Below are 143075 nucleotides of genomic sequence, written 5' to 3'. Positions count from 1 at the left end.
CCTTCCTTTCATATCTTCCAAAATGTCTGAAACCACTTCCCATGATGTTCCGTCGGTTTCATCTCCGGGTTCCGAGCCTGCATCTCCGGCCAAAACAAAAAGCACTTTTGAGCCCACGGCCTCGGATATTATACCGGCAAAGCCCAACTTCAACAAAGATCTCGAGGTTGAAAAACCCTCCTCGGTGTTCGATAGGGGATTCGATGTGAGGCGATACCCCTCGTCCATTACTGAGGAAAGGCTAGACATAGTCCGGGTCGACTACGGGTGGGACACTCGTCCGGTTCGAGTTTTTTCCCCCGGACTAGATGAATCTGTTGCTGGCCACCGGGAAGGGTTCCTGTACGTGTACACTTATCCTTTCACTCTCAAATTCGACCCACCGGTGGATCCGGTCATGATCGACATGTGCCGGACTTATGGCGTGACGTTGACTCATATCAGCCCGATCGTTTGGAGGGTCGTAGCGTGTCTCCGGTTGTTGGCCAACAACGCCGAGAAGGAGTTCACGTTGGCCCATCTGATACGCTTGTATTCCCCGAGGCTGTTTCGGGGTGGCGTAATAAAACTGGCCAAGTGTAGCCGGAACTCTTTCTTCTCAAAAATGGATGAAGACAGAGATAGGGGTTGGCTAGAGCGGTATGTCCGGGTGAAGACCGAGGACATTATTCCGGCCAGTCACATGCCCTTCCCGGAGAAATGGAACAACAAGCGTAAGTTCTGAATTTTTAAGTCATTGCTTCTGCATGTTTCGTCAAATTCCGATCTCACTCTCTCACCGTTTTCCTTATTTTTGTCAGCCAATGGATACATGCCCCCGGTCGTTCGCAATCTGAACGAATGGGTTACGACCCTCCTCGGCCAATATGACTATGACGACCGGACGTGGGACCACCTGTCTCGCGGCCGATGGGTTGCCCAGAACCACGGTAGTACTTCGCTCCTACCCATATTCGCCATGGCTTCTGCTATCCGTACTCATTGTATCTTTAACTTTTCAGGTTTGCCTAAGGGCTCGGTAGCCCCCAGATCGGAGTCGATAGCTGAACCCACAGCGTCAGCGTCCGAGTTTGATACAGCGGGTGCATCTCGTGCCCTCGCTGTTGCTACTGCTGCCAAAAGGAAAAGGCCCTTGGACAAAAGTCAACAGTCGAAGAATAAAAGGGCGAGAAGCGTTACTCGGCCCTTACGGGACGAAACAGAGCCCGACATTATAGTTCAGAGAGTCGATGCCGTACCTTTTGTGGCCCCGATACCGAAGGAGTCTGTCGTAGTTGCACCTCTTCCTTCGGTCGGTGAAGGATTTTTAGTTCCGGCTTCTCATACAGGTGCAGAAGAAATCCTTTCTCCAGCTCTTTTAAGGTCGATTGACTTCGTCGACATTTCAGGTGAAACCTCCTCCGAAGAGCTTCCCCTTCAAAGGACAAGAAGACCCAGGGAAGCGGCAGCTGCTGGAACTGGCCAAAGGGCTGAGCCGGTCCCGGAAGTCGAAGTTCCTACTGTCATTCATCCGGATCCCGAGCACGAGTCTGCTGCTACCACGGGGCCCTCGAGCTTTGCTGAAGACACCGGTGCCGTTCCAAGTTCTTCGACTCCGGCTCCGAGACCTGACGATTTTGAGGATATGTTTTCGGGGACTCCTCCCGCTACCGGCGAAGTCGCAGGATTCGGGCATCTTACGATCCCTCGGGCCACGAGACCTGCCAACCGGACCTCCGAATCTGGGACCAGGGATGGCTTGGTGCGCATCTTTCCGGCCCCAAGCGTGGAGCCGAGGAGAACAAGATCGGCTGTGGTTACTGTCCCCGAGGACTGCAGCTTTCTTTCCCGCCCGGTGGGTGTGGCCAGTTACCTGAGGCCTCTTATCTCGGACTCAGATAAGCAGAAGATGACCGGAGTCACTTGGCAGTGCCTTATCAACGAGAGTATGCACGCGGCCAACCGGGTAAGATTCTTGATCGTCTTTGTATAACTTTGCTGGTAACCTTAACCTTGCCTCGCTCGCTTTTGCTGATAACTTTTGAACTTACTTCATTTTGCAGAGTGTGGTGCTCGCCAACGAAGCCTTTATCCGTGCCCAACAAGAGATGGACGATCTTAAGGGCCAATTGGACGCCCAGGGCCGAGAAACGGATAAGTATGTGCATTTTCTTCGGGAGAAGGAGGAGGAGCTGAGTCGAGCAGTTGCTCTTTCCCATCTTCGGCCCGAGCTTGACGCAGCAAAGGCCGAGAACTGTCAGCTGAGGAGTGAACTGGTCGCCTTGACCGAATATAACCGGAGCCTCGAAGCTGAGAAAATCGGCCTCAACCGGGATAACACTCAAGTTTTGTCGAAGCTGGATGAACTTGAGACCGCTTTCTCCTAACTCCGTGAGGAGCTGGATGTGGTAAAGTCAGATGCTTCCAGCTTGGCCGAGAGGAACCGGCTTCTTGAATCTGAGAGTGCCTGGTATCATGAGCGTGCCAGGGTGTTTAAAGAGAAAGCAGAGACCAGGTCTCGGATGTGCGAGGACCTGAAGAACGAACTTAAGGAAATAGCCGTTGCAAACGACACCCTCCAGGCCGAGCTTCAATCGGCCATTCAAATGCAGAATGTTCTTGGGGAGGCTCGGGATGCTCTTGAGGCAAAGCTGGCCCAGGCCGAGGCTGAATTGGATGAAGCTCAGAGAAGCGTGGAGACTGCCGAGGCTCAAGTTATCATTGTTGCTCAGTACGAGAAATGGAAATCTCGGAGGATCACTCTTGAGCAAGCCGAGCATGGCTTTTTTGATATTCCGACCCTTATTGCCGAGGCCAAGAGGATCGAGGAAGAGGCCAAGGATGCCCTCGGTTCTGACTCTGATGATTCCGAGCGGACGGTGTCCGATCATTCCGGCTCCAGCCATTCCGGGTAGTTTAGGGCCTGTATTTGACTTTTATCTCTTCATTTTTTGCCTTTGTAGGACTTTTGTTTTTGATGTAAAAATATCCCTTATATAAATGAAAAGTGCATCTTTCTTGTTTCTTCGTTTTGAATGTTTGCTATTATTTTTGCCATGATCGTTGGTCCGTTTTAGGACAACTCGACTCATAGTCGTTAATTTACCGTGCCCGTAGGACTTATCCGATGCTTCATAAGTTCAGACATCTCCGAATTACGGTAGGCATTTCTTTTAGGGTCGGTATTTTTTCAGCCTTGGCTAAATTTTTGACGTAGCAGTCCCCGTTTGGGGGAGTTCGTCAAATTTTGGCTCGGATCGTTGTGACATCGTTGCCTTTGTCGAATTTCGAGCGTAGTACTCGGCATAGAGTACGTGAATGGGGCAGTGCCGGAATACAGCGGTTATTATCGGGGCAAAGTCCTTTTAACTGAAAGACACCCGAGATTTTGCTATCTAAACTTTTGATAACTTTGTGTTTGCAAAATGTTTGTACATATGAAAATTTTAATTCCTTCTGCCTTTGCCGTAGCAAATATACAATCAGACACGATTCATTATGATCGTTTGGTCCTTAAATCGAAGGCTATGGCCGGTGACCGGGTCTTGGTTTTGCCGTAGCAAATGCTAAATGGGACACGATTTGTTATGATCGTTTGGTCCTTACATCGGAGGCTATGGCCGATGGTCGGGCCTTGGTTTTGCCGTAGCAAATGCTAAATGAGACACGATTCGTTATGATCGTTTGGTCCTTACATCGAAGGCTATGGCCGATGGCCGGGCCTTGATTTTGCCGTAGCAAGTGTTGAGCTTCTCCTTCTTCTTCGACCGGGATCGTCTTTGATGCGGGCATAGTATTCCCCCAACACTTATCCGAGCTGCAAGGTCGGGTGAGTGCTATTAAGTCCCCGATCGGAGGATGCGGCCTCGGATTTCCGGGCGCTGGTCTTTTATCTTTGTCGAGTAACACGTTGTACTTGTTGCCTCATTAAAAACCTTGTCGAAAAACCCATTCTGGGACAAAACCGTACTAAGGAAAAGAGTGCAACACGTGTTTTCAGGTCTAAATTCTAATTTTATCCCATTCCTGACTCCCTGCAAAAGAGAAAGGTTAATAAGAGAATACGGGGAGGCCATACCTTAGTAGTAGTATCTTTTCAGATGAGCCACATTCCAGTTGTTACGCAGGCGTTGCCCATCCATGGACTCCAACTGGTACGATTCTTTGCCCGTTATACCGGTTACCTTGTACGGGCCTTCCCAGTTCGGACCCAACTTTCCCTCGTTGGGGTTCTTGGTGTGTAAGGTAACTTTTCGAAGCAACTCTCCGACTTGGAAATGTCGAAAGTTGGCTTTTCGATTGTAGTATCTTTCCATTCTCTGTTTTTGGGCCGCTATGCGGACCGATGCGTTTTCGCGCAGTTCATCTGTGAGGTCGAGTTTCACGGCCATAGCTTCCTCATTTGATTCCTCGGTAGTATACCTGAACCGGAGGGTTGGTTCGCCAACCTCCACGGGGATAAGGGCTTCTGCCCCGTAAACCAATGAGAACGGGGTTTCCCCCGTGCTCGATTTGGATGTGGTCCTGTAAGCCCACAGCACCTCCGGCAATATCTCTTTCTAATGGTGCTTTGATGCTTCAAGTGTTTTCCTCAGATTTTGGATTATCGTCTTGTTCGTGGATTCTGCCTGTCCGTTTGCACACGGATGATACGGCGTTGACACGATTTTCTTGATCTTCAATCCTTCGAGAAAATTATTGACCTTGCCACCCACGAACTGAGGACCATTATCACAAGTTATCTCAGTCGGGATGCCGAAACGGCAGATGATGTGATCCCATATGAAGTCGATGACTTCCTTCTCTCTGATTTTTTCAAAGGCCTGCGCTTCAACCCACTTGGAAAAATAGTCAGTCATAAATAAAATGAAACGGGCCTTACCTGGTGCCCAGGGTAACGGACCCACAATGTCCATTCCCCACTTCATGAAAGGCCAAGGTGAGACCACCGAATGCAGCAACTCCCCGGGCCGGTGAATCATCGGAGTATGCTTCTGACATCAGTCACATTTTCGGACAAAGCTTTTCGAGTCTTCGTCCATCCGGTTCCAGTAGTAACCGACCCTGATAATCTTTCGGACCAGAGCTTTTGCACCAGAGTGGTTGCCACAGGTTCCTTCGTGTACCTCTCTCATCACGTATTCCATTTCACCGGGGCCCAAACACTTAGCCAGGGGACCGAGGAAAGAACGTCGATACAATTGGCCGTCCACTAAGCAAAAACAGGCAGCCTTGGTTCGTAGTGACCGTGATTCCTTCGGGTCATTTGGGAGCTTACCATCACGCAAGTAGTCAATGTACTTATTGCCCCAATCCCAAGATAAGCCCATTGTGTATATTTCGGCGTGTCCGCTTTCTATGGCCGTGTTTGATAAGTGCACCGTTGCCCCGGGGTTGACTTCCTCCCCCTTGACCGAGGATCCCAAATTTGCTAATGCATCGGCCTCGCTGTTTTGCTCCCTCGGTATGTGTTGCAAAGTCCATTCTTTAAATTGATGAAGCACCGCTTGGGTTTTTTCGAGGTACCTCTGCATCCGTTCGTCTTTGACTTCGAATACGCCGTTCATCTGGCTTGCGACCAAAAGCGAGTCGCACTTTGCTTCGATTATTTAGGCTCCCATGCTTCGAGCCAATTCCAAACCTAAAATCATAGCCTCATACTCGGCTTCATTGTTAGTCAATTTAGCAGTTCTAACGGATCGTCGAATGACATCCCCGACCGGGGATCTAAGGACAATCCCTAGTCCGGAACCTTTAAGGTTCGAGGCCCCATCCGTGTATAGAGACCAAATGCCCGTGGCCTTTCCCGAGGTCAGCAGAAGTTCTCTTTCGACCTCGGGAACCATAGCCGGGATAAAGTCTGCCACAAAATCGGCCAAGATTTGGGATTTGATGGCCGTTCGAGGTCTGTACTCGATATCATAACCGCTAATTTCTACAGCCCATTTCGTTAATCTACCTGACAACTCCGGTTTATGCATGATGTTTTTCAGAGGGTACGTAGTTACTACACATATGGGGTGGCATTGAAAATAAGGTTTGAGCTTTCTGGAAGCGCTTACCAGTGCTAATGCCAATTTTTCCAAATAGGGGTAACGGGTCTCCGCATCCCCCAAAGTTATACTTACGTAATAGATAGAGAATTGCGTACCTGATTCTTCTCGGACCAAAACGCCACTTACCGCCACTTTGGAGACAGCTAGGTAGAGGAAAAGCGGCTCGTCTGCCTTCGGTGTGTGCAGCAACGGGGGGCTAGACAAGTACCTCTTCAATTCTCGTAGAGCTTCTTGGCACTCCGGTGTCCAGACGAAATCGTTCTTCTTCCTGAGCAAAGAGAAGAAACGGTGGCTCTTGTCCGAGGACCTCGATATGAAGCGACTCAACGCCGCTATCCTTCCGGTGAGCCTCTGTACCCCTTTGATGTTGTTCACAACCTCGATATCCTCGATGGCCTTGATCTTGTCCGGATTGATTTCGATTCCCCAGTTTAATACCATGAAGCCCAGAAATTTACCGGACCTTACTCCGAAGGCACATTTTTCCGGGTTGAGCTTCATGTTGTATTTGCGGAGCACATCAAAGGTTTCCTGCAAATGCTTTAAACGGTCCTCTGTTTCCAGGGACTTAACAACCATATCGTCAACATAAAATTCCATCGTTTTCCCTATTTGTTCTTCGAACATTCCATTAACTAGGCGTTGGTAAGTTGCACCGGCATTTTTTAGTCCGAAAGGCATGACGTTATAACAGTAAGTCCCATATCGGGTGATGAAGGATGTTTTCTCTTGATCCTCCGGGTGCATCCGAATTTGGTTGTACCCGGAGTAAGCATCGAGAAAGCTTAACATCTCATGTCCGGCCGTCGCATCAATCATTCTATCGATGTGAGGCAGTGAAAATGAGTCATTCGGGCATTCTTTGTTTAAATCCTTATAATCGATACACATTCAAAATTTATTACCTTTTTTGGGCACTACCACCACGTCAGCAAGCCAATCCGGGTACTTCATCTCCCGGATGGAACCTATTTTTAAAAACTTTGTTACCTCGTCTTTCACGAAGGCGTGCTTTGCCTCCGCCATGGGCCTTCTTTTTTGCTTCACTGGGGAAAACTTCCCGTCCAAGCTGAGCTTGTGAGTTGCTATTTCCGGTGATATACCTGTCATATCTATATGCGACCATGCAAAGCAATCGGCGTTAGCTCGAAAAAACTCAATTAATTTGCGCCTGAGCTCCGGGGTAAGCCCTGTGCCCAAGTATACCTTTCTGTCCGGTAAGTACTCGAACAGGATGATATGCTCCAGCTCCTCTACGGTTGACTTGGTTGCATCCGAGTCATCTGGCATGACAAATGATCTGGGTACCCCGAAATCATCCTCTTCATGCACTGGATCCGACCCGGTATACTTTGATTGCTATTGGGGGAGTTCGTCTCCGGTTATGTCCTTTTCTCCCTGAGCCGGCTCCTTGGGCCGAGGCGCCGCTTCCTCTACTGCGAACATTTCCCTTGCTGTGGGCTGCTCACCTCGGATGGTTTTCACCCCCTCCGGGGTGGGGAATTTCAGCAATTGATGCAGTGTTGAGGGTACCGCCCTCATGCTATGTATCCAGGGTCTGCCCAATAGCGCATTATATTTCATGTCCCCTTCGATCACATAGAACACCGTTTGTTGAATGGTGCCATCCACGTTCACGGGCAATGAGATCTCCCCCTTAGTGGTTTCGCTAGCCATATTGAACCCGCTGAGTACCCGGGACACCGGTACGATCCGGTCGAGCAGTCCCAGCTGTTCGACCACTCTCCATCGGATGATGTTGGCCGAGCTACCCGGGTCAACCAAAATATGTTTAACCTTAGTTTTAAAGATAAGCACAAAAATTACCAGTGCATCATTGTGCGGTTGAATGATGCCCTCTGCGTCTTCGTCATTGAAGAAAATAGAGCCCCCAGTTGAGTGATCTCGGATGCGTTTTTCATGAACGATAGAAACCTTTGTCCGTTTCATTACCGGCCCCCGAGGGGCGTCAATACCCCCAACTATCATGTTGATTGTATGCTGGGGTTTGGCCGGCTCGGCCCTTCAATGAGCTTCTCTTTCCTTGTAGTGATTTTTGGCTCGCTCGCTCAGCATATCTCGGAGATGACCGTTTTTCAGTAACCGGGCTACCTCTTCTCTCAACTGGCGACAGTCCTCGGTTCTATGACCATGGGTTCCGTGATATTCACACACCATGTTTGGATCCCGTTGGCCCGGATCTGACCTCAGCGGTTTCGGCCATCTTACATCCGGGACGCGGCCGACGGCCGAGACGAGGCCCGAAGTACTAACGTTGAAGTTGTACTCCGAAATTTTTGGCGGACCCTTATTACCGGCAGAACTTCGATCCGCTTGCTACCCCGACCTGAGAAATGGCTCGGGCTCTCCCTTGACTTTTCCGACCTAAAATTTTGTCTCTCCGAATGGGAGTATGGCCGAAACCTTTCCCTCAATGATTCGGCCTTTGTCTCATAACCCTTCCTTGGTTTTTCAAAACTTCTATCCATTTTTACCGGGACCGGGGGGAGTTCGAACTGATCATCCTCCACTCGAATCTTCGATTCATACCGATTATGGACATCGGCCCATGTCACAGCCTCGTATTCCCGCAAACTTTCTTTTAATTTGAACGAAGCAGTTGAACTTAGCACGTTGAGCCCCTTTATGAAAGCTTGCGCGGCCCATTCTTCTGGAACCGGGGGGAGTTCCATCCGTTCCCTCTAGAACCGATTGACAAACTCACGCAGTAACTCATCGTCCCTCTGGGTTATTCGGAAGATCGGCCTTGTGGGCCTGCACCTTTTTGGCACCTGCATGAGCCTTTACGAAGGCATCAGCGAGCATTTTGAAAGAAGTGATCGAATGCTCGGGTAGGTGGTCATACCACGTCAACGCTCCCTTTGACAGAGTCTCCCCAAAATTTTTCAACAGCACTGACTCAATCTCATCTTCCTCTTTATCATTGCCTTTTATGGCACAGGTGTATGAGGTCACGTGTTCGTGCGAGTCCGTCGTGCCGTCATATTTCTGTATATCGGGCATTTTGAACCTCTTTGGGATCAGTTTCGGGGCAGCGCTCGGAGGAAAAGGCCTTTGGATGTACCTCTTCGAATTCGGCCCCTTCAGTAAAGGCGGAGCCCCCAGGATCTGGTCCACCCGAGAATTGTATGTCTCGACCCTCTTTTCGGTTGAGTCCACCCGTTTCGCCAAAGTTTCGAGCATCTTTAGAACCTCGGTAGAAGAACCGGCTCCGGAGCCGTCGCTCTCAACCATTCGTGCCTCGTTTCTTCTGGTTTCGGCAGTACCCTTTGCCTTTTCCGGCTCTACTTCACCTTTTCACTCTGCAACCGGGCAATTGCGATTCCTTGCTCGGCGATCGCCGCTCTTTGTTCTTGCAACATTTCAAAAATTAAACGTAAGTTAACATTGTCATTTGGTGCATCCGGTTCTCTCCGGCCCTGGGTCCGAGACAATGTAACAGAATTGTGAGTATTTAGAGGATTAGTGGCCGGTAGGGCGGCATTCTCCTGGTCCACGGTATTTTGCCGGTTAAGTCCCTCCCTCGAATCGACGAGGTTCGGGTCGGCGGGATTTGGCAATCCCCGTAGTCCGCTGCCTTCATTTTCCGCCACAATCTCGGTGTTGTTGACATGGCCGGATTGTTCGATGTCGGCCATTTAGTCCGTTCTCGTAGAGACGGGCAGGAGATGTTTTTGATTTTGACGAATATGATAGAAATCAAGACCAAAGACCACTATTATCCTAGCCCCACGGTGGGCGCCAAACTGTTTACCCCGGTTTCGGGAAACTAATTGAATTTATAAGTTGATATAGGATATGTGTTTAAATCTCAATTAATATCGTAGGGGATAGAGTATATGGATGTGCAAGAACGCAATTGATGAAGAGTGTTGATACTTGTTGAATGAAGTGCAATATCTATTTGGGAAAATACAATAATGATGCAAATGGTCATTATGGACCGAATCAAATTTTAGAGAGAGAGAGAGAGAGAGATTGTATATATGCTTTGATGTTACAAGTGTTCTTGAAAATGAATAAGCCAACCCCTTCAAAGGAGGGGGATGAGTCCTATTTATAGGGTTGCCTCCCAGGGCCTTATACAATACAAGTCATTAAACTAATAATAATAATAAGGCCAACTCTGAACGGATTTGGTGGGATTAGGTTGACCGTACGGTCTGACACACGCATGGTTGGTGGTTGACCATGGCAGGACGCCACTGACGTATGGCTCGTGTGCAACGGCTGTACCGGACCAACGACACGAACACTCGGGGTAACGGCCTTGAGCAACTCGGTGATGAAGGACCCGGACCAAACGGTCATCCCGCTCAGTTCCGGACAAGCGTTCCTCCGGTTCAGAGCGAAAGTCTTCATGTACGCTCTTGCTCCCTTCTTCCTTCGGTTTCCCGTTCACCGATTTGACTTATATCCGATTTTTACCGCATACATACGTAACAAGAAATGTTCCATTAAATTCTTATTCCTCCATGGCATCTCGATTATTTTATCGAATACTTGTTATCTCCTATCAGTACAACTGTATAAGCATCGGTCAACTCAGCTTAGACAAATGAACAAAATCAGAAATTTGGACATGATATTCATGATTCTCCTCCCACTATACAATAGGCAATTAAAATACCACCATCATCGTATTTTGTTGCAAAATGAAGAAACTTTATACAGTATATTATAGCACCCGAATATGACCACCATTTTCGAGACTTCAAATTTTCGAACAAACTGGTTATTCATCTGTTGTAAACAATTAAAATAAAGCATACTCAGTGACGATAATTAAATTGCGGTGCCGTTTGGCCATAAATATAAAAAATAAATTCACTTTTTTTAGAATTTTTGAAGTTGGAGTTGTGTTTAGCCATAGTTTTTGAAATTGTAATTTTTGGTGAAATGTAGTGTAAAAAAGTGAAAAAATTTGAAAAAACAAGTTTTTGTTGTTTTTGGTATTCCGAAATATTTATGGTCAAACGCCTAAAAATAAAAAAAGTGAAAAAAAAATTCGGAAAAAAATGAATAATTTTTATGGCAAACGGCTACTGCGTATATTGGTTAATAATTTTTTTACATTTTGTGTGGGGAACGAGTGGGCGTCGGTAGACGGTAATGCCGTGTCCCATCCATTAGTCCTGTACAAGGACTTTGACCTGGTGTCGTTAATGGGCCGGCCACGGTCTAATAAAATCTTGTGGGCCCACAATATTTTGGGACATATTCGTCATTTTACTTGTTTCTATTGCGGTAAGACAAATTCACGTCGTCGTCAACTTGTATAAATAGAGCTTTTTGAAGGCATTGCTAACCGAAAAAATCGCAACTGTCCTGTCTAATCTAGGGTTTTGAAAAAGCAAATCAATCGAAGATGGCTCTCGCTAAGGCTAAGGAAATCGTTGCTGCCAATCCAATTGTGGTCTTCAGGTAAGCTCTCTATTTCTGTTTGATTTTGTATTTGTTGTAAAAATATTAGTCAAAGTGTTATTAGTGTAATTTGTTTGATCTGAAATGTTTGCAGCAAGACGTACTGTCCGTTCTGCGTTAGCGTCAAGGAGTTGTTGTCTAAGCTCGGTGCCTCCTTCAAGGCCATTGAGTTAGATTCTGAAAGTAAGTTGTTTCGATACATTTGAATAAAAAGCTATATTCATCTTAATTAAGCAAATTCAGTTTCGTTTGATCAAATAGAGATAATTAACAAGAGCTTTTGGCAGTCGTTCTAACTGCTGCTTTTTTCTTCTTCTTCTTCTTCTTCTTGTAAATTGAACTTTGTATGTCTCGACTGGCCAAGAGATTACAGTTCCAATTGACCACGAGATAAGCTACTGTAATTTGGATGTCATGTTTTAACTATGTGAGAAAAGTAAGCACTTAGAGTCGTTTGGTTGCTGGTTAGGAAGTTAATATATTTGGTAGCAGTTTTAGTTGTTATGTATAAAATTCATCAGGTATAAATTACGAATCAATTTATGTATGATTTCATGCAGGCTAAAGATGGAATAACTAATTCATGAATAACTAAATCTGCATTATTAATACCTGCATAACTCTAACCCACAACCAAATGACCCCTTATTGTTTGGAGTGAGATTTGGTGCATATTCCTTACGATATATTTGGATAGGAAAGAAGTGCAATCGGGAAAATCTTAATACTCCTTCTGTCCCAATTATGTGATACTTTTCGCTTCCCTTTTACCAAATTGATATGAGAAAAGTTGCAAGTTATAGTGCTTTTCAAGGCTCGAAAAGCAAAAGTATCACATAAATCGAGACAGAGGTTGAAACAATTTGCTCCTTCAATGACTAGTTTAGTTGTATTTCCTCCTGACGGATCAAGTTTTCTCAACATGTATTTGTTTTCTTGTCCATAGTTTCCAACCAACAATATTCTTCAATCTAAAGTGAATTTATTCTCAAAAACATGCGATTACATAAGTCAATCGGTGAAATTTTCTTAGTGTTGTTTCTTGTCTATTGAATCTAATGTTTCTGCTGATTATGTAGAGGATGGAAGTGAGATCCAGGCAGCACTGGCTGAGTGGACTGGTCAGCGAACTGTGCCAAACGTCTTCATCGGCGGGAAGCACATTGGTGGCTGTGATGGTAAGGATCTCTCCTGTTTCCTCTTTGTTTCCCTGTTGTTAAAATTCCTAGACATAATTATCATAAAATAATCTTAAAGAGGTACTTCGGAATTGATCTTTATGAATTCCAGCAGAAGTTAATTTTTTTAATTTTCATTTGCAGCCACAACTGCCTTGCACAAGGAAGGGAAGCTTGTTCCACTGCTAACTGAGGCTGGAGCACTTGCTAAATCTTCCACAGCTTAATGGATCAATTAGTCGGCTGTTTAATGAATCAATCCCGTGAACTTATCCCATAAATAAAGTGGTTTATGCTCTCTGTATGTTAGCTAAGCGGTTATGTGAATGCTATTTGATGCTTCAAAGAAGAAAGTTGAACGAGTAATAGTGCATATGAAAATTTGTCTTGAAGCCTGATTCATTCTTTTTCCTTACGGACGTTCTGTGTCAATTCTTGCCAAGAAAAACAAAAAACATGCAGAAACTATCACGGGTTTCTAAGCAGTAGGCAGAGTGCCACTCTTAAAGTTTACTTCACTTGATTCAGCTTCAATCTATCCATCAGAGTGTCGAATCATTTTCCCAATCTCTTTGTTAAAAAAAGGTGCTGACGCTTTTGAATGTCAATTTGCATGCTGATTGCTACAATGGACGCCTAAAGCACAAACAATCGGCGCCTAAAGCACAAGGCACATTGAGGCCTTGTGCTTTAGGCCACCAAGCCTCAGTGAATGCCCTGCTAATTTATGGCAGTGAAGGCATAGTTTTATCATGCCCCCAACTATCTATCCATCAGAGTTTGTATTTAAAGGCATAATTTTAAATTAAATGAAAATAAGTCACCAAAAAGAACTTAATTTTGTTGTAACCAGTTGCAACAGAACTCTGAGCAAACTAATCATAGTAACTAAGGGTAGGTGGTCTGAACTGTCTCCGGCTAGAATAATCTGTGTGCAGCCATAGCTCATAATTTTGTTCCGGTCAATTTGTCTGGCGTAATTCGGTCAAATGAGACAAGACGCCAAGTTTCCATGTCCAAATCCTAGCTGAATAGCCTGTGCAGACCTTGTAAAATGTCGGGGAAAATATGAATATTGATTTATGGTAATTATATCATGCAGTATTGTATGTTGGCATCTATTCGAAAAGCAAAAAATGAAGCCTCATCCTTTGTGTACAAATCCATCAAAATTCTTAGAAAATAAGCAGGTTTTGCCTGTAACAGAAAGGTATACAATTTTGAATCAATTGAATTTAGTGTCCAGAAAATGTTACAGCTGAACATTCAAGGCATTACAGGGTGGACAAGGTGCAGATAAAAAGAAGGTTCGCATCGTATTTCACAAGATAGCTACTGATTTAGTTCTTGACTGAATCAATACCCACTTGGCTGACACTTTGCAGGAAATCCGCCCCAGAAACCCACTGATCATGCACTCAAACAACACTATCTTCACCATTTGAAGAACATGAGATGCCTTGGCTTCAGAAGTGACCAACTAGAGATGATAATTTCTTATACACTGCTATGATTGGGGGAACCATCTCCGTAACACATAATGTTTTAGTCTAACAACTAATGCAAATATTCCGTAGCACGGAATATGCAGTAAAGCCACCAACAAATACCTGCCCCAGCATCAATACAGAAACAAATTAGTTGTGCAAGAAATAAGTTTGCCTGTATGTCAAAGATTACAGACCAACAACAAAAAGAAAGTTTTAGCACTTGAGTTTTCAAAGGAAAATGAGAAGAAGTGTTCAATACGAGATTTAGAAATGAGAAGCCTTGAATGTAGCTATTATAAAGCCTAAGAAACTGAATGTTACAATTTTGTTTGCATGAAGGATTGGTAAATTTATCATACTCGCCTACCATGATAAAGAATATATCCTACAAGAACACATACCACGCAGGAGAATATTTTAATGATAAGTCAAGAAAGGGGTACGGCCACCTGAAAGAAACAGAAAACGAAGGGGAAAACCAGTTAGAGGAATGAGATGTATTCATTAAATCATACACAGACTTAGATGAATCTTACCAAAAAAATACAGAGGCATGAACTATCCACTGGAAGATGACATAAACACCAGTCCAGATGACAAAATAAGACATCCGGAACCAAGGGAACGGCTGGAAGAACAACTTGAAAGTTAATAAGAAAACGTCCTAAATGATATGTTCACAAGAACAACAGGGAAGAAGTAAAATAACAGCAGCATTTACCAAGGAATTCAGAGCTGCATCACCAAGGAGCAGGACAGCATTTAGCGAATGCGTAACAACAGTGAACTGGAAAAAAAGAGAAATATTGTTTAACTTAACAAAGGGGCAAAAGATCCGAGAAAGACTAACAGAATTAGACTGATATGAGTCGCTTCATATTTGGGAAGACAGCAAATATTTGACATACTTTTCAGAATCTGTTCACACAACTTCAACGATGTTCAAGGATTTAAATTGATTACACAGCTTAAATTTAAATCAAGAAGTGATGGTTTTCATATCAAACTAATTTTTAGACAACTATTAATATATTGAAACTATTACAATTGATATAATATGCAAGAAAATTAACTTAGTTTCAGCATCTTTTCACATAAAAGGCCTAAGGTACCAATAACAACATGGGGAATACGGAGAAGAAGGAGCTCATCGCTTATAACTCAATGAGGTTTGAAGATATAACGTCCTAATCCTTAACTCCACCAATTATACTAGAAGGAACAAACGTGTTTCAGAATTTGGTGAGAAGGGGATCCCAGTGACACCAATGGCATAGAAGAATTCAGAGCAAGTGCATTAAAAAGAAGTAATGTATCCTCGTATGCCTGGATAACATACTTATCGACTAGCTCCGCGAAGACTATCCCGGAAAATAATGCAATAACATCTTAGAAGTGGTCACTGCCCCTAGGAAACAAAGTGAAGACTGCTCTTAATCCATGTAAAGGAGTGGATAAGATTCAAGATCCGAGACCCGACAGGGAAAATCAGAGAAAGAAGAGCCATTTAGGTCTTTGTGCTCTAGAAATAGCAGACCAGAGAAGACTGGATAAGAAACCAAAGCCTCCTCCTTCCAACTCAACGAAACCAACAAGAACAACAACAGCAATAGCAAAAAGAAGAGGATCGGAGAGAAAGGAGCAGTTCTGCATGTTGAATTGCTTCATCTTTTCTCTTGGAAATTTAGAAAGGACTGCATCATAAGACCAATTCAGTCATCCAAACAAGTTTCTAAAACATTCATGACCAGAAAGCAAACAACTTCATAATCGGCTGCACTGGAAATAAGCGGCCATATTAGAAACTCATGGTTATGTGTCTAAAATAAAGCCAAATATCTCAAATCAAGTTTTAGAATTTTAGCAGTTGATATTAAGCATCCGACAAAAACAAAGAACAGAACCGGAGAGATCCTTTGGAATATTAGATACTTACAATGTTAAATTCGTAGTTTTTGAGCGTAAGAAATGGGAAGATCACGAACCAGTAAACAGAGTCAGTGAGCATCACAGCTCCAGCAGCCAGCTGTAGAGGAAAGACGGGCATAGAAATGATTTGAATTATACAATTATCTCCAATAAAATGCAAATAAAGCCACTAACTACATGAAACTTCCAGGAACTTAACTGCTAACAAAAAAGTACTTTTCTAACAGTAGGTGCAGAGACCTCTTTAAGAAAACTATATATGTCAATGACTACGAGTTGAGTGATTAAATTTCACAAGCATACAAGTGGGAGGATGTTCTCAAAATCAACAAAGAGCACACATAAGCAGGCAGAATAAAACTACATCAATTTCTACTTTCTACCTGTTGGATATCTGGTTTGGGTCCTCTAAGAAGAATGTTGTACCTGGAAAAGAATCTGGAAGAGGTAGCCACATCGTCCAGCAACTTCAGGAACTAGAAGTATTCCCTTGTACTCCACATTGTTCACTATCTTGACTCCATTCATATAGTCTGTGCTTATAAGGGACTCGCGTAACCCTTGCTCCATATCCATCTGCAGTTTGCTGACACCGCTGTTTGCTTTGTTATACCGGTAACAGCCATAGATTGAAAGTACTGATCCAAACTACAGACAGTTACAAAAGCATGATGTTAGGGAAAAGATATTTCACTAGCAGCATAATGCAAGCCAAGTAAAGGATATCTCTGTAGCATGCAATCACATGCACATATATTTGACAGGTCAAAAACATCTAGTATGTACTAATACAGTTAGGAAATATTATAAATTCAAGGAAGTAAACTGGAACTAACATACATACCCCGAAATAGATGGTGGTCAAAGCAAATGTCCACCTGCAGAAACCAGAACATCATGAGCAGCAACTAAAGAGAGGCACTCCATTTATAGCACATAGTGTTTTCTTTCCCTAGGTAAAGCAGTAAAGCTTATACATTATGTGAATATAAGATACAAAAGTTGCAAGTCATAATAGGATACCTTCCAACAAAAACAACCACTCTTGATCTACCGATCAAAAAAAAAAAAAAGGCACCCACTTACAAGCATTATAAACAGGAATACTTACTGAGTATAATAGTACATCATGTCACTTCCATGAACAACAAAATCAGAGACAAGCACCAGTGTGAGTAAAGCAAGTGCAAAAACTCGGAAAGCCGCCAAACAAATTGGGTTTATTCTTTTCACACATGGTCTCCAAGCTTTGTCAAAATACAAAAGCCAAGACCTTTTCTCACAATCCTCCCTTCCATCAGATTCTGGATTGACATTAACTGATCGTTCATATTTCCATAAAATGATCACTGCTGTAACCGTTGGTGTCACGACCCATATTGCACAAAGCAAGAACCTCCAGTTCAACCAATAACTTAGAGCAGTAGTATCCGCAGCTGGCTGGACCTGCATCCTGCTGGAGACACATGGTATTAAGCTTTTGCTGCAGTAATAGCTAAATATTTACTAATATCACAGCAACACATAAATCATAATGTTAAATTGTTGAAAGGTTCTACATTAGTTCTACAATTATTTTTTGGTATATCCCAATCAGGACGTCAACTAGTAGTAGAGCATGGAATCTGTCACCTATCTCCATTCAAAATGGCGGAAAATTTTGTTTCCCTTTTGCCTTTTCGGCAAAATCTTTTTTATAATTCTAAGTTCAGAAAGACTGTAGACTTTCAGATGTGGAATTCTCAACGTTCAATTTACAAGACGGGCTTAAATCTCAGGCAAGATCATGCAGATTTCTGTTAGGTCGTAAATATATCTCTGAAGGGACATTACAGGCAATCATTTCATATCACTGCGCATCTGGAACTTAATTCTGTTATATACATATCATTGCCATATATGAATTCACCTCATCAGTAAAGTTAACACACTACAGTAGAAACACACAGATAAATTTAATTCTGCTGTACAGATCATTTACCATTTTAAGTAGAAACACAGATATAAATTAGCAGTTAAGTTTAGTTCTGCTATACAAATATCATTACCATATATGATTTCACCTTATCTATAAAAGTTACTTCACTATAGTAGAAACACATAGATAATTATCAATCAAGTACTTCTACTTCGTAAACATTGAAAGAGTTTGATGCCGAATCGAATCCTTCATTCTACATTTCTACTGCTACTTCGTATATCATCAACATGCTATAGATGAATACATTCCGTCAATTAATGCAAAAACAACATCAATACTTTCCATTAAGAAACACATAGATAAATAGCAGTTAAGTTTCACGGCAGATCATTTACCATATATAAATGTAATTCTGCTGTACAGATCATTTACCATATTTAGTAGAAACACATAGATAATTTAGCAGTTAAATGTAATTCTGCTATATACAGATCATTACCATAGATAATTTCATCTGATCAATAAAGTTACCTCGCTCCAGTAGAAACAGATAGATAATTATCAATAAAGTTACCTCGCTCCAGTAGAAATACATAGATAATTATCAGTAAAGTTACCTCGCTCCAGTAGAAACACATACAGTACATACTCCCTCCGTCCCATATTACTTGGCCACTTTCCCAAGCACGCCCCTTAAGAAATCATAAATAAAAGATGTATTTTACTACCTTAACTCTCTCTCTCCAATAAATACATCCTAATCAATATTGACTATTTTCAAGAACATTTAATACTAAGGGTAAAATGGAAAAGATTTAATTAATTTTATCTTCGTTTTGTAAATGAACAACTAATTTGGGACATATATTTTTAGTAATGTGGCCACGTAATATGGGACGGACGGAGTAATTATCTATAAAGTTACTGCTACTTCGTAAACAGATCATTACCATATTTAGTCGAAACACACAGATAAATTAGCAGTTAAATGTAGTTCTGCTATACACAGATCATTACCATATATGATTTGACCATATCAATAAAGTTACCTGGCTACAGTAGACATATAATAAATTACCATGAATTAAGTAGTGCTACTTCGTAAACATCGAAGGAGCGTGATTGCATTCATTCTACTGCTACTTCTAATTATATCATCAAATGTTGACTATAGATGACTACATTCCATCAATCAATGCAACTCAAAAGTAAGTAATATCGATCTTTTGCCACGAATATATATATATTCAAATCTCTGACTATTTAACAAGCACCTAACACACAGACATACAAATTACACTTTAAGTAATCACAAAAATGGAAAACTTTCAGTTTACATTAAAAAAAATGGACGATGAAAACAAAGAGCGATAAGCACTCACCGGCCAGATCGCACGGCGTATGTGTCCAGAAAGATAGAGAGATAAAATAGGCAAAATTACATGCGCCGTGCAAATAGCCAAAAGGAAATATGGATTTTACTTCTCTTTTGTGCTAAATGGAATAGTTATTATTCTAAGATAGAAGGAGAAAAAAGAAGGAAGAGTGTCAAGTTAATTCTCCTCGTGTCAAGACTATAGTCAAGGAGCAGCACACATGTAACTATCACCACGAAATTACTAGGAAATTAGAATTCCTGAGTCATTAATTGACATCTACCATTTTGCCCCACCGAATTTAGTCATCTACTAGTGTCATGGACCAAACTAATCTATGGGAGCTTCGATGGAAAATTGTCAAATTACTTTTGGAATCCGGTTAAAAGGAGCATTATGTGTAAGTATGGCTATATGTTGAAGGAGAATTATTCCATTAGGGTTATGATATATAATTATCTTTTTTTTTTCTTAGTTATTTAGGTTAATTATGGAACCTCCCTTGATTTTCCCTTTTTATGTTTTTCTTCCCTTGAAAGATTTGATTACTAATTTGGAGATGAACTCTCATAATTGTACGTGTAATTTGAACTATCCATCTCAATATAATATGGGTTCGTTACATAGGTCCATCGACAAACAATATGATTCACATTCTCAATCAACACTAATACTCATACTCCCTCTGTCCCAATTCATTTGACACTTTTCGTTTTTTGAGAGTTAAATAGATTGCTCTTTGACCGTAATTTTTTCACGTATTTTTTTTAAAAAAATTAAACTATTAATTATGGTGCCTTATAGTACTTTTTACGTAGATTTCAATTATGTAAACTTTATTTCGAAAAATTTAAAGATTCTATGTTCAAACACACTATCAAAATTAAGAAGTTTGACTCTCAAAAAACGAAAAGTGTCAAACAAATTGAGGCATAGGGAGTATTATTTTTAGGTTACTAGTTGAATTTTATTTATTTATAATTAAATCTTAAATCACATGATAACGGAAAAAGCTTTAGATTAACTATGAATATAAACTCATTTTTATTTAGAAATAATCTCGTGATACTTGTTTGTACTAATTGTTTGTGCAAGTTAACAATTGGAATATCGCTGACAAGTTACGAATTTAGAAGCTGTTATATGTATATTGTGAAAAATGAAAAACATTTTAATTTTTGGAACACTCAAAAAGTGAAAAATGTAGAGAACAAATGCGGGACTTAGATAAAATTATTTAATTTGATTCCTTTTCTTTTATATTTCTAACACAATTAATAATTTTTCGACCAGCAAAACACGTGTATTAAAAGAGAAAAGTGGAAGTGGATTTATTGCATAAAAACTTACTCGTATCGTATATTTATACCAAATAAATAGATGTATGACATGTACACTCTATCGCTTAGTCATGATTAATTAATACATGTTTTTACTGTATTAAATCACTTAATCATGATAATTTAAGTTGGTTCGGTGTAAACACCAATATGAGTAAATTTTTACTGTCAATTGAAAGCTTTTACAATCTAAATATGAAAAAATGATCCTGTAAAATGCTGTGTTATAAAAATTTGCTTATAAGAGACATAAATTTATAAAAGCTACAAAACCAATCAATCCGAAACTCTTATCCACTACAAAATTCAACACGTTTGTCAATGTGTATTTTAATGCATCTCCAATCATTTAATGTCATGATTATTATGGAGATGAAATAGAAGATGGAAAAGAGAAATACGATACAAGCTGGATCAATGAATTATGATTTGTCCACTACCTTTTCCACGTTTTGGATTTTATTCTCGGATAGACCAATCTGACTACTTCTCCCGTCATCAATGACGAATCTATGACTCATTAGTATTTTTTGGACATGCGATTTCATGTCATGAGATGAAATCAGCGTTTGAACATGCGATTTCATCTCATGAGATAAAATTCTAAATCATCTAAAAAGACATAATTTGGGATATCAAATCATGATTTTAAAATTTTAAAATGTAAAACTTGACTCATAAGTTTATATTTTGTAAAAAAAAGACTCATAAGTTGGTAGATATTTTTAATAATTACTCTCACCAACTATTTACTAACCTCATTAACTTCTACCAACATTTATTTATGTGGGAGGATTATATTAAAGAATAGTTACATTACTATTCATGTTAAATTTTCTTTTTTATTGAACTAAAGTTTGATCAATTGATATTGTATTTTTTAGAAAGGCCTTTTAGCAGCGTATTAATATTATTATGAACTATGACTTGCTCATTTGGTAAGATTGTATAAGAATTGAGAAAGTTTTGATAGTTTTCACAACTTGTGGGGTTTTTATGTCTATAAGAAAAAATACAACTTTAGAAATCCAAATTGTATGTCCAAACATGATTTCATCTCATGATTTCAAATCATGTCCAAACGGCTCCTTAGAATTTAGATGTAAAATTTGAAGGGTATTATGTTTGGATACCGCTGTTTAATTTCTACTTAATTTTTAAAAATATTTGCACATCCACTTACTTTGAAACAACTTTCAACTTTAGATATATGGTGTCTGAAGGTTGAAGTTATATAAAAATACAACGACGACGACAACAACAACAACAACATACCTGATGTAATCTCATAAGTAGAGTCTGTGGAAGGTAGAGTGTACGCAGACTTTACCCCTATCTCGCGGAGGTAGAGAGACTGTTTATGAAACTCCCTCGGCTCAAATATGAAGCTCATGCAAAATTGACTGAATTAAATCAAATATAACCAAAATGTAGGTTCCGTAAATTAAATGAACTTAACTACGTGTGACTGAAGTTCATGAAAAAGATGATGAATTTAATCATATCAACCAAACTTCAGATGACACGTATTTAAAATTGTTCGAATAAATTTATAAATTTTTACTCAACACAAAAGTACGAGTATGACTTTCTTAAAAGTTGCTGTAATTAACGGTAAGTGAACAGGTCATTTAGTCATTTTATTGCGCAGATTGCCCTTCTTTTGGGGTGGCCTTTAAATTTTACCCCTCATATTTGTGGTATTTAAGTTTTGCCCTTCGCTTAAAAAGGTAGGCGAATACTTGAGGTTCTGGGTTCGAACTCCCGCTCAGGCATAAATAAAAAAATAATTTCGCAAGGCAAGGCTGGGGGCGTGTGTATCGGATCCGACATATACTCCTTAAGGAAAAACTGATCCGACATAACTAAAAATCTGCCCATAAATCAAAACTTTTCCTTAAGTCATAGTTTAGTTATGCCTTATGGGGGAGACTTTTAGTTAAAGCATAACCAAAAGTATACCCCATAAGATAAAACTTTTTCTTAAGGCTTAATACCTAGATGGACCCTTAAACTTGACATGTTTTGTAAGATAGGCATATAAATTTATAAGGTGACCAGATAGACACTTAAACTTACTCAAAGTGTATTTTTCAAGTTTTTCAGTTGTTTTGAAAACAAAAACTATATTTTTCAAACACTCACAATTTTCATGGCCAAACAAGCCCTAAATATATCACAAAATATTTTTTTTAAAATGCAAAAATAAGGCAAACGCATATACATGAGATTATAAATGTGCACTTAAACCAATAAATACTCGCTAATCGCAATTTTACAGCTTTCAATTAACTCGGATTTTTTTTTTACACTTGAATAATTAAAAAACAATAACTTTAACCAATAAAAATCCTTAAAAAAAGAAATTTCAAATTAAGAAATTTCTAAGTTCAGTATTTCAAGTGTAAAAGAAATTTCAAATTAAGAAAACTGTAAAGCCGAGAAGAAAATCCTTAAAAAAAGAATTTCTTAATTTGAAATTTCTTTTTTTAAGGATTTTTATTGGTTAAAGTTATTGTTTTTTAATTATTCAAGTGTAAAAAAAAAACCGAGTTACTTGAAAGCTGCAAAATTGCGATTAGCGAGTATTTATTGGTTTAAGTGCACATTTATAGTCTCATGTATATGCGTTTACCTTATTTTTGCATTTAAAAAAAAAATATTTTGTGATATATTTGGGACTTGTTTGGCCATGAAAATTGTGAGTGTTTGAAAAATATAGTTTTTGTTTTCAAAACAACTGAAAAACTTGAAAAATACACTTTGAGTAAGTTTAAGTGTCTATCTGGTCACCTTATAAGTTTATATGCCTATCTTACAAAACATGTCAAGTTTAAGGGTCCATCTGGGTATTAAACCTTTTCTTAAAGCATAGACTTTGCCTTATAAGGTAAACTTTTTGTTATGCCTTAAGGAAATGAGGCATACTTGTCTAGTTGTCTTATGGGGTATAACTAAAAGTATGGCCCATAAGGCGAAACTTTTCCTTAAGGCATAACTAAAAGCTTACCTTGAAAAGGTAAAATATATATATATATATGCCTCAGGGTAAAGTCTACCCCCTCCGGCAGACTTCTAGTTATTAACTAAAAGTCTGTCGAAGGGGGCAGAGCGAAATTCAAACTCTGTCTTGTGAATTTGTTAAAATTTTTAACTGAATCGGAATTCGAACCCAAAATTCATCAATTTAGGTAAAGGACAAAACTTAAAGACCACCTCAAAAGAAGGAATCATTTTAGTTCTCCCGGCCCAATAATTTCAGTACGGGCAAGTCTCAAAACCCAATTCGTAAGCCCACCAAAACCTGGAAAGTAGAATCATGCTCTATTCCCTTGAAAGTAAACCGTAAAACCTCGCAACATAAACCCTCTGTTATGTTTCCACATCTTCATAATTTCCAGTCACTGAAAACTGAGAGCAGAGAAGAATCTCGTGTGTCCTCTGTTTGAAGTTGTTTCCATTGTGGATAAGAACACATACTCAGAGGCCCGGATCTAGAGTGAGTGCACAACTATATACATATATAACTCTGTTAACTTTTTGTAATCATTGCTATATTGATGGTTGGAAATACAAGCACATTAGGCTTGACGAATTGTTAAGCTTATTGTTATGTTTTTCAGTTTTTGATGCTCTTGAGTAATTATTTATTGGATAGTCCTGTCTATATATAAAAATAAAAATAAAACTGGATAGAAAACCTGGTTTACAATAGTGGAATTCCAAAAGGGGAAAAAATAATAACAAAACACTTTCTCAGTAGCTTTTCGTTGATCAGAAATTTAAAAATCCGATTTTGTTTCAAGCTTCATTGATTTTTCATTCTATACCTTACAAAATACCAACTTTATTCCTCTTTTACCCTTCATACTGCTTCTTTTTATTTCCCTATGATCCCCTTTTGAGCTGAAAAAGACCCATTATCTAGAATCCAGCAAAAGCGCCGGAAAATATACTAATTTTCTGGAAGGTTTATATTTGTAGCTTGCTTTCTTGGGCGAATGAGGTTAGAGGAAGTTTTTAGTTACTTTAGAGATTTATTAAAAATGGTGATGCATGGTGGCACTCATCGCTACACAATTCTGTAGCTTATTGGGTTTCTGTTGTTTTCTTTTCTGCAGTTTTTGAAGCTCTTGAGTGATTATTTATTGGATTGTGTTTGGCAGGTAATTAAGCTTCAACCATTTTAAATGATTCTTCCGATTGACTCAGCAAATAAATTATCGTTTAAGCGCTGCATTAAAGATGGAGATTTGGTCATTGTGTATGAGAGGCATGATACAATGAAAGCAGTGAAAGTCAGTGAGGATGGGGTTCTGCAGAATCGTTTTGGTGCTTTTAAGCATTCTGAATGGATAGGCAAACCATTTGGGTCCAAAGTTTTAAGTAACAAAGGAAGTTTTGTTTACTTGTTAGCTCCAACTGCAGAGTTATGGACATTGGTTTTAAGTCACAGAACTCAGATTCTTTATATAGCTGATATTAGTTTCGTCATTATGTATTTGGAGATCGTTCCTGGTTGTTTGGTTCTTGAATCTGGTACTGGAAGTGGATCTTTGTCAACTTCCCTTGCAAGGGCTGTGGCCCCCACTGGCCATGTTTATACCTTTGATTTCCATGAACAGAGAGCTGCCTCAGCTAGGTAAGGCTCTTAATACCATGTTTATGTATTCTACTTCGTTAGGAACTTATTCGTGAATTTACAGTCATTAAGTCGTCAATTGTTTTCGCGTGATTTCTGCCATGCTTTTGTTGGTTTTAAGTGCATCTACTATCCTTTACAGTCATACTAGTGCAAATATTAGTTTTAGGAGATGTTTAAAACTCATGCTGGACACATTTTTAGTTGTAGGGGCACTCCTCAAGAGGCTATGAAAGTCATTCATGGTACATATTGTATATTGTGTTGTACCCTAGATGCTATCAATAAATACTGCGTTCTATAAGCGATCTTTATATTGTGTTCCTTATCAAAAAAAATATTGTGTTGTACATTATCAAAAAAAATATTGTGTTGTACCCTAGATGCTTTTTATTTATTTTAAGTAATAGTAATATCATTACTGGCATCAAGTAGATGCAAAAGTTACAAATGATAGGTGGACAAAATAAAACTTTATTAGCTGCTATACATCAGGAACTATGATAGGATCAGAGAGCTAACAAAGGACAGAAGTTTCAGGGGATCGACAGGTGAGGCATTATTCCAGCTATATAAATACGCTAAACATCTAGCCTTAAGGAAATGGATTGGAGTTGATAAACCATCAAAACATCTTCTGTTCCTTTCTGTCCAAATACACCAAAAATAGTAGCAGGGATCATCTTCTATACTTGCTTAATGGCTTTATCATCAACCTTCAAAGGCTTTTTTAGTGTTCTGTGGTATTACCCGGTTAAGGCCAAAAATAGAAAAAAACATATATCATAAGTCTGCAGACACTGTACAGTGAGGAATAGATGGTTGTTTGACTCAAACTTCTGCTGGCACATATAACCCTAGATGCTATCAATAAAAGTGTCTTGAAAGGAACTTAATGGCTTATTGTTAACAAGATTTAAATTTGCTTTCTTCTATTTCGTTATGTGTTGTTTTCACTGTAACACAATCAAAACTCCCAAAGAAAGGTAATTATATGGTCGGCTAAGATCTGTCCAAATTCCCTCAGCTCTACACGCCCATCTAAAAGAGGAGAATGAGATAGAGGAGCTCATTATAAATTTATAATTTTCATTTTATGTAAGTTTAACTTGGTGTTTAATATTTCCGAATATAGGGAGGACTTTGAAAAGACAGGGTTGAGCAATCTGGTAACAGTAGGAGTACGAGATATACAGGGCGAAGGGTTCCCTGATGAATTTTGTGGGAGGACAGATTCAGTATTCCTAGACCTTCCTCAACCTTGGCTTGCCATTCCTTCTGCTGGCAAAATGTTGAAACCAGATGGGGTATTGTGCTCCTTCTCGCCATGCATTGAGCAAGTACAACGCTCTTGTGAAGCACTCAAATCACATTTTACAGGTAAGTTATTCTCCTGGAGACTTGTAGCCTATTTGGCCAAGCTTTTGGGAACCGAAAAGTGTTTATTTTTATTCTTCCAAAAAAGGCTTATCTGGGCCAAGCTTGTACAGAAAAATCAGTGCTTTTGAGTATTAGCAGAACCTGCTTTTCAGAAGCTAAAAATAGTAGTTCTTCCCTAAAAGCACTTTTGGAAAATTGGACAAGCATAAAGTACTATTCTAATATTGGCAAAAATGCTTTTCACATTGATTAGCCAAACACAAACTGATACCCTCCAAAGTATTTTTTCGAAAAGCACTTTTGACAAAAAGCACTTTTCAAAATGAGCAGATGTTGGAAGCTGGAAGCTTGGCCAAATAGGCTATTGATCTCATTCAGTTTAAAAAGCTGCTATAGAAACTACAGATTTTCATGTGGCATGTGTTTTTGTTTGTGTAGATATAAGAACATTTGAAGTGCTTCTACGCACCTATGAAGTTAGGCAAAAGATACTAGAGAGCTGCCCAGTAAATGAAGGAGGTTCTATTGAGCGCCCTCCACGGAAGAGGAGGCAGGGTTCTGCTGAAGGAAGCAATGGGAATGAATGCTCTTCTTCTCCTACGGTTGTGATTAGGCCTTCTGGTGAGGCAAGAGGTCATACTGGCTATTTGACATTTGCCAGACTTAAATGTTTTGTGTAATATGCTTCAATGAAGGTCCAAATTTTGTGGTCAAGCACACTGTTTGTGTTTGTTTCTTGATGATTCTACGAGTAGATATCCTTGTAGTTATCGGTTCTTAAGGAGCGGACTGTCCAGAAGTGATACAGTTTTGGCTTGAGATTGACAAAAAACGAACTAATTGCTTCTACCTGAAGGGGGTTTGTTTTCAATATTACAAATTCTATTTATGTCATCCTACGGGATCAGATTTTGTGCTGCCTGCATTACTTTCTTTTTTTGTACAACTTCCATGTTGAATTGTTAAGCAGAATGAGTTACCATTGCTTAGAAAGTGATATGAAATGATATAGATGGCAAAACATTTTTTTTTTTTTTTGGGACACAGAGGAGGTAAATATTGTCACGTCATTTTCCTGGAATTGAATTGCTAGCTTTCTTGCTAGGTTAACCAATTAAATTGGAAATGTCAATTGTCAAAAACATGTCAAAATGTCGAATGTCAAATAAATTAGGATAAGCTTTAAAGTTTGAGATAAATTGTTGACAGCTCTGACGGGCAAAAGAGGGCAAATAAACTGTGCAAGTGTGACATTGAGGAACTTGGAAAGCCACATCATTAGTCATATTAGAAGGCGACCACAAAGCTCTGATCACAATCCTTCTGTCACTCTTCAAGCATGCCACATACTTTTAGTCCCTTGCCCAGGCTGTTGATATTAACTCAATAATAAGATATTTATTTGTGTAATAATGATGATAACAATTGTACGTTCTGGGATATTGATTTGAGTGATAATAATAATAATAATTGTAAGTTCGGGTCCCGCCAAAGTTACATGCAATTAATTTTTACCTGGCTGCCAACATAAAAGAGCTACATAATACATAAATAGGCCCTTAAATTTGATCTCATTTTTTAAGTATGCCCTTCAACTTTGAGTGTGCAAAGGTAAGCACCTCAACTTATCTCTACTTTGTCAATTAAACACTTTAGTTTATAAAATGATCATCCAGACACCTCCAAAAGTATGTGCCACGTTATTGCCACGCCATCGCCACATCAACATTTGTGTTTATGTGTTTAACTTTTTACAAATTGAGATCAATTTTGAGGACCTATTTATGTATTATGCCTAAAAGAGGGTAAATAAACTTGGGAAAAGGGTCAAATATACCCCTCTACTTTACTTTATTGGTTAAATATACCCTCCGTTAGTCAAAGTACCTATATATACCCCTCTGTTAGCTAAAGTTGTTAAATATATCCCTACATGGATGGAAATACCCAAATTAGATGAAATTAACCATTTAACTTAAAAAATTCATGTCCCATAATTTTAACCCGACCCGACCCGTTGAAAAATTAAAATCCAACCATTCAATCTCTAACACCTCACTAATGGCCACAAAAGAGTCTGATAATAATACCGTCAAAATCAATACATTCAGTACTCGTCTGCTTGAAACAATTAGAACCACTTCTTCCATTGATTTGTTCATCTCCTTATTGTAATGAGTGGAGAATGCTAACATAAATTTTCAGACAAATCTTCACAGAGATCGGAAAATTTCACCAAAAAATGGAACAAAAAAAACCGTCACAAACTTCATGCACATCATCACCCTTCCAGAACTTTCCATTTTCGTCATCATCTTCTCTTCTCAAAGACATTTCGAATTCCAAAACTCCCAAAAATCATTCACGAACAAAAAAAAATCACTTCTTTTTTCTCCTTCTCCGTATCGCCAGCCATAATTTTTCACTGCCTAGAAGATCACACCGATATCCTCCGTCCAACGCCGCCATGGTGGAGCATAATAAAGTCCAGTGTTGCTCGTAGATTAAAGGCGTTTGAGCTCGAACAATCAAAATCAGCACAAATTTATGGGTCGGGTCGGATTAAAATTATGGGGCATGGGTTTTTTAAGTTAAATGGTTAATTTCATCTAATTTAGGTATTTCCATCTATGTAGGGGTATATTTAACAACTTTAGCTAACAGGGGGTATATATAGATACTTTAACTAACGGAAGGTATATTTAACCAATAAAGTAAAGTAGATGGGTATATTTGACCCTTTTCCCAATAACTTTGTACAAATGTTGCATAAAGGAATTTCCCTGGCCACATCTATAGTAATCAATGCATGTCGGCTCACAATAGATTGTGACCATGGAAATAGTACTACTGATCTCCATTCACTCTCCAAGGACCTAAACCACCACACACCACTAGTCCAGTGTCCACTCCCTTCATCACAGCTATTAACTTATACTACAAGCCAATATTAAGGTATATCTCTGAATAATATCCTCTGACTTTCTTTTTAAGTAAGTTTAAAAAGGAATGTTATTTACAATAGTATTTAGTAACTTTAAGTTTCAATATCCCACGTAACATGTTTAAAAATACAAGTCAGGATATATTTTGATACATAATATACATCTTTAGTTTAATATTATAAGATTCAAAAGTATTCTTTATTTTTAAAAATTTTCACTAATAGAGTCAGAATTTTCACTAAGAAAAATCTCATAATTTAAAGAAGTAAACACACGAAAAAGCTAAAGAATTTCAACATATATTATATAATATATATACATAGAAAACCTTTTTTAAACCTTTTTACGCGATAATAGCAAAGGCCCTTGGCTAAGGTACTTCTGCCAATGTCTATGCTTAGTTATGGTGGGCGGAGCCAGTAAGGGGTAAGGGGCTTCATTTGAATTTTTTGGTAAAAAATTACTCTGTATATATAAAATTAAAATTATTTTTTATGTATATATTATAAATGTTGAACTCCTTAGCTTTTTCGTATGTTTACTTTTTTATATTTTTGAATCCCCTAGTAAAAATATTGACTTAGCCTCTGGCTAAGACACATAAAATGAGATAGTGGGAGTATAATAATGGTTCTTCTCGTCCCCACCAAAGTTGCAGAAAATATAAATTTTTACCTTCCAACATAATGTCGTTAAGAAGTTTCACCTTTCACTTATAAGCTCGTCGATTCAGATTATTTTTGGCTTTGCAAAAATGGAAACCTGTACATTTTACATGTCTCTTTCCACACCATTTCTAAAGCCTCATAAACCTCCCAATCAAATCTTTACTAGTAATAATAAATTCAACTCACCTCATCAGCATTATGCTTTCCATAAGCCAAACAGTAACTCAATTCACAAACTTAGTGTTCCTAATTTGCTCAAAAATCGATGTCGATTTGCTCTGTTCAAAGTTAAGGCAGTTGCAGAAAATGCTGAAGAATCTGAGGCTGCAAAGCCACGTGAATTTGTAAATACTATGCAGTTGGGTGCTATGTTTGGAACATGGTACACTTTGAATATATATTACAACATTTACAACAAACAGGTTCTCAAGGTCTTTCCATTTCCGGCAAGTGTTACGGCTTTCCAACTTGGGTGTGGCACTATGCTAATACTGTTTATGTGGGGATTTCGTCTCCATCCAATACCCAAGATCACTAAATCTCAAGTTACTCTTTCTCATCCTTTTTTTTTTCCCCGTCTTCTTCTTCTACTCTGTTTGGTACTTCTGAAGTCATTTTCTTAAAAAAAAAAAAAAACATTTTTGTTAAATTGAAAAGAAAGAGAGTTTTTTAATATATTTTTCCTAGAATATATTTTCTACTCACCAACCAAACATGGAAATCATTTGACAAAAAAATAAAAAAAAAATCACAGCAAACATTTCTCTAGGAAAGCATTTTCCATAGAAAATGACTTCCATTCGTATCAAACTTACAAAATGATCCATTTTTCTTCTATGAGAATTTATTTTCGGTACAACTAACCTTCTTTTGTTTGATTTGTATATATTGAATTTCCAGTTTAGAGCAATATTTTTACTAGCTGCAGTTCACACATTGGGTAATCTTCTAACGAACATCAGTCTTGGGAGAGTAGCAGTTTCCTTCACTCACACTATCAAAGCAATGGAACCTTTTTTCACTGTACTTCTTTCTGCCCTTTTTCTTGCAGAGGTATAAAACTTTTTCAACCACGTAGCACCATTTAGCTGTTACTCTTTTGAATGTATGACATTCAGTTGATATTAGTTTATAAGCACTTTTTATGTTTACTAAACGTGTAATATAAGCTAAAACCACGTAGTATAAATTTACGAAAACACCCTCATTTATCTCTAATAGTAACAGTCTTATAGCCGGTTTGGGCAAGCTTCTGGAAAGCAAAAGCGTTTTTTTTTTCCTTCTTCAAAAAGTACTTATTTAGAAAGTTGACGTATTTAACCAAACTTTTAGAGAAAAAATAAGTGTTTTTGAGCGGTAGGAGAAACTGTATTTCAAAAGCTAAAAGATATTTGCCAAGAACAAAGTATTGCTCTAATGCTATTCTCCAAATTGATTTTTCAAATACAAATTATTATTCTCAAAAAGTACCGTTTTAAAAGGCACATTTGACACTTTAAAAAATAAACAGATTTTGAAAGCTTGACCAAACATGCCATTATTCTTATCCTTTGTGAATTACATTAGAAATTCAGCCTGCTTAAGCATTATTAGATTATTTAGCATCTAAAATGATGAGCTTCTTGTGCACAAGTAGCGGCCATCTCTCTGGATTGTATCTTCCCTGGTTCCCATTGTTGGTGGAGTGGCATTAGCATCAATGACAGAGGCCTCTTTTAATTGGTAGGCCTCTTCCTATTTTTGTACATCTTGTCGTTTCATTTTCATAGGCTAGTCCGTTTTATTGCTCTTTTCTTATGCCTACATTTAGCTGTAGGGGATTGATTCACAAGTACAAATCTTTGTAACTTCATGGTATACCCACGGATTCACTCTTTCTTATTTTGAAGGCTGTAATTTCTTAACCATCGCGGTTTCTACTCCTACTAATAGTTTAGCACGTTCGTTGTTATTACTACGTTTCCTAATAAAAAGTTATACATTGATTATGAACTCTCTGTCTTTGGAACAGGATAGGCTTTGGCAGTGCAATGGCTTCCAATCTGACTAACCAATCGCGCAATGTATTTAGCAAAAAGTTCATGGTTAAAGAGGAGGTATAGACACTAAACATTTGGATGCAAAGAAACAAACAGTATCAATTATTCTAATATCATACGTATTCAAATTTAGACATCTTACTCTTAATAAAAACAAACGGAGCCATAGCCCTTGAGGACTGAGATGCTTTGTGCATTGGGCCGCCCTTTTTAGTCTTTGATTAATCATAGTTTTTGGAGATGCAATATTTTGTCTTGTGAAACCACTAACCAGCAAAGACTGTCAAATAGGAGGCATTGGACAATATCAATTTGTTCTCTATCATTACAATCATTTCATTCATCCTTTTGGTACCTGCTGCCATTTTGATGGAAGGGATCAAGTTTACTCCATCCTATCTACAATATGCTGTAAGTAGTAGTAGTATATATTAACTTTCAGCCATGTTTGAAGTGATTTCTATCTTCTACTTTTGCTACAATGTGGATATTCATCTTGTCAATCTAGGCAAGCCAAGGTTTAAATGTCAGCGAAATGTGTATGAGACTTCTTTTAGCTGGATTCTGCTTTCACACTTACCAACAGGTTAACTTCCTTTAATTTTAAATTATAATTTGCTTTTCTTTCAAATATCTGCCCACTTTCAGGGCATAATTTCTAAATCTGCATCGAAACTTAACTCTAGTTCTCAATGCTTTAATATCTCTTGAAAAGTGAAAACTATATCACTAAGCACTATCATTCTAACCAGGGGCTGATGCAGCTTTTGTGCATTGGGTTCAACTGAACTTAGTATTATCGACTCGGAGCATAGATATATATCTGAAAACCCACTAAAACAATATGCACGCATAATTACAAAACTACAATTATTTTTGTGCTAAAAATCTAAAAAGTTGAACCGCCAAATTTAGATTATGTATTTTTTTTCCTTACTTGATTTGTTTCTTTTTGGAAGGTTTCATATATGATCCTACAAATGGTATCACCAGTGACACATGCAGTTGGCAATTGTGTGAAGAGAGTGGTGGTCATTGTATCCTCAGTCATCTTTTTCCAAACACCTGTCTCACCAATTAATTCCCTTGGTAAATATTGATTCTGTACTTACTACTCTATTTTTTTTTTTTTAAAGTATATCAGTTTCTCTTTTTTTTCTGTTGATTGGTTGAGTGAATTTTTCTGTTCAATATTCTCAGGGACTGCTTTGGCTCTAGCTGGAGTCTTTCTTTATTCAAGAGCAAAGAGGTTACAACGGAAGTCAAAAGTTGCATAACAAGTGAAGAAAATTATCAAAGTCTGTGGCCTTAGTGCAGAACTAAATTTGCAACTCTGTAAAGAATAGGAAATGCTCTCATATAGAATATAGTCATTTCACCCCTTTTTCTTTTTACCTTTTGATCATTGTCATTTCAGCCCTTTGTTCATGCCCATTTGAATTCTACAGCAGCACCAAGGTCTAATTCTGAAAATCAGCAATCCATTTTTTATCTGCCTTCTACATCGTTAAATTTATTTAAGAAGTAACAGATCTCTAATGAAGCGCTTCTCGAAAGTAAAATTTGACCATCTTACACAAGGGGATAGAAGGATATATACAAAACTGTTTATGAGAATCCAATATTTTTTTCAAGTTGCTACTTTCTTTTGTCCTGTGTCTGCGTCTTACATAAACTCTATTTCTGAAAGATTTATTAGCCACGAATTTATTAAGAGAACTAAAGTCATAAATGAAATGGTATTGCCCCTCAAATAATTAGAAAGAAAGATAAAAATCAATATATATATATATATAGGTGGGTTGAGTGTGCGAAAATTCAGGAAAATACACGACATCGCTTAACAAGATATATAGTCGCTCATTACATTGACACACTCCACAAAATTTGCTACAAATTGTCCAGTACAATAATGTGAAACTGTTATAAAATGCTTTTCTAATACCTCCTCCTTAAGAATAAAATGAGATCGAAAATTTGCTCGTGGCTTCTGAGACTTAGTTTAAATCACATTATTGAAGTAATGCATGAACCACTGAAATTAACTCAAGCACTTAATGATCAGTTAGGATAAAGGAGAATCAACGCAAACAGCACTTAAAAGGTGGCTTTCCATAGCAATGCATGATTGGTATAAGTACCCATTAAAACCAAGTTTGATGTCAAACTGTCTACATCTACATCAGTCTAAAACTATCCACTTCCAAACTTTCAGCTATCTACTTCCAAAATACGCTAAAAGCTTCTATCGGAGAACGTTGTTTACCAAAAAATGTACCGGTGATGGTTAAACCAAACAAAACGGGGGTCCTTTTCCTTCCAGCAATTCCTACGGGGTAGCTACAACACATCAGAAAACAACACAGAATATACGGCATGCCAAGTTAGGCCCTTCTTTTGTCTTCTTCACGAATCACACCTTCTTCCCCCTCTCCATTGTCAGCACGAGGTCCATCGCCAAATTTTCCATTACCTTCCGATCTTTCTCTTTGCCAGCCCTTTTGGCTATCATCATATGACCCTCCAACTTTTTCTCTGGAATCACCGGCTGAAGGAGATCGGTGTTTTGAGGCCACTGGGGATGATCCACCGTGCCCCATCATGCTTTCGTGAAAACTGCGTCCAACTGGGCCTTGACGAGGAGGAGACCGATCAGATCTTTCAGCACTACGGCTGCGACTGCGCTCCCTACTTTTACTATCACCCCATCCCGAACCTCTTTTTGGGCTTCTGCTCGGACTTCGACCACGTCTCTGTGAAGCCTGCATCATAGTTTCATGGAAGCTACGAGCGTGGAAGCTAGCTGGAGCATCGGTACGATGAGAGCCATGATCATATCTATCACTAAATCACAAAAACTAGTCAGAACCATGGGAGAAAAGGGGGGAAAAGATACACATGTATAATTAAATACACAGCTAGGGACCTGTCACGTGAATCCGAGTCATAACCACGTCCACTTTTTTCCGATGATGAGGCTTCCCAACCACCCCTTCCTCCATCTCGTCCACCATAGCCGCCATCATAACGTCCCCCATGTCCACTTTCACGTCCACCATAGCCACCATCATAACGTCCCCCACGTCCTCCTTCACGTCCACCTGGGCCAGAATCCCATTGACGCTTAGGCCTTCCCATACCACCACCTCGAGAAGCCATATCACGTAGTTCAGTAGGCACTTTCTGATTTGCACCTTCTAAAACTTTAATGAGATCTGAAGCATGTTTAGCATCCTGGTCACAAAAAAATGTGTAGGCCTCACCAGTCGCACCAGCCCGACCAGTTCTTCCAATTCTGTGAACATAATCCTCTATTCCAGTAGGAAAGTCAAAGTTGACCACCACCCTGCCACAAATGTTTCATCAAGTATTAACTTACACGAAAGACAAATCCCCCGCCAACAAAAAAAGAAAAAGAAAAACTACTCTTTTAAAGAAAATTTATAAGGATGCAAAATATTTCAAATGTAAAACCATAAATCCCAGGATGATGTCAAACCATGCCAGAGTACATCTTATTTACCTAACTGAACAGCTATAGAGTATCCTGGCAGCAAACTGGAAGAACTCACAATGTAATTTCTAGGACAAGATACAATCTGAACTTTACTCATCCATCAACTTTGCCAACTAAATATGACATCAGACATTCACCTGTGATTTGGTTGCAAGAAAGGTATAAAGGTGCAGTTTTGGCATATGCTCTCCCCCAAATCACCTAACAATCCTCAAAACAAAAGCAGAGACATACCTCCACACCCCACACAACTGTTCGTCCCCTATTGACTAAGGGGAACTAACATAGAAAGAGAACTTATAAAGAACATATATCAGTCTGAATGCACTCCATAAGAAAGTGAAGGCATATACTATTTTTCCATTCAGTTAGCCATCAAAAGAGAATTGCATGTGACCCACAAATAATGAAGCATACTATAAGATTCTTAATGCCACCAACCTGATATCTTTGACATCCAAGCCCCGAGCAGCAACATCAGTGGCAACAAGAACGGGGGACCTACCAGTGCGGAACTGGCTCAATACATGATCCCTCTCACCCTGAGATTTGTCACCATGAATTGCAGCAGCTCCAAATGGGCGTGTAAGATTGCCAGCAAGTCGGTCGCACATTTTCTTTGTTGAACAGAAGATAATGATTTTTGATCCAGGCTCCTGGGATCTCAAGATCTGGTCTAGCCGCTTTTGTTTCTCCATATATGACAAGACTTCAATGTACTGCCCAAGAAAATTAATTCAATATAATGTAACCTCACTATGTCGAGTACAGGTTCGCCCTCGGGCTCGGGGAAATAGGAGAGACATTCTACCAGGACACATCAATCCTCTAACCCGGTTTAGGAGAGAGGAAGAATGTTTAGAAACATCCAATAAGCAACGTCCAAGAAAAAGAAAACAGAAATGCACCTGAGTTATAGACTTGTTCGCGACAAGCTCATCAACATTTCCAATGTTAACCTGAACTGGATTAACCAATAGATCAGCTGCAATCTTACGAACCTCCTTTGGCCATGTTGCTGTATACATCAGTGTCTGCCGCCGAGTAGGCACCTCCTTCACAATCTTCCTTATCTGAGGTTCAAATCCCATGTCCAGCATACGATCCGCTTCGTCTAACACCAAGTAAGAAATTTGATCCAGCCTAATTCTTCTCATCTCCAAAATATCATTCAAACGACCAGGGGTAGCAACAACAATATCTACTCCCCTGTCCAGATCTCGTAGCTGAGGGCCTTTTGGGGCGCCTCCATATAGACACTAACCAAAAACCATACAGCATTGTCAATTTTCAAGAAATGTCAAAGCTGAGGGCCTTTTGGGGCGCCTCCGTTTAGACACTAACCAAAAACCATACAGCATTATCAACTTTCAAGAAAATGTGAACAGACATTCACTTAGTTCATCTGTTCCAAACATGAGCATGTCAATATTTGTTAATTGTTCTACGAGCAGGCGCAGAAGAATACACTGCTGTAAACACTAATATAATCATTTGGTATATGGGGCCTTTACATTATAAAACTTATGGTTGACCAAAAGAATCAGATATGCATTTAAACAATTGTGTATACTGTATAACAACACGAAAAACACAATGATTAACCCTTAGGTTTCACTTCTGGCCACACAACCATTTGAAAAGATAGAACTTTAGAATCACACTTTACTGAAAAATATGGCAGAGTTGAGTATAGTAAAAGACGTGACAGAGCTAGCTGCCTTCTGATTACTAGGTATTAATACCTTAGTTAGGCCAAGCATCAGTAAATGGAAATCAACAGAAAAGTCTGCTTCTGGTATCAAACTTTTACACTAAACATAGTCAAATAACAATTCATACCGTGCAAGATATCTTTGAAGATCTACCAAACTTCTCAGCTTCGTCTTGTATCTGTGTGGCTAACTCTCTTGTTGGCGACAGAACCAAAATAGTAGGGCCTGCGCCTGGTTGAGGAGTACTCCGACGTCGCTTTAGAAGAATAAAGCCAGGAAGCAAGAAACCCAAAGTTTTCCCAGAGCCAGTCTTTGCAACAGCTACTATGTCGCGGCCCTGAAGTGCAATGGGCCAGGATTGTGCCTGTATTGGGGAAGGAGCAGGAAACCCAGCTTGACGAATCTGGAAATGAAAAAGTTGGAAAACCTCCGTCAGCAATTGTACAAGCTTAGAAGTTACTCCTAGATTACTTCTACGATTTGTTTAAGTGGCCAACACAAGAAGAAGCATATCCCCCTTACGCAGGCAGCCAACGCTTGCATATGCAAGCAAGAGTAGGAGGACGCCTCTTCTTCAGTTCAGACCATGTGGCAGACTGACACCACCAACAGCAGTCCCAGCCATGAACAAGGATGGTTCAGAAAGCCCTTCAAAATTGGTCCACCAAATAAGGGCACTCCAAATACATGGAAGACCAAAAAGAGGGCCGCACAGCGTACGACATTTAGCTCCTCCCTGGAGCAAATATCGCATCTGCGTCAAAGTATAGAGGGAAAAATTGGATGAGTACTGCAATGGACCTCCAGCGGCCATTGAAATTAACAGAAGACTTGAACCTTAAAACATAAGCTCTCCAATAGAGATGTTCCCGAAAGGGATTAAAACAAACTAGTGGACTACATTTATACCTCCCTCAAAATCTCCGGAGGAAGCCCAGCCGCTTCGAATGACGTGAAAGGTGGCGGCACATCACCTCCCTGGAAAAATAAAATAAGACATGAGTATGACCGACATGCCTTTTCGGGCTTGTTTGCATGGAAGGATGGATCTTGAAAGATGATAAAAGATGAATACGCAGGTTTTTCAATGAACAACATGAGTCATGTAATGAAGTTATCATACATATGAGTTTGCCACACTCAGTGCTACGAGTCAAATCTGTATTGACAATGATTATCACAGACCAAAGAAACCAAAAACAGTTGATCTTTGGCTTGGATGAACCAAACAAAAAGGCCAGTCTGAGTTGCATTTCTTGTTTCATTAAATTTGTTTATTTTTTGTATTGTTTTTCTTGTTTCATCAAACAAAGAACCACCCCGAAATAAATTCCTTACTGCTGTCACCAAAGATATAGTAGCTGCCTCCTAACTTTCTATTACATTGCAAGTACTTGTGTTTTCTGAAATCTACAAAAAGTTTGTTATTCACATCAACATAATTTCATGCACTACCCATAGCCATTATTGTGGCCGCTGGCCAACAAAAATACGAGTGTCCTCATTGATTCCTGGTAAGCAAGATAGAGATAATTATTTAAGTTGGTACCAACTTCATTAGTAATATCCACAAGTTCCTTCCGATCCTCGAGCGTTGAAATTCAAAAATCCATGAAACTACCTCAAAGTTTTTATGAAGTTTATAGAACTACCTCAATTAATTCCCAATTATTTCCGAAAGTTAAATCAACGGCCAACAGGGGCTCCAGTTTCCCAATTTGAAGAAAAATGACTAATAAACGAATGGTTTCTACATGATTGAAAAGGTACAGATGCTTACTGTAACAGAAATTTCATGCTGACGGCGATAGGCATCTGGAGATATGTCACTTGCAGCAGCTGGAGCACTATAACCTTTAGGAGCAGATGTTACGTCGGGGGAAGGCTCACTCCCTCTTGCAGTCTACAAAATGACGGGGAAAAACTTATGTTATCAAAAACACGGGAAAATTTGGGAAACTGTTTGAGGGCAAAAGAAAAGATCTGCTGAGATCAAAAGAAATCTACTGAGGCTGAAACCAAGCATATTCGACTAAAAGAGGTTCAGTAAGTATCCTTTGCATATTACTCAGGAGTGGTGTAAGCACGATATAATTGCAATTAGTCCAAAGCCAAAAGTCCAAACTAAGTGCTTTTACAACAACTACAACCGCATAAGAACACGGATGAATCTCCTCTTAAACATACAACCATCAAACCATTTGTGATATTGCAAATTCTTTGTTGAACGTATCGAACCTCTGGAAATTTATTGCATAGGAACACAATTCCATTTTTTTTTTTTGGGTAAGGTCAAATCTGAGATAGTGATTCTCAAAATGACAATGGACAATCCAAGATAATATTCAACACAAAGGTACACTGATGTCGCCTGTCGTTTGTAACTAAGTCTCCAAAAGTCAGAGAGAAAAGAAAATTGAATTCACATATATTAATTAGAACTAGATACCTGAATACCCTCTCCAGAGGAAAGCTTGCTCAAGCCACCATTGGGACCTCTGTTGTATTCATTGTCATCATCACGGTCAGGACGTTGACTTTGAGAAGGCCTCTGAACTGATGAACTTACAGATACAGACGATTTATGTTGTGCAGTTGTAACCCCATGGGAAGTAGCAACAGGCCTCTCGTATTGGGTAACATTGGTCTCTGGATTCCAGAAATAGAGATATCCAGTCTTACCATCAACTAGACCTTTCCAAGGTTTGGGAAGGGTGGGGTCCTCTGGTGCATAACGTGGACCAGCAGAAGATGCAGTTGCAGTAGCAGCCATCTCAATCTTCAGTCTCCAATGACCCCTGGCGCCAGAAAACACACGCCGTCTTAAAGCGTGAGAATTAGAGTTAAAAGAAGCAATTATACTGGAAAAGGACTCCATGAGTCACTTTTTTCATGTATTATATTCCATCACCTCGAAGAATTGACAAAAGTGTTATATAGAAACAGCAATATTGGTGATGAATCCCTCTCACCCTCTTTTCTCTTTTCCCCTTTTTAGAACAAGGGAGGAAAGAGAAAGAGCAAAAAAAAAGTGGATTCTATACATCTCGATCGGAAAAGAATCAAGAGAAAAAGAAAGAATCGATCTCGAAACAAACGAAAAGGAAACGAAAGAAGAAACATAAATCATGGATCAACTAAGCCCTTATTTCCATAGAAAGAAGTTGCTAGGCATTTTTATATTTTCCTATTTTGACTTACATGAAGTTTCTTTCTTTGCTACAACTGATAAAAATCGTTATTTTAGACTATGCATATGTAGAAAACCTATCTGGTTCTAGTAGTTATGATCCACGCATATTCATATGTCTGTTCCATAAAAAAAAGGTTTGAATTCTTAATTAATTGTCTCTGATTCACCGGATCTTACCTCTTTTGAAAGGAGTCACTAAAAGGTCAAAGAATGGACTAACTTAAACTATTCAAAACCTACTAATAATGTACTACAGTCAAAACAGCAAAATAAGGGCTTCTCGAAAGAGAGAAAGACGACAAACTACACAACGGAAGAGAGCACGTCACTTCAACAGTAGTCGATACGGTCTCAACGGAGACAAAGCAACACTTTCAAACGGGCCCCTTGCAAAGTGTATGATAAAAGCAAAACGCAGCCCATAATTTATTTATTTTTGTCGCAATCCCCTCACCAACCAAAAAACCCCGACCCGGACATCTTTGCCACTTTGCTCCCCTGGTGACTCGATACCCCAATAGCTTCAGAAGCACAACTTAAAACCAAACAATCAAAAAATATTAAACCGATCTAAAACCCTACATTATCATCCACTAGTTACGGAAGTAAATATTGTCTGTTGCCGTTTGGCCGTGAGAATTATTCACTCTTTTCCGGAAATTTTTCACTTTATTTGAAAATCAGCGTTTGGCCATGAAAATTCCAAATACAACTTAACGTTTGTAAAACACCTAAAAACGTGTTTTCACTTTTTTCACTTTCAGTACATTCAAACAACCAAATGTTCTTTGCAAAAACTATAACTAAACACAACTCCAACTTCAAAAATTCCAAATAAAGTGAAAAGTATTTGTTTCCTATGGCCAAACGCCTACGATCATAACACGAAGGTGGACTCCTCTCAAGCAAAAACATGCCCACATGCATGTATGCACAAATGGACTAGTTTAAAAGCTTTTGAAATGCTGGAACACAAAGCAAATAACAAAACAAACAATCATGAAACCCTAAAATAACAGGAAAATCAAATGACGACGCCTCAAAACCAAACAATCAACAAAAAAATCGACCTAAAACCCTAAATTATCATTTACTAACACATAGTCAAAACAAAACAAACAGTCATGGAACCCTAAAACACACGAATTTTCTAAGCTTACTAGTATATAGAGCTAAAATAACAGGAAAATCAAATGACGACACCTCAAAATCAAACAATCAACAAAAAAATCGATCTAAAACCCTACATTATCATTTACTAACACATAGTCAAAACAAAACAAACAGTCATGGAACCCTAAAACACACAAATTTTCTAAACTTACTAGTATATACGAGCTAAAATAACAGGAAAATCAAATGACGACACCTCAAAACCAAACAATCAACAAAAAAATCGATCTAAAACCCTACATTATCATTTACTAGCACATAGTCAAAACAAAACAAACAGTCATAGAACCCTAAAACACACGAATTTTCTAAACTTACTAGTATATACGAGCTAAAATAACAGGAAAATCAAATGACGACACCTCAAAACCAAACAATCAACAAAAAAATCGATCTAAAACCCTACATTATCATTTACTAGCACATAGTCAAAACAAAACAAACAGTCATAGAACCCTAAAACACACGAATTTTCTAAACTTACTAGTATATACGAGCTAAAATAACAGGAAAATCAAATGACGACGCCTCAAAACCAAACAATCAACAAAAAAATCGACCTAAAACCCTAAATTATCATTTACTAACACATAGTCAAAACAAAACAAACAGTCATGGAACCCTAAAACACACGAATTTTCTAAGCTTACTAGTATATAGAGCTAAAATAACAGGAAAATCAAATGACGACGCCTCAAAACCAAACAATCAACAAAAAAATCGATCTAAAACCCTACATTATCATTTACTAACACATAGCAAAAACAAAACAAACAGTCATGGAACCCTAAAACACACGAATTTTCTAAACTTACTAGTATACAACAGCAACAGCCCAGTGAAATCCCACAAACTTACTAGTATATACGAGATAAAATAACAGGAAAATCAAATGACGACGCCTCAAAACCAAACAATCAACAAAAAAATTGATCTAAAACCCTACATTATCATTTACTAACACATAGCAAAAACAAAACAAACAGCCATGAAAACTAAAACACACGAATTTTCTAAACTTACTAGTATATACGAGCTAAAATAACAGGAAAATCAAATGACGACACCTCAAAACCAAACGATCAACAAAAAAATCGATCTAAAACCCTGCATTATCATTTACTAACACATAGTCAAAAACAAAACAAACAGCCATGAAAACGAATTTTCTAAACCTACTGGTATATAGGAGCTAAAATAACGCGAAAATCAATAGCTTCAAAAGGACGACAACTTAAAACCAAACATTCAAAAAAAAACAACTCAAAACCAAAAAATCAAAAAAAAAAAAAAACGATATAAACCCTACATTATCAGTTTTACGAACACATAACAGGGTTAAAGGAGCTAAAATAACGGAAAAATAAACAGTTTGAAAAGCACAACAACTCAAAATCAAACAATCCCAAAAAAAAAAACCAACTCAAAAACAAAAAATCAAAAAAAAAAAATCGATATAAAACCCTACAGTCATCATTTTACTAACACATAGCAGGGTTAAAAGGAGCAAAAACAACGAAAAAAATCAACAACTCGAAATCAAACAATAAAAAAAATAAATTATACCAACTCAAACCCAAACAATCAAAAGAAAAAGTAAAAATAAACCAACTCAAAACCAAACAATCAAAAAGAAAAAAATAAACCGATATAAAACCCTACATTATCATTTTCCTAACACATAACAAGGTTCAAATGTCAAACACAGCAAGTTCAACTCAGATCTAAAACATCGCGACTAGAAATGATACCTAACGAAGGTCGTTCCGATGATCTCCACCGTCCGTTCTCACTGCTTAATAATTTATATATATATATAGAAATCGATATATACAAAGCTAACCGGAGAGAAACCTACACTTCTTATAGTGGAGTGAGAAGCGTAGGGACAAAAATATGGGCTAACAGGTGGATATTTATAGGGCAGCAGACAAATTGTTGGCTCCAACAATAGTGCGTGCTGATTCAGGACTTAATTAACCATGGTTAACTTAGCATTCTGCGGGTATGACTATATGCCACCTCACCTATTTTCTACCAACAAAAAACATTCTCACAAGTCGCAACAAAATACAATACTCTGTCCTGATGTCAGTTAATTAACCATGGTTAGGTTAGTATTCTGTAACGTATGAGTTTATGACTACCAGGCCCACCATACCCTTTTTTCACTCACAAGTCACAATATAATAGAGGAAAAGTATTTCCATATGGATAAATAAAATACTCTCCGTTCATTGGTAGCAAACGAGCAGTTTCTATCATACACTTTAATTAGCCGTCAAAACTAAAGTAATTGTTATATTCACATTTGATAGAATAGCAAAGTATTTATATCTTCAAAGCGAGTAACAAATTAGAGTAGAAAATCACAAGTATTTTAGATTGGGCATACACTTTTTTTTCCTAAGTACTGCAGAAGAAGAATTTTTTTAGTGTGTAAAATCTGTGACAAGGTTTATAAATTTATAACCAATGAGAGGTGTCAGTTCGTAAAATGAGGTGTGTCTTTTCTGAAAAAGCATGTGTCTTTTCGAAAAAATAATTACCCTTATGCGAATAGGAGTGTTCATTTCTCATTCATGCGAAAAATACTCAATAATAATATATTTGTATAATATAGCATTTTATTAGAAAAAATTAATTGTTAGTTATTATTAATTATTAAGTAATTAATTATTATTAATCTATCTCTATAACATCGGGACAAAAGCCGGTGATGTGGTACTCTCCTAGGTCAAAAATTCTATTTATCTTTGTTCCCAAAGTTTTTCCTTTATCCTATATTATTAATTAGTAAAAAAATTACTTTGATGTATCTATTCCGAATATTTGTGTTCACTTTTTGAACATTGTGTCTTCTAAGTTTTACGTAGTAAAAAGTTGTCCAAAAAAATTGCTTTTCTCTCTCCATTTTCTACTCCCACGTTTCTTTTCCGTTCAATGTAAAATATTCATCCATTTCAATTGTCCAGTACTTTCAAAATTGAAGACTTCATTTGTCTTTTACGCTATCATTTATTGCTACCATAATACCATTTCCTAGATATCAATATAAAGTTTCTCTCTCTTTATTTAACCTAATTATTAATTTAATTTCGCTTTTTCACATTACATTAGCTTCCATTTATGGGTCTACAATTATTAATTTATTTTCGCTTTTTAACATTACTTTAGCTTCCATTTATGGGTATGGTTCTGTGCCTTCTTAAAATTTCTTATGATTGTGCATGTGCATATATTTTTTTTCTCTCTTACATTTCGGTATTTTCTTTTTCTCTTCAATTCGTTAAAGTATTTAATAGGAATGATAAGAGGAACTAATCAACAAAATAAAAGTGCTTTTTATAATTTCTTGATTTTGCATAAGCATAAGAATTTTGCTAAAAAAAATTAGAGGAGGATAACTAGGGATTGAATATCATATGTTGTGCATGTATTTTTTTTCTCTTCCATTTCAGCTTTTTCCTTTTCTCTTCAATTCTTTTAATTATTTATAGGAATGATCAAAGAAACTAATCAAGGAAATGAAAATACTTTGTATTATTTCTTGATTTTGTAGGAGCACGAGAATTTTTTGCTACAAAAACTAGAGGAGGAAAACTGGGGATTGAACTTTCTCAAGTTGAAACACGCCTTTTACTGTAAATGAATTTGATATTGTATTATTAGGTCCATGTCTATAAATAGCAGTTATGTCTGTTATTGTCATGCTATTTCTTAGAAAGTGTTGTTCATGCAATTATATAGTCGTTTTAATAATCATCTTTCTGGCAAATCGTTAAGTGTAACTTTCCAGATAGATAATGTACTTATGTAACCTGTTTTAAGATTGTGACTTAATTATGTGCATTTAATCACTTGAATTGTCATGGTTAAATTAAGGTGCAAGTAATAGAGTGATAATGGTGATTACTCTACTGAACAATTTAGAAAGAAATTACCGTAGAGGCTCTATCAAGATATTATTCTATCTTTTTGTATCAACTCTTTTTATGGAAGCTTCGATTAGATATGTTTGTTTAGTAATCTTAAAATCTCATGAAACAAAAGTTGGGTTTTGAAATGCAATAAATCTCTATGAAAGTATTATTTTGTTATTGTAAACGACGCATTTTAAATATTCAGCTTGATCCAAATCTTTTACTTTTATGTGTAAAATTATGATAAAAAATGGTTTGACTTATTTGTTATTATTATTTACTAGATTTTTTCTGTATATGATAATTGGAAAGGGAAAAAGATGATAATTATTGCCGTCTACAGCCCATATTTCTTAGATTCACAAATATATATAAAATGACAAATTTTACATCAGTGAATATATAGAAGATAATAAAAATTTGATCAAAGAACAAAACTTTTATATCATCCATTAGAGTTACTTGAGTATGTGACTACTAAATTGTTTAATTTCAAATTAGAATATTCTCAACATTTAAATTTTTTACGAGATGTTGCCTTTTATTGTTTTTATTATTAGTTTTATGTTGGAATATTCTCAATATTTCTAACTTGTATAAGAATCTCAAATATGGAAAAGGATTAGTAGCAAGTTCAATGATATAATTCATGGGGGCATATTTCCTAGTTGTAAATAATCGTTGAAAAGCAAGATTGACAAAAGAAAAAATAGATGTAAACATATTGATTGATTTATTAGATTTTTACAATTTGTAGATAGAATGATGTCAATTGTCAAACACTTGCCAAAAAAGAAAATAGTGTTATTGAGAGAGAACTGGCAGAGTGTGTGGTCTAAAATGGTAAAAAAAGGACACTGGAACTTCTCACACCTATTGGATTATAGATTGAATTTTTTTCAAATGTCGAAGGTTTCTAAACGTAGTTATATTGTCAAGAAGTTGGTGAGATTATCATGATTTAAGTCAATGACTCATGATATCCAGATTTAGTAGAACCGCAATTTGTATTCATATTTGCTTCCTATTCCAGTCTGTAACTCGCTATGGTGTTTCATTTTATAAAATAATAATTATAGAGGAGGTATATACAATTTGAAAATTGCCTAAATAAACAAAGGTATTATGATAATTTTGACTAATCAAAACTAATATCAAATGGCATGAGCATATGTATGTCAATATTTAAGTTACAGATCGAATTGGAATATGACCGTATGACGACAACAATACCGTGCGCGTCTATTTTCATTTAACGGTAGCTTTGGGATTCTAGTTAGAATGTTGAGTAAAGTAATAGAATCAACAAAAATACGCAGTAAGATAATAGCAGACTAAGCTGGGCATACAAAAATAAAATTTAGATAACGAATAAGGTAAATTTCACGATACATTATTATTTACAAATAATTGTCTCAGGAGTAGAATACAGGGGCAAAATCAGCTGATAACATAATGGCTAAACGTGGTATAATAATGGAATGGATATGTCAAAAGGTTTTCCTAATTCTCTGGTCAATATATACAGGGAATAAAGACAGTAATAGCAAATAAGATCAAGTTTACAAAAGATACACAGATTCTTTCAGACGAGAAACCAAGTGAGACTGCTTTTTAGCATGTTCTGGTAATAGTTTGTTTAAGAGTTCTGAAGACGGTCCTTTCAGCTCTGCAAAGGATATTATATCTTATAATAAGAAAAACAACTATACATGAAGGGGGAAAAGTCAATTCCTAAGACTGGAGGAGAAGATAATAATTAAACCTTTAGGCCTAAAGTTGAACAGATGTGGCAATGGACGACCCTTAGGAAGGCGAGCATTAGGGTAACGGAGTTCATCAAAGAAAGTGTGAGCAAGAGCTTCCAGCTGCAAATTGAATCAAATAGATCACATACAAACATCATATACTAAAATTTCCTCACACAAATGTTTTCTGCCTCAAATTTGATATGGGATTTTCAACAGGTACTACTTTTTTTTTTGCCTCTCATCACTGTGTTTGCAACTGGAAGAAAAGGAAAATGAAAACCGAGAGAGAAACTTGTTACACTCACCGCGGTGCACCTCAGATTTGGAGAATACTGGAGAAGCCTTGAGGCAAGATTAACAGCTTCAGGAGGCATCCGCTTATGAAAGATCTGTATAATGCAGGGTTGCGGCCATGAGTTTTTAGATGCGCATGCATGCCATGCAATGCATCAGAAACTGTATCTTCTATACAGGAACATAGCCCAAGATTCTTACCTTGTGCCAGGGGTGAGCTTTGATTTGCGGGAACTTAACTCAAGTGTAATTTGGATTCATACTCTTAATTTCTTCACGTATAGGTGTTCCAAGAACCTAAAGAGAATAGTTTGATTTATTGTATTGTGCAAGCCAAAAAATTTGAATCAACTAGATGGGTACCTTGATTTTTTCGACGACCACTCTCACCAGGAAAGAGGGGCTACAGGTTTTGGAAGAGAAAAGATAAGCACGAAACAATCAATTTCTATGACGTTTTTTTGCTGTCTCAAAATAAATGGAATTGAACTCCAAAGGAAATACAACCTGACCAAGAAGCAGTTCAGCTAGGACACAACCCACACACCAAATGTCAATTGCATTGGTGTACTCAGTTGCTCCAAATATTAGTTCAGGCGCATGATAATAATGTGAACAAATATATGAAATATTTGGCTCGCCTTTGACCTGTGAGGATGACCAAAATAGGATCATGAACTATCTAAACAAGATCACTAGATAAGACTAAGCCAATTCTTCCACCCACCCAACACACACGGAAGATGAATAAAGTCAAGAAAAGAATCAAAGTTATGTTATTTCAACAAAATTCTTTCTTATATTGTTGAGTTCTGAAAGGTACTTCTTCATCAATTCTTTCGATTTGATAAATCCCAATAACCAAACGATCAAATTCATAGGAACATCTTATAGCCCCATAAAACAAAATCAAAAGAGATCCCTTAATTTTCTGGAACACTTTCATTTCCTGAGGATGGACACAATATAACTTCATACAACTTTCTCTATTTCTTGTAACATATTGTAAATGCGACATAGTTATGACAATCCACAACCACCAGTGTTCCCTGAATTATCAAACAAAAATAACGCAGCTGTATTTACATCTTAAACTCATTCTAAGAAACCCTCTTCCGCAGACATGACTAGAAGTGATAGACGTCATCAACTACTTACAGTTGTAAATAACAAGTTGCATGGAAAAATGATTAAATAGAATATTTATGTTCCAGACAAGTCACAATCAAACGATGACATGCTACTACTAAACTTCGGAGTGTCGAGTAGCAGAAAGAGAAAGTCCAACTTAGGCCTCAAGCTTGAGAAGTAATATCAGGACTTTTGCGAGCTATAAAAAAATTTGCACTCCCAAAATCACAAAGCTTAAGCTGATGTGTGTGTGGGTTGACCTGCCATGGTAAATTGGAGTAGTCAATATCACAATGCTTTTAGTTGATTGAGTTTAGCTTCAAGTACAAACCAGTAAATTCTGAGGCTCGAAGTCCCTGTGGCAGACTCCTATCCCATGTATGTAAGCCAAAGCTCTAAATATCTGTAAGGTACATCATCAATCAAAACTAGGTCGCAACAAAGATCTGCTAAGGTGGGTGTAAAGAAGAGGTATTGCTACTAGCCATAAGCAGTAACAACTGTTCACTCTAAGAGTTTCTACAGCATAATAACAACAAACAAATGATGCACGATTTTACTTCGTGCCAGATAAGGGCAACAGTTCTAAATATTATAATCTTTAACAATTATTACTACAACAGAGAACTCATTAAAAGATATTGGAACTATGGAAGAACCTTTACCACTGCACATGAGGTCAATGGTTTAGGCCACAACCTAAATTTAGGGCTGCATGGACTATCATAAAAAAAAAAAAAAGTAGTGTTGCATGTAGGACAAAATGGTTGGAAAGGGAAGTGCACTAACCTCCAAAAAACAATTAATATCACATTAAGCGGTATATGAAAAAAATGATATAGCTACAGGGGTGAATTAGTCAAACCTCTTCTATATGTAGTTTAGCCGAAATTAAAAGAATCTTCCTTTGGTTTAAAAAATTAAGGAGACATCTCCAATCTGATAATTGAGAGCAAGTCATTAATTTTGAAGATTATTTTACTGAAATACCTTTCTCATTTATTTCTTATCGTTTTTGACTATGAGATAAGTACTACAGTGTTTTCTGAAAATAGAAAAGAGCACTAATTGGGTAGAGTTAGTGGCTTCCCTGATCGAAGATAACCTTCTATATTATTTCTTGTTATTTATCCGTGAAAGATTTGGTCCCTTAAGAAAATTTGTACTAGGGTTGACATTGAAGAGGCTAGTATTGACATAATATTTTGATGAGGGACACAACATTTACACTTTTTACATACACCATAGCAATTTGAAGACAATAAAGGAAATTAAAGGCAAAGGAGGTCTCCATAACAACTTGAGGCACAGTACAGCAGAAGTCACCATCATCTTAAGCTATAGGGCCAGGTCCATTTAGTTCTATTACATTATAGGCAACATTCTTGTAATTCGCTATGTACAATGAGAGAAACTTGCATTTGAACTCAAATAGAATACCTCATATGTGTACAGCTTGACATATATCAAAGGCATCCGTTGGTTTGCTTTGCTGTAATGTATTAACACACAGTAGACAGTTTCAGGTTCAAATTCTAGAACCAAATTCAGATAGAGCTCGTCCTTATCTGTGATAAAAAAGAAGCAGTGCTTCAGTGAAACAATACTAGGATGATCAAGAAGTCGCATAGTCTGCAATTCCCGATTCTTGTATCTCTTGTCCTGCAAGACCTTTTTTACTGCCACAGTTTCTCCTGTTTCAAGGCATTTGGCCTGCAATTTAGCTTCAAAATCACTGACAATTTATTTAGTGAAGGGGGTATTTACTACTCCCTCCGTTTCAATTTATATGAACCCATTTGATTGGGCACGACATTTAAGAAAGAGGGAAGACTTTTGAAACTTGTGGTTCAAAATAAGCCTTGAAAATTTGTGTGGCTGTAAATCATTCATAAAGTGAATTTGTTTCCAACTTAGGAAAGAACTCATTCATTTTGGCTCGGACTAAAAAGGAAATCGGTTCAAACAAATTGAAACAGAGGGAGTATTACTTTTTTTCCAGCCCCTGTAATACAAAAATCATGATTATGGCAGTGACTATCTGTGACATATAACAACTTATACCTTGAATATAATTCCAAAGGAACCCTGTGCAACAACTCGCTCCTCCATGTAAATAATGGTCTGAAAGCCAAAGAGAAAATTAGCAATAAAGCTTTTAACACCAAAAACCCACACCAGAAAGAGAGAATGCAGAGGGAATGATAAAAACGATCAGCAACCTGAGTTTAAAAGAACTTGCTCATATCATTTTATTTAATTATTTATATGTGGGATGAAGTATGGATAGCCAGATAGGTTATTCACAAAAACAATGCCAGTCTAGCAGACATGGTAACTGAAGAGCATTTCAGTTATCAACCCAAGTCAGGAATACAACATTATGTTGAGTAGGACCGTGTAACCTCACCTAATTTGCAATTTTCCGTAACTATTATAAGCTACATCTTAAATAAGGCAGAGACCAAAGTGCTCGCCGACTCTCCTAAGATTATCAACTTAATGTCAAGCAAAGTTATTCCTGTCATTAGACGCCCATTGTAGGTCCAATTTCTGAACTTTACAGAGAGCAATACTTTGTACATCTAAAATTCAGGAAAATTTAGAACAAACGTATGGGGAATGAATAATTTTTCGGGGAAATAAACACTTTTCTACATCTGGAACGCACCAAGTCAATATGGTATGAGAAGGTTAACTAACTTCATGCCCTTAAACCTTTTCCGGAAGTAAGGAGTTGATATATAATGTTCGCTTCCTTTTTTGGGAGGACAAAGAAAAGAGAATGTTAGATTACAGCAAGAAACTTGATTTTATGTCTCACATAACAAACATAAGTAACGTGAGACACTTTAATTGCTTGACAAGTGAACTTGTGGTTGCCGTTGTTTAATTGAAGATTTTAACAGAGAAGGCAACACAAAACTTTTCCAAATTAAGCACCGGAACAAAGCAAAATTTATTAAAGTTATTTCTTTTTTTGAGATTTTTTTTTTTTTTTTTGAGAAAGATTTATTATAGTTATTTTGATTCATGGTAGCGGATTAAATTGATAAGGCTTTTTAGAGTAATATAGTCCTATTTATTTTATGAATTTATCAGAAAGAACAAAAATACTAAGTGAATTTTCGATAATCCCATGCGTAAGCAGAGGAAAGGAAAAGAACATTAGGAAATAAAAAAATATACAAGCAAAAGTAGAAAAGCCATGTAAGCTCATGTAAAGCACCGTCAACCTTAGCGTCTTTTAGTAGCGTTGAACAGTAAATATAACTCCATCTCAGCCGTGAAAAAGAAGAGCATTTGCTATTCACGTCTAGGGAGATGCATATCACTGATTTTTGGGTCCTTCGTAGAGTGCCTTAATTTGGAAAACTTTTGAATTACCTTTATTGATTCGTTCTTCAACTAAACAAATGGTAAACAAAGTCACTTGTTACTTGTTAAGCAATTAAAGTTCCTTGCAGAAACATATGGATGTTATGTGATACACAAAACAAAATGTCTCGATCACAACTACCAGGCAAGTCAAAACAAATTGAAGAAAAAGAGGTTACTGCAAGGATGCCCCAGTAAGTGGAACCATTTTAGCCAAAAGTTACTTTTAATTTTATAAGATGGCTAAACATCTCTATCAGATGGTATGAATGTACGATGGTTACTTGACCTATTTTTTATTTTTTTTTTCAATTTCAAAAAGTAAAAAGAATAAAGAAAAAGAAGGAAAATACTTGGTACTCTAATACAAAAACCTATACTAGATTAATAAAGGAGGCTAAAGCAATGTCGTGAGGTAAAATCCAAGAACATATCTTTCTTTCAATTGTCTAAATTACATCAATGGAAACATAATACGAAAATCAGGATAATCTGACTTTCTGATTTGCAAAGCCATAATAATACTAATTTAGAAAAGATTTACTCATCAGATCCTTAGATCAATTACCAGCCGTAGCATAGATTGAGTTTTATTTACTGATTTTCAAACAAAAATGAAACTAATGCAAAGGGATTTATTCATGAAATCCGCGGAAATAAATGCCATTTTTTCTCACAACATGAAAATTCTTATGCTCTGGATTTGTGAGTTTTGGTGCAGGAACAACAATAAAAGATTAGTTACAAGTGTAAAATAACATTTTTGAGGTTGAATCAAATGGCTGAAAATGTCACCTGCTTTGGCTGACCATTTTTTCCTCCAATAGTTGTCACAATGACGTGACCTGTTTCAGTTCCATTTCCATCCACTACAGCTGCTTCCATTTCCTTTCAGGCTATCACAGTGACACTTGCAAAGATAACCAAGCATAGACAAGAAAAAAGAAACAAGACAAAGAGTATGCATCCTATTTCCAAGAACAACCTTTCCTTTTTTGTCATCTTTGATCTTCATTTCATTTATTTCTTTAGGGAGGTTGTCAATAAGCATGGCATCAGTTACAGGTTTGCCACCTGCTGAAGGCATTATACTGCCAGAGGCCATATCACCGAATTACAAACAAACTTGCTTATGGTACTGATAAACGGTTACGACTCAAATGACAGATCTTCAGCTTCTCAAAACCTGAATCATAAAGATACATAAATTAGACAGGACGCAAGTGATACCATACTAACACTCAGTATTGTGTCAGAGCAGATCATCAAATCTAGAATCGCTCTATGTAGACATTCATATAACATTGACCCTTATTGATCCAAGCAGAACCCTTGTCCCCTAACAAGACAAATAAAAAAGCACGCTACCGCTATCTTCACATATTTAATGTCCTTGTGGCATATCTATGATAAGAAAGTATAAATCCCACATAAAAAGACATTTATGAAATCTTTTTAATTGATACCAAGGCTCTTTTAACATTTTGATAGGAGAGTTGAATAAGTCAAAAATAAGTTATTACATAAACACTCAGATAATTATCGACAAGCAACAAAGAGAAGTTCAGTGCTTGTTGCAAACATGAAGCAGTTTGATATATTAAGTAGGTGCTCGGCCATAGATTTCAAATATATTTCCCTACTTTATTTGAATTTATGAAGTTGGAGTTGAAGATGGAGTTGTGTTTTGTTATACTTTTTGCAAAGGAGAGAAGAGATCGCCTTTATTTAGAATTTATGAAGTTGGAAAAAAGGTTTGGAGCACTTTTCCGAATTTGGAATCCAACTCCAAGTTGGATTTGGAAATTTTATAACTAAACACTGATTTTGAAATAAAGTGAAAAATTATTCCAGAAAATGAATAATTCTCATGGCCAAACAGCTCCTTTCAAAAGTTGTGTTCATCCTGAAACCCCTCTCAATTAAATACGTGCTTAAGTACTCAAAGTTAGTCAAGTGAGCCTCTAGAAGATCCAAAACTTAGCTTTTTAACTGTCTACCATTGTTCAGAGAACTCCTAGACGTTACAAAAACTTCTCTAGCTCATCATAAAGCCTCCGGAATTTTCTAATTGGAAGAAAACATAGCTTTCCATTAAATTGTGGCCATTTTTTAGCTTACGAGCCTTAACAGGAAGCTACTAACATCCTACATTCTCAACCACAAAAATGCATGAGATCAAACTTGTTGCCGCAAACATATTTATGATTATTGCATCAACCAAATTTATATGATGTAAGGGTCGTTTGAAAGCTGGTTAGAGTTATGCAGCTATTAGTAATATAAGAATTAGTTAAGAGGGAATCTATGTATTACTTTATGCAGGGTTTAATTATTCATGTATTAATTATTCCACCTGCAAAAAATAATACATAAATTCTCTCTAACTTATATATGTATTAGTTATGTGGATTTTTAAATTACAAACCGAACACCGTATTAATTTTATATATGAATAACTTACCTCCTAATAAGTTACCAAAAGTGGTATTATGATTTAATAGATGAATAACTTGCCTCCTATAACTTAACAACGAACAGGGACAGGGAAAACAGAAATACAAACAAAATAAAACTGAGCTGAGCAAAAAAGGCAACAAAAAGAGTAAATGTAAGATATGTACCTGCGGCAATGAAGTGAATTGCTCACATTTCGGCAGATCACTCTATTTTTTTCTCTCTCACTTTGGATGCTCTGTGAATTTTGAAGGAGCTGAGCGGATCCCCAACTAATTTTATCCCATTTTAGTTGATTGGAGTTTTGGGTGTACGAGATGGCCACGTGTAAGCTTCTAGATGGAGTTGTATGCTTACGTGTCATAATGTTGACTGGTAAAGTATTAATTCTAACGAAGAACCACGTAAGCGGATTCTTTTAATTGGAGTTTTTTTTTTTTTTTTTCTGTTTCACGTGCACATATTATCAGGCTACCGGCCTCAGACCCAAAATAAAAAGAGGATCATTGCGATAAGCCTGGTTAATTCATGATAGTAATTTTTATGAAATAAATCATTTTATGGTAGTATTCAGAAGGTGTCCGATAATTCCGCCAACCAGAATTTAGTTAAACCTCGTTTGAGAGTTTATTATTATACATAAACATTTTTTAATTAAAAAGCATATTCCATTTCCACAAAATATATATACACCACATATTTGTTCCCATTTCTTAATTTTGCCAAAAACAGAATAAAAGGCTCAGATGAATTTTCCTGGGGGCGATCAAACATGAACATGAGCCAGCTAAAGTTAAATTATAAAGAAAAAAAGAAGAATGTAGCGTTCTCACTTTCTTTTTACTGTTATTAACAAAAAAAAAAGAATATATATTGGGTTTTTTTTACTATTTCTAACAAGTTTATTTCACTGAGGTTAAAACAGGCTTTGGAACAGCCATCAAGATTGAAACTGGTACAACAATTATATTAGGTCCCAAATCAGTCAATAGCGCTGTTCAACTCACATAGGTGATGCCTTTTCAGTGAATGTATTGTTTAACTCCTTAATCCAATGTTGTAAATACTCCAGAGATTGAAGCTGCTTGTAAAGAGGAAAACCTATACTTCTGGTTCACCAGAGCTCGTGTTTCGAGCAAAACCTATCTCATTCTCAGGAAACAACTGCCAACTCAAAATAGTATTCCAGTTGAAACTTGAAACGTTTTGCAATTAACCAAACATTTACTTCAGTTACACATAAAGCAAGTCCTGCAGCTGGAAGGCAAAATAATTGCTCCAACAAACCCCGCTACATGAAGATCATCAGGATTACTATAATGGCTATATAGTTCTCAAATTTTAAAAGGGAAAAAATTAACGGAACTCAAACCGAAGATGAACATGCCAACAGGAGAACCCAAAGCAAACTCTTCAAGATACAAATTATAGTAGTTCACTGGATTGATACTATCAATTAATTGTTCCAGCCTTCCCTTCCTCATTCTTTCTTCCAGCATATGAAGAACAATGGGTCAACCACAAGCACAAGTTTAACTGAATTGCGACCACAGCTCTAACTACAATCTGTTAAAACATTTTCAAAATCTGACAGTATGGAGGCTCAAAATTTCTCCAAGCACTCAGCTTTTATTGGAGTGGCAGCACCACTCAAGATCAAGACGTGATCCACCAGATTTTGCTCGCAACATGCCAACAAATGCAGCTCTAGACTGACATTGTTTATCATGATGTATCTAGTAGTACATCAGTAACTAACCAAATGTGTGACAAATTCAAACACATTTAAGTTCATTTCCTGTAGCCAAAGCAAACATGCACCACAGGACGATCCCGAAACATGTAATTTCCAGCTGAAGTTATTTTGCGGGAGACGACTCTCGCACCATAGAGGGCAGATGTTCAGCAGCACACGTACACAAAACGAACTGTGGACCTGGGCATGGAAGTAGCATTGGCAGTCTGGGGAAGGATGACACTACAGCTTTATCTCAAACTTTACTTTGTAACTCCACAATATATCCCCCCCCCCCCCCCCCCCCCCCAAACCCTTTTTTAAATCTCTAAGACAATACCGCACCCTCACAGTCTCTCTACAAACTGTGGCTCATGCTTAGCATGTGTACTCAATTTATTCAAGTTTCTGGACTTAAAAAATCCATCATGATTGATCAATTATATTTTGATGGGAAAACTGCCATCACCAAACATCAGCAGTGGCTGTTTAGGGATATTTACCAATTACTAAAAGGAACATATACATTAAAAGCTGTTCATTTAGCCCGTAGGTCATTTCTTGCCTGTCAGAGGCATAACAATTTTCAAGGAAAATTAAATAGAAACAGAGGTCAACAAGGCCATTTCTTGATTTTCAAGCTTGATCAAATGTACTTACTGTTCTTTTTCAGTACAAATTACTGTGGTAACCCTATCATTCCTAAACAGAGCAGTATCAGTAGAAGGATAAACCTCAGAGGACACACTTTTGGAAAGTTCCACATAGCACAGGTGTCTCGATCAATGGGAGACCAAAGTTCAGGAAAAGCTGGTACTCCCATTTTGTGCTTCATCACACAAACTCTGCATACATCAAGTAGCAAGTATTAAGCACATGCAGCAAGACAATAAGTAAATGAAATAAAGGTAAGGCATCAAAAACCTGAGGATATCTCATAGATATCAGTAAACTCATGATTTGCCAAATCCAACAGCTGCCTTCTTTATTTGCCGTGTAGTTATGCTTTCAGGGGTTGGCAACCCAGTCTTCTCCTCATATTTCTTTTCCAGAGCCTGTGAAATCCAGTTACAAAGATAAGCAACAAAAAACTTGGTGCCCAGGACTAATAATCAACAAAAAACTAGACGTATATCTCCAAACTTTAACAATCATCCACTAACCACTAATTCTTCACGGATGGTGTCCAGGACATCGTCAGTCATTTTTTCAAAGAAAAGAACTCCCTGCACATTGCTGACTTAAGTTAAAAAGAAATGTCCAAGGGGAACTAAGTATTGTATTTAAAACAAATTGTGCATTCATGTGTTCTCTAATGAACATTCATCAAAGACTGCATACACAGTATACACTACTACAGATTTCTGGACTCAACCAGTAGCACTATTGAGTAGTCTAATAAGAAGAATCAGAACTGGGAAGAATTCTGAATTCAAGTCTTTCCAGTTCTTACTATTTTTATTGGACTGCTCAACGTACAGTTACTGCAATTGGAAAGACCTTTTTATTGAGAATGAGAAAGACTTATAAAACATTATATCTGAATCAAAGTAAACGAAAAGGGAAAATGTGTGAGTGAGAGAGCATGCAAATTCCAAACCACCATAAGTTTTGGGTAAATTCAGCTAAACACAGCTCCTGCATTCATGGAAATGATAAAAGCACCTGCAGGTGATCAAATTCATGCTGGAAGACTCGTGCTGGAAGCGCAGACAAGCTTATCTCAAACCTTGCACCATTAATGTCCTGTGCGTCGACCTTAACTGAGTCTGGTCTCTGCAAACACAGAGCATATATAGATAGTCTAGTGAGTAAAAATTTAGAAAAGCAAAAGACTTCACAATCCAAATAGCAGATTCAGGTTTCTAGACGCTAAAGCAGTTCGCCAACAAATATTTATCAGGTAAGCATTTGTAAAATGCATAGTGTTTTAGGCTTGCATTTCTGCTTCAAATACAGTGACACTGTTTGCACAAGTCACCCATAATACATAATCCAAAATATGGAAGAATAAGCAGCTCTGACGGGGACGGGGACGAGGGTTAGGAGGAGTAAGTGGGTTAAAGGAGCATCTAGACTGAGAGTAGGTTCTTGGAACATTGGGACGTTAACGGGAAAGTCCATAGAGCTAGTTAAGACCCTTAAGAGGAGGAAGATTAATATAGCTTGTGTCCAAGAGACCAAATGGGTAGGACCTAAAGCTAAGGAGGTAGACGGGTATAAGCTTTGGTTCTCTGGTAGATCGAAGTATAGGAATGGGGTAGGCATTTTAGTAGATAGTGATTTAAGGGATCAGGTGGTGGAGGTTAGGAGAGTCAACGATAGGATGATGTCGATTAAGGTGATCGTTGAAGGGACCACTTTGAACATTATTAGTGCTTATGCGCCGCAAGCGGGCTTACGCGAGGAGGAGAAGAGGCGCTTTTGGGAGGATTTGGACGAGTTAGTGGGAGGCATACCGCCTACTGAGAAACTTTTCGTGGGAGGGGATTTCAATGGGCACATCGGGTCTATTTCGGGAGGTTATGATGATGTGCATGGAGGCTTTGGCTTCGGGGACAGAAATGGAGGAGGAGTTTCACTTTTGGATTTCGCAAGAGCTTTTGGGTTGGTGATAGCCAATTCGAGTTTTCCAAAGAAGGAAGAGCACTTGGTAACCTCCCGTAGTTCGGCGGCTAAGACTCAGATAGATTTTTTACTTCTTAGGAAGGATGATAAAGGTTTGTGTAAAGATTGTAAGGTCATTCCGAGGGACAACCTTACAACCCGACATAAGCTCTTGGTGATGGATTTAGGGATTAAGATGACGAGGAAGAAGAGGGTCGGGGATGATCGACCTAGGATCAGATGGGGAAGTTTGACCACGGCTAGTGCCCTGGAGATGGAAGAGAAATTGAAGGATATGGGGGCCTGGGATAGTAGTGGGGATGCGACCAGTATGTGGGATAGGACGGCTAGTTGTATTAGGGTTGTAGCAAGGGAAGTGTTGGGAGTCTCGACAGGTAGTCGTGGTCGGCATCGAGGGGACTGGTGGTGGAATGGAGAAGTGCAAAGGAAGGTGGAAGCAAAGAAGATGGCGTATGCGAAGCTGATAGAAAGCAAGGATGAGGTGGAGATGTGGACGAATAGGGAACTTTATAAGATAGCGAGGAAGGAGGCGAAGTCGGCGGTTTCGACGGCAAAAACGGCAGCTTTTGAACGCCTCTATGCTGAACTAGAAGAGAAAGGCGGGGATAGGAAATTGTTCAGGCTAGCCAGGGTGCGGGAGAGAAGGGCGCGCGATGTGGATCAAGTGAAGTGCATTAAAGATGAGCATGGAAAAGTATTGGTAGAGGAGACTCTCATTAAACAGAGATGGTAGTCATATTTTCACAAACTCTTGAATGAAGAAGGGGAGAGAGACATCGTGTTGGGAGATTTGGAGCATACAGGGAGGCGTCACGATTTTGGGTATTGCAGGAGTATTAAGGTTGAGGAGGTTAAGGGTGCTGTCCGTAGGATGCGCAGGGGAAGAGCGACCGGACCTGACGAGATCCCTGGGGAATTTTGGAAGAGCGCGAGCTCGGCAGGTTTGGAGTGGCTGACTAGGTTGTTTAATGTCATCTTTAAGACGGCAACGATGCCCGAAGAATGGAGGTCGAGCGTAATGATCCCTCTATACAAAAACAAGGGGGATGTCCAGAGTTGCGAAAACTATAGAGGTATCAAGCTACTAAGCCATACTATGAAAGTGTGGGAAAGAGTGGTGGAGATGAGGGTGAGGAGAGGCGTGTCTATTTCAGAGAACCAGTTCGGATTTATGCCGGGACGCTCAACTACAGAAGCCATTCATCTTGTGAGGAGACTGGTGGAGCAGTATAGGGAGAGGAAGAGGGACTTGCATATGGTATTCATCGACCTAGAAAAGGCTTACGATAAAGTTCCAAGAGAAATCCTATGGAGATGTTTGGAGGCTAAAGGTGTACCTGTAGCATACATTAGGGTGATCAAGGACATGTATGAGGAAGCCAAAACTAGAGTAAGGACAGTAGGAGGGGACTCAGAGCACTTTCCAGTTGTGATGGGGTTGCATCAAGGATCAGCTCTTAGTCCGTTTTTATTTGCCTTGGTGATGGATAGATTGACGCGACAAATTCAAGGTGAGGTGCTATGGTGTATGCTTTTCGCGGACGACATAGTCCTGATCGATGAGACTCGTAGCGGAGTTAACGCTAAGCTGGAGGATTGGAGACATACCTTGGAGTCTAAAGGATTTAAGCTGAGTAGGACCAAGACAGAGTACTTAGAGTGTAAGTTCAGTGAGACACCCCAGGAGGTTGGCGTGGAAGTTAGGCTTGGTGCTCAGGCCATCCAAAAGAAAAGTAGTTTCAAGTACCTTGGGTCTATCATGCAAGGCAGCGGGGAGATTGACGATGATGTCACACATCGTATCGGGGTAGGGTGGATGAAATGGAGGCTAGCTTCAGGAGTGCTATGTGACAAGAAGGTGCCACCACAACTGAAGGGCAAGTTCTACAGAGTGGTGGTTAGACTGGCTATGTTGTATGGGGCGGAGTGTTGGCCAGTTAAGATCTCTCACGTTCAAAAGATGAAAGTTGCCGAGATGAGAATGTTGAGATGGATGTGTGGGCACACTAGGAGCGACAGGATTAGAAATGAGGCTATTCGGGATAAGGTGGGAGTGGCCTCGGTGGAAGACAAGATGCGGGAAATGCGACTGAGATGGTTTGGGCATGTGAAGAGGAGAGACATAGATGCCCCAGTGCGGAGGTGTGAGAGGTTAGCCATGAATGGTTTCAGAAGAGGTAGGGGTAGGCCAAAGAAATATTGGGGAGAGGTGATTAGACAGGACATGACGCAGTTACAGCTTACCGAGGACATGACCTTAGATAGGAAGGTGTGGAGGACCCACATTAGGGTAGAAGGCTAGTATATAAGTCTCGTTATCTTTCCTTATTAGTAGGCGCATTAGCGCATTATAATTTCTTGTGCTTTGATTTATGTTATTATTTGCTACTTTTTGTACTTTGATTACTCTATTTTATCTGTGCCGCTTTCGTGATTTGCATTTCCATATCGCTTTGAATTCCTTGATTATCCTGTTTTACTGTGTCGCTTGCATTATTTCATTGCAATATCGTTTTAAATCTTTTAACCTTATCTGACCCCCTTTTTATGCTTCTATTGAGCCGAGGGTCTCTCGGAAACAGCCATCCTACCTTGGTAGGAGTAAGGTCTGCGTACATTATACCCTCCCCAGACCCCAAGATGTGGGATTTCACTGGGCTGTTGTTGTTGTAAGCAGCTCTATGTAAACTCTTTACCTGGTTAATGAGCCAGAAGAAGATGTATAACGTATAAATTGAAGTTCCTTGTTGAATAGGGACACACTTGCGAACTAGAGGATTAGGATTTCTTTTGATGTTAAGCTCTTGAGATGCTGTCTACTTTGTGGGATACACGCAAGCCTATATAACAAAATTGAGAATTCGTTGAAAAGTTTGGAATTGAGTGACTTAAGGATGCGTACAATAGACCCTTGTGGTCCGGCCCTTCCCCGGACCCCGCACATAGCGTGAGCTTAGTGCACCGGGCTGCCTTTCTTTTAAGGACTTCGAAGTATCGATTAGATACATATAAGTTTAACTGCTAATATGAATCACATTTGCTTTTCCCCAAATCAAGAGAAGGTGCAGGCTTCCATGAAAGCTAGAACCAGCTCACTGGAGCAATATTTCCCAGAGCAGGAGACAGCAAATACAATTCCTCACATTGGTGTAGTATACCAAATTCAACAAGATAAATGCTAGGAAAGACTCGCACAGGTTGGAAATTTAGCAACCTTACCATCCTTTCATATATATTTACGACTAACCTCGTCATGTCATGAGCTAGTAATATGGTATCAACAATAACAACTACGCGTCAATCCCACGCAAGTCGGGTTCAGCTATATAAATCCTCACTGACTATGTCACTCCATTAAGGCTCATAATATACCAATATTATACAAGATAGAAAATAAAAAGTACTAGGAGTTTTCTATATTTTCTAATTTTTTATTTAACATATACACAAACATATATATTTTTTTAAAAAGAAACGTATAAACTGCACAGCAGCTTGTTGAGAGATTCGAACAGATGACCTCAATCATAATTGATCACACTCGACCACGCGGTTCATATTTGATCTCTCTCTCACACTCACACACATACAGTAATGCAGTAGACTGATTTGCTGCCAAACAAATAATGGTTAATAGGTCCAAATACCTGAACATCACCATATATCTCTGGAAAAGATAAGCAACCTTCATCATAAAGTATAATCCTCCTAGAATATCTACTAACACGTGGATTGACGAGAACAATCTCCTCCCCCTCTCCACGTTCACCAGCTGCATTAAATACCATTAGCTGAACGTTCATTCCAACTTGTGGTGCAGACAACCCAATGCCATCAGTTCTGCATAAAACAAAACCAAGCATCCTTTACACTCCTCTAAACAGCAAGCTTTTCTTATAAACAAAAAAAAAACATATGTATCTACTAACTAAAACATCAACAATCCAGCTTACCAACTCAATAAATCAATCAATTAGACCTCAATTCCAGACTAGTTGGATTTCGTTATGCTAAATCTATGTTACCACTCCAGTCATGCTTTGTGAAGCTCACATAGAATGAGTTATCCAGTTTACTGATTGAGCAACTAATTTTTGCATTAAAATAAGGAAGAAATTGCAGGGTTTGATGTTTGCCCTTCAAAATCGAACTTATGCCCAGCGGAGCATAAGTTCTTTTAAGGGCGCGGCATAACTTGTAGGTTGCGCGAAAATATCTACTTATGACCCGCGAAAAAGATGGCAAAAATTAAAGAGCAACACAAAATAGGGACAAAGGTGCAAATGACCCTAAAATAAATTATCAAAAGGATAAGTAATGAAATTTTTTAAGAAACAAGTGAACTCACTTGTACATAATATCGAACATTTCATCAACTAACTTCTTCAAATTATCGTCAAATGTAGCAATCCTTTTGTTCTTTGCTCTCAGGATTGGGTCTGGATATTCTACAATCTTCAAAGGCCCCTCAAAGCTCAAATCAGCAGCTACCACACACACACAAAAAAAAAAAATCAATTTGCGAAAAGAAAGTGACTATGAATAATTTAGGTTAGAACTAGTATAAATATGGTTACCAGTAGCCAGTTCGTCTCCTTTGGTTTTGAAAGATGAAGTTCGCCTAGCTTGAGCGTATACAGCCAATTTTGGAGGTTTATTACTACTTGTGGAGAAAAATAACCAGCTAGCTGATTTATATAGATGAAGAGGGGAGACAGCTGTGCGGTGAATGAAGAAGGGATGGAGAGCGCGAGCGAATGAAGAAGAAGAAGAAGAGGCCCAAATTGCGGCAGCCATTGCCACACGCTATCTCGGCTATGTGCAGCAAAGTAATGTTAGTTCTTCGCGTTTTGCTGCACTCGAATTTAGGATTTACTAAATTCGGGATATTCTAACCATTTGGGTTCCATTTTTCAGTTGCCCCAAATATTTTCCTGATGCATCAAGCTTGCTATTTTTTTTGAGAAATTGAACAAAATGGTCCTTAATGTATGGGTTTTGATGGAAATGGTTCATAATGCATTTCAAAAAATGATCAATTTGGTCCTAAGTCATATAAGTAAAGAATATTGTTACTTTTGCTATCAACATAAACTAAAGCCCTCGTCATCTTCCTCCATACATAATAGATATTCTAGGGCTTTTTTCATACTCTATTAAATATATCTACCATAAGATTGTAATTTTCTTCAAGCTATACCCTTTCATCGAAGGCATACAAGAAGGTGTCTTTGTTTTGTAATTTAATAGCTCAAGTGCATAGAGGCAAATTTATGTGATTTTAGGGCACATAAACACATGGCCTTTTGCAAAATTAGATATTTAATGTACATATTTTTTTAAATTGATCTAATGTATCCTGATGGAACTCATGCTATGAAAAGGCTTAATGGTGCACTTGGTTAATAGCTTAGTTATTCACCAATAGGAATTAGGATCAATTCTCACTTAATGCGTTTTTTTTCCCTTTCTTTAATTGTGCACCCATATTTTAGAAATCCTAGATTCGTCTCTACACGTACAATGCACATGCTGTGGGTGTCTATTTATTTTGACAGCAAGAGTAACAATTATCTTTATTTATATTGCTTAGGATAAATTAATCACTTTTTGAAAAACATTTAAGGACTATTTCCATCATATTTATACAAAAAAGGACTAAATCGAATCAAAGCCCAAAAATTAAAGACTATTTTGATCATTTCCTCCTATTTTTTTATTTGAGCATTTATTGAATCGGACTAACTTGGATTCACACCCATATATCCACTATACTATGGAGTAAAGGAATCTCCACTAAAGATTCTCTCATTTATTTCACTGCATTCCTCACGGTATTAAGCTTAGCATCTTAAATTTGCAACTCTAAAGTTAATCATAAATTTGAACCTTAGCTTTGCGTTTACTGCCATCTATGGTTTGTACACTGTTGAGGACAGAAGAAGTCATTAGTAGGGCCTCAGACAAATTCATGCTGCACAACAGGGACCATGGCTATCCATGGGTGACTATAATGCAATATATAGAGCTGAAGATAGATTGGTTGGATCACTTGTACTGGCAACAGAAGTTAGAGATTTTGAATCATTCTTGAAGGATACAAGTATGGCAGTAATGAAGTACAGTGGAAGGGAATACACTTGGACAAATAATCACACTTATAGTGGAATTGATTTGGCCCTAGTGAATGCTAGGTGGATGCTTGATATGCCTCTATTAGAAGTATTGATAACGGACCCGGGGTGCTATGATCATTCACCCTTGAGCATCACTATGAATCAGGAGGAAGATAAAAGACCAAAACCATTCAAGTTCTTAAACCATCTAGCTAAACATAAGAAGTTTCAAAGGATAGTAAATGATGCTTGGTATAAGAGCAGGAGGACCTATAAACTGGCAGGAGTATGGCAAAAACTCAAAGATGTGAAGCAAGCCTTGAAACTACTAAATTGGTCTGAATACCATGGAGTGGAAGAGAGAATTAAAGTGTATAGGCAGCAACTGCAAGACCTCCAAAGGACAGTATGGCCAGCCACAAAATCTAATTGATGCAGAAAAGCATCTTAAACTAGACTTGGAAAAGTGGTTGATGATTGAAGAGAGTATAGTAAAGCAAAATTCAAGGGTTCAGTGGCTAAAAGTTGGGGATGGAAATATAGCTTATTTCCATGCTAGCTTGAGGAATAGAGCTGCTCAAAACAGAATAACTAGGCTAAACACATCAACTGGATCACTTGTTACTAGAAGGAAGGACATCGAGGAGGAAATACTTAGCTTCTACAAGAAACTCTTAGGAGCTTGTGCCCCCCAGCTACCTGCAGTGAACTCAGTTGTAATGAGAGATGGACCTGTATTAAACAGACATCAACAACTATAATTGATTGAAGTTGTAATAAGACAGGAAGTGGTACAGGCTTACTAATAGATTACAACTACCGATGGATGGATTGGTAGATAAGAGTCAGTCTGCCTTTGTACGAGGGAGACTGATTAATGACAATATTATCCTGAGTAATGAGTTGGTTAAAGAATATGGGAGAAAAGGGGTGTCTCCAAGATGTATGCTAAAAGTTGACATGAAAAGGGCTTATGATTCTGTGGAGTGGAAATATCTAAAGCAAATCTTAGTCCATCTTTAGTTTCTTGATAAATTTGTAAATTGGATATATCAATGCATTAGCATAGTTTCATACTCAATTCTCATCAATGGACAACTTAGTCCCCCTTTTCCAGCAAAGAAAGGATTAAGACAAGGTGATCCATTGCCCCCTTATTTGTTTGTGCTAGCTATGGAGTACTTAACCAGACTTATTAAGAAGTTGAGACACATCCAGACTTCAATTACCACCCTAAATGTGAGATAATGAACATTGTGCAACTAAGTTTTGCTGATGATCTATTGTTATTTAGCAGAGGGGATACAAGGTCTGTTAAATTGTTATATGGCTTGTTCATGGAGTCTTCAGCTGCATTTGGTTTGGCTGCTAATACTGATAAAAGCTCCATTTACTTTGGAGGTGTTTCAAATGAGGATCGGGAGGAAATATTGCAAGACTTAGGGTTCTCAAAAGGTATTTTCCCATTTAAATACTTATGAATGCCACTGTGTACTAAAAGAGTGTACTAAAAGAGTGTCTATCCTTCAATTCCAACATTTGATATATAAGACTATGGGAAGAATACAGAATTGGACATCCAGGTTCCTCTTTTATGCAACGAGAATTCAGCTCATAAAAAGTGTATTATTCTCAGTTCAAGTATTTTGGTCTCAAATCTTTATACTGCCTAAAAAGTGATTAAATGCATTGAAAGTTTGTGTAGGAAGTTCCTGTGGACAAGAGGTGTAGACACATCAAAGAAAGCACTGATTGCATGGGAGACATTATTTAGTCCTAGAACTACATGGGGTCTTAATTTTTTGGACATCCAGACTTGGAATATGGCTGCAATCTGTAAGCTTTTGTGGAACATTTGCAAAAAAAAAAAAGGATAAGATGTGGGTTCAATGGGTGCATATGTACTATGGTAAGCGAGGAATTTGGGGGGTCAAAGCACCTCAAGCTTCTTGGATGGTAAAGAAAATACTCCAAGCTTGTGAATATTTTCAAAGTGCTGGCTAGAATGAAAATTATGTGATGCAATTGGAAAAATTGTCAATCAAACAAGTATATCTCAAACTCAAGGGGGAGTATCAAAAGGTTGCCTGGAGAAAACTGATATGCAATACAGTTGCTTGCCCCAAATGGATGTTCATACTATACCTAACTTTCCATAGAAGACTACTAACCAAAGATAGGCTGGCTGGATGAGAGTGTGTAGAAGATGTAACTTGTAACTTGTGTGCTATGTGATGCTAAGGTGGAGACAATAAACCAATCTGATGCTGAGGCGGAGACAATAAACCACCTGTTTGTTAGTTGCATTGTCTCAGCTCAGATCTGGAAAAAAATCCTGAACTGGGTCAATATCCATAGACAAGCGCAAACTCGGGATAAAGAAATGAAGTGAGATATTGATCAATATCGAGGGAAACAACCAGCAGCTAAGATTTACAGGATGGCACTGGCTGGAACTATTTACTACATATGGCAGGAAAGGAATCAAAGAATTTTTCAAGGGAAGACTAGAGATATTGCAACACTTGTGAGGCAGATTGTTCAAGAAGTACATATCAGGGGAAGATTGAAACCAAGTCTGGCCATGCTGCTGAATTTTATGAATTTCTATCCACAGTGAAGCTTGACTTGTATACATGTGTCGGTGATGCTCTGAAGCTTATGTTTTGATAGAGTAGCTTGGAGTAAGAGGTAGTAGTTATGCACAAAACTGGGAGCTGTCCAGATTCTGTTTTTTAGCTTTGTAATTCTCACTTGGTAATAAAATCATTTATTTATAAAAAAAAAAAAGCAACTTTAGATTAACTTTACTTTTGTTTATATTTAGTCTCATTATTGTACCTTGTAACCACTATGTTATTCTAATTAACAATCAAATAATGACATTAATGTAAATAATTTGAGTAAATGAAATAGTACATAATTAACATGTCGTTACTCCTCTCTCCATGTATGATGAATGATGGACCTATATCTTCCTCACTTTCTTGATCTTTCCCTCTGATATCCGCAGATTCCTTTTCATTTGATCATATAACATGTGTGTTGTATGAAGAAAAATTTGAGCACAAATCACTTTGTGCTGATCATTTACATTTGACGATAGTTTAGGCACAACTGTTACAGAGAGTTTGTTGCTTGCATTGCTGTTTTAATTTATCCACCGGAGGCAGTCCTCATCTTCATTCCATAATTTTTCTGGTGAGGCGGGCCTTATTCGACACAAATTCAAATTAGTAGGGGTTCCTATGGCAGTATCGGACATTGGGTGAAAAACAAAACAAAAAAGGGGGAGGGCCTTGACTGGTTTCCAACAAAATTGCGATCAAGGTAGAGCAATAACTACTAAGCCTCAAAGCCAAGTAAGTGGGGGTTGGTTTTGGTTATTATATGAATAGTCACTTGTCATCTCGTTCCCTTTGTCTTAGTCTAACAATAAATTACGGGGAAAAAAGTAAACAACAAAGTGGATCAGTAAATATGCAGTTTTACTGACCCAGTGTTCCGTTTGGCTTTATTGTAATTCAATTCTGCAGGCACGAAAAAAATATTCCCACAACTGTCACCGTTGTTACTGATTCTTCGTCCGGAGAATTTTTCACATAGAATCCTAAGGGGTGGTTTGATAGGAGGGATAAGTTATTCCATGTAGATGGGATTGGGTAGGATAGGATAAGATAACTTGTTCCACATTTTATCCTGTATAGATGAGATTAGGTGGAATATCAAAAGAGTTATCCCACCAGCCAAACATGGAATAATTCCAATTTCATCGGACTAATAATTTCATCTCATCCAATTACTCTTACCAAACGGCCTTAAAAGTACAACCAAGGAGATATGGTGATCCTGATCCACAGAGGTTCATTAGTGGTCACAGGACCATAACAACTTCACTCTTGAGATAATACTTAATGATTTAAATCATATTTCAACACAATCGATCAACATAACAATCAATCAACCATACTTTAATTCAAAACTGCTGAAGTAGAGTATGAATCCTCTATAGCTGTATCGTATCTCATAATTACAACAAATTGCTACCATAATGCGTTCTTTATCCCCTGTTAAAGGGATAATACTTTGATATCGATACTAATTATGCATCTTCAATTTGGCGTTTAGGGTCAATCAATAAAAAGCTTGATTAATTATAGACTCGTTATAGCTTATGGTTCATAGTTCGCCAGTTAATTAATGGTCCATGCTCTCTCATCCACTCAATAAAAGTGGCCAATTTTAAAGCCCTTCGAATTCCAAAATTTCACCCAAAAAAAAAAAAAAACCCTTGGATTAATGGCAAATGCAGTGTCATCACCCTGCACCCTTTATCAATTGAACATCTCATTTTCCATTGGCATTGCTTTAAGTTGTGTGTCTTTTTCCTTCTTGGCTTTCCAACTAAGGACACCCCGTTATACTTGTACCTATTGGATGTTAATAGTAATGGAGCAGGAAATTTTGATAAAGGCGATACCAAGTTTTTGGGAAGCTAAAAGTGTTTTTTTTTTAAATATAAAAGAAACATACTTATTTTAGATAGTTGATGTATTTGACCAAACTTTTAGGAAAATAAATACTTCTTTTGTCCCAATTTATGTGCCACTTTTTTTAATTTTGAGAGTCAAACTATTTAATTTTGACCATAAGTTTCGGACATTTAATAATTTAGTTTTTTTAAAATAAAAGTTACATATTTGGAAACTATGTATGAAGTACTATAAATCACAAATTAACAATTCAAAATATTTAAAAAGGCATATGAAAAAATTATGGTCAATGAAAAACTTGTTTTGACTCTAGAAATTCTAACGGTGAAACATAAATTGAGACAAAGGGAGTAAGTATTTTAAGTAGAAGCAAAGCTGAAAAAGTAGCTAGCTTTTCTTATAAGTATTTTTGGAACATTCGTAAAACACGTAATGTTGTTGTAATATTGACAAAAGTAATTTTCAAATTGATTAGTTAAATACATTGCTATTTTTCAAAAGTACTTTTTTCGATAAACATTAATTACAAAAAAATAAGATTTTTTTTGAAGTTTGGCAAAATAGGCTATAACAAACTTTAAATTTAACCAGTGACATGAAAGTAATTCTCCATTTTTGGTAAGTGGTAAGTCTCTTGAGCAGTCTTAGTCATAGTAGATGGATAGAAGATTGATTAAGTGCACTTGGAGTTTGTAGAATTAGGTATAATCATTTGTCATCCACACAGAAATTTTGTCGAAGAAAGACAAGAAGGGAACAAAAACAATACAATAGAAGTATGGTTTACACTAAATTAATGAATCTTTGTAACAAGACTAGTTCCTAACAAATCTCACCCCTTAAATGGTCCTCCATTTGGATTATGCATGCATCATCAACCACTCATAAATACTTAGAATTAATGGACCTGTCTTCTTAATCATCCTATTCCCAATTATACAAAGCTTGATACTTCACTTCTAAAGTTCTTTGGAAGCAATACTACTCTCAGTTTTTTTTTTTTTTTTAAGATCATAAATTAATTATGTATTTATAGGGATATACGAATATTATTTGGACATAACCCAGTTCATGGCCATATATTTCTCTTTTAACACTTTAGGCTACTTTTTATAAATTAAAGAAAGTTAAAGAAAAATTGACTAAATCACGGAAGATATCATGCCACCCTTAATGTGTGAAATCGGGAGCTTGTTTGTAATTGCTTTTTAATTTTTGTGAATGAATTTACTTCAGAAGGTACTTCAGAAAGAGTGGAAGCCAAGAAGGGAAAAAGCGAAAAGAGTAAAGAAAAAGAAATAGATGTGGGGATAAAGCAGCAGAAAGTGGGTAAAGGTCAGTGAGAGGCTGACACGTGGACCATAAAATGCGTTGCCACATTGATTCTTTCCAAATAGTCTAGTATGAAAACAAGAATTATCTAACGCTGGTCGTTTGGTTGTGTTGGCAAAGTAATCTGTATAAGTTTAAATAAAGTTTCAATACAATTTGTAAAATATTTAGTAAAAATAGATTACACAGTATAAAATACTTAACAGTAAAATACTTAAAACCAGTAAACTACAGAAATTGGAAAAATGAATAGAAACAGTGTTGGAAAAATAAAAATATTTTCAAAATATAATCGAGCCCACTTAGTTCAAAGTGTGTGTTATACCCCGTACATTTATACGACGAATTATCCGCAAGCAAATCGACTCAAGTTAAAGGCGGAATTATTTTCGGACATGAAATAAGAGCTTTTAATTTTCAACTTTGATTATCACAAAAATTACTTATAAATTTTATTTAGCATAAAAATATAAATATTGGAGATTAGGAATTAATTTAATTATTGAAAGTGGGCCCCACGACACGTGGCGAGATTTGGTTGGCCTTGAATAAAGATGGACACATGTCATGAAAATTGACACATGTCCACTTTGTAAAGATTATATAAATGAGCATAAGTGGATGACTACACTACAATTAATCTTGCAAATTAGGTTTTAGAGAAAGGGGCTCTCAAACCTAGAGAGAGAGAGAGGGGTTCGGGCACTGTTCACGGCAACTGTTCACAGCGACGCCACTGTTCACGCCGCCACTGTTCACGGGCGGCGCCACTGTTCACGGCCAGCCCATTTTTGCCCCCTTCTACACAATTAATTGGAGAGATTTGAAGATCAAGAGGAGGAAAAAGATGGAGCTCATGGTAGCCATGTCAACTCACGGCCATGGCTTTCTTGAAGACATTTCATGGTGAAAAATTAGAGCTTGTCTCTAAGGTAAGATTTAATTCTTTTCTACATGTTTTGGAGGTAGTTTAGACTTGTATAGCTTGGTAGATGTGTGTTGAATACAAACGAGTTATGTATGTTGATGTTGAATTATAAATTGAGCCGTGTAAGGGGGGTGTTTTGAGTAAGAATGAGGAATTGATTTTAGTAGCATTATGTAGGAATTAAATGGTTAAATTTAAAGTTGTGTTATGGACATATTGCTATCCTTGCTAAATTGAAAGGATTGAGGCTATGATTATGTTCATATGATTATTGTTGTTGTTATCATGGGTTATGTGATGAGAATGAAGGAAATTAATGGTTAGAAACTTTATAGAGGTCGTGTGGGTGTGTGAAGAGGAGTGTGGCCGTGAGCCATAGTAATGAAAGAGAATGGTGAATTAAAATTTATTTAGCTTGTTAGAGGTGTCGTTGTGACATTGATGACGTAGATAAAGGGTTAACGAGTTGAGTTGGTGTTGAAATTGGTTGTATGTTGTTATGAGAAATTATGTGATTTTTATATATTTTTTATGCAATTATGAAAGTAAGATGCTAAATGTGATCTATGGTTGTTATTAATGAATTTGGAAGAAAACAATGCGATTTGGTAGTTTCGTTGCAATTGTAGAAGTTTCGAATGGAATATGGAAATGGGCGGAATGGTTCGAATCCTTGGATATTGTTTAAAATGTTATTGAAATATGTTTGGGTAATCTTGAGTTAGTTAATGAATATGGAAAAATGTTGATATTAGTTGGGTGGTGTGAAGTTAGAATGGAAGAGTTACATTATGTGGAAAGGAAGGGAAAAATTTTGGATTGTTGGAAATGTTGTATGAATTGCTTAGAATGTCTTTAAGTATTGTTGGTATGGATTCGGGTTAGTATTTAAATATATAAGCATCGATGTTGGCTTGAAGGTAAGTCGTCGAGTTGAATTTATGAAAGTTGTTGAATGATGTAAAAGAGAGTTACTATTATTATTTTGCCTTTCGAATTGGTTATCAATGTTACTAGGTTGGTTATTGTGGTTGTTGTTGTTGATTTTGAGCGAGATAAATTCTCGGGATGGCCTATTTACAGGGGAAGTGCTGCCGAATTTTCTGTAGAATTTAATGATTAGTTTGGAATGAATGGCTTAAGTGCCCTTAGCTAATGATTGGTATTCGTTGGCGTAATTGTAGACCTTGGGGAGCCCGAGGCGTAGATTTGGATTAGCTTTAGATTGGCTATCTTGGAAGTGCGTTTGAGGTATGTAAATCTATCCCGATTCTTCTTTTGGCATGTCCTAGGTGTACTAGGATCAGATTTGAGCCTCGGAAAGTATTCTGCTCATCGGAATCCGCATTTGAAAATACCCTTTTTTCATTCAATGGAATTGAACCCTATAAGTATGCTTTATTGAAAGAATTGTGCAAACTTCCGCAAATTGTTTAGAAAATTATGGAATGTCCCCAGAACCTCCGTAGGTGACTTTATAAGCTTAAAATGCGTAATTTGAGCCCACCGCCTTGCTTGTCCCAAGGTGGGCCCACTAGTCCCGGTTTTACCCTTATTGTACTTAAGGCTCGCTTTCGAGCAGTTTTTGGAAAGAAATGTTCTGACTACTCTTTTAACTACTAAACAAAAAAATTGTTTTAAATAATTCATTAAGTCTTATAAATTGTTTTGGCACTCGGAACGACTTCAGAAAGGTTATGCTTCTGTAATTCATTATGACATCCGAAACTCACTTATTATGATCCCGTCTGACTTCATTGAATTGGTTTGTCATTGATATGCCTCATCGAGTCTCTGAAAATATTTATGATATTTTAACTGCATTTAGTTTCTCACTACTCTATTCGTGGATGCCCCAATGTTTCCCACACTGAGCCCGGGCCAGGATATGTTGTCAAGCGTAATCCTCTGCATTGTTCGCCGTGCCTCGATGTGAGGGGGCAGGTATACGTGTACATGGGTTTGTGGAGTATGCTGTGCCATGTACACATGTTCTGATATGATTTGCCATGGCCATCTGATATGATATACTATGTTACGGGGTTATGCCCCTATTCTGATTCTTCTGTGTTGTGGCACCAGCGTCGGGAGGGTGGCCACGTTCTGTCTGCCGAGTCCCTTGGCAGGGGCCGGATTTGATATGACATATGTTTCTGTACACACTCCGCATGTTTTGAAAATATGTATTTGATACTTTGGATTTTCTACTCACTTTTTCTGTACGTTTTGTACCAGTTATGATTTTGTTTCTGTAATTCAGGCTTTACATATTCAGTACATATTTCGTACTGACCCCCTTTCTTCGGGGGCTGCGTTTTCATGCCGCGCAGGTACCGACGACAGGTTTGCTGATCCGTCCGTCTAGGATATCTTTTCTGCCATTTGGAGCGCTCTTTTATTCAGAGCCCATCTTTTGGTACAGTCTGTCACTACTGTATTTATATATTCTCGTTCATGGGTACGGCGGGCCCCTGTCCCGTCATATGATTATGTCGGTCTGTTTAGAGTTCTGTAGACATGTTTGTGGGTTGGGGTCTTTCTGTACGGATGCGTGTATATGTTGTGTTTGGGCGATCCCATTCGCCGCGGCGGCCGGTCCGCATATGTGTAAATGTTGCTTTGTTGGCCCTGGGTGGTCATTGTTGGTATTATCTGTGCGCAGGGTTAATTTGGATAGTCTGTAAAACAAAGGAAACTCTGCCGAAATTTTTCTGGAAATTATCTAAATTTGAAATATAGCCTTGCCGGCTTCTGCTATATACTTGAATGCGTTTGATAACAATTTGAGATAGCATTTGATAGATGTGTTTTGGTGCCCAGATCGGGCACTAGTCACGGCCTACGGGGTTGGGTCGTGACAGTGTGTCCTTAAGGAAATTATTCCCCTCACAGTACTCGAGGTTGATGGAATATCAACGATTATCTTACCAGAATAGTAGTACTCCAAATTCAGGTAGCGGCGAACCACTCAACGGCAGTGTATCACACAGAATAAAACAAGAGAGTTTTGGAGAGAAAGGTTTTATTTTGTTTTTTAGCGCAGAAAATTCGTTTTGAATTCTGGAACAAATCAGGAATTTATAGCAGTTGGAGGTACTGATTCTGAATGTTTGCAACCATTCAGATCAGTCACCAAGTTTTTTTTTTAGGGAAATTCAAAAATATCCGGGAAGAGAAAAATGGACCGGGTCGGTCACAAGTCGCGGGTCAGTGTCGATCCGCGTTGGATGTTTTCGGTTTTTTTTTTCCATTTAATTAAATAATTAAGAAAAAGTTTGTCCAAAAAGATAATCAATCAATCTTTTCCAAATCCGAAGCCGAGCCGAGCGAGAGACGGCGACGGTGCGAGGGGTCTTTGCCCCCTCAACCCTTTTAGCGACTAGAGAAGGTGTAATGTAATATATGCATATCTCTTTTCATCTTTTTTTCCTATGTGGGACAAATGCTTTAACCAAAGCAAAAGAGACCTTTTACATTCCCCAAAGCAAAAATGACCTTTTACATTCCCTTTACTTTTCATCCCATCATTTCCCATTCACTAATATCAAAACCCAACAATCCCCCACATGAATGGGGAATGGCCATGATATAAAAGAATGCGCGGACAAGTGTGATGTACAAGCGAAGATTGACTGCATCTGGATAAGCAGGTTTCCCTTTAGAACTTTCCGTAGTGAACTTATATCAGATATACTCGATCAATTGGTAGATTTGATATCTTTGAACCGTCGAACTTTGTTGTATACCTAGACAACATAAGTCACACAATCAACCCTCAATCATTATGGTTCTCACGGTTGTGTTCGTTTCAGCCATGAACACTGCCTGGTTTCATGAGTGCATAGAGAATGGGCCTTCAGTGTCATTCCCCTTTAAAGCGGCTTACACTTAACACTCACATAGATAATTTCTAAACATGTGGTCCTATAGCCACATTATCTGGTCATACACTACAAGATTTAGATAATTATTAAAAATCTTAATGCTTTATTAACTCATTAACAAGCCATAAAGTTTATCCTTATTTCTGAACATTGTCTTCATCCGAGAATGGGTTGAGTTATTTGACAATGTTGAACCGTCAGTCACAACTTTGTTTGATCTCCTTGAACCTAGCTCTTGGGATCTCCAGTCTGCTAGGTAAAGTTACCGCTATGATGACTTGTCCTCGGCCTTAACCCCATTCCAATTGATGATCTACTAACTCCCTCTCTAGATAAGCCTTTTGTAAGCGGATCCGCTACGTTATCTCTTGACTTTAGATAGTCAATCGTGATAACGCCACTAGAGAGGAGTTGTCTAACGGTATTGTGTCTTCGTCGTATGTGACGAGATTTTCTGTTATGCATTACGCTCCCTGCCCTACCTATTGCTGCTTGATTGTCACAATGTATACATAGGATCCAAAGGTTTGGGCCAGAATGGAATATCTTCTAAGAAATTCCGGAGCCATTCAGCTTCTTTACCGGCCTTGTCTAAAGCTATAAATTCAGATTCCATTGTAGAACGAGCGATGCATGTCTGTTTTGATGATTTCCAAGGCACTGCTCCTCCACCAACGGTGAAAACATATCCACTCGTGGATTTAACTTCAGATGATTCGGTGATCCATTTTGCATCACTATATCCCTCAATTACTGCGGGATATTTATTATAATGCAAAGCATAGTTTTGGGTGTGTTTTAAATACCCCAAAACTCATTTCATTGCCATGCAATGAGTTTGATTGGGATTACTCGTGAATCGACTCAGCTTGCTAATAGCACATGCTATATCTGGTCGTATACAATTCATAATATACATCAAACTTCCCAAAACTCGTGCATAGTCCAATTGTGAGTCACTTTCACCTTCATTCTTTTGAAGTGCAAAACTTACATCAATTGGAGTCTTTGCAACATTGAAATTTAAATACTTGAACTTGTCAAGTACCTTTTTAATAGAATGTGACTGTGATAATGCTAGACCTTGTGGAGTTTAATGGATCCTAATTCCTAAGATCAAATCAGCAACCCCTAAGTCTTTCATGTCAAATTTGCTAGCGAGCATGCGCTTCGTAGCATTTACATCGGCAATATCTCTACTCATTATCAACATGTCATCAACATATAAACAAACAATGACTTCATGATTTGGAGTATTTTTAATGTAAACACATTTGTCACACTCATTAATCTTAAATCCATTTGCCAACATTATTTGGTCAGATTTCGCATGCCATTGTTTGGGTGCTTGTTTAAGTCCATAAAGTGACTTAACAAGTTTGTACACTTTCCTTTCTTTACCAGGAACCACAAAACCCTCAGGTTGTTCCATGTAAATTTCTTTCTCCAATTATCCATTTAAGAAAGCTGTCTTGACATCCATTTGATGGATTTCAAGACCATATACGGCCGCCAGTTCCACTAACACCCGAATAGATGTTTTTCTTGTTACCGGCGAGTAGGTGTCAAAGTAATCAAGGCCTTATTTTTGTCTATAACCTTTATCCACAAGTCTTTCCTTATATTTGTCAATAGTTCCATCGGCTTTCATTTTCCTTTTAAAAATCCATTTTGATCCTAAAGGTTTATTTCCAGGAGGAAGATCAACCAATTCCCATGTATGGTTGTTCAAAATTGATTCAATCTCACTATTGACTGCCTCTTTCCAAAATGCTCAATCAAAAGATGACATTGCTGCTTTAAATGTTTGAAGCTCATTTTCAAGCAAGAATGTCACAAAATCTGGTCCAAAGGAAGTAGATGTCCTTTGACGTTTGCTACGCCTTGGATCCTCTTCACTTGGTGTACTTTCCTTTGGTTCTTCCCGCGGTCGTTTAGATCTTTCACTTGACGACTCACATTCAGTATTATACAGATAAATGTTTTCAAATAATTCAGCATTATCTGATTCAATTATCGTATTAACATGAATTTTGGGATTGTCCGATTTGTGAACCAAAAACTGACAAGCTTTGCTATTTGTAGCATAGCCAATAAAAACACAATCCACAGTTTTTTGTCCGATTTTTACCCTTTTGGGCAAAGGAACTTGGACCTTTGCTAAACACCCCCACACTTTGAAATATTTCAAGTTGGGGTTTCTTCCTTTCCATAGTTCATATAGAATAGATTGTGTTTTGTTGTGGGGCACCCTGTTGAGTATTCGATTAGCTGTAAGGATAGCTTCCCCCCATAAGCTCTGCGGTAAACCGAAACTTATTAATAAAGCATTCATCATCTCCTTTAATGTTCGATTTTTCCTTTCCGCAATTCCATTTGATTGTGGTGTGTAGGGGGCAGTAGTTTGATGAATAATCCCATATTCTAAACATATCTCTACAAAAGGAGATTCGTATTCTCCACCCCTATCACTTCTAATCATTTTTATCTTTTTATTCAATTGGTTTTTCACTTCGTTTTTGTATTGCTTAAATGCATCAATTGCTTCATCCTTACTATTAAGCAAATACACATAACAATATCGAGTGCAATCGTCAATAAAAGTTATAAAATACTTTTTCCCACCGCGAGATGGTATTGACTTCATATCACATATATCTGTGTGGATTAAGTCTAAAGGATTTGAACTCTTATAAATAGACTTATATGGATGTTTAACAAACTTAGATTCAACACAGATTTCACATTTTGATTTATTACACTCGAATTTAGGAAATACTTCTAAATTAATCAATTTTCGCAAGGTTTTGTAGTTGACATGTCCTAAACGAACATGCCATAAACCATTTGACTCCAATAAGTAAGACGAAGTTGAATTTTTATTAATACTGTCAACAACCATTACATTGAGTTTGAAAAGGTCATTGGTGAGGTAGCCCTTTCCTATGAACATATCATTCTTACTTATTACAATTTTCTCACTAACCAGCACACACTTTAACCCGTTTTTTACGAGTAGTCCGGCTGAAACTAAATTCTTCCTAATTGTTGGAATGTGCAGAACATTGTTGAGAGTTAGCACATTTCCGAAAGTCATCTTCAAAAGTATCTTCCCATATCCTTCAACTTTGGCTGTTGCAGTATTTCCCATGTATAGATCCTCTTTGGGTCCAGCAGGAGTGTAGGTTGCAAATGCTTCCTTAACGGCACACACATGTCGAGTGGCGCCAGAATCAAGCCACCACTCCTTTGGGTTACCAACCAGGTTGCACTCAGACAGCATTGCACACAGGTCATCAACATCTACCACCATGTTTGCCTGACCCTTGTTTTTCTCTTTGTCCTTCTTGGGGGCACGACAGTCGGGAGCTTTATGGCCTGCTTTACCACAATTATAATAGTTACCCTTGAATTTTTCTTGTTAGGATCCTTCTTCTTTCCAGAAGGCCTCTTCCTTTTCTTGTTCTTTTTCGGAGCAACATCTTCAACGACGTTTGCCCATTCAATCGGTGAACTCTTACGGTACCTCTTCTCAGCGGTTTTGTTATCTTCCTCGATCTTGAGACGAATCACAAGATCCTCCAACTTCATTTCCTTTCTCTTGTGCTTAAGATAATTCTTGAAATCTTTCCATGAGGGCGGCAACTTCTCAATCATTGTAGCCTCTTGGAACGCTTCATTCACTACCATACCTTCAGCAATAAGGTCATGGAAGATAAGTTGAAGTTCTTGAACTTGGGTTCCAACGGTTTTTCCATCCACCATTTTGTAGTCTAGGAATTTGGCAACCACAAACTTCTTCAAGCAAGCATCTTCGATTTTGTACTTCTTTTCAAGTGCACTCCATAGTTCTTTGGAGGTCTCTACTGCACTGTAGACGTTGTACAAGTCATCTTCTAAGGCACTCAAAATGTAGCCTTTGCACAAAAATTCAGCCTGTTTCCAAGGCTCAGTAACCATGAACTTTTGGTTGTCAGGCATGTCGGCGGCAGGCACGAGAGGGTCCTCACTGGTGAACTTTTGCATACCAAGGGTGGTAAGCCAAAAGAACATTCTTTGCTGCCATCCTTTAAAGTTGGCACCGGTGAACTTCACAGGTTTCTCAGCCGGTGGCACAGCGGTACGAGTTGTAGGAGTAACCGCTGGTGCAATATTCGCAGAGGGAGTTCCAGTCTCAATTGCCATTATTTCTTTGTCACTGTCAAATCGACAAACTGTTTTAGTTAATAAAATTAGAATAGCAATTAAATCACAAACTTAAACGATGAAGATTTTATTTCTTCAAATCGCAGTATAATTATGAACTTTGGTATTCCAACGAAGTTTTTATATCTTCGAGTCAGAATACTAATATTCATATGGAGTAGAAAACTACACAAGTTTTAATCTCCTTAAACAGAATACAAATTATAATATTATATATAATTTCCTTAAGATTGTTGGCAAAGTAATATGTATAAGTTTAAATAAAGTTTCAACACAATCTGTAAAACACTTAGTAAAAACAGATTACACACTATAAAATACTTAACCGTAAAATACTTAAAACCAGTAAACTACAGAAACTGAAAAAATGAACAGAAACAGTGTTGGAAAAATAAAAAAAAATTCAGAATATTATCGAGCCCACTTAGTTCAAAGTGTGTCCTTAAGGAAATTATTCCGCTCACAGTACTCGAGGTTGATGGAATGTCTCCTCCCAAGATAAAACGATTATCTTACCAGAATAGTAGTACTCCAAATTCAGGTAGCGGCGAACTACTTAACGGCAGTGTATCACACAGAATAAAACAAGAGAGTTTTGGAGAGAAAGGTTTTCTTTTGTTTTTTAGCGAAGAAAATTCGTTGTGAATTCTGGAACAAATCAGGAATTTATAGCAGTTGGAGGTACTGATTCTGAATGTTTGCAACCATTCAGATCAGTCACCAGGTTTTTTTTGGAGGGAAATTCGAAAATATCCGGGAAGAGAAAAACGGACCGGGTCGGTCACAAGTCACGAGTCAGGGTCGATCCGCGTTGGATGTTTTTGGTTTTTTTCCATTTAATTAATTAATTAAATAAATAAATAAATAAATAAATAAATAAATAATTAAGGAAAAGTTTGTCCGAAAAGATAATCAATCGATCAAATCCGAAGCCGAAGCCGAGCGAGTGACGACGACGGCGCGAGGGGTCCTTGCCCCCTCAACCCTTTTAGCGACTAGAGAAGGTGTAATGTAATATATACACCTCTCTTTTCCTCTCTTTTTCCTATGCGGGACAAATGCTTTAACCAAAGCAAAAGGAACCTTTTACATTCCCCAAAGCAAAATGAACCTTTTACATTCGCTTCACTTTTCATCCTATTAATTCCCATTTATCAATATCAAAACCCAACAGGTTGCCGGTTAGGAATAGAATTATTCGGAAAAAGATTCAGCCTAGTACAATTGTGTCAAATAATATTTAATGGTCTTATAGATCCATGTCATGTGTACCATAAAATAATTAATGGTTAAGATCCATTTCTAACTCATATGCTTATCAAAAGAATAAAAATGACAAAATATACGAGTAATAATATTCTAATGGAAGCTGTTAACTATAACCCACATTTCTTACCATATAAATAAGATCTTCGTAAAGGATTTCATGGAATGGTCAAATATTGTCAAATTTCTTAACAGCAATATTAACCTCAATCAATATAAATATACCTCATTTAGAGAAAGAAAAGTAATGAATTCCCCTGTAGAGAAGGAGTGCAATGCTGTTTTTTTACTAATCCAACTCCACAATAGAGGTGTCACTGGTTCGATTTGGCCGATTAGTTTGTGAAATTTATACAAATTTAATTTTGTATAATTAAAATTAGACTTTGTAAAACCGTGTTGGTTTCTCTTTCATATCGGTAGGATATAATTATTTTTCGGTATTTGTTTAAACTATCATATAAAATTCGTAAATAAGTTGGAACACAATATCACGATATATGGTTCGGTCGAGTCAATTTTTAAAAAATCATTGACACCCCTACTCCATAAAATATTTGTCCTCTCATGACAAGATTGCAGGAGCTCCAAATGATTCTCCACTTCATAACGTAGGGAATTATATCTTTTTTAATTGGTAAATGTGGGTTATAGCTTATAGTTTACAGCTTCAGTTAGTATATTATTAGTATATTTTGCCATTTTTTATTATGTTGATAAGCATACGAGTTGAAATGGATCTCAGCCATTAATTGTTTTAGGGTACACATGACATGAATCTACAAGATCATTGAACATTACTTGACACAATTATATTTGATTGGATCTTTTTCCAAAATTATTCATGTATTAAATTAATATAGAAATATTATATTTGGTACTTTTGTTTGATTTGTATGAAATTCAGCACACACAATATAAAGTTTGACTATCATTTTACATTTCCATACAAATAAAACAGATATAAGGTATGAGTCAATTTATGCATTATTTCATATAAAGTAGAACATAAAATAACTAAGTTATGCACAACTAATTCTACGTGACCAGCCTCTGCGTGATTAATTCCTTCATTCTTAATACATACATAACTCTAATGAGCAGCCAAACGATCCCTACGGGCCATCACGTCATTAAACAAATACTCATTGACTGTTGATCAGTTGAAGTCTTTAATTCTAATTACTTTTGTGGAATTTTCATTAATTCATATTGGAATACCCAACGCCAGAGTCACTTGAAATGTTGTTTAATTTAGAATAATATTTTTGGTTCAGCTTAGAATTTGACTCAAATCTAACAGATAATGCACGAGGGGAAGGCACATTGTACTTTAGATCTTTTATTTTACCTTCTATGGCCTTTCTTAAGTCACATTGTACTTTATAGGACAATTACAATTAAATAGGTTAAAGTAACTCAAGATGCAACTAATTAAGGTTTTAATCCAACAGTCATATTGGCGAGCAATTTATATTTACTACACAAGGTGGATAACGATTGTTAAAAATTACTTCCTCCGATTAAAAAATAGTGTACACTTAGCTTTTTCTTTTTGATTAAAATGAGAGAATTCACTTATAAAATCAAGAAAGAATTAACATTATTTTTTCATATTTACCCTTATTAAGTGTTAAATGATCAAATCACAATACCTATTTAATTAAGGACATTTTAGTCAAATTACCTATTTTTGCCTAGTAGTTAATATTTTTTTAAAAGAATGTGTAAATGACTAAGCGGACACTCTTTTCAAACCGGAGGGAGTACCAATTAGAGTTTAAGGACTACTTTAAAATGTTGACTCTCTCTCCCTTGTGATGAACAGTGATAAACCCATGCACATATTCAAGTTTCAACTCTTACCTTACTGCATACGGTAAAAACCGGATACGTGCAAGACAATGAGACCGGGGACCAGAGATAAAAAGAGACAGGTATGGTCACCGAGTCTTCCCTTAGAAATGATGGAATTGCACCGGCTGAGGCTGACCTGGGAAAAGTGAAGCAAATCTGTTTGGTCCGATATCTCCGGACCAAACTCGGCATCATAGCCAGTTCGATTTCTCCATGACCAAGTTGATCGTGGCCGTTAGTCCGATTTATCCATGACCGAGTTGATCGTGGTCGTTAGTCCGGTTTCTCCATGACCGAGTTGATCGTGGTCGTTAGTCCGGTTGATCAGTTACAAAATTGCCACGCGTCAAGACCGTTTTGCCACATTGTACTGCCAATCGTACGGGTGTCAGACCGTACGGTCCAACCTTATCCTTTTAGGGTTTTCTTTATTCTAAAAGGGCTTTATGTTGTATGCAAGGCCCATAAGGCAAAACTATAAATAGGGGACATTTCCCAACTTTCAGGGGTTGGCTTTTTGGAAGCTAGAACATTGTAATAGCAAATCAAAATATTATTTTTCTCTTTAGTAAGAATCTATGGAGTATTATTGTTTAGCATCACTCTTCTAGTATCACTTTACTTAATCATCCATAGCAACATATACAACATATTCATCCAAGTTATTAACGTATATATTCATATCTACAAACTGTTGTACACGAATCTATATATATATATATATATATATATATATTCCCACAAAAACCAAAATAGATTAAAGTTTGTCCATATATCCTATATCTCACCTTCAAATTCAATTTATTACCTAATTTCGGGGTAAACAGTTTGGCGCCCACCGTGGGGCTAGGATAATAGTAGTCTCTTAATCTTGGCTTCTCTCTTACCCGTTAAGTCTTAAAAATCTTTTGTTCATCTCTGTGAAAACGGACCAAATAACAAGCAGTGGACAATCTGGTCACGGCAACAACAATGAGATTGTGGCCGAAAATGAGAACAGTGGACTACGGGGCTTACCAGCAGATCCTATCGACCCAAATTCCGTTGATTCGAGGGAGGGCCTCAACCGGCAGAACACTGTGAACCAGGAGAATGCCGCCCAGCCGGCCACTGATCCCTTAAATACTCACAATTCAGTTACTTTGTTCCGAGCACAAGGCCGGAAAGTGCCGGACACCCCGAATGATATTAACTTACGTTCAATTTTTGAAATGTTGCAGAAACAGAGAGCGGCTATTGCCTAGCAAGGAGTAGCAATAGCCCAGTTACAAAACAAAAATGATGAAACGACCCCGAAGAGGACGAAAGGTGTGCCTCCCGAACCCAGAAGGGACGAAATACGGATGATAGAGAGTAATGGGTCCGGAGCTGGTTCATCCACCGAGGTTCTGAGAATGCTCGAAACATTGGCGAAGCGGGTAGACTCAACTGAGAAGAGGGTGGAAACATATAACTCTCGGGTGGACCAGATACCGGGGGCTCCGCCTATTATGAAAGGACAGGATTCGAAGAGGTACATTCAAAGGCCTTTTCCTCTGAGTGTGGCTCCAAAATTAATCTCGAAGAGGTTAAAAATGCCGGATATCCAGAAATATGACGGCACAACGGACCCGCAGAAACACGTGACTTCATACACTTGTGCCATAAAAGGCAATGACGTTGAAGAGGATGAAATTGAATCCGTGTTGTTGAAAAATTTTAGGGAAATTGTGTCGAAAGAAGCACTGACTTGGTATGACTATCTGCCCGAACATTCAATCACTTCTTTCGAAATGCTTGCGGATGCGTTCATAAAAGCTCATGCCGGTGCCAAAAAGGTGCAGGCCCGTAAGACGGATATTTTCCGTAAAGCCCAAAGGGATGATGAATTATTGTGTGAGTTTGTCAATCGGTTCCAAAAGGAACGGATGGAGCTCCCTCCGGTTCCAGAGGAATGGGCTGCGCAAGCTTTTACCAAAGGGCTTAATCCTCGAAGCTCGACGACCTCGTTCAAACTAAAAGAAAACTTGCTAGAATATGAGGCTGTGACTTGGGCTGATGTTCATAACAGGTATGAATCAAAGATTCGGGTAGAGAATGACCAACTTGAGCTCCCCCCGGGACCTGTAAATATGAGCAAAGGTTCTGAGAAATCGAGGAAAAATTACGAGCCAGAGTCAAGACCATCGAGGGAAAGGTACATGCCGTACTCTCATTCAGATAAGCCAAGCTTCAAGTCGGAAAAATCGAGGGTTGGTCCCAGCCAATTCTCTAGTCGGGGTGATAAACGGACCGAGCGGCCATCGAACAGCTGAGGTCTGTCATTTAGAAGTGATGCCGGGAGCTCGGATACCAACAGAGACCTGCCGAGGATATCGAAGTACAACTTCAGCATCAACACCTCGGATCTCATCTCAGCCATTGGTCGTATCGTAGAAGCAAGATGGCCGAGACCATTGAGATCAGATCCAGGTCAATGGGACCCGAACGTGATATGTGAGTACCACGGAACCCATGGTCACAGAACTGAAGACTGTCGCCAATTGAGAGAGGAGGTGGCCCGGTTGCTGAAAAATGGTCACCTTCGTGAATTTCTGAGTGAGCGAGCTAAAGGTTATTACAAAGAAAGGGATTCAAACAAACGGGCTAAATCGGTGAAACCTCAGCATATAATCAACATGATAATCGGGGGTATGGATGCGCCTCGAGGCCCGGTGATGAAACGAACAAAGGTTTCCACTATACGTGAGAAACACAACCGGGATTATATGCCCGAAGGTTCCATCTCCTTCAGTAACGAGGATGCGAAAGGCATCATTCAACCGCACAATGATGCTTTGGCAATTTCTATTCTTATTTTTAAATTACAAGTTAAGCGTATTTTGATTGACCCAGGTAGCTCAGCCAATATCATCCGGTGGAGAGTGGTCGAACAACTGAGACTACTCGATCAAATTGGACCTGTGGCTCGAGTTCTCAGTGGGTTTAATATGGCGAGTGAAACCACGAAAGGGGAGATCTCTTTGCCGGTCAACATTGACGGCACCATTCAGAAGACGATGTTCTATGTAATCGAAAGAGACATGAAGTATAATGCTTTGTTCTGTAGGCCGTGGATACATAACATGAGGGTGTTCCATCGACATTACATCAGCTGCTGAAATTCCCAATACCGGAAGGGATAAAAACCATTCGAGGAGAACAACCCGCTGCAAGGGAGATGCTTGCGGTCGAGGAAGTGCCGTTCATTCCCAAAAACCCGAACCCGACAGAGGACGAGTCAATCGGTGGCAAGGACTCTAAATAGCAACTAAAGTGTACAGGTTCGACAGCGGAGCAGCCGGGGTCGGACCCGGGGTATGACGAGGATGATTTCGGTGTACCTAGATTTTTCGTCTTACCGGATGACTCGGATGCAACCAAGTCTACAGTGGAGGAACTGGAGCAAGTCGTCTTGTTCTAATATCTACCGGATAGAATGGTATACCTGGGCACGGGGTTAACCTCGGAGCTCAGGAACAAGTTAATTAAGTTTCTTCAAGCTAATGTCGATTGCTTCACATGGTCCCATATAGATATGACAGGTGTGCCACCGGAAGTAATAACTGACAAGCTCAGCCTTGACGGGAGATTTCCCCCGGTGAAGCAGTAGCCGGAGGCCTATGGCAGAACTGAAGCACGCCTTCGTAAAGGATAAGGTAACAAATCTTTTGAAAATAGGCTCTATTCGGGAGGTAAAATACCCGGACTGGCTGTCTAATGTAGTGGTGGTGCCAGAAAAAGGTAATAAATTTAGAATGTGCGTTGATTATAAGGATTTAAACAAAGCATGCTCGAAGGATTCATTTTCAATGCCTCACATCGATAGAATGGTCGATGCGACGGCCGGGCGTGAGATGTTGAGTTTTCTTGACGCTTACTCCGAGTATAACCAAATCCGGATACACCCGGAGGATCAAGAGAAACATCCTTTATTACCCGATACGGGACATACTGTTACAATGTCATGCCCTTCGAATTAAAAAATGCCGGTGCAACTTACCAACGCCTAGTTAATGGGATGTTCGAAGAACAGATAGGAAAAACAATGAAAGTTTATATTGATGACATGGTTGTCAAGTCCCTGGAAACAGAGGACCATTTAAAACATTTGCAGGAATCCTTCGATGTACTCCGTGAATACAACATGAAGCTTAACCCGGAGAAATGTGCCTTCGGTGTCCGGTCAGGAAAGTTCTTGGGTTTCATGGTATCCAACTGGGGAATTGAAATTAACCCGGACAAGATCAAAGCAATCGAGGATATTGAGGTGGTAAATAACGTCAAAGGAGTGCAAAGGCTCACCGGAAGGATAGCAGCGTTGAGTCGGTTCATATCGAGGTCTTCGGATAAAAGCCACAATTTCTTCTCCTTATTAAGGAAGAAGAATGACTTCGTTTGGACACCGGAATGCCAAAAATCATTGCAAGAGTTGAAAAGGTACTTGTCCAGCCCCCCTATATTGCACACACCGAAAGTGGAAGAACTGTTGTTTCTCTATCTTGCCGTATCCGAGGTAGCAGTAAGTGGTGTTTTGGTCCGAGAAGAGTCAGGTACGCAATTCCCAATATATTATGTGAGTAGAACTTTAGGGGATGCGGAGACCCGGTATCCCCACCTTGAAAAGTTAGCATTGGCATTGGTATGTGCTTCTAGAAAACTCAAACCCTACTTTCAATGTCATCCGATATGCGTAGTGACCACTTACCCTCTAAAGAACATCATGCATAAATCGGAATTATCGGGTAAACTAACTAAATGGGCCGTAGAGATTAGCGGATATGATATATAATATAAGCCTCGGACGGCCATTAAGTCCCAAATTTTGGTCGATTTCGTGGCAGATTTCACTCCGGCCATAATCCCCGAGGTTGAGAAAGAACTGCTAACCTCAAGAAAAGTTCTGGGTATTTGGTCGTTACACACAGACGGGGCCTCGAACCTCAGAAGTTCTGGGCTAGGAATCGTCCTTAGAACTCCCGCCGGGGATGCCATTCGACAATCCGTTAGAACTATTAAATTGACTAACAATGAAGCCGAGTATGAGGCTATGATTGCAGGTTTGGAATTAGCTCAGAGTATGGGGGCCGAAGTGATTGAAACCGAAGTGATTGAAGCAAAATGCCTCGATGTGTTTACAGAACCACAACAAAATCAAGCACGAGAGAAACACCTTTCTCGTTAGTCTACGGGACTGAAGCCCCCATCCCCGTAGAAGTTGGCGAACCGAGTCTTCGGTTCAGATACGCCACCGGTGAATCAAACGAGGAGGCCATGACCATAAAACTCAACCTCACAGATGAACTTCGCGAAAATGCATTGGTCCGAATTGCAGCCCAGAAGCAGAGAATGGAAAGGTACTACAATCGGAGGGCTAATTTTTGACATTTCCAAGTTGGGGACTTGGTGTTTCGGAAAGTTACTTTGAACACCAAGAATCCCAACGATGGTAAGTTGGGTCCGAACTGGGAAGGGCCATACAAGATAACCGGAATAACTGGTAAAGGATCGTATCAGCTGGAATCCATGGACGGACAACGGTTGTGCATTAACTGGAACGTGGCGCATTTGAAGAGATACTACTGCTAAGATATGGACACTTGCCCTTGTGTTATACTTTGTTCATCTTTCTTTCTCCCAGGAATTCAAGTACCGGATGAAGCTAGGTGTTAGGTCTGAAAACACGTGCTGCACTCTTTTCCTTAGTAAGGTTTTGTCCCAAAATGGGTTTTCCGACAAGGTTTTTAATGAGGCAACAAGTACAATGTGTTACTTGATAAAAACAAAGTTAAGTGTCCAGAAATCCGGGGGTATACCCTACGAGTGGGACTGGATAGTGCTTACCCGATCCTGCAGCTCATATAAACACTAGGGGACTACTATACCCATATCGAGGCTTACCCCGGGAAAGAGAAAATGAAATAGCTCAACAAATCAGAAGGCCGTCGGATCCTCGAAATTTTGTTTCTCACCTCCATCCAAAACCGGACCTTCTGTATTAGGTTTTGATGTAAGGACCAAACGATCAGAATGAATCGTGTCCACTTAGTATTTGCTACGGCAAAAACAGAAGGAAACAGATAAAATTCTCATATCATGTATGTACAAATACTTGCAATACAAAGTTTATTGAAAGTTTGAATTATTGCATTTCGGATATGTCTTATTGTTAAACACCCTACCCGGGTGATTACCGCCTAATTTTGGCATCGCTTTATTCATATACCTTACTCCGGGCACTTCAGTCGAAATTCGACAAAGGCAACAAGGTCACATTGAACCGAGCCAAAATCTTTAACACCCTCGAATGGAGACTGCTACATCAGAATTTGCTAAGGCTGGGATTCAGGTGTCCGAACTTAATCCATGATAAATAAACTGGCGAAAAAATATAGTCCCTAAAATGCCTAATGTGATTTGGAGACATCTGAATTCACAGAGCATAATTAAGTCCCATGGACAAACAACTTGATCAAATCCCCAGACAAATTATACCGGACAAAGTGAAAAGCCGATAACGAGTCATAACCCGAAAAAATATTTCCGAGAAAAAGTCATAATCAACACAGATTAAAAAATAAAGAAAGTCAACAATAAAAATGCACATTTCATATATGTAATGTTTTTTACACCTGAAATTCCTACGAAGTTGAAAAACAAAAATAAAGCCAAAAAGGCAAAGACAAAATAAAGGCTAAGTGTAGGCCCTGATCTATCCGGTGCGGCTGGATCCAGAATGCTTGGATACTGTCCGCTCAAAATCTTCGAAGTCAGTATATCGAGGGCTCTCTTAGCTTCTTCCTCGGTCCTTTTAGCTTCGAGTATCAGGGCTGGGAGATCTGCAAAATCATGCTCGGCTTGCTCAAGGGTGGCCCTCCGGGACTTCCACCGTTTATACTCCACCGCAATCGTGGTATGAGCCTCGACAGCCTCCACACTCCTAAGGGGTTCTGCCAAATCGGCCTCAGCCTGGGCCAGCTTGGCCATTAATTCATCTCTCTTTTCATCGAGGATTCTTTGGATTTGAGTGTCCGACTCGAGCTCGGCTTTGAGAAGGTCATTAGACTTGGTCGTCTTCTCGAGTTTAGTTTTTAGCTCGTCGTATATCCGGGCCCTATCCTCGGCTTTTTGCTCGAACACCCTCATCCTCTCCTTACACTTAGCACTCTCGGATTCAAGCAGCCGATGCCTCTCGGCCATGTTCACGGCATCAGTCTTGACCGAATCAAGATCCCGCCGGAGTTGAGAGACAGTGGCTTCGAGTTCACCAAGCCTCGAAGAAAAACGAGCATTATCTTGGCTAAGGTAGACCTTGTCCGCTTCCACAAACCGGTTCTTCTCGATCATCCTGGCCAACTTATCCTTTGCCAAAGGTTTTCGGCCTTCGCAGCTTCGAGCTCGGGTTGAAGGTTGGAAAGGGCAGCAGCTCAGTTCAATTGGTCCTTCTTTACTTGCAAAATGTGCTGGAACTTCTCCGTTTCCCGACCCTGGGAGTCCAGTTGGCCCCTAAGGTCGTCAACCTCTTGCTAAGCACGGATGAAGGCTTCATTGACGAGCACCACGCTCTGCGAAAGAAATGAGACATTTAAACTTGGATAAAACGAGAAGGAAAAGTTCACATCGAATTATGGAAAGATAGCTGATAAGATTACCCGGTTACCCGCGTGCATGCCCTCGTTAATAAGACTCTGCCAAGGGACCCCAATCATCTTTCGCTTATCCGAATCCGAGACGAGGGGCCTTAGGTAGCTTGCAACCCCCATAAGACGCGATAAAAAACTGCAGTCCTTGGGGACGGTAATCACGGCCGATCTTGTCCTTCTAGGTTCCACAATTAGGGCCAGAAAGATGAGCACCAGGCTATATCTTGCACCAGTCTCGGTGGACCGGCTAGCTGCCCTCGTGACTCAAGGGATAGGGAGATGTCCGAAATCGGCAGCTTCCCCGGTAGCAGGAGGAGTATCCGAGAACATATCATCAAAGTTATCCGACCTCGGAGCTGGAGTCGGAGAAGCTGGAGTTGGAGAAGTCAGAGCAGCCTCAGCAGTCTCGGTAGAGGCAGGGACTTCGAAGGTTGCAGCAGTTTCGTCACCCGGCAGTGGACCAGCATCCATTGCAGCCTCAGTCTCGAGGACCGACTCAGCCCTCTGATCAACTTCGGCAGCTGGTGTATGCCTGGACCTTCTGGTCCTTTGCAGGGGGGTCTCCTCGGATGAAGCATCACCTGAATGTCAACATATTCAATCGACCTTAGAGGAGTCGGGAAAAGAACTTCTTCCCCACCTGTGTGCAATCCTGGTGCTGACGGTCCTTCCCCGGCCGAAGGAAGTGGTGGAATGGTGGTGTCCTCTTCTAGAACAGAAGCAACGAAAGGGGCCACACCGACCCTCCGAACGAGAAAATCGGGCTCTGTTTCATCTCTTAGAGTTCGAATGACGCTTCTGGCCCTTTTCTTCGGTTTCTGCCCTTTATCTGAGGGCTTTCTTCGCCTTTTGTTAGCAGCAGCAATGATACGGGATGTGCCCGCTGAATCAAATTCAGGCTCTGGCTCGGCTGCTAGCTCCGGTTTGGGTTCCACCGAACCCTTGGGTAAACCTGAATACCGAAGAGGTTACGAAAAAGGGGAAAGGAAAATGTAGAAAATGCAATAAATTCCGACCCAAACATAATATAACCGTTGTTTTGGGCGACCCATCGGCCACTCGACAGGAGTCCCCATGTCCGTGCTTCGTGGGTGTGTTGGCTAAGGAGAGCACCAACCCATTCATTCATGTTCCGGACAGCCGGAGGTATCCATGCCACGACTGGTATGAAGAAAGGGACAAATCGTGTTAATATAAAAGAACAAGCGTTTGACAGAGCATTCAAAGGTAACTATTAAAAGAGCTAAGAAACTTACGATTATCATTCCACCTCTCCGGAAAAGGCATATAGTTGGCCGGAATAATGTCTGCGGTCCTCACCCGGACGAAGCGCTCTAGCCAACCTCGGTCTCTGTCTTCATCCATCCTCGAAAAGATCGAGTTCCGGCTTCGCTTGGCGAGCTTTATCACACCCCCTCGGAATAACCTCGGGGAATATAATCAGATGAAGTGAGCCATCGTAAACGCCTTCTTCACGTTGTTGGCCAACAGGCGGAGGCAGGTCACGGTCCTCCAGACTATCGAACCAATCTGGGCCAAGGTTACATTATATGTCTGGCACATATAAAAAATAACCGGGTCGATTGGGGGATCGAGCTTGAGTGTAAAAGGATAGGTGTAAACATACAAGAAGCCCTCCCGATGTTCGGTGATCGATTAGTCGAGTCCGGGGGCAAACACTTGCACCGGATGGTTATCCCATCCGCAATCAGCTCGGACTTGATCAAGTTTGTCCTCAGTAATAGACGACGGGTACCGCCTTACATCAAACTCTCTATCAGCAACCGGAGAAGGCTTCTCAACTTCAAACTCCTTGTTATAGTTGGGTTTGGACGGTACAATGTCCAAAGCAGTGGGCTCAACGACGGTTTTTCTTTTGGGTTGTGAAGTTGGCTCGGTTCCTTGAGAAGAAACCGAGGGAACATCCTGGGAGGTGGTTTCGGTGTTGGCAGACATTTGAATTAGATAATGAAAAAAGAGGTTCGGTGAAATCGATGAGGGAGAAGGAACAAGTTTCAAAAAGATAAAGAGTGAAGAAGCAGTTGAGAGAATTTCAAAATGGCAAAATGAAAGAAGAAGCAAAGTAGCACTTTCAGTCAGAAGAACGACAGTAGAGAAGTTGACAAAAGTTGGCCTTTTTATGATCGAAACAAATAGGAAGGGGAATGATCACAATCAATGAAGAAAATTGGAGAGAAGGAAGATCAGTGGGTGAAAGAAGTGAAGAAGGGGAAGTGAAAATGGTGAAAAGAGGGGGGTTAAAGGCCTTATATAGGAATGGGAACCGAGACGGTTACCGATCCCAGCCAACCGGGGAATGCCACGTGTCTCACAATTAATTAGTCGTGATTTGAAACAACGTGCGTTACAGCGGCTACCAAGTTGGCCGTTCGGGATGAGACACGTGGCTGATGGCAGAGGGACGTGACATAACTGTTCCCGACAAAATGAAAAGATAAGAACGAGCTTATGGAACCACCGGTTTCGTGACTCATCCACTTCCCGTTACTCCGGTAAAACTACGGTCCGGAAAGTGTGGGGACTATCTGTATACGGTAAAAATCGAATACGTGCAAGACCGATGAGATCGGGGACCGGAGATAAAAAGAGACATGCATGGTCACCGAGTCTGCCCTTAGAACTGATGGAATTGCACCGGTTGAGGCTGACCTGGGAAAAGTGAAGCAAATCTGTTTGGTCTGATATCTCCGGACCAAACTCGGCATCATAGCCAGTCCAGTTTCTCCATGACCGAGTTGATCGTGGCTGTTAGTTCGATTTCTCCATGACCGAGTTGATCGTGGTCGTTAGTCCGGTTGATCAGTTACAAAATTGCCACGCGTCAAGACCGTTCTGCCACATTGTACTGCCAATCGTACGGGTGTCAGACCGTACGGTCCAACCTTATCCTTTTAGGGTTTTCTTTATTCTAAAAGAGTTTTATGTTGTATGCAAGACCCATAAGGAAAAACTATAAATAGGGGGTATTTCCCTACTTTTAGGGGTTGGCTTTTTGGAAGCTAGAGCATTGTAATAGCAAATCAATTTTTTTTCTTTAGTCCGAATATGTGGAGTATTATTGTTTAGCATCACTCTTCTACTATCACTTTACTTAATCATCCATAGCAACATATACAAGGTATTCATCCAAGTTATTAACGTATATATTCATATCTACAAACCGTTGTACACGAATCTATATATATATATATTCCCACAAAAATTAAAATAGATTAAAGTTTGTCCATATATCTTATACCTCATCTTCAAATTCAATTTATTACCTAATTTCGGGATAAACACTTACTATCCTTAATCAGTCAAATTAAGCACTTAAAATGGGATTGTGTGTTCGTCTTTTTAAATGTACTTTCAAAAGGACTCGTGTCCTAATTTGTTGAAGAGCTGCTTCTTCGTCGTCGTTGAAATTAATTATTGGGCAGTTTTCAATGAAGGAATGAGTACTTTTCTTCAAATCCGGCCCCTATGCAAGATTATTTTAGACTTTTTAGTTCTGGTAAGAAAAAGTCTATGTAGACTTTAAAATAAAGACATCACTAAGGAAACATAATTATGTTGGAAGCAAACTAGGTCAAATCATAATCCAAAAAGAATTATTTGCATTATTAGCGTACTTCATAATATTTAGTGTAATAGATGACCTGTCATATTTTTTTGACTACTTTTCTTCTGCTATAAAAAAAATAAAAATGATTATTTAGTAACTCTATTATTCTAACATTTACCCAATATGTTTAAGACCACATGATTTAAAGAATATTGTGATACATACATTATACATATTTTTAATTTTAGATCACAAGATTTAAAATTCTCTCTTATTTTCTTAAACTCCGCGGCTATTTAAACGTTCAATTGAAACAGAAATATTAATATCATTTATTATGATTTACGAATTATAAATACGTTTTAAGTGTTAATTGACTATAAAATTATTTGATTAATTCATGAGGAATTTGTTTGTCCAGGATTACCATATATAGGCTTTGATAGAAACTAATAAACGTAAATTAGCTAGTCATGGAGTTCAATATAATGGCATCATTGAAAAATCCAGTCATCACAAATCAGTAGGAGATTATCTTTTTCTAGGATGCACTATGCGTGTCTGTACATTGAATTGGGAAGACTATGAATGTTCAAACAAATTAGTTAAAAGGAATCACATGTAAGTAACATGCACCTTTTGCCTAACTTTTCTGTTTAATTTATGCAAGTTTTTTTTTCTTTCTTGTAATTACCTTCCTGATGAAGCAATGGAATTGTAGAATTTGTGCTTATATGGTCAAGGAGTAACCTTACTCGTTTCCCTTATCAGTAAGCCTTTGTTCGTAGGATTGCTCTCTACCAAATGTCTAACACTGGCCATTGTGAGCTTCTTTTTCTCAAAATAATAATAATTAAAGAGTACTATATAGTGTAATGAGAATAAATACTTGAAAAGGTGAAATAGGCTTCACAAACACGTAGAAAAACCAACCCGTGAAAATATGATATGATCATTCCGTTCAAGTTTGGACGGGTTATCCATTCATTTATTAACATTCAACACAATTCATTTTGATCCACCAATTCAGCATATTCAAAAGTTGGGTTGATTTGAGTTAAATATGTAGTCGAGATTGACCAAATTATAAAGATTGATCAAATTATAGAGTTTTTCAAAACATTTTTAATTTAAATTTGTTTTATTTAATACTTTATAGGTAATTATGAAATAAATAAATTAAAACTTGGAAAGAGGGTGGTGGGTAGGGCTATGACTCGTTATTTAGCTCATTTTGAACCAACCCATATCTTAGCCAAGTAATCTTTGAACGGGTTAATTGGTTAATGATCCAAACACATATCAACTCAGCTTATTTTAATCCACACAAATTCAGTCCAATTTGCCATTTGACATCCCTAATCTGGGATATAATAGCTACGAGTTGTTAGTGAACCAAGTTGACTCTATATTAATACGTGAGTTATTCTTCGGGGGAAAAGATCGATATTGTACTTATTTTGTTCACTTGTTTTTTTTTCCAGTCGTTTAGAACTCCTTTAAACCACGAAATATTAATTGGTAACATACATATAGTGGAAGAGTTAAAATTGTTTTCTAAATTTACAATTAAATGATTAATTAGGATAATTATAGGTAAATTTCTTGAAAAACATTAATTAATAATTTGGTTAAAATTTTAACTAACCTACTATAACATGATAAAAGCAATTGATAATTAAGAAATAATTGTACAAGTCAGTGTACATATAGTTAAAGAGTTGAACTTCTATGCATTAACGGTGTGAAAAATATTTACATAATCAGACGACTTATATAATAGGTAATTATGGGTAATCTCTTGACAATAGGAATTGTCAACTTGGTAAAAATGGTAACTAACCTACTGTAATAGGCTAACAGGCTACCATTCATTGATAATGAGTCAATGTAAAAAGATGTGCAATATCAAGTGTGCATAACTAACTTAAATCCGCAGCGACAGAGTTGAAGTCCTATGCAATAACGAGGTAAAAAATATTCATACGATTATATGATTTAGCATGCATGGTAACTGATATACTTATTACTTGCATGTTAAATTGCAGTGATATCATAATTGCAGTGATATCATACTATTTGTGTATACAACTCATCAAATCCAAATTAAGCTTGCTCCACATTTGTAAATTCAATGGCAGTATCGATTAAGTATAACTAAGCTAAGACCTTTATATATGAATTATATTTTGAGCAAGTTAGGTTAAAAGTTATTTTATGCCTGGCTGATTAAAGACTGAATTACTAGTTTAAATCCTCATCTTAGTTGGCCCCTATAAATACCAGCCCCAACTAACATTAGTTCCTCGTCAAAATCCCACATCCAAAAAATACTCTTTCCTCACTTCCCATTCCTCTTCTCTTCTTTATTTCCCAACTGAAAAAAAAGAACAAAAACAAAAAATGGATAAAAGAACATGCAATTCTCAAGATGTTGAAGTTAGGAAAGGTCCTTGGACTATGGAAGAAGATTTAATTCTCATCAATTACATAGCTAATCATGGTGAAGGTGTTTGGAATTCCCTTGCTCGATCTGCTGGTATTATAAACCCTAAATAATTTTTTTTTTCTTTCTCTTTTTAGATATTATATATTTTGATGGTCAACGTAAATTAAAATGGTCAATTTATATTGCTGATACCAACTTGCTGGGATTGAGGCGCGTTGTAATTATAATTTAACTTTTATTGTGGCAGGTCTCAAGCGTACCGGAAAAAGTTGTAGGCTCCGGTGGCTAAATTATCTCCGGCCTGATGTGCGGAGGGGAAATATTACACCTGAAGAGCAGCTCTTGATTATGGAACTACATGCCAAGTGGGGAAACAGGTGAGTTGTTTTTAGTTTCTTCTAGGGTTTTGATGATTAATTAACCATAGAAAAGAAAATTGGAAAATTGTGGAATTTTCTCTTTCAAGTTTTTGATTCTCCCATGTGTAAGTGTTGGATGGATAAAGAGGAATTGTCCCAAAATGATTCTGAACTCGTGCACTAAAATTTCTTTAAAATAAATAACCTTTTCATAGAACTAGATTTGGTATCATGAGAGAGATTGATGGAGAATTTGCAACGTGATCATATAAATGCAGCGTGCTTAATGTAACCTAAAGTTGAAGTTTTTATTTATTTAGTATTTCTTATTGGCTGTCAAATATTCTTCTTCCTAGTTCCTTCATTTCCTTTTGATGATCCTTGAGCAAAATTTTGAGGATGTACACATTTCCCCCTTTTTTTTTTCTACTCAAAGTTATTGAAATCCCTTATGTTTTTTCATACTAGAAATACGTACGACCATAGTATGAAAGAACATACACATATCATTTCTAATGATTAATGCACTAAACTTTTACGATCTTCTACTATTTGCTATTTATGGGAGATTGTCCCTTTCATCAATTACTTTTTCGAAACCATTTTTGGGTTTACGGCTTGATTTGACAGTCTAAATCTTTTTCAGCGTAATCACGTAAAGGGGTATTCCGTCCATGTTAATTTAATTAACATGCACAAAGTACAAAACCATGTCAGTTCTACAGTAATTACATTAATTTTATGCTCTACAATATGGGAAAAATTAATATGATTATAGATTCATTCAGTCACCATATTTAGTAAGCAAGGACAGTGGCTCGACAGGAATTCGGCATTGCATTATAGCACTGGATATGGCATATGGATCTAACTTCCTTATTTGTAAGGAAATAATACACTTTGAATTTTTTCATACTATGTTATACTAGATCATAAGTTCCACTTATTATGCACATTTACACATACGTAATAGTTATTGTCTAAGTACGTAACCTGACAGTTATATATCAGAGTACATATAAATTAAACTCATCACACATTGTGAACGAGAGCCAAAAAATCTAAGGGCCTTCGTTCTATCAGATGAAATATCAGAAGCACCAGCTCTCCAAATTGCTTTGATTGAAGCAGACAGCTACCTTTTTTTTTTTTTTTGGCTCTTCATGAAGACAACGGGCCCCTTGTACCTTAGGCTTTTAGTGTATATTAAACACAATCCTAGAAAATGGAATGAAAATCCAACGGAGTAAGCGCCTGTTTGGTACGACGGAAGTTATTTTCTTCACTAGTGCTATCTTAACTTTTAATTTCGTGATTTACAAGTTTTTGTTGGGTGTGTGAGAACAAAGTCAGACTTGAAAAGTAGAAAAGAGAAAGAAGTTAGTGTTAGATGCTCTTAATATTATGTGAGATCTTTTAAGGAAAACCGTGTGGGCTTGATTCAAAGCAGACAATATGACACCATGTTGAGAGTATTTTTGAATTGTTTTAGCCCATCTAACTAATAATTAGACCTTATTAATAATCCTTAGTACTAAATTTTTTTGCTAAACCCTCTCCAATTATGTTTGCTAATACTATTATTAATCTTCAAAAGATTCTTTAACCAGAAACTATTTTTCAGGAATAGTATTTATTATGAAAAACATTTTACTTGAAATTGACCAGTCATACTAAACAAAGGGTGCAAAATGGTAGATCGATAGTTGTTAAATTGGAAACCGCCAGCTAAGATGTCAATCCTAAAGCTGATCAGATTAGACCTCTTATATATCGTATGCTAATTGAAGGAGAAATAGAAATTTAGTAGAGAAAGAATACAAAGATTGTTAAGAGCTAGCACACAGCAAAGACGTTAATAAGATATTCTCGTCAACATTTTATCATTCTGGATGCATTGGAGAATATAGGAAGCGAGTTTAAATTAGAAGTTGGGAGTTTTGGGTGGCCTTCTCTAGCTTCAACTTTCAACGTTTTGAAATTTGAGTTCCCTTTATATAAGAAGAGTTTTAGTTTTTGTGCACAGTCAGAATATAATTGTTTGGCATTATTATGTTAAGTTTACTTATAATGATTGGTAAATCTTCATATTAAGCCTGATTCGGTGATCTGAAAAATAGAAGAATAACTTGTTATGACCAGTTAAATTGATTTGACAGTGTAAATATTTTTTACACTGTCAGTATATATAACTAAATTATGTATATAAGAAGTGGACTTTGAATTCAGCCACATAACATGGACACACCCTTGATTTTAACTACACTTTAAACGTGACTGGAAACACTTGGAGTATTTCAATATGGAATATACTAGTATAATTTAACATATTGCATGCAGCTTGCTTTATTTTTCATGTTGCTAATTTTGCTTCTAATGAATAACTATTGTAATCATCTTTAAAGCGAGCCCGCATTATAAATTCTTTTAAACTGTTAAAATATAGAAGTTAAACTCAAATAAAATTAATTATTGTGACATGCAGGTGGTCAAAAATTGCGAAGCATTTGCCGGGAAGAACAGATAATGAGATAAAGAACTATTGGAGGACAAGGATTCAGAAGCACATTAAGCAAGCAGAAAACGTGAACAGATTATCATCAAATATTTCTGAACACAATGATCAACAAGCAAGCACAAGCCAAGCATCTACTGGTCCTGCAGATACAATCGAAACCTACTCTGGAAATAATAACAATAATAATATTATGGGCACTACTTTTCATCAGAGCACTACTTTTCCAACTGAAACAAATGAACATATTTGGAGCATGGAGGACCTTTGGTCAATGCAATTGCTTAATGATGCAACCAACGTCTAATTAATAATCATCAATTAATTAAGCTGCGAGCTATAGCTAGTTACTATGTAAAGCATTAAAAATTCAAAATTATATTCCAATATCTATGCTGTTTGGGTGAGTCTCTGTGTAATACAAGGATAAACTTTTATAACTCTATTTATATACAAATGGGATGTACATATGTTTTCCTTCAGATATTCTAGAAGTGGGGAAATTATAATTATCTAGCCAAATACTAATTAAGGGAAATGATGGTGAGTTAATCCATCAAATCAACAGTACTTTGAAAAGTGTTTTTAGTTGTTTCTTTCTTTTTCTTTGTGTTTTGGATAGTTTTCTTAAAACAAAACATAAATGATTATGTTTGTCTTGATCAGCGTCTAAATCGAAAATGTGATGGGAACCTGAGATAATCATTTGAGGAATGTTCAAGCTCAGCAACTACTCATCTAGCTAATTACTCAGTGATTGGAGAGATCGTTTAGACAAAGACATCACTTTGATTATATTAGATTACTGCCATCTTCAAACCACGACTCCGATCACGGTTTCCCGTTTACTTTATCTCAGGTGAGAGATTTAATTCGATTATGAAATTAAACAGAAGATTAGATAAAGTTTCCAAGGTTGTCCATCAGGGTTAGCTTTTAATTTGTAGAAGGAAAAGTAATTGTAATTGGTATATTGATCTACCATCCATGCATGTGAATGGGCAGGGACACATGCATCATGCATGAATATTGCAAAAAGAGCATGAGACATGTAATTTAAGTTTAACTTCTATACTCTGTTGTTGTAAAATAAGAATTTATAGTTCATTTAAAAGATAATACATGTAATCACCTATAAAATATGAAATTGGTAATTGTATACTGAACAACGTAGAAAATATTTACACAATTATGATACTTTTAAAAAATTAATAGGAGAGAGGAAAAACGAGCTAGAAGCAGAGTACAGAGGAATTGAACCTTCACCAACAAGGAAAGCTAAGGTAACAAGGCCAACCACTAAACTATTAAGAATTCACATTACAATTATGTGCAGGTAAGTTTCTTTATAAGTAATGGAGTAGTAGTGATTGGTAATCTAGTTAAAATGGTAACTGATCTGCTATCACAGGTTAAAGTTCACCGATAATGTAAAAAATCTTTACTTTATCTGTGTATAAATTAAATCATTCATAAATATGTACTGCTGCCAACATATACCGAACTAAATCCACAAGAAATCGACATGTGGAAAGGGAATATAACTTTTTGAGAAAATTCAATATTTGCTTTCAATAGTTAACTACTTCTGTGCATGGCTTTGCATGCATGAAGTCCGACGTGTGCCTAACTCTTTAAGTACTCTTAAGGAAGTCTCCACATGGTCCCTATCAATTCACACCAACTTTTTCAACAAAGTGCTTCATCATTTTATAAGCAATCCCATTGCCCTACTGATCAAAAGTACTTGATTTTTATTCATATATAAGTGTTAGTTTATTTACGCGCAATGTATCAATGAAAAAAAACAGCCCATTTACGCACTTCAATTCATTATGCCTGCTTCCTATACATATTTGGTGTTTAATCTGATACTAATAATTTTGGAAGCATACATAATGAGATTATCGTTGATGGACCATTGTCTTGATTCATTAGTTTTTCTCCCATTATTTTGGTGTAAACAATCAAGAATTGGTTGGTTCTAATTAGTAACGATGGAGCCTATATTTTCGCTGAGAAGAACCAAATAAAAAGAAGTAACCGCACGAAAAAGCAGAAAATTCAACATATATTATATGCATATACAAAAATATTGTACCTATCTACACAGTATCTTTTTTCAGTGAAGGGGTGTCAATTGACACTCCTTAACAAGGATGGCTCCGCCAAGCGGCTGTTAGAAGGTGAATTTGATTAACTAGCGTGTGTGTGTGTGTTAATACGGTTTTCTTCATTTTAAACAGGAGACGCAAAGTTGAAAAAAAGTAGTGAAAAGGTTTCAAGATTTCAGCGAAACTTTTCACTGAAAGAACCGCTTTTCTTTTAAGAAGAAGTGGTAATATATTGAATGAGAAGAAGACACGGAAAAGCCACGAAGCTTTGTAGGTCTTAATTACCACACAATTTTACGTAAGCGGAATATTGTTGTAAGCTTTCGTAGTACGAAGTTCGTACGAAATAAATTCCCCACAATTTTGGTCCGCTCGTTGTTTTTCATCACATGTTTTTCAAGGGTAAAATATGAAGCAATAAAGGATAACTCTCCACGTGAATGATATATATCACATGTTGATTCGGCCATGGTATACGCTTACCATTCGGAAAAGAGTTTTAACATTTGACTTTTGCACTATATGATAATTATATGTATTTATTTATAATGTGGGATACGTAATCTAAAAGTACCAAGATCAATATATTTCACTTTTCGTTGTGAATTTAACCATTGATTTCTCGACATGTTTTAGATAAAATTTAAATTTGTTAGAAACTACAAAGAAGTAATTCGTATAGATTACCATTTTTGTTGTAATTATTCAGAAAGGTGTTTTAAGAAATCACAACAAAAAAACTGATTAACACAATGCATAGTACCCCAATATTACTTCTGCCAGCTCTGTAGCCCACGCCCACTTGCTACTATTTCATCACCAATCCAGTAGGCCCGCCCATGGCCCAACACTCACAGTCAGTTCTAGAGAGAGCCAAAATGGACTGATTTAATAAATGAGAGGGTCAATTATCCGCGGACAATTTTCAGGAATGCCCTTATTTTGGGGTGGTATTTCATTTTTCCCCGTTAAATTAGCGGTCTTTAATTTTTGTCCTTCACTAGAATTCTTTGGTTTCGGGTTCGAACTCCTGTTCAATAAAAATTAAAAAAAAAACAAATCGCAAGGTAGAGTTTGGATTTGCAAGAAGAGATTTGTCTGCAAAACTCTGCCTTTAGGCAGAATTTTACGACCTTCAGGTAGAGTTTGAAACTCTACCTTAAGGTAGATTTTTGCCTTCAGGCATGCCAAAACTATACCTTAAGGCCTAACTTTGGCTCAAACAGGCCTAACTTAACTACAAAAATCTTCCTTGCGAAATTGCCCTTTTTTTTTTTACTGAACCGAGGTTCGAACCCCAAATCTCATGGTGTTAGGAAAAAGAGGTAAAAATTGAAGACCTCCAATTTGAGGGGGGACAATTAAAAAAACAGTGCATTTGAAGGGCACTCCGCACAAAAAATTGACTACCCGCCACTCGCGTAAAAGTTACTTGAGATGATGAGTTGGGCTGAAATACACTGAAAAGCGAGTCACCGCCCATCCAATTCATACAAAGTTATAATTTTTTTGTTTGATTGTTTATAAGTTTTCAAGTATCTAATAAAATAATCTTCTTCTTTTATAATGACTGTATATAAAATATCAAATAAAAAAGTTTGAAAATATTTTGACAAGGTTTCTTATGGATCAACCGCACTACTTATCAACCCAATTTTTAGATGGGTTGAAATAGGATGAGCTAATAATTGGACGGGTCAATAAATCACCCAAATTTAGATGAGCTGGGTTGATCATATTTTCATTGGCTAATTTTATAGGAAAATTTACAATGCATAACTATCTCTAAGACTTATTTATTAGTAATAGCTATCTTTTTTTTTTTAATTATATTTGGTAGCTTAATTATTTATCAAATTATCATCTATAACTTGTTTTTGTAACTGCAGTGTATTTCCCTAAAAATAAGGTACATCTCTCCCACTTACCCACAATCTTTTTTTTTTTCAAATATTTTTCTCTCACCTATCAAATCTATTTTCTCCCTTACCCCTCTTTCTCTCTCCGTTTCATCTCCTAGTCTTTTAAATTGATTTTCTCTCACCTATCAAATTTATTTTCTCCCTCACCCCTCTTTCTCTCTCTGTTCTATCACCTACCCTAGATCTCATTTTCTCTTACAAATCAGAAGAATCCTACAGTAGTAGCAGCAGGCATGGTCGACGACGGAGTGAAGAAAAGAGCTCTAACCACGGTGAAGGACGACGGAGTGAAGCTTTATTAACTAGTACAATTGAAAGTTTTTATCTTCGAATAACGTCCTTTTTGTAACAATCTGAGACGACTCGCTTCTTTCCCATGAGAATACCATTGATGAGAGTTGTGGAGCTTCATGTCCACCAAGTGTTTGATAAAACGTTCCAGTCTATTTCAGTGTATTTCAATACATTATTTTGCTGTATTTCAATGTATTTATCTTTTTTTGGTGTAAATATAGTGAATGCTCCAAATATAGAGCCTATTTTTACTACACTTTATTTTCACGACTTTTGTAGTTCGCTGTATTTCTTCATTTTGTATTTCTAATTTATGAAACAGTTTTTGATATATTTCATTGTATTCCATTATATATACGCATACTACAACTTTATATTTCTTAAACAATTAACTATATTTCATTGTATTTCGGTGTATATTTTTTTGTATTTGGAAGTTTTTACATCTTTAGTGGTTTTTGAATTCAAAAAGTTTTGATTGTGATAAAAGTTGAGAGAGATTCGCAAGCTTTTATGGAAGAACAACCGTTATGCGTGATTTATGGGAAGTTTTAAATTGAATCCCATAATGTTTTTTTTTAAAAAACTGTTCCATAAATAGGGCCTGATTTTACTTTTCAATGATTTGTGTGAAATATGGTTGATTTAATTTGACTTACTATTTAAAAAGGAAAAGAATATTATGTTCCAAAAATATAGCCTATTTTGTTTCTCAGAATTTTTTGAAAAAAATATGTTTAAAAAATAGAGCCTAAATTTAGGCTAATGTATTTTGTATTTCTCTGTATTTCGCTATAGTTCACTGTATTTAAAAAATGCAAGATACAACTGAAATACAGTAAAAAAACAGCTACGAATTGTAAATGTTCAACTTGTAGCTATAACTAGTTAGAAGTTATTAAAATGTAGTTATTTGTGTAAGTTTTACTAATATCCCCTTGGCTCACTTGTACATAGTATATGGGTTGATAGCTCAATGGCCTATAAATGTGATTTGTATAGGGGTGTATCGGATCTAGTTTGTTCGTAGGCCGATAGCTCTATGGGCCGCCCATCAAGCACCCGTGAGGCAGCCCATTCCGAAGAAATTATAGACTGAAGTACTTATCAATGAAACACATTGACATTTTACATCTTACATGTTTAACAAAGGGACATCATTTTGGCTTCAGTTTTCATAAAAGATCAAGCTGCAAACACCTTCACTAAAGCATTGGCCAATTGAAAGATTTCAGATGTTGATGGTCAAGTTGGGCTAAATCGGAAGAAAGTAATTATCAATGAAGACGAGAAAATTAAAGGGCAAGTGACAAATTCGGCTGGCCGGCCAAAAATAATTACATTCGCTAGTCAAATATACAAAAAGTATACGGTATTATATATCAAATATGTATATTTTATGTATACTATACATTAAAATACAAAAAATATACATTTGTTGGCTAATATTTTGGTTGGCGGTTATTTATATTAATTTCTCAAAATTAAATTTTAATAAGTTTATTACTCTCTTAAGTTCATTAGACTTGCAGTGTCTTTTATTTTACAACAATACTTTAAAATACATAAGAGGCAAAATTTTCTTTGACAGGCAAAACAACATTTGATATATATGGTCATGAGATTACAACTTTAACACAACACACTATTTCAAAAAGATGAAACATGTTTTTGTAGCTGAAAAGCTTATGACATACTAGTAGCATTTTTTTATCCATTTATTCCTTATTCATATATTAACTTTGATTGCAACATAAATCCCCTTAACTATTAAAGTTCATTTGACCATATTTCGAGTTCCTGTCCGGGTAAAACAGTCCAAAATGTCTCTCAGTTTCATCCCCTCCTTTTCCTCTTTCATCAAACATAGCAAACAAAAATGTCTCAATGGTCCTTCCAGGCTTCTTTGGAGTTCCATTTCTAACATGATTAATTAAATTCCTGTAATAAGTCCTCGCGTTATCAGTCATTGCAGCAGGGCGTCCAGAAGAAGGCCATCCAGTTTCAGAAACAACAATCTCCACATTAGGTGCACCAGATTTCTCAAGAGCATAATACATACTGTCGACGAGCGCATCAAATAAATTCTGATAGCCAGCTGAATTTCTTCCAGAATCAGTAAACAAGGCATAAGAAAGTGGTATATCTTTGATATTATAAATGTAACTAAAATATGGGTAAATATTGACTAGTAATGGCAAATTGTTGTCTTTAAGAAGTTTCACTATTGGATCCGTGAAACCTCTCCAATCAGGATTAAACATGCTATTTTGGGGAGGCCATGTATTTGTTAACAAGGCTGAATATGTCGCGGTTGAAACTTTAATTTGGTCCTGTAATCCTGCTTCTACTATTGCATTGTGAACCTTTTCAATCGCAGGACCAACAAATGGAGCAAATTCGACCTTGTTTTTTGGGCTGATTTCGTTCCCAACAGCGATATACCTGAATTTAACACTAGGGAAATAGGCTTTTATGTTATTGTTCACCCAATTTCTGGCTTGATTAGGATCTTGTGCTAGTGTTTTGACATGTTCATTTGGGACATCAAGAAGGACTTCAATGTTACTTCCCCTCAGAGCATTCAAAACATTGGTATCTGGATAATAGAGTCTTATTTTGTTGATACCTTTGGCATGACAATGATTTACAACATCATATTTGATGGCAAATTGTCAGCCATTCTTCCATAGCATACCCCAACAGAGTGTACTCCTGCATTAGTTGAAACAATAACTTAGCGACAAAAAAGAGATCCAAATCGAATCTCAACTTAAATATAGAACTAGACGTGGCATTGTGAAGCCATATAAAAATGACTTTAACTTATCTATACCGACAGCACGTGGAATTTCCACACTATCAGGTCAAGATACTTATTTTTAAAATTACAAATCTCATTTATTATGGAGAGTTACATGTGTATATATTAATTTTAACAAGAAAGTGCAAGAACCTCTCCAAATTGTCGGTGTATCAGTAAAACGCAACAAAAATATGAGTTAATCTAATATACACCATTGGTGTAAGTAGTTTTTTACACTATCATATCATTCAAAATCTATCTACAAGTAAACCTCCTTAAATATGAGATTTGAAATCTTGAAAATAAAATATCTTACCTTCTACAACTGGCTCGTAAACATGACCGATAGTGTAAAATTATTTATACTGACGTTATATATATATATATTACTTAAACTCTAGAATATTTATCCAAAACATTCACAAAGAAGTTGGACCAACACCCTACAAAATAAGCTATTTTTTATGAGAGAGAGACCTGTTATTTGGAAGCCACACATTAACAGTACAACTATTGCAACCATAGCAACAGCAAAGAAACTCTTAGTCAAGAGAAAAAGAAGAGCCATTATGAAAATGAAACCAAAAAATAGAAATTTTCAAGTGAGAATGTGCAGAACAAGAATCATAAAATTGCTTCTTATATAGAAGATTTAAAAGCAAATTCTGAGAAACTAAGTTATTAGTTTCCAGTCTAGCACTGTCGTCGATAGTAGACCCACTAAAGACTATGTCAAGCAATATGGAACAATAAATGGAACGACTGGAAAAATGGAGCAAATTGCTCAATTTTAGTCATCTACTATACTAATTTCAGAGCCACTAGCTAAAGAAATTTATCAAAGATGTAAAATAATAGATGCGTAGTGGTTCTTCTTGACTCACAATTCACAAGATAATTTACTTTACAATAGGGCTGATTTCATGATAATCAGGGCCATTGAAGGGGATCCATATAGGTTTTCCTTTTAATAATCTTACACAATGCGAATTTGGATCCGATTTATCAAACCTGGAGTACCATGCGTATAACACCTAGAGGTACTGCACGCACGCAGGGTGACTTAATGATTTTGGTGGCCTAAAGCCACATTTTATATTGAGGCCTTAAGCTTTTTAAACTATATGAAAACAAATTTGACATTAATTTTTTTATTTAGCTTTTTGAAACACACCATTGTTAATAATTTTTTTATAATCGATTTCTTCATATAGTTTTTTTTCCAATTAACAATATCAATGATCCATTTAATCTTTCTCGAGATATTATATAAAGAGCTCCTTCTTTTAGATTGTATTAAAGTTTGAATCGGTCTCCTTCCTTTTTTAGAGTTTTAAGTGACTTGATTCAAATTTTTTAATTGACATATTTAAATTTTAATATATGTAATAAAAAGGAACAATACACACCTATGACTAAAAGTATAAAAAGAAATAACAAATCTAGAATTTTAAAAGATAGCTACATGCTCGAAAAATAGGACCTGGTTCGAGAAAAGGAAATACCGCAGCTTCAATTTGCTAGCTATAATGCTTGAAATTTTGTGAAACAACGAAGTGCAATTTAATTCATTCAATGTCCTTTCCCTTATTTTTGAAATACTAGACAGCTTAGTGAGAGGAAGAAAAAAATACAAAGAATTAGAAGGTAAACAAAACAAGAAGGATTATTTATGTGCGAATGTAAATTACATAACAGTCATCACCAATCGCATTGCTGAATAATTTTATTTCCTTTTTGTAAAGATCTTGTACCATCTAATCTCAAAATATTCAACACTTAAAAAATAATGAACTTACTATTATTAATAAGAAAAAGGGGCCTAAAGCGTATCCTTTAGCCGCTTGGCTCTCTGGCCGGCCCTACACGCACGACACACCACTGTCTCCCGTCAATAGCCAACAGCTTGCCATAAGCAATGGCACCGCTAGAAAGAAGTACTACAAGCACATAGTGATCGAATATTAGATGTTTATACAAAAAAATATGTTTCTTGAATGCTAGGCCATAATATTTCTTTTGGGGGTATAGAACGTAGTTGTGATAGATAATAGTTGTAAATCTCAAAAGAGCAACTCATTAAAAAATTCAAAATAATATAAAACGGATTTTTATTCTTCAAGCACTCATCCAAACTCCAAAGATGGAAGCATAGTGGAGGTGACCAAGTAAAACTTGTACCTTGTCAACTTATCTCTCAAACAGCTATGTCAAGCGTCAACGTGACAATACATTTGGCAGTGAGTTGATGAAGAAAACGAAAAGAGAAATTGGCACGCTATTGCATGGTTATGTACATTCTTCTTTGACATTTTAAAGAACTTGGTCAAGTCTTCTTTTGCATTAGGAAGTCATCCTAGGAGTAATAAGGAAAACATATTAAAGAATGGACAATTTTATGAGGATTGGTAATATGTTAACTCCGGTAGAACATTTAGAGCTCATTTGGATTGGCTTATTTTAGGTGTTTTTAAGCTAAAATAGCTTTTAAGTATTTTTGTAGTGTTTGAGTAAAATAAAAAAATATTTTTAAGTCAAAATAACAAAATTAAGTCAAAAGCCATAAGTTAAAATTCTTAATTTTTGACTTTTGGATTATAAGCTATAAGTAATAAGCCCATCCAGATGGGCTCTTAAGCTTATTGATATCCCGTTTGGCCAAATCTTTAAAAGGCCGAAGATGTTTATTTTTGGGCAATTTGCAGGATTGCCCTTCGCAGGGGTTGGTCTTGAATTTTTGCCACTCAAATTAGTGGTTTTTAACTTTTGCCCTTCGCTAAAAATATTTTGATTTCAGGTTTGAAGCTCCGCTCAGTTAAAAATTTAAAAAAAATTCACAAGGTAGAGTTTGGATTCGCAAGGCAGAATTTGCATAGGAAGAATTTTGCAAAATTCTGCCTTGCGATTTTTTATTTTTTTTTATTGAGCTGGGATTCGAACCCACAATCTCGGGATATTAGGAGAAGGACAAAACTTAAAGACCACCAATTTGAAGGACAAAAATTAAAGAACACCCCAAATGAAGGACAATCCGCACAAAAAAATGTTTATTTTTCGAGACAAGTCAGAATTTAGTTATGGATTACAAACCATAATGTTTTTCTTACTAAATTCTGAATATATTATCTTAGAGTGAAAATCATTTTCATACCCCAACTTTGCTTTTAAAAAAGGGATAACTACATAGCATAACTAACATTACTACATATTTATATTTAGTAGCTATAGTTTAAAATAATTACATTCCATAGCTAATAATTATATGTTAAATACAACTTATAGCTATATATATATATATAAAAAAAGTAAAATACCCCATCATCACATTGTTCACTTCCAACCCAATCCTCCCATCTCTCTCTCCCCTCTCTCCCACCCCTGCTCTGCCGCCGACCACCACGACCTTTCTCCGGCGAACTTTTACGAGCAGATCTTGGCCGGATCTGACCGGATATAAATCAGAGAAGTACCATTTGGTACACTATGGTCTTTAAACAAAACAATAGAAACGACACTTAACCAAAAACATAATCCAATTACCGTAACCAGGAAACCAAAAGCATTTCAGATTTTCAATCTAACGGTAAGATTTCTGGAACCTAGATCTGGCACCACGACCACCAAACTTCTTGGGTTCACATCTTCTAGGATCAGCAACAAGCAATGTCCTATCATACCTCAAAACATCCTTAATCTCCTTCTTCTGCACTTCATCAACAAACTTCTGATAATACGCAACAAGTGCTTTCGCGATACTCTGACGAATAGCATAGATCTGAGAAGTGTGTCCACCACCCTTGACACGTATGCGCATGTCAAACTTTGACGGTCATATCTGGTCAAAATCTTTGCCGGATCTGACCGGATATCATCAGATCTTCACCGTCAACAAGTGTTGCTTTGTCGGAGTCTGGCCGCCAGTGGCTTTTCCGGTCAAATTCCGGTACCGGATCTGAAAAATCATGTTTTTTTTTTCAGTGTATTCATTAATTTTTTAGCATACAATTCATTGTATTCATTAATTTTTTCGCTGTATTTGTTGTATATTTGCCGTGTATACAATGTTTTTCGCTTGTATTTGTTAATTTTTTGGTGTATCTATGTTGTATACAGTATTTTTCGCCTGTATCTGTTGTATACATATCGGAAAATATGATGCATTTGTATAACTATTGGTGTATATGTATTCAGTTTTTTACTTGTTGTATTCATGAATAAAATAAGTCAATTTATGAATACAGATAAATATTTCATGAATACAGTGGGAAAAAAATTATTTTAGTCATGAATACAACGAAAACAAAAATTGAATAGAGCGAAAAAAATGAATACATCAAACAAAAAAGTAGCTACGAGCTGTACATAAGCAAAATGTTGCTATGCCAGATTTTTAACCCTTAAAATGTAGTCATTTATGAAATTTTCCCTTTAAAAAAACTCCCCCCCCCCCCCCCCCCCAACCCTTCCCGCAAAAAAATAAAATAAAATTTAACAATAGACATTCTCCCCCTTTTATCCTATGCAATGTGTATTTCACCGTTGTTATTTTCAATCCTCTATTTATGTAATACATTTTTATATTATATATAATATTTATTTTTTAACATGTGTATTTATAGATTCTTATTTAAGTTCATTAACGTTATAAATAGAATTATTTTTATAAATTTGTCAAAAAATCTTATGTTATTTTTTATTTTTTTTTATTTCAACATGCCTTTATTTGTCTATTTAAGTTTCACTTTTCTCTTATTCTATGTTATTTATATAAATAAACAAATTTTGGTTGTCATTAATGAAATATTTCTTAAATTATAATTTAAAATTTACTTACAATATAAATAAATAATTTTTAAAAATTTGTCTCTATTTTTTTTGTATCACCTGCATTGAAATATACTTATGGAGTTATTTTAATTGTTATTTTTACTTGCACAAATAGATATTAGAATTTTAATTATTATTAGTCAAATTATTATATTTATTCTGCCAATTTATTTTATTATAGAACATCATTAACTTATCTACTTAATTAGTATTTCTTAGTTTTCTCAAGATAATATTTATTTATTTTTAGAACTTTTTTAAATATATCAAAAAAATGAAAAATATCATAATTTACAAAAGTTGATAACATAAGGGTAATATAGGTATTTAAGAAAGTCAATTAAGATAAAGGGGGAGAATATCTATTGTTCAAAGTTGAGGAGATATTTGATTTTTAAAGTAAAGTTGGGGGTATAAATGATTTTCACCCTATTATTTTATCCATATTAAATGAATTTTTTAGCACAAACAGAGCTTTATGCTATTTTTATTTTCCATCCAAACTTTCCCTCAAAAGTTTTTTTTTTTTTTTAAACCGGTAAGATGATCTTTCCGGAAACCGCCACCTCAGTCAACTTGATCATCAACCGTCCATCACACATCCCTATGCAATAGATCATATCCTACTCCACGTGTTTCAATATTACTGCTTTCTCTCCTTTCAGTGGGTCCCCCTACCTACCTTCCCCACAAAAGGAATTCCCTAAAAAGTATTCCTGCCTAATTAAACAAGAAAACGAAAACTACGTAATTTTCTTAATAAAGAATAAGGAAATAATTTCACTTCTGATCCTTCAATTGATTAATAAAGTTTTATTTTGGTCCTTTGTGATATTTTGCGAAGTACATTTAACCTTGAAATTATGAAATTTCATACTATGTTTTATCCCTTACATATTACATAAGTAGCATGTTGTTTTACTATATTTTCTTAGAAGTAATTACATGAGTGATTAATTAATAATCTGTCAAATTTTTAAAAATGCGCAAGCAAAAGAATCAAACTTGAATATATCAATGAATTGAAAATTTAAATGTAATTAACTATTTCCTAGGTCAAACTATATCACATAGATTGGAACGAAGCGAATAACTATAATAAGAATCAAAATCAGGTGCACTCGGGTGTGATTCAATGGTCAATGAAGTGGGTTGAACACTGTGAGATCTCATATTCAATTTTCAGCAGAGACAAAACACGATTACTCCGTACTTGTTGCTGCTGTTAGGTGGTAGGTAGGGGTGTACAAAGTAAACCGACAAACCGCACCAAATCGAATCAAACCGAGAAAAAAATCCGATTAGTGGTTTGGTTTGACTTGGTTTGGTGTTGAAAAAAAAAACCCGACCATAATTGGTTTGGTTTGATTTAGCTAAAAAAAGTCAAACCGAACCGAACCAAACCAACCCAACATTACACGTATTCAATTTTTAAAATATTTTATACATAAAAATATTTATTTGTAATGTAATTTATAAATATTTTTAATTTTTTTTTTGTAGTTTTTTATCTATTATCATATTATTCAAGCTTGAAATTAGAATTTTGAATGTGAATAGATTTTATATCCTATGGATGTTATTAACTCATATAAAGTCCAAACCAAAACCAACTCAACACTAATACTAACAAAAGAAATTCAATTTACCACTAGGAATGACAATAATGTAGGATATATCTCCTTTAGTTTTGCATAATTGGTTTAGAGAGTGAAAATACATTACTTAAGTTTTTTTTTTCTTGTCATGTAATTAATACTTATTAGCCGTACTTGTTTAGGATGACTTAGTATTTTTAGATTATGGTCATTTTCTTTATGGCTTATTAATTAGCAATATTTATTTTAACCGATTTTATTATCTTTTGTTGAATATTTTAATACAATATCATCACTCTTCTCACATTTTGTGTTATTTTCTTATGAAACACTTTAATTGCATAGTTGTATCTTACTAGGACTAAAGAAATATTTGAAGTAAAAGTTATATATTTTGTATCAAGACTATTCCAAAAACAACCCGAATAATCCGAGAAAACCCGAGGTTGAAAAACCTGAATTTTATTGGTTTGGTTTGGTATATAAATTTTAAAAACCTGACGCAATTGGTTTGATTTGGTGTTTAAGAAATCTGAACTAACCCGATCCATGTACACCCTAGTGGTAGGTTTCTTGTGAAATTAATTTTGGCCCAAACACCATATTATAAAAAAATAAAAATAAACATCACAATCAGGACTAAGAAAAGAATTAGAAGAAAAAAAATCTTATACGGGCAAAATGGTAAAAGAATCTTGAGAATTGCCAGAGCCCCACGTTAGCTGAATGATCCGTAATCAAAATTTAAAAGGCTAAGGTATTAAAATTGGGTGCCTTAGAATTGTTGTGTGGGGAAAATGGGAAGGGCGTTTGTGTATGTAATATTGGGAGGAGGAGTTGCTGCTGGTTATGCAGCTCATGAATTTGTTAAACGAGGTGTCTCTCATGGTGAACTTTGTATCATCTCTGAAGAACCTGTAATTACTATTACTTCTCTTACTTTTTAATGTTCCATTAGTTTCTTGTTGACTGTTTAAATTGGTTACTTTTCGTTCTTTGAGCTCAGTTTCAGCTTTTAATTTCTGGTTTGTTGATGTTCTTTTCACTGTTCTGTTGCTGTTACTGTTTTGTCCACGTTGTAAATGTTCAATCTTTTAGCTGTCTAGATTTTCCGCCTGTAATCCAGTTTGAGTAGGTTTTCTTCTTATCTGAGCTGAATTTTGGGTTTTGTGATGATGACTTTTCAGGCGTAGTATAAATTTACTTAATTTGTTTGGAAGCAGGATGAGTATTTGAATCATTGAATTACATTGAAAGTTATGGAATTTTTGTAGCTTCACCCTGATGTTGATGGAAATTGTATGTTTACAGTAGCTAGTTCTTTGTTCTGGAACAACTGATTTCATTAGAATATACTAGTAATTGAGAATACTTTCAAAGTACTCATTCTGTCCAATATATGTGACACTTTTTCCTTTTTAGTCTGTCCTAAAAAGAATGACTCCTTTCTATATCTAGTAACAATTTGACTTTAAACTTCAAAGTTTACCATGATTTATGGCCACACAAATATCTTAGATTTATTTTGGAACACAAGTTTCAAACGTCTTCCTTTTATTGTTAAACTCCCTGTCCAGTGAATCACCTTCACATATATTGGGACGAAGGGGTTAGTATTTTTGGTTAGAACTTCATTAATTCTAAGGCTGTTGGGCTATAAAGAGATGTGAATAACAACTATTTTGCTCCTTGCCTATGATCATAACTTTTAGAAAATTTTAGGAGGAACATAGTGATACTCGATTTGCTAGGATGAATCCCAAAAAAGCTGTTCTGATTCCAATAACAATGTCACATGATAGAAATGGTAACAATCCCTAGATCTGCTCTTGGCTTTTTTTAGTGCATATTGCATACTGGAAGCTCTGCTGAAATGGTTATTCTCTTTATACTGTTCCTCCCTCTCCTCGTTCCCTTTTTGGGATTCATTTTGTAGGAGCAAAATTTGCATAGAACTTACCTATTTATTCTTCTAACTCCATATTCTGTTATCCCCATCCAATCCAATTTAATGTCATTAGTAACAATGAAGACCACTGCTTCGAGTGATCTGCCTCTTTCATCTATCATGAAATTTTACCTTCCCTGAGTTAAAAACTATCATTATTAAAAAAAAATAAGACCAATCAGATGGATGGTAGCACATGATGACTCTCTTGTTGGACCTTCCATATTTTTTGTACCTCATCTTCTAAACTTCTGTTGCTCTTTTTCAGGTTGCTCCTTATGAACGACCTGCATTAAGCAAGGGTTATTTATTACCAGAAGGTATCGCCTAGTTACCTATCCCTGTTCAGGTTTTTGTCTTAAATTTCTTCCAAGTGAATGACCCATGCTTTCTTTAGATTCAAAGAAAAGTTATATTGTGCACTGTGTTTTTAATTTTGGACGACATCCTACAAGCATTAAAAGTGGAATTCTCCCTGGCTTTAGCTACTGTTGATTTGGAAATGCTAGCACAGGAAATTGGTATATTCAAGAGTTTGTGGTGGGGAGGATGGTAAGAGCTGGGAGGATTTCCTGAAGGAAACATGAAATGCACATTTACTACGGTTAATAGCATGGTTCACATTTGCCACAGTTAGAGCATGGAACCATTTTTTCCAATATTCTGAAGCTCCTTGCTCGCAATTTGCGTTTAGCAGTTTTATATTTCGTCGACTCTTATCTTCCTGGGTGTTATCGTGGACATTTATGTTTAAATGGAAGCATGTAAGATTAATTGTCTTGTCATGACTACACTAGCTATGAAAGGAATAGTGCTATCTTTACAGTCACTTAACCGGTTATATGGATAAGTTGTTCTTCTGTTTCTTTTTTTCTCTTCTCTGTTCTTTTGTTTTAATTTGTTCAGATTTTATTTTCTGCAGATCCTGCACGTCTGCCTGCCTTTCATTGTTGTGTTGGTACTAATGAGGAAAGGTTGACCCCAAAGTGGTACAAGGAACATGGTAATCTCTTATGATCTTTTGCTTCCTTAACTTTTTATATTTATTTTTAGCAGGCCAGGCATCATTATACATCATCAATTTGAATTTATGGTGTCATAGATATGTGTAAGGTTGTCCAAAGTGATGACATAGCATTGCAGCTACTGACTGCCTTGAACATATTAAAGGTTATTGCATTACTTGCATAGAGCTATAGAATCACCTTACATGTTATCTATTGTAGTTAATGTAGCAGCATAATTTATTTGTTGGTGTTTGGTTTAGGGATTGGAATCCCCAGAAGTGATCACATAACTTTGATGGCATTGCCATGCAACTCATCTAAAAAAATGTGATAAGGACCACGAACCAAGAGCTTTGGACTGTACGAACTAGTTTAATTCATCACGCGTGTATGTCTTCAGAGCTAAGTTATATTATTCCTTCCCTTTGTAGGATTCGTAAAGATGATGATCGTAGTGAGTAGTCTTTGCATTCAGAAGCTCATCTTTGCAGGGCGTAGTGGAAACCTTATTTATATAGGAAGAGCATGAAGAATAAATGGTGGAGCCAATAAAGTCAAAATATCTGCATATGTTTCGTCTTTAGCACCCACTTTGAAATATTAGAATCAGGACAGAAGATTTTGAGAGTGAAATTCTACTTTTCTAGGGCTGAAAGTAGTCTGTTTTTCCAGCAGCAATACTTTTTTTTATTCACTAAAAAAGAAGCTTTAATTAGTGTAATCGTCACAGAGGTTGTAAATCTGTTTTCATGAAAGCACTAGCTTCGGATGGCAATGAGGAAAAAATTATGGCGGTGTCAGTGATTAGAATATGTAATTACGTTAGGCTATCACTTTTAATTCTAATGATATATTTTCAGTGCGAACGAATGAGGATATCTTCATTAGGAAATTGTTACCTCATTCATTGTGCTATTCTTACCTCATTGATTGTGCTATTCCCTTCAGGCATTGAATTGGTACTTGGAACTCGCGTAAAATCGGCTGATGTGAGACGCAAGACACTGTTGACTGCAACTGGTGAAACCATAACCTACAAGATTCTCATAGTGGCAACTGGTGCTCGGGTATCTAATTTATCCTCAGTCTTTCCTATTGCAGCACCATATTTTGTTGTATTTTATCATGCTTTAAGATATTAGAGCAATGTCCTCGTCTGATGGAGTGAATAAGGACTAGTAGCTATGCTCTAAGTGTCTTTAAGAGACGTCAGTGGATTTTGGCCAAACCTGAAATGCAATTCTGCCGCACTTATCAAAAGAATAATGAAAATTCTGCTGTATCACAATACCTTGCTTCTGCATGTGATTTTTGAATTAAACATATACAACTAATGAATTATTTGGTATAAATGTATCTGAAAATACATTATTTTTCTCCAAATCTTGAGAAGAATGTCAAGAATCAGTAGCATGAAAATGGCAAACAAGCATTTTGGCATATGTCCTGTGCCTCCATTCTGTTGCAGAAACTAGGTGTCAATATTGTTAGCATAGATGTTAGGCTTCATGGGCATTCAGATGGGTGGAGTTCATTTAGTTCAGCATTGTAAATTCGCAACAGAATTGGATTAATGAGTGAGGTCTGAAGGTTCATGCCAAAGGCTTTCTTTGGTATGGACAGAGTTCAACCTCGAAGACCAAGTCCCTAGTAAACAATGACAGAATAAATTTATAAAGGGTCTGACTTTTCATTGGCATGTGTTGTTAGGCTTTGAAGCTTGAAGAGTTTGGAGTGAAAGGATCAGATGCTGACAGTGTATGTTATTTACGAGATTTGGCTGATGCCAACAGGCTGGTTAATGTGATGCAATCCAGCAGTGGTGGAAATGCTGTTGTGATTGGTGGTGGCTACATAGGAATGGAATGTGCTGCTTCTTTGGTGATCAACAAAATAAATGTCACCATGGTCTTTCCAGAAGCACACTGTAGTAAGTATTCTTTTGTGAAGATGGAATTTTTTTTAATCTGTTTCTTACTCGAGTTTCTTAGGTTGCTTGTTAATTATATCAGAAGTCAAAACTGCTTTTTCCCTCTCCCAAGCATAATGCATTAGTATAACTTTATTAGTTGCATTTCATCCAGAAAGTACAAACAACTATTTGAAATCTGGCACATGTCTTTACTCTCCAAACCTTGCTATTAGAGTATTAGTAGAGAAAAAAAAAAGAGGTGATCTCAGTAATCAACAAATGCTTTAAAGATGTGAAAATTGTACAGAATGAGGTACTTCCACCCACTTATTTCCTCAAAACATGAAATCCGAGATTGAGAGCTTGTGTATGAGAAAATTAATTTGTTTATCGTAATTCTTAAAGCCCAAAGTCCAACAGTTAGTTATAGTTACAAATCATAAATGTGCAACCGTTGCTATTCTATCTTAAGTTCATCAGAAGACAAGCTGGTGTTTCTTCTATTGTTTACATAAAGCATTTGATTTTCTTTCCTTTTCTTTTGTTGCTAGTGGCCCGCCTATTTACTCCTAAAATTGCAAGTTTCTATGAAGAATTTTACCAGTCAAAAGGAGTTAAGTTTGTCAAAGGAACGGTCTTGACATCATTTGATTTTGACTCCAATCAGAAGGTAAAGCTTATTGCTTGCTTCACTTAGGTGGTGTTTGCTTAAAAGCTTTCGCTAAAGTGTTTGTTTAAACTGCTTTTTTATCTACCTCTTTTTGAAGATTTCCAACCTCAATTAGACTAGTTTCTTTGTTACTGCAACTCAATTTATGAGCTTCTGAAAACGCACTTTCTTTTATCCTTTTTTTGTTTGAAAAAGAAATGTTTAACTTTTACTGAGATTTCCAAAGTCAGTTTGACAAGTCACTTTGTTAAGCTTGGAACAGACATTAATCAAATGTTGTGTTTCCCAGTTTTATATATCATTGAAGTTATACTGAACATGATGCTTGAATGTGGGGACTTGTTATGCAGGTCACTGCTGTGAATCTGAGAAATGGAACCAAGCTACCTGCTGACATGGTCATAGTAGGGATTGGAATTCGACCAAATACCAGCCTCTTTGAAGGGCAACTTACTCTTGAGAAAGGAGGAATTAAAGTCAACGGCCAAATGCAATCAAGCAACAGCTCAGTCTATGCTGTTGGTGATGTTGCAACTTTTCCTGTCAAAATTTTCGGTGAAACACGGAGACTTGAGCATGTTGATTCTGCAAGGAAATCAGCAAGGCATGCAGTAGCATCGATCATGGAACCAGAAAAAACAACTGAGTTTGATTATGTGCCATTCTTCTACTCCAGAGTCTTCACACTCTCCTGGCAGTTCTATGGTGACAGTACTGGTGATGTAGTCCATTTCGGGGATTTCTTAGGGAACAGGTTCGGCGCGTACTGGGTGAACAAAGGCCACTTGGTTGGGTCTTTTCTAGAAGGTGGAACCAAAGAGGAGTACCGGGCTATTGCAAAGATCACAAGGCTCAAGCCAGCAATTGAAGACTTGACCGATCTTGAAACACAGGGTTTAGAGTTTGCATTGACATTGAGTCGTAAACCAGAGCCAACGGAAGAGGCTGTTGTTGTGAGCAGTGGTTTGGGTCCCACTCTTGTAACGGAGAAACCTTTATATGCTTGGCATGCAACAGCTGGCGTCATATTGGCTGCATCAATTGCTGCATTTGCATACTGGTATGGTCGGAGGCGTAGAAGGTGGTAAATGTCTTGTTCATGAAGCATTTACGCATGGATGATTTTTACACGATAATTCCAGCTGTGTTGTATGATTTTAGCTTTAGAGAATTCAAAATACTTAAGCCTGAAAATGGCTTCAATACCAATCTTACAAACATGTATTCTGTCTTTACAGTATATATTTATATATACACATTGTGGTTATGTTGTACCACTAGCACATGTAATAGGAGGAAAAGACAGCTTTAAAACGACTGGGAAGAAAAAAACAAAATAGATCAATGTCAGTGGTAGATTCTCTTGGAGAATCGGAACTTCCATTAGATTGCTAGCTTGAAATGTTTGTGAACCAATTCATCATTTTGGGGCTGCATTTAGTCTTTCCCGAATGTAGAGAGACCAAATCAAATGAGAATTAAAAATGGGGGCATTCGGAGAATCGAACTCCGGACCTCTCCAAGATTACTAACTTGAAATGTTTGTGAACAAATTCATCATTTTGGGGCTGCATTTAACCTCTCCCGAATGTAGAGAGACCAAATCATGATGATTGAAATTGTCACACATTAAGTGTTTTTTCTTCAAAACTTGAATTTACCTTTTAAATATGAGATTTAGCATTCAAAATGCCTGACATGTAGACTTCAAAAGGATGTACGAATTCATGGAGTAAGGCCTGATTTGTTTGCACTAAGGTTAAATCTTATGCACTAAGGTTAAATCTTAATGGTTCAGACATTAGACCATTAAGTGCATTTATTTACATTAAGATCTAAGAATTTATTGGGTCTGAATTGATCTAAATTATTAAGTTCCTGAACAAAGTCTTAATATGAGATATTTTTGTACGGATAATTTTTACTACCACTCAGTTCATTACCACCAGCTCTACCCCACCCCTCCGACCCCACCACCCATCCACCCCCCACTCCATCCCTCATCCCACCACCATTAACCACACCTGCCATCACAATCACCACCACTCCACCCTCCCAACCCTTTCCCCTCCACCCCACTCCTATCACCCACCCGGCCACTACTAATCACCTTTGCCATCAAAACCACTATCACTGTCAACCACCACCCTACCCACCTATCCCTACCACCCACCCATCCCTACCACCCACTTACACTCTCCACCTACCACCCAATTATCCTACTAGGCCCACCTCACTCCACCAACACTAACCACCTCTACCATCACAACTATCACCACCGTTGCCAACCACCACCACTAACTACCTTTGCCATCACAATCACTAGCATTACAACCACCATCGCTGACAACCACTACTATCAGTCGCTACAACACCTACCACCTCTCTCATTATAATTATATCAATAACTACCGCCACTGTCGCCACCATTAGTGTCGTCGCCGACGGTCAATCCTTACTACCAACCAACTCTACCATCATAACTAGCGCTGCCGCCAACCACAACCTACACCATCCTCAAACATCACACATTCTTTAGCCACCACCATTAACACCGTCAATTACTAGCATCAACCAACTCACAGTCACAACCACCACCAATCGCCACCATCGCGTCAGTCACTACAACACCAACCACCTCCACCATCACAACTATCACCACCACCACCACCATAAAGCATCTCTATCATCACTAGCTAACATAAATATTTTTTGTTTTATCAAATAATAATTTAATTTTATTAGATTTATATTTTTTGTAATATTTAGTTACTTTTTATTTGAATTGTATACTTATTATGTTTCAATAATTACATTATGCACATTCAGATGTTGAAAACAAACAGTCTTAACATTCAGTGTTCAGATCTAAAGACAACATATTAATTATTCAGATTCAGACGTGTTAAAAACAAATAAGGCTAACTTTCTTTAAAATTTTCTCTATAAATCTTTCATGTGTTCAAATCATGTAGTATTAGTTTTCAAGAATCAATAAAACTCGGAGATGTACTTTGGATATAGAGAATTTTATTTTGTATTCGGTAATTAGTACTACACTGCATTTTATTTGATCAAGATTTTAAAGTAAGTTTTATATGATCTAAAACAAAGTCCTATTCCAAAAATATAAGAGCCCAAAATATAGATCTAAGTTCTTTTTTTGAAAAAAATCGTTTTCTTATAAATTTATACAATAATAAATGGACCAAAAGGAAAAAATGAGAGGAGCTTTATAGGACCTTATCAACACAAATTTCAATCCCCTTATCCTACTTTCTCTTGTTTCCTCTTTCAGTCTCATCTCCTCAAATTCTCTTTAGCTCTTCCACTACAATGGCTTCCACATTATCCACAATTACCCTTCGTTCTCCCTCTCACATTGCCCCCCAATCCGCACACCCTTCTATTTCTTTCCCCACCAAAAACCTACAGCTCCCTCTCCTCACTCCCAAACTCCACCACCGCCGCGCCATCTTCGTCCGCCCTATCGCCGCCGTAGAGGCACCGGAAAAAGTAGTCACCCTCGGTGATGAAATCTCCAATTTAACCCTTGCCGACGCCCAGAAACTCGTCGAATACCTTCAGGACAAACTCGGTGTCTCCGCCGCATCCTTTGCTCCGGCAGCCGTAGTCGCCGCCCCTGGGGGCGTCGCAGCCGATGCTCCGGCTGTAGTGGAGGAGAAGACGGAATTTGATGTTGTTATTGATGAAGTGCCGAGTAATGCTAGAATTGCGACAATTAAGGCTGTTAGGGCTTTAACTAGCTTGGCTTTGAAAGAGGCTAAGGAATTAATTGAGGGTTTGCCTAAGAAATTTAAGGAAGGCGTTTCCAAGGATGAGGCTGAAGAAGCTAAGAAACAGCTCGAAGAAGCTGGTGCTAAAGTTTCTATTGCTTAATTAAATTTGTAGTAAATGTTTATTCTTGTTTGTGTTTTCGCAAGAGAATTCAGTTGTTAGATATACCCAATTTTCTAAAGTTAAGATTTTTTACCCGTCTTTGCTTATGGTTCTGCATCATTTGTGATTGTTCCAGTTAGATTGTTATTGTGTGTTTATATTTGTTTTCATACAGACCTAGTATCTAACACAATTGCTCCACACAAATCCATGTATGTAAGATCAATCAACAGTAATTAGGTATTCCCTATTTGGGTGGTCAGTTAATTAGTATTTCTTATCCAATTTGGAAGGGGGGAAAATACTTGGAAGGGTAATGTTAATGAGTAATATAACCAATTGGACTCATTCTTGTTCCAAGAGGTATTGGTTCTCATTTCCTAGGTTGTAAAAGATATATTTTTATAAGGTAAAAAATGTATTTTTAGATTTTTATTTGATTTATTTTATTATTTCTTACTTTGGATCAAAAGTTTTCAGAATTGCGAAAAAAACTGGCAAGGGCCCTGTCAAGAAAGTATCGTATGCTTAAGCCCAATAATACCCTATTAAATATACTCCTTCCGTTTTAATTTATATGAACTCATTTGACTAGGCACGACATTTAAGAAAGAGGGAAGACTTTTGAAATTTGTGGTTTAAAATAAGTCTTGAAAATTTGTGTGGCTTTAAATCATTCATAAAGTGAATTTGTTTCCAAATTAGGAAAGAGGTCATTCATTTTAGCACGGACTAAAAAGGAAATAGGTTCAAACAAATTGAAACAGAGAGAGTATCTTTTTTGGAAAAGATTTGGTGCCAAGTTCCCTAAACAGAAAACTGGCAATGAGCCCTGTCAAGAAAGTATCGTATGCTTAAGCCCAATACCCTATTGGAGTATATCTTTTTTAGAAAAGATTTGGTGCCAAGTTCTCCAAACAGAAAACTGGCAATGGGCCCTGTCAGGAAAGTATCGTATGCTTAAGCCCAATACCCTATTACTCCTATATATATATATTATAAAACCTACCTAAAACCCTAAAATCTAAAAAAAAACTTCCCAGAACCTTCTAAATCTAAAAAAACTCTCCCTAAAATCCAAAATGTCTTCATCGGCGGCAACACTACGCTCATCAACACTAAGCTCATCTGCTCTTTCTCAGCCAGCTCCGGCGAGCTCATCTCCACCTGAAAAAAATTAACACAACAACAACAACGTACCCAGTGAAATCCCACAATATGGGATCTAGGGAGGGTAAAGTGTACGCAGACCTTACCCCTATAATGTAGGAAGGCTATTTCCGAAAGACCCTCGGCTCAAGAGGAAGCATGACAAAAAAAGGTCAGATAAGGACAAGCAATTCAAAGCAGTATAGAAATGAAATAATGCAAGATAAAAGACCATGTCATAACAATCTGAAAAAAATTACCACGTGGCTTAAAAGAATAAGTCTACTCAAAAAAATTGGGTAGACTTTTTTTTTTCAAAGCCACCTGACATCTTTTAATTAAAAAATAAGCTACAACATTTAAAAAAAATATTATGTCAAGTTATATTTGCACCATTTATGTAACGACAAAAATATATATGCACTACTTTTTTAATGAGCATATATATGCTCTATATCGTAACGTTAAGGGGTATATTGGCACCTTCTCTTTTTTTAAAAAGTTTCTAGAGATTTGATTCAACAATAAAGTTATTTATGTTTAATCTTTTTTGTCATGGATTCAAGCCGTGAAATTGGTTCTTTTACTAACCCTTTGAATGCAAGACTCTTCTTACACTACCTCTTTTACCACCTTAGTTTTGAATTAAAGATCGTAATTTTCTTCCAAATATATAAAAGAATATTAGGAGCATGTTTGGAAAGCCACCATGTATTGGATTTGAGTGTAATTACACAGTTTTTACATATTTTTCTAATCAAGTAATTACCTAGTCAACACGTAATTTGATGTAATTGAGAGGTAGTGTTTTAAAAAACAGTTTCTGGACTCACCCCGAGGTGAGGCACTGGCAAAACACCCGGGGCTCACGTGTGGGGCTTAGTTGCTGTGAGGCTTACGCTTTAAGCGCCCGAGACTGTACGCCCTAAACACCCTCAACGCTCGGGGCTCGCCTAACATTTCTTACACAAATTATATGTTAAATTCCTTAATTATAATCGTCGACCCTCACAATTTTTTAACAAATGAATGATAATTAATAATTTTTCATATACAGTCAAACCTCTATATAACAGCATCATTGGGTCCGAAATTTTCAGATGTTATAGAGAATGACTGTCATACACTTATAACAGCATTAACATTTAAATAATATTTCGCTATTATATGCAAAAAAGGTGCGTAAAATCTAATTTTTACTTTTAATTACATAATTTTAAGCTTAATCACACTTTGTATAACGAAGGAAAATCGTTTAATGATGAATATATATAGATACATTCATATAATTTTTTTTGTTGTAATAGTGTATTAAATGATCAAATATTTGGTCACAATCTCTACACTTATTATTGGTAATCATAGATATTCTATTTTTATAAAGATGGTTAATTATTATATTACCAAAAAAAGAAGATAGTTGTTATATGCGAATAATTTTAACAAGAGTGTACTGTTATAAAGTTGGTTGTTGTTGTTATAGAGAAGTAAAATATAACATAAAAAATCGGTTCCGAAAAAGATTGGTTGTTATAGAGAGGTGTTGTTATGTGCGGGTGCCGTTATGGAGAGGTCTGCCTGTATATAAATAAGAAGATTGGGTGTAACTCAAGTAACAAGTCGTAGTATTACATATTTACTATTTGACATCATCGTGAGGGTGAATATCACTTAATATTTCATTTCAAAATACATAGCCAATTTGTACATGTTCACTTGTCATTGGTCTATTGTCCTATGTATCAAAATTATCAAATTTTATTATTTTTCTATTTGGAAATAATTCTAATTTTATACATTAAGGAGTCATGTTTTAATTATAATACTAATAAAGTTTATTGATATAAAATGAACAGTATGATAATATTGTTTTGAGAAGTGGTGATTTTTTCATTGTTTGAAAGTTAAGATGCTAGAGTTGATTTGTATTCCATAATAGCTTTTATTTCATTGTACTGTTTATACTTGTAAAATTATGTTATATATAATTATAAGTTGTAAGCAGATGTGGCTACAGGGAGAGGCTAGTAAAAGTCTTGGTTTAGGTCCCCAAACTTTTGAGGCCCCAAAAACTTTTACCGATAAATTTTATAGTTTTAGTTTCTCTTAGATAATATTGAAGATTGTAAAAAGAAGTACAAAATATATATAACAAAAGAAAGCGAAAACACTATCTACGTTTTAAAACTTTGAACTAAACTACTTAAATTTGATATTATTAAAGAAATTGTTTACAATAACAGCCTAGGTAATGTCTTTAAAGCACATGATTAATATATTATTGATTTGAATTGATCCTCACTAATATAAATACTAATGTTACTATATGAATTAAACGACAACAAGTATGAAAAATAAAAAAGGCAACACTAAATTTTTTGTATATGTGTCTATACTTAAGCTCTCGTATTTAAATTTAGTTTTATTGCGAGAATCAAGCATATATATATATATATATATATCATTTATTTACAGTTTTTTTAATGTAATTTTACCTATTTAGAAATAATAATTGTAATTATATTATTTTATGAAATACTAAAAATTAAATACCCATGGGGCTTACTGTCAGGAGCAGAGAAAAACAAGAGAGAAATTGAAGAATGACTATATCAATCTGTTGATCTGATACATCAGACTACACATGTATTTATACAAGCCATCGCAACTAGAGCTGGGCATAAATACCGAAAACTGAAAAATCGGACCGAACCGAACCGAACTTCAAGAAACCGTAACCGAAAGAACCGAACCAAACTAGTTTGGTTCGGTGTTTGGTGTTCACCTTAAAAAAACCGAAACCGAAATAGCCGAACCGAACTTTGATGAAACCGAATCGAAGAACCGAAATTTAAACTGAAATTTACATTACCCCAAAAAAATTAAAATAGTCCAGACCCATTAAGTTTAAGCCACAAAAAAACCCAATTGTAATAAGTTCTCTTTTACTTTTGTATCCCTAATTTTCCACTTCAATTGAGAAAATCAAATATCCTTAACAAAGAAAGGTGACTAGGATGTGTCTTTAGGATTAATGTATGTCATTTATGTATTTTCTTAATTATTCTTACTGTATGTATATAACACCTAGTAATCCTATACTATGGTTATGATTTTCTGTTCTTGTGTATCCTGTTTGTTTGTTTTTGATTTTAATTTGTTAGTTTTATGTTTTGTTGCTTTTCAGAATATGAATTAGTGTAAATGGAATCGCTTCTAATATCATATCAAAAAAATCGAATTGAAAAAACCGAAACTGAACTAAATCAAACTTCAAAAAACCGAAACCGAAAGAATGGAACCGAACTAGTTTGATTTTGTGCTCGGTGTCCACCTTCAAAAAATCGAAACCGAAATAGCCAAACCGAAGTTTGATAAAACCGAACCGAAGAACCGAACGCCCACCCCTAATTGCAACAGCATAATATGTGGTGACCGCGCGGTATATGATTTGAAGGGGAACCAAGCTTTTGTACATCCCCAACCAGTTGACCTCATGATAAAGAAGCAGAATAATATGATGTCGAACCAACCTAGGGTGCACTCGGCCAATAAGAAGTTTTTAATTCTTGGCATGATTGCAATGTTTCGCCTTAAAGTATGGGTCATCGGAGATTAATGTATTCCGAAAATTTAAAGCAAATTTGAATCGAAGAAGAGACGGCACATGTAACCTGCTGAGGATGTCCACAATTATTTCCTCTGGGAAGTGCATTTGATTGGCCTTAATAGGACAAAGCAAGTGCTTTAGTAGTTCACTATATATGTTTTTGTGCGTGTGTGTATACAAAATCCAGGAACAAGTGTCAAAGAAGAAAGCTAAATCAATTAGAGAACAAAAACATGTTATCAAGTGCAACTTGTACAACTTACATTGATTTGATTGAGAATGTTACGCCTCTCGTTTTAGTCATTAGAAAACCTATGGTTTCCTAGTCAGTATGCCCTTATAATGAAGATCCGTACCCGAGTTTTGAGATACTAAGTGCCTTATCTCGCGTGTGCAAAAGTATAAGTATGCATTCCTTGCAGTACGATAGGATTAGAAGTGAAACGAACCGAATCGTGGCGAGCCGGAACGACTCAGAGAACTGGCAGGAAACCAGTCCCCTTTGACAGACCGTCGACAGGCCATCTTCTCTGAAACTCAGGAGGCAAATGGACGGTGCAAGTCGACGGACCATCGACGTGTTGACGGGCCGTCGACCCGCCCCGCTGGAACCTTCTTGATCCATCTATATATATTTGGACCTCACATTTTATATTATTATTTTCCACCCCCAAACTAGAGAAAACCCTTAAATATTTCCCCTTTATAACTTCCATCAAATTACAGGAGTTTTAGCATGATCCGAACCCGTAAAACCTGAGCTAGTGAAGAAGAAGGTAGTTTCTAGAGTTTCCTTGAAATTGGGGAGCTTGGAAGTTTGAGTTGGAGTTGATTCTTGGAATCTTAGTCCCTTCAAGTTATGTATAAGATTCCTACCCTTGTGTTTGAGTTATTTATCAAGAATTTTAGCTGTTTTAAGTTAAGGAAATATAGTTATAAAAGTGATGGGTTGAATGAGGCTTAAGGGGAGACTAGGGGCTGTTTTGAGATTTAGATTAGAATTGGTTATATTTTGATATGTAGGAATTGATATTGTTGTTGTTAGTGTTGTTATTGATGTTTGGGTTGAATTGGAACTTGAGAGGGGTTATTAAATTATGAAGGAAATGTTGTCCGAAATTCGTTAAGTTCCTTCGTACTTGAATTGGATGGCAAGTGATGTAGATAGTCTAATTGTGGCTTATGTTATTTTGATTGTAGACATACGAGCTCAAGAAGTAGAAGTTGGACGATTAGATACGTTTCAAGGTATGTTAAGGCTAGTCCTTTCTTTGTTCTTTGGCATGATCTTTACCATTACAAGTACAAACGGAGCGTATTCCATAATGATTCCATTCTTAGAGAACTTAAGTTGAATGTTCCTTGTGATCTCAAAATTTGTTTTCCAGATTCATGTTGTATCCATGTTCAAGTCCCGAAGGGGACATCCGTAAAAGTTATCTTGTCCATTCATGTTTTACTTTCTGATATAAGTCTCGAAGGAGACAAGTGTTGTTTGGAAGAAGTTCTTAAAAGAGTTTAAAGTCACTCCGAAGGAAGTTCCTGAGTGTATTATGCATTTGCACATTTATATATTTATCACATGTTTTATGGGAAAGGGGAAAAGGGCTAAGGCGTTATGTACGCAAACCACTTGATCAGCTGGTATACGATGATTATGATGCCCGAAGGGGCTGCTAGTAGGGCGAAGGTATGCATTATATACATACGCATGATGTATTAGAAGTTTATATGCACATACATGATTCGCAGTGTTGGTTACAGGTGCAGATTGAGTCTATTACTTCTTTATCATTCGAGTTGATATATATTGTTTCAGTTCCGCCTTACATATTCAGTACATTTTTCGTACTAACACCTCTTTTCCTAGGGGTGTTGCGTTCATGCCCGCAGGTACAGATAGAGAGAGGGACAACCTAACTCAGTAGGACCTCCCCTCAGTTGTTGTCGGTGCGCTCCACTTGATCCGGATTTGCGGTCAATTTTGGTATGCTATTTTGAGATGTATATGCATGTATATGGGTATGGCGGGGCCCTATCCCGTCCTTTCTATAGTTTTCTGTTCTATTAGAGGTCTGTAGACAGTGATATGTAGTTGGTACGTGATGTAGCCTTGTCGGCTTCCATTCTTTTGTTGTACAGCATACGTAGCGGCCTTGTCGGCTTGCACTATTCTTTTCAGTATATATATATATATATATATGCACAGATGGTTAATAGTTCTTGATGTTGTTCTGATATATGTCACCATAGTTCGGTTATAAGTCTTATGGGCCACCCAGTTATTCAGTGATGTTCAGGCATGAGTATAGGGGTGCTTGGTCATTAGCGGTCGGGCACTCGTCATGACTCAGCGGTTGGGTTGTGGTAGAGAAGACCTGCCAATGATTGATATTCCAAAGGAAGGATACCAATGGATTTTTAATGTAGAGTTTCAGCGTCGATCTAGTGATTGTTGGCACACCCCAACCTAGGGAAGTGTGGCCAGCACCTGGTGCTTCACTGGATTACCAATCTAAAATGGTATAAATCTGGACGTACAGAATATCTGGGCCGACAAGGCCATAACATACCACAGTATGTAAGATACAACAAAAACAACAATAACATACCCAATGAAATGAATCCTACAAAGTGGGGTCTGGGGAGGGTAAAATGTACGCAGACCTTACCTCTATCATAATATAGAGGATGTTTCTGGTAGACCCTCGGCATATGAACAAGAAATTCAAAGCAAGACGAAAAAGGAATAACGAACAAACCATGAAAACAGAGTAATACAATAGTCAAAGTACAAGAAATAACAAATGGTAACAGAAATCGACAAGCATGAAACTACAAGAGTAATACTATGACTACTAGCATGGAAGGATAAATGGGACAATACTTAACTACCTTTGCCACTATCATCTGCTTCTTCATCAGAATTTGGCTCACTTGACTGTCCTGGCTTGTTTGCAGAAGCAGGCGTAACCTTAAGACCTCTATTTTGCACACAGAAGAATTAATTAGTATTTGCAGTATTGTATTCTCATCCTGCACATTTGGTACATTAAGGAGCGCATCAGAGCTTACAAATCTAATATTCCATTTTGCAGATCAAAGACGAATCTTTTGCCAACTTCCGTGCAAGTTCATTTCTACTGCAGACCATAACGGAGGGAGGACGGATTTAATATAACCAGCAACATAAACTTTTTAAAAGCAACAGCTATGCATTCAGTTTGCCCAACTAATAAAACAGTGACATCTCAAAGGTCTCCCTACAAATTAAACTCTACGGAGTGCAAACAAGAATGCACCTTTCAATAACATAAATTAAGTTTGTAGGATGGTATTTGTCTTTCAACCTGCACAACCAAATAACTCTTATTAGAAAAATGTAACACGTCGGACATATTCCCCCAACCCCCCCCCCCCCCCCCCCCCCCCCACAAAAAAAAAGGAGCTGGAATTAGACAGTACCATTCTTCAACTTTATGAACATCAAAATAAGCTCTTTTAATTTTGGAGCAGATAAAATATAAGAGAAGATATGTAATAAAAGGAGCCTTCTATTTAGACTAGGGACAACCAAGTAAAGCTAAACTGAAACATCTACAATGAGTTGTTCCCATTCTAACCTGCGGTCAGCTTCAGCTGGCAAAATATCATCTTCAAGCTCCTGAATGAACTGCTTAGACTTCAATTCTTCTCTGTAAAACAGTCCAAAGTGCATAACATTTTTATTCATCAAACATATTACAAAACCAAATTTGATATATTCAAGGTACAAAAATTGAATCGCCACATTGATTCCTGGACAAACTTCATATAAACGGTTCAATAGAATGCAAATCACATACAGCCATAACTTTCCACACATGCAGAAAGGGTATTATTTGGTTGAACAACCCGTCAATCAATCAAATACATCACAATCCCAATACAATTGGGGTTGGCTATACGAATCCTCTTATACCATCCATTCCACTCTATTCAAGTCCACTTTATTCCAATACTAAATCACTTCTCTTTTAAGGCAAATAGACCGTTCGCTAAATCTCACAATTATCCCTCGAAAAAACACTTGGTGCATAAAGCTCCTTCTATGCTCTAGGTGTAGGCATTATGTCAGGTCGGGTCGGTATTAAAAAGTTTGAAGTGGTTTATTGGTGTTCGGTTTTCCAAATCTACAAACCGAAACCAAACCAAAATTATCTTGGTTCGGTTATTAGATATTCGGTTCGGTTTTAGCTAGTTTAGTCTCTCGGTCTTCACTTAGAGCTAAACCTGTCAACCGGTTTAACAGAACCGGACCGGTAACCGGTTAGGGAACCGGCTAGTTTCCGGTTAAAAACCCGGAACCGTTTAACCGGTTTACCGGTTTGAAACCTCAAACCGGAACCGGTCCGGTTCAAAGTCTCCAAAACCTTTTTTGTTTTTTGTATTATATATATATATATATATATATATATATATATATATATATATATATATATATATATATATATATATATATTATAGTATTTATTAATATATTGTAGGTATATTTACATATGTTATACAAGTTTATAAGTAAAGTTTAAATATTTACTGACTAACAGACTAACAGCAAGTCAGCAATACAGAATATACGTGTATACATATATATTTTAAGTTATATCATATATGCTTAAGTTATAGTGTTATACTACATATACCTAAAATATAGTAAGAATATACGTATATATATCAATATACTTAGGTTATATAACTTATATATATATATATATATATATATATATATATATATATATATATATATATATATATATATATAAGTATACTATATATACTTATAACTTATATATTATAACTTATGTTATTTATAGCTTAATTTTTTTCTAAGTTTATAAATTCGTATATACGTATACATATATATATATATACCTAAAACAGCCTCTTGCAGAAATACAAGGTAAGGCTGCGTACAATAGACCCTTGTGGTCCGGCCCTTCCCCGGACCCCACGCATAGCGGGAGCTTAGTGCACCGGGCTGCCCTTTTTATACCTAAAATATAGTAAGAATATACTTATATATATATCAATATATGTATCAATATACTTAGGTTATATAACTTAATATATATAAATATGTTTAAGTTATATATAGCTTATATATATGTATAACTTAATATATATATATATATATATATATATATATATATATATATATATATATACATATATACATATATGTTTAAGTTATACTTATAGTATACTATACATTATAAGTATATTCTTAATATATTTTAGTTATTTTTCAAATATATAACTTTTTAGTTTTTAATTTAAGTATATTCTTAGTATATTTTAGGTATATTCCTAACTTAATAAAAGTAAAAATATGAACACAAGTAAATAGAAGAAAGCTCAATGAGCTATATATTTTATTCATTCTTGGATAACATTTATTTGCAAGTTGTAGTTTTTTTTAACTTGCAAATAATACATGAGTTGTACAGAAATAGTAGAATAATAAAATCACCAATTTTGAACCATTTCGTTAATTTCCCCCACATCATATTCGGTCATGGAAATATCTTCAAAGTCTTCCATTTGGTCTGGTCCACTAGCTATCAAATCTTCAATTTCTTCCTCTTCGCCTTCCTCCGCTTCTAAGTTTTGGTTGCGTCGCTCCGATCTAATCCAATCGCGAATGCACACTAGTACTTGCAAGCTAAAGCCGGATAATGAATGTCTATGGTCTCCAATTTGCTGTCTTCCTTGGCTAAATGCGCTCTCCGAAGCCACGGTTGATACTTGAACCGTAAGGATATCTCGAGCCATTCTTGAAAGTACCGGATAACTTGCCTTGTACTTCTTTCACCATGCTAAGACGTCCAAGTCATCCAGTTCCTTGATATCCACATTTGGCTGCATCAAATAAAAGTTATATTCATCAAAGTTTGCAGTACAAGAAGAAGTTGACTGTGAATGTAAAACTTTTAAACCCGACAAGCCCTTTTTGCTACTCTGAGAAGTAGTAGGGCGTGGAGCAACGGGTGTAGCACGTTCTTACAACTAGAATAATGAGTAAAAACTTTTCTAAACTCATCATCAATAGTGAGTTCGGCTTCAGCTAAAGATGGTTGAACTCCCTTTTCAATTTCTAAAAATGTATAAATTTGACTAACCAAATTTTTAGTATAAGATACTTTTAAACAAGGATTTAAAAGAGAACCCAATATAAATAAAGTTGGGATGCGAAAAAAATACTTCTTAAATTTGATTATCATTTCAAAAATAGCCACTTGATAATCGGGTTTATATTTATACTCTTGTAAAACTCTAGCTATTTCCGCTAAGTAGGCTAAAATTCCGGTTACCGTGGGATAGAATTGTCTAGAAAAAGCAAGAGTTGCATTATAAAAAAATTCTAAGAGGTCAACACATTCTTTAACATCTTCCCAATGCGAATAATTTAACCAATCATCACTATCAGTATTATATTTGTTGTGAACTTGTTGTATGGGAATCCTATACTCATATGCTTGTTGTAGCATAATGTAAGTGTAATTCCACCTAATCTCAATTTCTACTTGAATTTTCTTAGGTCTAAGGTTATTTTTCACACAAGCATTCTTAAAATCTCTAATTCTTCCCCTATTAGCATTACAAAAAAGAAACACAACCGCATCTCTAACTTTTTGAACAGAATCTTCAAAATGCACAAGACCATCTTTAACAATGAAGTTTAAAATGTGACAACTACATCTTACATGAAAAATATTTCTTAGCGGAGGGTTTAGTTCTCTTTTTATAAGACCTATCGCCTTTGTATTATTAGAAGTATTATCTAAAGCAATACAAAGTGTTTTTCTATAAATGTTAAAAAATCTCATAATAGTAGACATTGAATCCGCTAAAAAAATTCCATCGTGACGACTTTTTCCTTCATCATATAAAAAAGCTATAATTCTTTTTTGCATAACCCAGTTGTCATCAATTCAATGACATGTAATAGCAAAAAAAATCTAACTTGTTAAGACTAAGACCCAAATCAGCGGTAAGACAAACATTACAATTTAAAGAATTAAATACATGGCGCAAATAAAATCTATATTTTTTAAACAAATCTATAACATCGGCTCTACAAGTACTTCTAGGAATACCCTCAAATAACGGATTATAACAACGTTGATGTAAGTATCAAACCCCAAACCTGAGGGAAAGGAAAATGGTAAACAATCATAAGCTACCATTTTAGCTATTTCTACACGCTCTTTTTTCTTGTCATACTTAAAATTTCTACCGGTTCGTGGGTCTATCGTCATTTGAACCCGTTTGCTCTCCCCAAACATTCATATATTTGGTTCTTATATGACCATTTAGTGTACCCGTTCCACCATCCTTACCAGTTCCTTGCTTAAAACTAAATACTTGTCCACATAGGGTACATGTAGCTGATTGGTTTTCCTTATTCTTAGTCATAAATTTCCAAACTTTAGTTGTTGGCTTACGAGTTCTAGGCGGTTTGTCTTGTGTATGTGATTGTGCAGGACATGTATCTCCTATGGGATTTTGCGGGGGGTTGTGTTTAATCATCATCATCATCTTCATTAAAAGTGTCGGTAAAATGTTGTTGCATTGCCTCATGACCTAAAAGTGGATTATTTCCACCAACATCAATACCTAAATTAGGTGTTTCTTCCACAAATGTTTCCTCATTAAGCCCACCCCTAACAATACCACTACTACTACCGGCACCACGTCTTAATCTCTTTGACATTATTAAATAGAATTAATTTAAATCACAATCAAATAAATCACAAGAAAATAAATTACAACAAATTAAATTGCTAGAATTAAATTGCGTAAATTAAATTACGAAAAATAAATTGCTAGAATTAAATTGCGAAAAATAAAGATAGAGTTGGAACGAAGGTACCAAATTGTCGGATTAATTTCCAACAAAGTGAAGGCGGCTAGAATTGCAAATCCACCAAAGCTACTTCGGATTGTTGCAAAATCACCAACTCCACCAACAATATTATAATTGCAAAATTAATAATTGAAAGTTGAAACTATACTAAGACTTTGTGGCTAATTATTGCAAAGTAACTATAATTGAGAGATTGAGATTTGAGAGAAAGAGAAGAAGAGTGAATTGGTGTGAATTAAAATGAAAATGAAGAAGGATTTATATAGGGGTGAGGGATGGGTTAAAGTGTTAAAAAAAATTGGGGGGTTGGGGGGCCAAAAATTAATTTTATGACCGTTTGGCAACGACCATTTTTGCAAATGGACCGTTGCCAACGGTCCATTAACGGACAAAGGCCCAACGCCAACGGCTATAAATTTTTTTTTTATTTCACCGGTTTAACCGGTCCAGTTCCGGTTTTACCGGTTTAACCGGTTCCGGTTTCAAAAAAATCGGAACCGGACCGGTAATAATTAAATGGTTACCCGGAACTAGTTCTACCGGTTCCGGTTTAACCGAACCGGTTGATGGGCTTACTTATAGCTTCTTCATCATCGAACAAAGTAACCCTAATCAGTTATCTAAACTAAATTGCCTGCCAGAGCAATAAGATATGAGATTCAGGCAAAGAGATATTAAATCTTTCAAGATAACTTCCTCCATGTGATTCTATATTTACCATGTCCTTTTTCTTTATGACCAAAAAACCTGTTTGGAGCGAATCCTTTGGGCCAACTGCAGCCTTCGAAGCTCAGGAGTCCACCCTTCTACCCTTCTCCACTTAAATACTGAACTTAGTTCTTTTGGCACGAGGCCTCAAACTTGTGACCCAAGACACAAATTCCTCAACTGTTGCCAATTGAGCTAACCCCCGAGGGCAACTTAGCATGTCCTTTTTTATCCCCTTCAATCATCATATTATCACACCTAAGGAACTTGTACATTTGATTCATTTGAAGGTGTACATAAAGACATGGTCAAACTATCTCAAATGACCATTTTTTATTTTATCTTTTATATGTTGCTTGCATCTTCTCATTATTTCTTATTTTGTGCTAGCATTCAATCTCATACATATCCGTTTTGTTGAATGCAAAAAGAAAGTGAATTGAACTTGTTATTAACCAGATTGTTCTTATTAAATTTCCTTTCCACCTGAACAAACGTATGAAAGAGATCGTCTTCATTGCATTTATTTTGTCTTGCTTCACCTTTCTCACAAGACACATTTTTCGATGAAATTCTCACAAGACATATTTTTCCTCTCTCATAAATTCTTGATCCCAAGTGTGTTACTATACTTTCTATGTATCTATGCATATAAGTGACATACACACGACATACGAGTTTTGTCTCTTTGTGTGTATATTTTATTACACTATATAGAAGAGCCGGTTTGGCTCACTTTTTCGTCGTCCGTCCATTAAAAAAAAAAGTGTGGGCCTTATAGTAAACACCAACCCATATTAAAAAAAAAAAAATTGTGAGCCCCATAGTAAACACCAACCAATATTAAAAAAAAATGAAGAAAAAAAAAAGTGGAACCCACCATCTCCAAACTCACGGAAAAAAAGTGAACCTCATATTAACAAAATCAAACAATATAAAAACAAAAAGTGAATCCCATATTAAAAAAACAAACAATGTCAACAAAAAGTGCATCTCATATTAAAAAATCAAATAATATTCATGTAATTTCTCTATATAGTTAAAAAAATTAAAAATGATGGATTCCTTGCCACATGCGTATCAACCCATTAGTGGAAGCAAATGAAATTATTGTACAGGAAAAAACATGGACCCCATATTATTGCTTTTCTTCAAAAGTTTAAGTAGTCAAACCATACAATTTTCTTTTTTTTTTTTATATTAGCCTGAGATGTAATCTGGATATTCAACTGTTATATTTGCTATTCCACCATGTTATTTATTTGTTATGTTTACTAAAATAAATATACTTAAAATACTTATATTTTAAAATAAGATAGAATTTAATTACTTTTTCATTTTTTCCTTAGTCTAATAAATGTGAAAATAGATTAATGTAATAAAAGAAAAAATAATATTAAATGGAGATCAAATAATGTAAATTAGTTTATAATTCTAATTGACGTTTCCTTAAAAAAATCATGCAAAAGACAACTTGACAAGTAAAATGAGTTAAACTAAAAATATTTACCAAAAATTAAAAAATAGTAGTTCTTCATTTAAATAGAAAATTAAATTTCTACTTTGTTTCATTTTAAACATGTAAAATTAATATAATAATTAGAATTAAAATTTGATAAAAAATAATAGGTATTGTTTAGGCCCAATCTACATGCATTAACAATAGAATATTTTACACCTTAACTAATGCTTAAATATTGCTATTGTTTTATCTCAAAGAGAAGAAAATAGTTTCTTTTTAAATAAGTCTTCTCTTTTAAAAAGTATTAATAAATTTTTGTCAACTTTATATTCATAGCAAACACTAATATAATAAAGTTTTGGATACGGAACACAAACTACAATGTTATATTAATCGCGTTTTGAACATTATATATATATATATATATATATATATATATATATATATATATATATATATATATATATATATATATATATATATATATATATATATATATTTTACTTTACTACTATATAGAAGAGCCAGTTTATAAGCAAGATCCTCGTCCGTCCTTTGGTCCCACTTTTTTATTTAAGGGCAAAAAAATCCTTTGTGATCCCACCCACTTTTTTATTTAAGGGTAAAAAGATGACATTTTATACTTTATATTACCAATTCTTCTAAAAAGTAGATAGAAACACTGTATTATATTTCTATTTTTCTACTATATAGAAGCATCAGTTTACCGATGTTAAGTCGTCAATAAGCAAGATCGTCGTCAGTCCTTTGGTCCCACTTTTTTATTGAAGGGCAAAAAAATCCTTTGTGGTCCCACCCACTTTTTTATTTAAGGGCAAAAAAATAACATTTTATACTTTATATTACCAACTCTTCTAAAAAGTAGATAGAAATACTTAATTATATTTCTATTTTTCTACTATATAGAAGCATCAGTTTACCCATGCTTCTTTGTCGGTCAATCTTTAAAAAAAAAAAAGGTGGACCCCACACTAAAAACGCCAATCAATATTACAAAAAGTGGACCCCACCCTCTCCAAACTCATGAAAAAAAAGTGGACCCTACCCTCTCCAAACTCATAAAAAAAAAAGTAGACCCCATATTAAAAAAACAAGCAACGTCAAAAAAAAAAAACATGCACCCCATATATTAAAAAATCAAACAATATTCATGTAATTCTCAAAGTATCCCCATCAAGTCAATAATAGTGTATTCATTGCCACATGCGTATCAACCCATTAGTGGGAGCAAATGAAATTATTGCACAGCAAAAAACATAGACCCCATATTATTACTTTTCTTCAAAAGGTTAAATAGGCAAATACATACAATTTCTTTTCTTTTCTTATATTAGCCTGAAATCTAATCTAAATATTTAATTGTTGTATTTGCTATTCCGCCATGTCATTTATTTGTTATGTTTACTAAAATAAATATACTTAAAATATCTATATTTTAAAATAAGATAGAATTTAATTATTTTTTCATTTTTATTCTTACTCTAATAAATGTGAAAAGAGATTAATATCAAATCTTCGTTTAAATAGAAAATCAATTTCTACTTTGTTTCGTTTCAAATATGTAAAATTAATTTAATAATTTGAATTAGAATTATCTAAACCAAAATTTGATAAAAAATAATAAGTATTTTAGACCTTTAAATTAATCGAATTAAAATTGAAAGTATCAACTGATGCTTAAATATTGCTATTGTTTTATCTCAAAGAGAGGAAATTAGTTTTCTTCTAAACAAGCTATATATATATATATATATATATATATATATATATATACAGTATTAATAAATTTTTGCCGACTTTGTACTGGTAGCAAACACGAATATAATAAAGTTTTAGATACGGAGCACAAACTACAATGTTATATTAATCATGTTTTGAACATAGTGTGTGTGTGTGTGTGTGTATATATATATATATATATATATATATATATATATATTATCACTATCCAAACACAACTATATACACATAGATACACTATAATCCCAAGTATTGGGCCCGTGCGCAGCACGGGCATAGGCCATCTAGTAACTATATAGAAGCATGGGTTGCTTCGTCGTCCGTCCAACATTTAAAAAAAAAAAAAAAAAAAAAAAAAGTGGAACCCACCATCTCTAAACTCATGGAAAAAAACAAAGTAGACCCCATATTAACAAAATCAAGCAATATATATATAAAAAAAAAAATGAATCCCATATTAATAAAACAGACAATGTCAAGAAAAAAAAGTGCATCCCCTATTAAAAAATCAAACAATATTCATGTAATTTTCAAAGTATCTCATTAAATCAATAATGATAGATTCATTGTCACATGCGTATCAATTCATTAATGGGAGCAAATGAAATTATTGTATAGCAAAAAAACATTTAGAAGGATGGGTTTAGACCCATGCTTCATCGTCCGTCCTCCATTAAAAAAAAATGTGGGCCCCATACTAAACACCAACCAATATTCAAAGAAAAGTGTGGGCCCCATACTAAACACCAACCAATATTTTTTTTTTAAAAAAAAAAAGAAGAAGAAGAAGAAAAAGTGGAACCCACCATCTCCAAACTCACGGAAAAAAAAGTAGACCCATATTAACAAAATCATGCAATATTAAAAAAAAAAAAAAGTGAATCCCATATTAAAAAAATAAAGCATCTCATTAAATCAATAATGATGGATTCATTGCCACATGCGTATCAACTCATTAGTAGGAGCAAATGAAATTAGTGTACAACAAAAAAACATGGACCTCATATTATTGCTTTGTCTTCAAAAGGTTAAGTAGCCGAACCATACAATTTTCTTTCTTTTTTTATATTAGCCTCAGATGTAATCTAGATATTGAACTGTTGTATTTGTTATTCCGGCATGTTATTTATTTGTTATATTTACTAAAATAAATATACTTAAAATACTTATATTTTAAAATAAGATAGAATTTAATTATTTTTTCATTTTTTTCCTTACTCTAATAAATGTGAAAAGAGATTAATGTCATAAGAGAAAAAATAATATTAAATGAAGTTCAAATAATTAATAAGGTAAATTAGTGAATTATAATTCTAATTGACGTTTCCTTAAAAAATGGTGCAAAAGACAATATGACAAGTAAAATGAGTTAAACCAAAAATATTTACCAAAAATTAAAAAATAGTGGTTCTTCATTTAAATAGAAAATCAAATTTCTACTTTGTTTCATTTTAAACATGTAAAATTAATATAATAATTTGAATTAGAATTATTCAAATCAAAATTTGATAAAAAATAATAGGTATTGTTTAGGCCCAATCTACATACATTAACAATAGAATATTTTACACCTTTAAATTAATCGAATTAAAATTCAAAGTATCAACTGATGCTTAATATCACTATTGTTTTATCTCAAAAAGAGGAAAATAGTTTCCTTTTAAATAAGTCTTCTCTTTTTAAAAGTATTAATAATTTTTTGTCAACTTTGTATTCGTAGCAAACATTAATATAATAAAGTTTTGGATACGGAGCACAAACTACAATCTTATATTAATCTTATTTTGAACATTATATATATTACTTTACTACTATATAGAACAACCAGTTTATAAGCAAGATCATTGTCTCTCCTTTGATCCCACTTTTTTAGTGGACCTCACCCTCTCCAAACTCATGAAAAAAAAGTGGACCCCATATTAAAAAAAAAAACAATGTCAAAAAAAAAAAAGTGCACCCCATATATTAAAAAATCAAACAATATTCATGTAATTCCCAAAGTATCCCCATCAAGTCAATAATAGTAGATTCATTGGCACATCCGTATCAACCCATTAGTGGGAGCAAATGAAATTATTGCACAGCAAAAAACATGGACCCCATATTATTGCTTTTCTTCAAAAGGTTAAGTAGGCAAATACGTACAATTTTCTTTCTTTTCTTATATTAGCCTAAGATCTAATCTAGATATTTAATTGTTGTATTTGCTATTCCGTCATGTCATTTATTTGTTATGTTTACTAAAATAAATATACTAAAAATATTTATATTTTAAAATAAGATAGAATTTAATTACTTTTTTATTTTTATTCTCACTCTGATAAATGTGAAAAGAGATTAATATCAAATGGAAATCAAATAATGAATAAGGTAAATTAATGCAAATCAAAATTTGATAAAAAAATAATAAGTATTTTACACTTTTAAATTAATCGAATTAAAATTAAAAGTATCAACTGATGCTTAAATATTGCTATTGTTTTATCTCAAAGAGAGGAAAATAGTTTCCTTTTAAACAAGTCTTCTCTTTTAAAAAGTATTAATAATTTTTTGCCGACTTTGTATTCATAGCAAACACGAATATAATAAAGTTTTAGATACGGAGCACAAACTACAATGTTATATTAATCGTGTTTTGAACATATGTATATATTATCACTATCCAAACACAACTACATACACATAGATACACTATAATCCAAAGTGTTGGGCTCGTGCGCAGCACGGGCATACGCCATCTAGTATATATATATATGTGTGTGTGTGTCTTGAATATGTCAAGTGTATACATTGACATATAATAATATACAAGTGTAAATAGAGAGAAGAAGCCGAGGAAGCTATGTGAGATAACTCTGACGAAAGAAATCTCTAGTAAAAAGAATCAGACAATGACATTTGATTTTTTCGGTGAAGCTTCGCCGATTTCTCAGTTAAGCACAACGATCAGTGGTGGAGAAACGTCAGAGTAGTGATTGTTTACCCTTAAATGGTACAATTGACTTTATATAGTGATTTAAAGGACGCGTGGATTGATTTGTATAATTAGCAAGCACAACAAAAATAACATAAAATTAGGCTGGATAGCCTGAGCTCGAAAGAATCTCTCAATGAAGATGCCTCTGTAATGACTTCGGACCTTGAAGAACAATGTGGAACCCGATGCTAAAACAGAGAAGAATGCTAATATTTTGCTGAGTGCGTAAAGTGTAAATTGTTAAGCAGGGAATTGGATGTCCTTCCAACATGAAAGTTGGGCTCCTTTTATAGGGGTGAATTCTGGGCCAAAGGCCGATAATCACTCCCTCATAATGTACATTAAGTGTAGTAAATGGCTTTTAATAAAAGAAGTAACGCTTGACTCCATATCTGACTAATGGTCAATATCAGTAATTGCTCCTTCCTTCGTCCATAGCTATTTGTCTGGATTTTTTAGTTTGGTATCACGCATGATAACCTTCTCCGGAGCTTCGTCATATTAAATTCACAACTGATCTGATTTGTCACGCGTCATCACCTAAATTTGCCACGTATCGTTTCGGTTTTTACCTATACATCGACGAC

The 143075-nt window shown here is 36.6% G+C and overlaps 12 protein-coding genes and 1 pseudogene across 17 annotated transcripts; 6 read left to right on the top strand and 7 right to left on the bottom strand.

Moving 5' to 3' along the window:
* The first annotated feature begins 11338 nt into the window (after positions 1–11338).
* On the top strand, positions 11339–13056 carry LOC132625209 (glutaredoxin). Its single transcript, XM_060340043.1, has 4 exons — positions 11339–11480; positions 11575–11663; positions 12560–12658; positions 12803–13056. The coding sequence occupies exons 1-4, from the start codon at positions 11425–11427 to the stop codon at positions 12883–12885; spliced, it is 327 nt and encodes a 108-aa protein (XP_060196026.1). The 5' UTR covers positions 11339–11424; the 3' UTR covers positions 12886–13056.
* A 173-nt stretch (positions 13057–13229) lies between these two features.
* Positions 13230–19719, bottom strand: LOC132625208 (uncharacterized). 2 transcript variants are annotated; one of them, XM_060340042.1, is made up of 9 exons: positions 19381–19719; positions 17189–17533; positions 16922–16955; positions 16504–16725; positions 16085–16174; positions 14870–14935; positions 14685–14776; positions 14550–14597; positions 13230–14268 (listed from the first exon to the last, which is right to left on the bottom strand). In XM_060340042.1, the coding sequence occupies exons 2-9, from the start codon at positions 17527–17529 to the stop codon at positions 14166–14168; spliced, it is 996 nt and encodes a 331-aa protein (XP_060196025.1). In that variant the 5' UTR covers positions 17530–17533; positions 19381–19719; the 3' UTR covers positions 13230–14165. The 2 variants fall into 2 exon arrangements, with proteins under 2 accessions (XP_060196025.1, XP_060196023.1); XM_060340040.1 differs by having other exon boundaries at positions 17189–17530; positions 19381–19717.
* A 4293-nt stretch (positions 19720–24012) lies between these two features.
* Positions 24013–27630, top strand: LOC132623094 (uncharacterized). The gene is made up of 4 exons (XM_060337801.1): positions 24013–24213; positions 24881–25356; positions 26492–26736; positions 27175–27630. The coding sequence occupies exons 2-4, from the start codon at positions 24905–24907 to the stop codon at positions 27414–27416; spliced, it is 939 nt and encodes a 312-aa protein (XP_060193784.1). The 5' UTR covers positions 24013–24213; positions 24881–24904; the 3' UTR covers positions 27417–27630.
* A 2723-nt stretch (positions 27631–30353) lies between these two features.
* LOC132623972 (phosphoenolpyruvate/phosphate translocator 2, chloroplastic) lies at positions 30354–33884 on the top strand. Of its 2 annotated transcripts, XM_060338783.1 has the most exons (8): positions 30360–30894; positions 31250–31402; positions 31986–32071; positions 32361–32445; positions 32680–32799; positions 32897–32974; positions 33348–33477; positions 33589–33884. In XM_060338783.1, the coding sequence occupies exons 1-8, from the start codon at positions 30436–30438 to the stop codon at positions 33663–33665; spliced, it is 1188 nt and encodes a 395-aa protein (XP_060194766.1). In that variant the 5' UTR covers positions 30360–30435; the 3' UTR covers positions 33666–33884. The 2 variants fall into 2 exon arrangements, with proteins under 2 accessions (XP_060194767.1, XP_060194766.1); XM_060338784.1 differs by lacking the exon at positions 32897–32974 and having other exon boundaries at positions 30354–30894.
* Positions 33885–34481: 597 nt separating this feature from the next.
* LOC132621482 (ATP-dependent RNA helicase-like protein DB10) lies at positions 34482–43893 on the bottom strand. 4 transcript variants are annotated; one of them, XM_060335768.1, is made up of 9 exons: positions 43738–43893; positions 40070–40442; positions 39401–39523; positions 38530–38598; positions 37748–38023; positions 36814–37164; positions 36347–36624; positions 35315–35734; positions 34482–35232 (listed from the first exon to the last, which is right to left on the bottom strand). In XM_060335768.1, the coding sequence occupies exons 2-9, from the start codon at positions 40391–40393 to the stop codon at positions 34773–34775; spliced, it is 2301 nt and encodes a 766-aa protein (XP_060191751.1). In that variant the 5' UTR covers positions 40394–40442; positions 43738–43893; the 3' UTR covers positions 34482–34772. The 4 variants fall into 4 exon arrangements, with proteins under 4 accessions (XP_060191751.1, XP_060191750.1, XP_060191753.1 ...); XM_060335767.1 differs by having other exon boundaries at positions 40070–40418; positions 43738–43890; XM_060335770.1 differs by having other exon boundaries at positions 34482–35226; positions 40070–40418; positions 43738–43890.
* Positions 43894–47369: 3476 nt separating this feature from the next.
* LOC132624872 (shaggy-related protein kinase epsilon) lies at positions 47370–56946 on the bottom strand. The gene is given in 12 exon segments (XM_060339616.1): positions 47370–47578; positions 47675–47777; positions 47966–48049; positions 48156–48251; positions 48307–48357; positions 48462–48602; positions 49286–49345; positions 49417–49488; positions 50526–50798; positions 51150–51209; positions 53259–53649; positions 55088–56946. Coding segments are annotated over 11 exon segments (1137 nt in total). The 5' UTR covers positions 53349–53649; positions 55088–56946; the 3' UTR covers positions 47370–47471.
* A 230-nt stretch (positions 56947–57176) lies between these two features.
* LOC132624871 (peptide deformylase 1B, chloroplastic) lies at positions 57177–64338 on the bottom strand. The gene is made up of 7 exons (XM_060339615.1): positions 63861–64338; positions 63632–63770; positions 62931–63123; positions 58321–58431; positions 57819–57881; positions 57580–57710; positions 57177–57500 (listed from the first exon to the last, which is right to left on the bottom strand). Exons 1-6 carry the CDS (start codon positions 64078–64080, stop codon positions 57609–57611), a joined length of 828 nt encoding a protein of 275 aa, XP_060195598.1. The 5' UTR covers positions 64081–64338; the 3' UTR covers positions 57177–57500; positions 57580–57608.
* Positions 64339–78288: 13950 nt separating this feature from the next.
* On the bottom strand, positions 78289–90730 carry LOC132624765 (uncharacterized). Its single transcript, XM_060339492.1, has 5 exons — positions 90541–90730; positions 79427–80250; positions 79033–79382; positions 78455–78591; positions 78289–78416 (listed from the first exon to the last, which is right to left on the bottom strand). The coding sequence occupies exons 1-5, from the start codon at positions 90728–90730 to the stop codon at positions 78304–78306; spliced, it is 1614 nt and encodes a 537-aa protein (XP_060195475.1). The 3' UTR covers positions 78289–78303.
* Positions 90731–96904: 6174 nt separating this feature from the next.
* LOC132624808 (MYB-like transcription factor EOBI) lies at positions 96905–100324 on the top strand. The gene is made up of 3 exons (XM_060339530.1): positions 96905–97133; positions 97291–97420; positions 99888–100324. Exons 1-3 carry the CDS (start codon positions 96998–97000, stop codon positions 100222–100224), a joined length of 603 nt encoding a protein of 200 aa, XP_060195513.1. The 5' UTR covers positions 96905–96997; the 3' UTR covers positions 100225–100324.
* Positions 100325–105872: 5548 nt separating this feature from the next.
* On the bottom strand, positions 105873–107621 carry LOC132623362 (glucan endo-1,3-beta-glucosidase, acidic-like; annotated as a pseudogene).
* A 2897-nt stretch (positions 107622–110518) lies between these two features.
* LOC132623006 (small ribosomal subunit protein uS9) lies at positions 110519–110891 on the bottom strand. The gene has a single exon (XM_060337708.1). It carries the CDS (start codon positions 110865–110867, stop codon positions 110631–110633), a length of 237 nt encoding a protein of 78 aa, XP_060193691.1. The 5' UTR covers positions 110868–110891; the 3' UTR covers positions 110519–110630.
* A 3285-nt stretch (positions 110892–114176) lies between these two features.
* LOC132621318 (monodehydroascorbate reductase 4, peroxisomal) lies at positions 114177–120287 on the top strand. The gene is made up of 7 exons (XM_060335542.1): positions 114177–114395; positions 115695–115746; positions 116349–116429; positions 117382–117500; positions 118144–118363; positions 118897–119015; positions 119366–120287. The coding sequence occupies exons 1-7, from the start codon at positions 114276–114278 to the stop codon at positions 120101–120103; spliced, it is 1449 nt and encodes a 482-aa protein (XP_060191525.1). The 5' UTR covers positions 114177–114275; the 3' UTR covers positions 120104–120287.
* Positions 120288–122246: 1959 nt separating this feature from the next.
* On the top strand, positions 122247–123022 carry LOC132623203 (large ribosomal subunit protein bL12c). Its single transcript, XM_060337935.1, has one exon. It carries the CDS (start codon positions 122352–122354, stop codon positions 122913–122915), a length of 564 nt encoding a protein of 187 aa, XP_060193918.1. The 5' UTR covers positions 122247–122351; the 3' UTR covers positions 122916–123022.
* The last annotated feature ends 20053 nt before the right edge of the window (positions 123023–143075 follow it).

The sequence above is a fragment of the Lycium barbarum genome, chromosome 12 (assembly GCF_019175385.1).
Source record: "Lycium barbarum isolate Lr01 chromosome 12, ASM1917538v2, whole genome shotgun sequence".
Classification (NCBI taxonomy): domain Eukaryota; kingdom Viridiplantae; phylum Streptophyta; class Magnoliopsida; order Solanales; family Solanaceae; genus Lycium; species Lycium barbarum.
This window is presented reverse-complemented; position numbering and strand designations above follow the sequence as displayed.

What these genes read in the sequence shown, in the direction of transcription:
- LOC132624808 (XM_060339530.1), top strand. Translation starts at nt 96,998, where the DNA reads ATGGATAAAAGAACATGCAATTCTCAAGATGTTGAAGTTAGGAAAGGT. An exon ending in TTCCCTTGCTCGATCTGCTG is followed by an intron (nt 97,134 to 97,290) that starts GTATTATAAACC and finishes TTATTGTGGCAG; the next exon opens with GTCTCAAGCGTACCGGAAAA. An exon ending in CATGCCAAGTGGGGAAACAG is followed by an intron (nt 97,421 to 99,887) that starts GTGAGTTGTTTT and finishes TGTGACATGCAG; the next exon opens with GTGGTCAAAAATTGCGAAGC.
- LOC132624765 (XM_060339492.1), bottom strand. Translation starts at nt 90,730, where the DNA reads ATGATCGAGAAGAACCGGTTTGTGGAAGCGGACAAGGTCTACCTTAGC. An exon ending in CAAGGGTAACTATTATAATT is followed by an intron (nt 79,383 to 79,426) that starts GTGGTAAAGCAG and finishes CGTGCCCCCAAG; the next exon opens with AAGGACAAAGAGAAAAACAA. An exon ending in CTCGTAAAAAACGGGTTAAA is followed by an intron (nt 78,592 to 79,032) that starts GTGTGTGCTGGT and finishes TTTGCTTAATAG; the next exon opens with TAAGGATGAAGCAATTGATG.
- LOC132623006 (XM_060337708.1), bottom strand. Translation starts at nt 110,867, where the DNA reads ATGCGCATACGTGTCAAGGGTGGTGGACACACTTCTCAGATCTATGCT.
- LOC132623094 (XM_060337801.1), top strand. Translation starts at nt 24,905, where the DNA reads ATGATTCTTCCGATTGACTCAGCAAATAAATTATCGTTTAAGCGCTGC. An exon ending in CAGAGAGCTGCCTCAGCTAG is followed by an intron (nt 25,357 to 26,491) that starts GTAAGGCTCTTA and finishes TTCCGAATATAG; the next exon opens with GGAGGACTTTGAAAAGACAG. An exon ending in ACTCAAATCACATTTTACAG is followed by an intron (nt 26,737 to 27,174) that starts GTAAGTTATTCT and finishes TTGTTTGTGTAG; the next exon opens with ATATAAGAACATTTGAAGTG.
- LOC132621482 (XM_060335768.1), bottom strand. Translation starts at nt 40,393, where the DNA reads ATGGCTGCTACTGCAACTGCATCTTCTGCTGGTCCACGTTATGCACCA. An exon ending in CTCCGGAGATTTTGAGGGAG is followed by an intron (nt 38,024 to 38,529) that starts GTATAAATGTAG and finishes TTTCATTTCCAG; the next exon opens with ATTCGTCAAGCTGGGTTTCC. An exon ending in GACTCGGATTCACGTGACAG is followed by an intron (nt 35,233 to 35,314) that starts GTCCCTAGCTGT and finishes TTTGTGATTTAG; the next exon opens with TGATAGATATGATCATGGCT.
- LOC132623203 (XM_060337935.1), top strand. Translation starts at nt 122,352, where the DNA reads ATGGCTTCCACATTATCCACAATTACCCTTCGTTCTCCCTCTCACATT.
- LOC132621318 (XM_060335542.1), top strand. Translation starts at nt 114,276, where the DNA reads ATGGGAAGGGCGTTTGTGTATGTAATATTGGGAGGAGGAGTTGCTGCT. An exon ending in AAAGTGGTACAAGGAACATG is followed by an intron (nt 116,430 to 117,381) that starts GTAATCTCTTAT and finishes TATTCCCTTCAG; the next exon opens with GCATTGAATTGGTACTTGGA. An exon ending in CTTTCCAGAAGCACACTGTA is followed by an intron (nt 118,364 to 118,896) that starts GTAAGTATTCTT and finishes TTTTGTTGCTAG; the next exon opens with TGGCCCGCCTATTTACTCCT.
- LOC132625209 (XM_060340043.1), top strand. Translation starts at nt 11,425, where the DNA reads ATGGCTCTCGCTAAGGCTAAGGAAATCGTTGCTGCCAATCCAATTGTG. An exon ending in AATCCAATTGTGGTCTTCAG is followed by an intron (nt 11,481 to 11,574) that starts GTAAGCTCTCTA and finishes AAATGTTTGCAG; the next exon opens with CAAGACGTACTGTCCGTTCT. An exon ending in GCACATTGGTGGCTGTGATG is followed by an intron (nt 12,659 to 12,802) that starts GTAAGGATCTCT and finishes TTTCATTTGCAG; the next exon opens with CCACAACTGCCTTGCACAAG.
- LOC132623972 (XM_060338783.1), top strand. Translation starts at nt 30,436, where the DNA reads ATGGAAACCTGTACATTTTACATGTCTCTTTCCACACCATTTCTAAAG. An exon ending in AGTTCATGGTTAAAGAGGAG is followed by an intron (nt 32,446 to 32,679) that starts GTATAGACACTA and finishes ACTGTCAAATAG; the next exon opens with GAGGCATTGGACAATATCAA. An exon ending in CTCACCAATTAATTCCCTTG is followed by an intron (nt 33,478 to 33,588) that starts GTAAATATTGAT and finishes CAATATTCTCAG; the next exon opens with GGACTGCTTTGGCTCTAGCT.
- LOC132624871 (XM_060339615.1), bottom strand. Translation starts at nt 64,080, where the DNA reads ATGGCTGCCGCAATTTGGGCCTCTTCTTCTTCTTCTTCATTCGCTCGC. An exon ending in AGATATATGGTGATGTTCAG is followed by an intron (nt 58,432 to 62,930) that starts GTATTTGGACCT and finishes CTGTGTTTGCAG; the next exon opens with AGACCAGACTCAGTTAAGGT. An exon ending in ATGAATTTGATCACCTGCAG is followed by an intron (nt 57,882 to 58,320) that starts GTGCTTTTATCA and finishes AGCAATGTGCAG; the next exon opens with GGAGTTCTTTTCTTTGAAAA.
- LOC132625208 (XM_060340042.1), bottom strand. Translation starts at nt 17,529, where the DNA reads ATGCAGGTCCAGCCAGCTGCGGATACTACTGCTCTAAGTTATTGGTTG. An exon ending in TGACCACCATCTATTTCGGG is followed by an intron (nt 16,726 to 16,921) that starts GTATGTATGTTA and finishes AACTGTCTGTAG; the next exon opens with TTTGGATCAGTACTTTCAAT. An exon ending in ATGCAGCTCTGAATTCCTTG is followed by an intron (nt 14,777 to 14,869) that starts GTAAATGCTGCT and finishes TTGTTCTTCCAG; the next exon opens with CCGTTCCCTTGGTTCCGGAT.